Raw genomic sequence first — 117,946 nt, forward strand, 5'->3', positions numbered from 1 at the left:
ACATATGATTGCAGGTCACACAGTGAGTTTCGCTTGTGTAATGATGACAGCATGTCTTCATATCTTACAGCCACTTTTAGCACTTGTTTGTAATTTAAGACAATGAACTTGGCAGTAGTACAGTAGTGCATTGTATTTCCTTGCTGGAGTCAAAGACCTGTCTTTTAAGCCATGGGATGTAAATGGACGGCAGCACAGTGGTTAGCACTGTTGCCGCACAGCAAGAAGGTCCTGAGTTCAATTCCACCATCTTTCTGTGTGGAGCTTGCGTGGGTTCCCTCCAGGTACTCTGGCTTCCTCCTACCGTCCAAAAGACATGCAGTTTGTGGGGATAGGTTAATTGATCGATCCAAATTGCCTATAGGTGTGAATGTGGGTGCAAATGGTTGTCTGTCTCTGCGACAGACTGGCGACCTGTCCAGGGTGTACCCTGCCTCTCACCCTATGACAGTTGGGATAGGCTCCAGCACCCCCTGTGACCCTGAAAAGGATAAGCGAATGGATGGATGGATTTAAATGGACCACTGCTTACATATATATTTACTAATTTCAAGTAGATGTGGTACATAATACTGCGTTTTAACCCAAAGTTGGAGGCGTAGCATCATTCTCCAGTGATACAAGGTAATCAGCATTATTAACTTAATTAATCAAATCTTACTCTTTAACAAATAAAAATCAGCATGTAGATGATGGACAAGAACCTCAGCTCATTTGACTGACAAGTTCTACATGCATAATGTTAAAATGAATACAATTCTCTCTCTCTCACTCATGCCCTACCAAAAAACCCTGCAAGTCATTATTGAGCAATAATTAAATCAGAATTTACAACAAAAGCTCAGTCTTGTGCTGTCGATTCATCTTGAGTAACAATAACACATTGTAAATGCAGAAAACAGAAACAGGAGAATAGAAATTTCCCCTTCCCGATAGTACTGCATAGGTTTGTTAATAACCACATCATTGTGAAGAAGACCTGCAATTAATTTTAACTCCCTTAATAAATGAAAGATGCCATTCAAAATAATAAAAAAGACTTTATGTGCAGTTGTAGATCAAATGCTTTTTGAAAAAATTTAAAAACACACACATACATAGAAGTGCGTCATCTGTGAAATCAGCTGTTTGGTCATCTTAATGATTCTTTTTGTCCTCATTCACATCAGTTTTCAATTGTTCTGCTAAGTTTTTAATTAATTTGTTTCAAGGCCACTGTGTGCATTTAAGAAAATGAAACAAAGTGTGAAACGCAGAGAGAAAAAGAAAGTGGGAGAGAGATAGAAAGAGGGATGGGTGTTCTTTTGATTTCTAAATGAAGAAAACTTCCTCAGCCTTTAAAAGCTCAGTGGCTTACCATGTACCCACATTACAAACCCCAGCAGCAGTCTGAATTTGAGGGATAAAATAGTGGCATAATGGGGACTCTGCGATGTTTCTGTTCTCCTTGAACCTTGATGAGGTCTACACCATGCTACTACTTCTGGACTTCTTCTTCTTAAAAAAAAAGAGCAGTTCACTGTCAGCGGCGGTGCACATATCTTCACGCACAACGATGTGCAATTTGACGCCTTGTTGCCAAAGAACTCATCAGAAGTGTCCCAGTTGAGCCGCAGTGAACATAACCCATTTTATACACTTAAAATAGTCCCCGCGAGGAGTAGCATGACATGGTCAGACAGTCCCAGCAGAGTTCGCTGAAGCGAGCTTGAGTGTTTTGTCCACAGGGACATGTCATCTGTGGCTTGCCAGGGAACTTAAAAGGCGGGTTGGGGTGCTTAATATGACTACGTATGTTAACAGTGACTGCAACTGAGGACATGAGGTGAGTCATTTCACAAAAGTAGGCAGCGGCTTCCAGTAGGATGTATACAAAGGTCACGACAATGGGAATGAACCACAAAGGAAGAATGGACTTTGTTTGTGCTTCCAGTCAAGGGAATAAAATTGTAAAAGGCAGGAAAGGGAGAAACGGCAGCAGCAGTGCATAACCACGAAGCAAATAACCTCACCTTTAAAATTAAAGTCACTTGTCAACATGAAAAATAGTGTGGAATGGCGGAGTGTAAGCTCTGGTGCAGGTTTTCAGTCCTAATAGTTTGCAAGTAGTCCTGCTTACACTTGTTGGATATTAAATGTTTTTCCTTTCGTGTTTAATTCTCACTCTCGTCTATTTGGGGCTTTGCCAAAATTTTGAGGAAAGCCTTGTCGATTTGAACAATGTTTGGGAGCGTCCAGCTTAGGATCGCTAATGAGTGGCACACCAGCAGTGAGGTTGAAGGGGTCAAAGACGCAGCTGCTGAAACAAGAAAAGTCAGATCTCTAACAGCACCGAGTGCCTCAGGAGGAGATGAAAAAACAAAACTTTAAGCCCTTCGTTTACTGATGTTTGGTGATTACTGGTTCGAACATTAAGTTTATTATCAGCTGAGATCCTCATCGGTGTCTAGTTCAGCAGTGGAAAAGGAACACTTAAACATTCAAATTAACAGATAAAAGAATTTAATCTGTTAATTTTGTAGCTTTTAACCAGCAAGAAAAGGGCTGGTGATCATATTAATAGTAATAATATTATTGTTGATCTCTTTTTATTAATTATCAGCACTGTGCCACTTAGCGGAGGGAAGAGAGAGAGAGAGCATAGCCCAATTATAAATTAGTAATATTTCTTCTGGGTTTTATGGAGGAAAGAGAATTGATATCAGAATTCATGTATAAAGTCATGCGTCATAAAATATTAAATAATGTATATATACATAGCCTTGGGCGCAGCAACCCATCATCTCATCCACATTCTGTGCTGCCATTTCTGAATTACATCTGCTGATAATTATATTTGAGGGGCTTATTACATGTCTAGATTCATCTGCACAACATAATCCTTGAGTTGACCAAGGACCCCTTCATGTAAAATTATTAAAACCCGAATATATAAAACCGTTACTCACTGAAGAGGAGCACAGTTGTTCTTCTGTGTGGTTAAAAAATGAGGTAGCGTGTGGTTTAAATCAGGGGTGACTCAGACTGGTTTAGTATAATTTGTGGAGACCATCTGGCTACGTCGGTGCCACCAGCTAAAGTAGAGTTTCTCACAGACCACGAGAACAAATGGTATCACGTTACAGGATGTAATAACAGCAGTGTAAAAGCCCATTACTGACAGAGACTTTCCATATGAATTTTGTCAGTTACATGTTCCCAGTGGCCTTGTGGAGTTGTTTAAATGGGAAGGGGGCGGGACTTGGGAGGGACTTTAGAGGTGGTTGCATGTAACACTAGAGTTATTGTGTCTGTTCCTGGCCCTCACAGCACCTGTCCCAAAAGGCAAATTAATCCCACAACCAAAACATATCCCTCTCTCTCTTGCTGTGCACAGACATGACACATCTGTCTCAGCCATTATCCGTGGCGTGACATGTTGCTGGGATACATCACATGACACCTTCACATGGTGGATATAGTTACTGCAGCATTTGGTCTCACATCTTATGCATGATGCTTCTTTCATCCCCCCCCCCCACACACACACACACACACCAGCTATCTCCTCATATGACCTCACTCAAAACACTTTCTTCATAGAAAAATGTTGTTGAGAGTTGTTCATGACACGGCACTTGAAGACGGAACAAGGGGGGGGAGAAATAAGACCTTGAAATTGCTTTAGTATCATGAAGTGAATAGCACTCTTTTTCTTTCTTTGGAAAGTGTGCATTTCACTATCTTGTGGAAAGAAAAAAAAAGACCCAGAGCAAAACCAGTGCGTGACTATATCCATGTGGTGCAGTGCCCAGTGCTCAGGTGGTGGCTGCCCTGATGAGACATGGCTGTTGGCTGTTCTCAGTCCAGTGAAACAGCATCATCAGTGGCCAATCACAAGGTCCTGCACACGACCCTGAAGATCAAAACCACAGGGACTGAGCGTGTCTGTAAAGCCGCTTTTCACGCTTGCTTACATAAATGTAACAGATGTACAAAAGTGTAGAAATGTTGCCTTTTTTTTTTTCACCCAGCAATATGTTGTCTTTTCTTGCCTCAGACATTCTTGGCTGATAATATTTTCAAGTTCCTATTTCTCTTCTGTACCGCTGGAGACAAATCTACTCCACCATCTCCTTTGATATACTGCCTGCTGAAAAGAAAAATAGGAGTGAGAAATAAGTAATAGATTCTTTCCTGGGGAAGAATACATAGCTCGTGAGTGGGAACACATAAAGAACTTCACATTAATTGGAACTCTTTGAACTTTACATTTTGAAGGCAGTAGGCTATTTGTTTTATTTATTTTATTTATTCTTTTTTTTTTTTGCAAATAGAAAATTGGTACTTTTCAGCTCTAAATAAAAAGACTTGCATATTATGTATATTTTAGGTTAGATAAGCGTGTATTATATGGATAAATAAATGACTAGTCTCAATGTGAAGGTGCACAAACAACTAACAAACCAATCATTATTGCCATATATTCCCTTTCAAATATCATCCTCACTGCCCCATACCTGCAGCTAAGGTGTTTTGGATGTTTAGGTAAAGTAGGATCGAGGCAAGAAGGCAGGGAAAAGACTTCGGAGATGGTTGTGTGCATAACTGTGGAAGCAGGGAAAAGCTGAGTAGAAGGAATAGACTATACGGACTGTCTCTGTACCTATTTCAACCTGCTCAGTGAGCCATGTGCTCAGTCCTGTAAACTGCAGTGCTGCTTTATTACTTTGTCAGTCTCCTTAAGTGGCTTTTGCACTGTGGAAAAAAATAGGGAGACATGTCTGACAGAGGATGTCCAACAGAGAGTGTAGAGATTACTGGAGACACTGCACCGGGAAAAAAAAAAGGGAAATTATATTTTGCTGTTTTGTGAGCACCGTATCTTCAGCCTTGCCAAGTTTTTTTTCTTCTTCTTAATGTGCTATAAGCGTTGTATCAATCCGAGCAACCAGAATCACGCGGCACTCCTGCGGAGGGCTTTAATCTCACTTTACTGTGCCCATAGTTAAAACTGTTCTGTCATCTTCTCATCCCCCTAAGGAGTCCTGAGGGAGCGGAGACAATTTATTTCTCATACCAAATCCCAGTTCAGTTCTTTTAATAAAATTCAAGCAAGTAATAAAAGACATCTCAAACACACCACTCTTAAGCTACCTTTCAGAAAAGGGAGGGTTTGGATGGCTACGGTCGCTGTCTGAATTGCAGGAGAATAATGATGATACAGGGAGATAATTTCACTCCAGCACTTTCCTGGAAACTCAAATCAAAATAAAACGTATTTTTCATTCCTTTGTGTGATTTCCGTAACGATTAAACATCACAGTTTTGCAGTGAGTGAGTGAAAATTTGGGAATTTGGGAATCCAGTTAGACAGTGCCACCTCTTGGCAAAAATAGGCACACTTTTCTTCATGCGGTCCGTACAACTGCCAGAATTATGCTCACTGTACAATTTATCCATGCAAAACCAACTGACTCAGTGTATTTGTGAAGGAAAGAACATAGAGGGGAAAAGGTTTCACCATAAAAACAACCACGACACACAAAAAACATTCACATGTTCTACTGGGACAAAGGTGTGGATGTATATATGTTTAATATTTATATAATATTTCTATATATTAAGCTTTTATGTATTTAATAACAACAATGCAAGGACTAAGATCTACACTCAACTTAAAGATAGGAACTAAACTACTGCAGTGAAACATCATTTTGCTGCAGAAATGATTGCCTTGTCTACTTTACCCTGCAATACACTGGCGTCCCATTCAGTTTGTACCCTTTCTCTCCTCCTGCAGGAGGGCTGCAATAGACGCCAGCCCTCCTGCAGCCCTGGATTTTTTTCTGTCCATCCATCCATTCATTTTTTTTGAGCAGTAAAGTTGTGTATTGGCTACTACTGTTGTCTTACAGCAGGCAAGTCCTGGGTTCAAATCCATCATCCCACCAGGGCCAGTTTGCGTGCTTTCCCTGTGTCTGTGATGAATGGTTCCTTTTCATTTCAAACTGAAATACGAGCTGTTTATAAATACCAGATCTATTTATTCATTACAGCGTAACAAATGTTAAAGAGGAACATGTGAAAGTTTATCGATCCCTCCTTGCCCACTGTTGATGCATCAGCCTGTGTGAGGTCTGTCGTGAGACTGCATCTTTTCGTCTCCGTGTGCACAAAGCATGGCATGAGAAAAATCTTAGCGCTTGAAGAATGACCTTTCTTTATGATCAAAGGGCAGTTGGCAGGTTTCATGTTGGTTTTAGCGGCTGCTCAGAGTTGGTGTACTATTTCAAGGGTGCATGCTGGTCATGGATTTATTGATGGTGCTCAAAACTCTGTCATTAGTTAAGTCTTTGGAAAAAGTGGCTTTAGATTTCCACTAACTTACAACTTTTGAGCTTCAGCATGAGGCAAGCCACACTGCATTTGTAGTTGAAAAAGCTTCCATTTTTATTTTGTGAGTCTCCGTGTAATACCTAAACCATTATGTGAATCGTTAGATTTTAAATTAGGAAAAAAGAGTAGTATAGATAAAAATTCTGCGCCAGTACTCGTGTGCAGCGTGGTGGAAATCCCAAAGCCAGTGACACTGCTGATTTTGACAGACAAGGACATGATGAGCTATGTCAGCTCTGCACCAGTGAAGCGGGGTTGAGCACAGATGCCAGTGACAGGAGCTGGGCAGGCAATCAAGTAACATTCATTATTGGTACAAGAAAGAACCATAATGATTCTGCTCTTTTCAAACTCACTGCTGACTTAGATATTGCTGCAATAAGTAGCTATTGTTTCTCTATAATAAATTGCAGATTTTAACAGAGCAGTGACAGGATTCACTGGAGCATGAACTTGGCATTAATATCCCCATCAAAGTCTTCAATACAACTGATGCACAGCAAATTAATCTGAGATTGATCCTGATTTCTATCAAAGCTTTAATTTTTTTCATTATAATGTTACTGTCTGTGTAGTAGAAGAAAGTCTAACCAACATCATCCTGTCATTCTCAGGGGAAAGCAGACACAAAAGAAAGAAAGATTTTTAAAAAAGCCTTCAGGTGTGCAATCAGGTCATCATTAAGCAGAGAAATTAGTGGTTAAACCACTGTTGTGCAAATGGCCTAAACTCTCACTGTGACTTGATGAAAATATTTAAAAGAGATGGAAAAGCATAAAGGTATGCTTCTACTCAGAGACTTTTAGGATTAAGCTGAACTCTAGTGTTCAGTCCATATTAGTAAAGAAAGGCATTGCACGCTCACATTTGAAAACACAGAGCTCATCATAATGATTTGATTGGACAACAAACATCCCAGTGTTTTGTTCTAATTTCCCCTCGCATCAGTTGCTTTAACTCTGATCCTCTGGGGATGCTACCCTGTAGAAATCGGGGATCAATCCACTTCATAGCAGGGTTAAGCCCGGGTTGGTGGTGGGGATATTTGAAGTTCTGAGTGTGAAGTAGCAGTAAGCTGTGGGCCAACAGAGCTGTAAGCCTTGAGCTAACAGGCGTCTCAACCAACAGCTAAATATAGAGTGAAAAGTCCTGATGATGCTGCGATGTCTTCATCCAGTATTTGATTGCAGACATGAAAGCAGGGTGGTACTTCTCCCAATTGTATTTAAAAACCAATGAGCATCCTGGACAGCAGTACTCAATGTGATTGCTACAAAACAGTTGTGAGATGGGCCTTTATTAGTTTAAATACCTCATTTTTTATTATCTTTATTTCTATTACAAACAGCCTTATTTATTTAGACAAAAAAGAAACTGCCTCGAAGCTTCCTATAAGACGAGGTAGCCCTTACAGAGCTGCACTGGCTCGGAAAATAAGTTACTGTGTTTAAAATAACAGCTGCGGTGCACTGAGTTGCTGAGGTAACGCAGTTAAGGTCCTATTCAGACTGCCATGACTCCGGTGCATGCGTTGGCAAGATGATATTTATGGATCTTGACATTATTAATATTATTTAAATGGCTTAAGAGATTTATAAAATGATGCATTGCCCTTTCGAACAAATAATAATTGACTGTTTAATCATTTCACCTGCAGAGCAATCATTCAAAATAATATTACCGCTGTTATGTACAGTGTCATTAGAGGACCACGAATAAATTGTTGCCCTGGGGTCTTTCGGGAGGTAAATGGAGTCATAATTTTTTTATTAAATTAATTGATCGAACACATTTTTCTTTAGACAGGGTCTTTAGTGATTTTTTTGTTGGTGTATCATTCTTTACTAAAAAAGAACATCTTGTCCCTCATTATAGCCCACAGGGTTTTCTTGATGTCATCAGCTGCTATGAAAAATACAAAACATTTGATCATCACAGAGATTCAAACTTCAGACATATTGATCTGTCCAGGTAGAAAGCAGAAACAATAGTGGCTTTATTTCACTTGCTTTGATGGAAATGAATGTGCGGGTGCACTTGAGAGGCAACAACAGAACAACATGCAAAAAGGAAAGTTTTTATTTGTTTTTTTAAGGTAGTAGCCACAGACCATCCCCCTCTCTTTATCCATCCTGGGTGATTTTTCTCTAGTTTTGCTTTTTCTGTCAATACTGTGAGCATGAGAGCGGCATTCTTGTTGCACAGATAGCCTCACTCCTCCAGGATATGTGCCATCACAAAAAGGTTTGCTGTTTCTCCTAGTGCAGTGTCAAGAGTGTGGAGGATACAAGAGACGGGCCACTACATGAGGAGAGCTGGGCAGAGCATCAGCTTAGCTCCTTTGTGCAAGATGGAACAGAATTAGCACCACCAGAGACCTACGAAATGACCTCCAGTGGCCCTCACGTGTGCGTGTTTCAGACTGAACTGTCTGAAACAGACTCCATAAGGGTAAAATTAGTTCCCGGTGTCCTTTGGTGGGACCTGTGCTCACAGCCGAGCACCATACAGCTTGACTGACGTTTTCCAGAAAACATCAGAGCTTCAAGGTCCCACCATGCTCACACTGCCCTCGTGTGACAGATGTGAAATGGTCTTGAGAAAGTGTGTAAACTTTATGCTGCCTGCACCATTTAACCTCAATCCATGCATGTTTTTGGACTGTGGGAGGAGTACTGGGGAGAAATCATGCAGACATGGGGAAAATATGCATCTCCACACAGAAAGGCCCCAAAAATGGACTTGAACCCAAAACCTTCTTGTCTGGCATTAGGTCTAGTGGTGGTCTCGTATTCTTGGAAGGTCACATACACCACAACATGTTAGCCAGCAATATCCTCACAGTTTCTAGGTGCTGGGATTAAATCCTCATATCCACTGTCAGTGAGCCCTGGGGTCCTGCTGGTACAAGACAATGCCAGGATTCATGTGGCCAGAATATGTAGGCAGTTCCAGGACAGTGAAGGTGTTCAAGCCACTGACTAGTCTTCATATTCATCAGACAAGAATCCAGCTGAGAACCTCTGATATTACTTATCGGTGCCTCCAACACATTAAAATAGTCCCACAAACTGTCCAGGAATGGAGAGACCTCAGAACACCATCCACGTTTTCAACCAGACCATGCTCTGATGTTGTGAGGAGTGGTGATATGTGTATGATTACTGAGACGGATTGTGAAACAAGTTGAAGGGCCATGTGATTTCAATTTTTGGTAAACCTCCAGTTCTTAGCAGGTCTTAAAATTACGTAAGCAGGAAATAGAACCTGAAATTTTTACTTACCTCCCGAAAGACCCCAGGGCAACAATTTATTCGTGGTCCTCTAATGACACTGTACATAACAGCGGTAATATTATTTTGAATGATTGCTCTTAGCCTGATAGGCCGAAGGACACTGTCTCAGCTAAACTATGGACACGCACACACACACACTTACACTGATAAGCACTCACTCATCCCCCTCCCTTTCCAACGCCTTCGATGCTTGTGCCCTACCGGGGATGATAGCAGTCAACTGGACCAGCACAGATGCTGCAGGACCGGATGCGCTGTCTACGCCGGCTCTCTCTTACCCTTTACCCGCCTCTGTTGCTTGTCTCGTGTTTCTATGGTGTATTGATAGTCATGTGCTTTTGTGCTGAGGTGTTTTTTCTTTTATCAAACTGTTCTCCCACTAGGAGCTCAGTCTGAGTGGAGGTTTTTTTCTCCTCCTCTTACCTCATGTAGTGTATTTTCGTTGTTTTTTTCCTATCAGCCTACCTTCTGACATGTCTGCCCAATGTGATGTTTGTGTAAAGTTGGTCAGAAGGTTCCTTTGTGAGTGCGCATGCGCCATTAGCGTGCTGCCTGCTGTAACCCCTAATTTCCCTCGGGATGAATAAAGTATTCTGATTCTGATATGATTCTGATTCTGAAATGAACGACATAACATGACATGTAACAGCATTTCTTTATTTGTTTGACAAAAATGTTGCCAAAATGCAGAAATATTGTATGTCTAGGTACAGAGTAAATGATCTTCCACAGAAATTAAGAGATTAAATAGCATCCAGGTGCTTCTAATCAGCTCTTGATTAACTCTTGATTAATCATCAGCAAGTGTGAGCACCTTTATAAAAATCAAGTCTTGGCAGTTTGCTGCTGAGCATTCAGTGTGTGTTAACAGAATGCCAAGGAGGGAAGATCTCCGCAGTGATTTTAGCGAAGCAATTGTTACTGCCCATCAATTTGGGAAGGGTCATAAGGCCATTTCCAAACAATCTGAACTCCATCATTCTACATTGAAAAAGATTATTCACAAGTGGAAAACATTCGAGACAGATGGCAATGTTCCCAGGACTAAATGTTCCAGCAAATTCGGGATCAGACCATGAAATGGTCAGAGAAATTGTAAAAAAAAAAAATTGTAAAAATTAAAAAACAAAAAAACAAGAGCTACACCTCAGACTCTACAGCAGGCTACAGCTAAAGCCATTAGCTTTAAAGTTCATGACAGTACAATTAGAAAAAGACTGAACAAGTATGGTTTTGATTGCGAAAGAACATGAAAGCACAGCTTAGGTTTGCCAAATTGCATTCTGAAATGCTTGACCATAATACAGTGCCAAGTCTGATGAAAACCAAACACAGCATATCAGCACAAACATCTCATAACAACTCCACGGTGGTGGAAGAGTGATGATTTGGAATTGTTTTGCAACCACAGGACCTGTGTGCCTTGTAGTCACTGTGTCAACCATGAACTCCTCTGTATACCAAAGTATTCTAGTGTCAACTGTGAGGTCATCTGACTGAATGGCAGAAAATGATAAGAATCAAGGTGTTGCAATGGCGCAGGAAAATGTTGTGGTGAGACAGTAAGGGTGGTCTTTGTGCAAAAACAAATGCCTGCAAACCTCAATGAACTCAAACAGTGGTGGAACGAGTGTGCTAAAACTCCTTCAAAATAACGTGAGAGACTGATTAAGTCATACCGAAAAAGATTTCTTCAAGTTAATTTGCTATTGCTGCTAAAAGTTGAACTACAAACTATAAAACCATGGTGTGTAATTAGTTTTTCAAATACCGCTTTGCATTTAGCATTTTATTTTGTTATCATTAATCTTTCACTCTCTTCCACAGAGTGCCTTTTATCCTGCCTTCCTCAACTCACCGGTGGAGACAGATGGCTGTCCCTCCCTGAGATTTTTTCCTGTTAAAAGGAAGTTTTTCCTTCCCACTGTCGCCAAGAGCTGGCTTACTGGGGGTAGTGTGTTTGTTAAGGGTTTCTCTCTATAATTTCAATTCTTCTTTGCCTTGCACTATAAAGACTATATGTTGTTGTGATTTGAAGCCATATAAATAAAACTGAATTGAATTTTTCTCATTTTAAAATCCAGGACAGATCCATTTTTTATGTCCTGTAACGTGCGGTGGAGATTAAGCCAGCCGCGGAGGTGTGCAGGTGGATAGCGAATGAGCAACAGCTTCTGACTTTCCAAAAAGTACTCATTTATTTACAATATCAAAAATAAAAGTGCTACCTCTACCACACATTACTAAAGAGCACACTAGTCCGCGTACACACGGGAACATCCATTACAGGAGGAGTGCGAAGAAGAACAAAAAGGGGGTGACACCAGTCGTGAGACAGGAGGCGCCGCCATGTGGTGATACACTGCATTACGATAGTAACTGTTACAGTCCTTTTATGCAAAATCTTAGAAATGAACGAGGGTGTACTTTCCTTTTTACCAATTTTTACCTTTTTACTAGTTTTGAGACGGAATATTGACAGAGAGGGTTTTATTTTGGAGGAAAAGCGGAAGAGGAAGAGGGACAGCCTCTTTGAAACTTCCACCAATAGCGTACTTGCTTGGTAAAATATGAAAATGGCGGCTCTCTGTAGTGAGTTTGGGGATCTGTTACAAATCAAAAAACAGCTAATATCGGTGATATCGCTTTGCAAAGAAAGAGGACTTTTACACAGCGCAAAGTGGTGAGACTCCCAGTGAATAATGTGCCATTAGCTGGCTGTCTTTTTGCTCTTTACAGTAAGCGTTGACGTCTAGTTACGTGTTAGCTGCGTTAGCACTGATAAAAAAAAATCAGTCTCTGTATTAGCTAGCTGTTTATTGCCGTTAACTTTGCTGTCAGTGTCACCTTAAACATAAGCAGACCGTATATGTAGATTTACTAGTTGTGTTGACAAAGTCCACTATGTGTAACGTCAGTGTTGCCTGTGCCTGAGGTATAACTTGGTTCAGGTCGTCTCTCTAGTCAGTTGTTTTTGATCAGTAAATTAAAACTGGGGAGTTTAGATGAATGGAAATAAACGAACTGATGTCAGATGAGGAAGAAATCTAATGCTAAATGTTGCACTTAGGTGTTAATATTAAAATTGCGGTTGTTCCTTTACATTTTAGGGCTTCTGAATTGGCATTTGCTTTGGATCCTCTGCCAAAGGATGAACTGCCACCAACATCCCCTTTAACAGAGGTTTGTAAAACTGTCATGACTGAGGACCCTTCTGGGTTTCAGTTGTTACTGATGTTTCTTTTTCTTATTTCTTCGTTCTTTCACATGCAGTACAGTTTGTTCCAGTTCTTCATTCGTGTCTGTGAAACGGTGCAAAATTGTCACTTGTAAACACGTGTTTTATAGCTCCATTATTACTACATTACATTGGAATCTGATATGTTACCTGTGGCATGACTCCCGTCTTGTGGAGGACAACCCTTAATGCTTTATGGCTCAGGTCTAGTTTTATGTTTGGACTCCTCCAGAAATACTCGTGCAAGTGAACTGCAGATCCAGAGTGCTTAAGGTTTTGCACAAACCGGTCCGATGTCGTGCAAACCTCCCTGGAGTATTATTTTCATAGAAAAATCGACACCCTGGTTGTGCAAGAAAATTGAACTCTAGGCTCATCAGTGAGTTTTAATGCCACTGGAGTATAATCGAGATTTTAACTGGGTGTTAAAAGGTTAGTACATTTACTAAAATGGATCGAAATAGCAATTAGTAATTAAAGTGCCGTATTTGTTGTATTTTCATCAATGACACTTGCGTGTTTGTGTATACACTTGAAGGTGTAGAATCTCCAAATAAACCCCAGTGCCAGTGTCTATTGTGATAAAGGAAGAAGTCACTCAGTGGCATTGTGGGAACTCTGATGTTTTACTGTTTAGTTAACAGGTGTGTAGAACAGGAATTGGCTATATCAAGATTTGTCTGCGCACACAATCTTTTCAAAATGTGTTTGTCTTTAATTTTGATCGTTTAGGATATGTGGATATGGGTGTGGTGATAATTTTCATACTATACTATAATATGAATAAATAATGATCCGGAATTTATCTAAAGTTTGATAAGAATTAAAAGACAATAAAGACAGACAGATTTTCTGGCAGGTGGCAGAATATTATTTTTCACATGTGTATATTGCCCCCTGTTGACAGTTCTTGCAATGTAGATATTAAGATGATCTTGTAATAACTTAATGATGTTATTCAAATGGCTCTTATTTGTCATCATGCAGGAAGATGCACAAGACCTGGATGCACTTACACTGGCCAAATCATACTTTGACCTGAAAGAATATGATCGTGCTGCTTACTTTCTGAAAGGCTGTCGCAGTCAGAAAGCTTATTTCCTCTATATGTATTCTCGCTATCTGGTAAGATTCTGTAGATGTCGAGCATGCCCACGTCCTTTTGATCCTTCCTTTTTATTTCATAGGAAGCCCGATTTTACTTTGATCGTTGCATTTGTAACACATTTTGTCATTGTCCTTCTGTTTTTTCTTTTTTCAGTCGGGCGAGAAAAAGAAGGATGATGAGACTGTGGACAGCCTGGGTGAGGAATTCTTATTTTAGACCCATAAAAGATAAAAATGAGGAATTGTATTAGTCTTTATAGCTTATTTATATATTTTCTGTGTTTTAGGCCCTCTGGAGAAGGGTCAGGTGCGCAATGAAGCTTTGCGCGAGCTAAGGGTCGAGCTCAGTAAGAAGCATACTGCAGGAGAGTTGGACGGCTTCACCCTCTATCTGTAAGATTGCTCCTCCATAGTGAAACACATTACTGCCATTATGCAGACGTATACAGTGGATTACTTACAGATGATATCATGTTTGTGTCTGTGTGAACACACAGGTATGGGGTGGTTCTAAGAAAGCTGGATCTTCCGAAAGAGGCCGTGGACGTGTTTGTTGAGGGAATACATGCACTTCCACTGCACTGGGGCGCATGGCTGGAGCTCAGTAACCTTGTCACCAATATTGAAATGGTAACAAGCCTTATGCTCTGACACACAGAAACTGTGGAAACTGATAGCATTTATTTCCATAAGCTAACTCACCAAATCCACAGCAACAGTTTCAATTAAAAAATCACTCCTTTTTTAAAAATAATTTTAAAATACAGGGTCCACATATTCAGTAAATGTTCAGAAATATTTCACCTTGAAGTGACTCTGTCTGCTTCTACCGCTTCCCCTCAGCTGAAGTCACTGTCTCTGCCAGACTGCTGGATTAAAGACTTCTTCATGGCCCACATGTACACAGAGCTGCAGATGATCAAAGAAGCATTGCAAAAATACCAGAACCTAATAGAGGCTGGCTTTTCGAAAAGTACCTACATCATCTCACAGATTGCTGTGGCCTACCACAATATCAGAGGTTTGTTTTTTTCTCTACTTTTTCAGTGGAAATTTTGAATTTCTGATGAATGGCATGTAAGCGGGCCTAGTCTTACAGCACGCTGTCTCCCCTTCTTTCAGATATTGATCAAGCTTTGGCTCTGTTCAATGAGCTGAGGGAGCAGGATCCGTATCGTATCGACAACATGGACACATTCTCAAATCTGCTTTATGTCAAAGTAAGTGTATGCCAATTGCAATGTGAGATCTGAAGAACATTAGTCAATAATCAGTATGACTGATGTGGTTTGCACAAAGACATGGGGGCCAGTTTCTGTATTATTTCAGTGAGGGGTCAAAGGAAAAGAAATTGTAGAAAATAGGAAAGTCAGTATCATAACTGAAATTTTGTAGTGTTGCTGATTGTAATCATGTTTCCACAGAGCATGAAGCCAGAGTTGAGCTATTTGGCCCACAACCTGGTGGAGATTGACAAGTACAGAGTGGAGACGTGCTGCGTTATCGGTAAGCATTGAACTAATGAGATTAGAGGTCACCGGCTGCAAGAGGACGTTACTTATGCTAGTTTTAAAACAAATGGATCGTTCATTATGTACATGTAATCCATAATATATGTTGTAAAAGAAAACTAGTGTTTCCTGTACTGCAGTAAGTCGTGTGTCTGATCCACAGGTAACTATTACAGCTTACGCTCTCAGCATGAGAAAGCAGCTCTCTACTTCCAGCGGGCCCTCAAACTGAACCCTCGCTGTCTCGGTGCCTGGACACTCATGGGACACGAGTACATGGAAATGAAAAACACTTCAGCTGCCATTCAAGCCTACAGGTCAGTCTGGATATCTCATAGTCGCGCTCAGCATCTGCATCATCAGGATGTATTTATTATCAGGTGACACAGGTCTGGAGGTTTAAACGGATTTATGATTTTAGTCTCGTGTCCTTTTTCTTCCTCAGACATGCCATTGAAGTGAATAAGCGAGACTACCGTGCCTGGTATGGTCTTGGTCAGACATACGAGATCCTCAAGATGCCCTTTTACTGTTTGTACTATTATCGAAAGGCTCACCAGCTCAGGTTTGGACTTAAGCTAAGCAGATGATATTTCATGCTGCTGTTATAAAGAATGGACGGTTTTTGGAAGAAAACTTATACATATATATAAACACTTGTTGGTTTTTTTTCTCAGGCCGAATGACTCTCGCATGTTGGTCGCACTGGGTGAAAGCTACGAAAAACTGTCACAGCAAGCCGAAGCCAAGAAGGTACACATCTACCCATTGCCAGTAATTAACAGTAGTTTCTGTAGTCAGTTCCAAAGCTTTTTTCTTGATTCTAACTTGTGTCATGGATTTATTTTTGTGAAGTGTTACTGGAGAGCATATTCTGTCGGAGATGTAGAGAAAATGGCTCTGCTCAAACTGGCAAAGTAAGTGTTTATCACTATATTGAGCTGAACAACAGTGCTCTGAAGAAACGAGGCTCTGATCTGCTGCTCGATATTTATTTTCCTTTTTTATATATTTATTTTTCTGGTTGTTTGTTATTTTTGTCAGGCTCCACGAACAGCTGAATGAGTCTGACGATGCTGCCCAGTGTTACATGCTTTACATTCAAGACATTTTCTCTTGTGGGGTAAGCACTTTAAATTAAGCTCTGACACTCATATTCTCAGGGTCTAGGATTGCGATGATTTGCTCTTTCAAGTGAGATCACGATGCTTCAGCTTGCTATTATTATGTATTAGTTATTATGCATTATTATTAATTTGTTTCATGTGATAGAGCCTGACTGGCAAGCAAAGATGACTTGGTAAACTGTAATCCAGGTTTTGTCTCCCAGCGTCACTGAATGCAGCATCCTTTCATGTTTCTTCCCAAACTGAAGGGGCTTTAGATCCAGTCTATTAATGCGTGTGGATTTGGAATCGGCAATCATTAATGGGTTTCATTTTATCTACTACAAACAAAAATGGGCCAGCATGTTTCTTTTCCTGGGGACCAGACAGAGTTTTAGACGGTAAACAAAGGCCAGATCTTGAAAAAGGCATTTCACTTTTTTAAACTGTCTGGTTTACAGTGAAAAGGTTCATTAAATAAAATAATCCCTTTAAATGCTATATCAACTTTAGCCTACATCCACACAGTGTCTGTCTGATTATCACTGCTGCGCAGGCAACTGATTTAACACAATGTTTTATGTTGTAAATATTGACTCCAGACAACTGTTCAGCCGTCATCAAAATCCAGCATTACCCTTACAATACATGATCATAAATATGAAGGAAATCCAATTATGCTGTTATCTAGGTGATCTCTATAAACCGATTCTTTAATATAGAGAAACTGTTGACAGTGTTTTGAACATTTGGACAGGCTTCAGTTGCATGCAAGTGAAGCCTGTGTAGAGGAACGTGTCACATGACTAACATAACTTAGCTATTGTTCTGCAACAATTTAGCTTTTAATACTTTGTGTGTATTAATAAATAATGTCCAGAGCAATGAAAATCTTGACCCAAGTATTGGTTAAATTATTAGAAGGCCTCCAAAATTAGCTGTTGCCCCCCCAGGGCCAAAGCCAGCAGATTGAGTTATCTCTGCAAGCAAAAACAGACTTAAATACCAATGAAATACAGAAATGCATCATTGCATCAGTTCATTTTCTGCTGTTTTACTCGTGTGTTAATTAGCCAAATGGGAACAATTAAGAGGATGACATCGGTGGCTGGAGGTTCCAGCCCTCTGGCTCTGTTTTTCCCCACTTGTGCTCCAGGTCATGTGTTGCATTAATATAAAGGAATATAGTTCTAACCAAACTAAGTCTTGTCAGGAACAACTGGAGCATGCTGAGGTGAGCACAGCCCTGCGGTACCTGGGCCAGTACTATTTCAAGAACAAGCTCTATGATGAGGCATCCCTTTGCGCTCAGCGCTGTTGTGACTACAATGACGTAAGTGTTCCTGTACGATTTGAGCATCTTGTTTTAGTTGCTGTTGTGTGGTCGGTACTGATCGGTCATGCCTCGTCTTGCAGGCACGTGAGGAAGGAAAGGCTCTGTTGCGGCAGATCTCACAGGTCAGAGATCAAATCGAGACACCTTCAGCAGACCTGTTTGCACCACTCTCAAACAACAACACTCCAATCAGGAGGGTGTCTCCCCTGAATCTCATCTCATTTACACCCTGACACCAACTCTCTTCTTCATTGGCTTAAAAAAATATGGACAATTTACCTATCTTGTGACATGAAACTGCTCTGAAGGTTATCTTGACGAGGGCTGCGTTGGAATTTACATAATAAACTGCATTTGTTTTTGTAAAACTAGCAATCCTGACCATTTTTGTCCAGCCCATGACATTGTCTTTGCTGGAAATGTGAAAACAATCAGCGTACCTGCAGTAAGCACTGGACAGGTCAGTATGCACGGTGCAGCATCGCATACAGTAAATACCCATTTCTTGTTTTTGGTAAGGTTTAATGGTCAATAGTGCAATACTACAAAAAGAATCCCAAATAAAATGTTCAAGAGCAAACAGACAAGATTAACATGTATATATGAATGAACGAACACACAGTCTAAAGTTTACAGCACAGAGCATACAAATGGGAATTTGACTTCTCACTTCATTGCTCATCGGTATGGTTTATGTGTAAATAGTTTACAGCAGTCTTTGCAGGGACTGACTGGAAAGGGTAAAATAATTTACTACAGTTTTAAAGCATGATTATTATTCAGGCTGCTCAAATGTGTTTGTAGGATTTATATTGAGTGGTGGAGGGAGAGTACAGCACAAAAGGCACAAAGTGGAGTTGCAGAGGCAGAGCAGGTTGATTAACACACATGCACTATTTTAACCATACAGTCACTAAGCAGCTTTACCTCAGCTTAAAGCATTAACAGTTCAGTTGATGCCAATAATATAGTTAAAGTAGAAAAACATAAAAAAATATTATAAAGACAACAGCAACTTAGTTTGCTTTAAAGTTCAGTACTTCCCCCTGAGATTACGAGGGGTGACGACCGGACTAGGAAGTGGAGATGGCTGACGGGACCGCAAAATCCTTGAGGAGGGGGTCAGATTTGCATCCTCGGCAGCACGGGTGTTGTATTTACGTGTTGGGGTGCGAGATGGGAACAGAGACTGGAAAAACTGTCGTTTTTGCGGCGGACGGTTTTCGGGGTCGCTCGGTGCGCCGGCGCCACAGCCTCTCCTTTTGCAGGAGCCCGGCATGCTGGGGGCAGCAAAGCCAGACGGGGGCAGCTGGGGAGGGAGGGACTGTGTTTGGGCCAGGGTCTGCGCTTTCCGCCTCAAGTCGGCTTTGACCAGCATCAGGTCGTTCTGGAGCTCCATAAGGATCTGGCCCTGAGAAGAAGAAGTCAGTTGACAGGGGGTGAGGTTAGACAGGAGCAGAGAGGGAAGGGAGGGCTGTTTAGTTTCAGAAGGTGAGGCAAAAAGCAACAGCTAAACATGCTCTAGCTCATTGACAGCTTTGTGCAGATGTTAGAAACCTTGTTTTAGTTTAAAATCTGCCGGTGCAAGTGAGTTAGGAGAAGAAAACGACAGTTTAAAATGAGAACTGCTCATAATATAATGCAGGTTTTTTTTTTTTTTTTTTTTTTTTTAAAAGAGTTCATGCATTTTATCCTCACAAGCTGCTTCTAACTAGGAGGAAAAAGCGCTTTTAAACTCTGCACTGATGGAAATTTAACATGCAGTTTGCAAAATGTGTTCAATACTTTCTCAGCTGTTGCAGAACACAGAGGGCTGAGCACCCTGTTAAATAATTTAAAGAAAATCTTAGTTTACAAGTAAAACTGAATGTGCAAATTGCACACTGCACATTGCTTGACTCTACCTGTTTGGCTAAAGTCTCATCTGCAGCTGTTAAAGCGTGGCGCAGCCTCTCCCCTCCTGTGTTGCGACAGCAGGCTCTTTCACCAGACTGCAGGTCCACCCCCAGCCTCTGCAGATTGAGGCGCAGCTGACGCAGGTTCTGTTGTAAAAAACAAGAAATATATACACACATACAAATTTTAATCTTTCAAACAGTCCAGAGACTCACATGCAGCAGTGAGTTTGTGTAGAGCATGTACTGACCCGCTGACCCTCCTCCAGCTTGCGGTCAGCAGCAGAGGTGAGAGTGCCAGCACTACCTGGCACTTCTAGCTGCATCTTAAGCTTTGTCACCTCTGCACAGACAAACAGAACAAATCAGTCAGCCATCATGAACAATATCCTTGTGCATATAATCAGAAATCTTCCAGTCAGACTGTACCTTGAGTCTTGGTGCACAGCTCAGTGCGGCACTGGTCGAGTTCAGTGCGCAGTCTGCCGAGCTCATTCTGCGTACTGACGCGCTGAGAGCGGCGAGGGCCCTCAGAGTCTCCAGGTGGCGCCGTCATGGGGGCTGCTTCATTTGCCTTCTTTTTTTCCTCAAGAGCAGCAGACAGAGCTTCAATCTCCTGATCACGTTCCTGGGAGAACGGAAATAAATTTGGTAGAGATTCAGCGAGAGCATCGCAAACAGTTGCGAATGCTTAATTTGCAGAGAATGCAAAGCATTACAAACTTTCAAGTCATTAACTGACCTTTAGCTCCTGGGTGTAGAATTTCTTCAGGTGTTTCTGCAGGCTATTTATCTTGTCTTCATACCTCTCTTCAATGAGCGCCCTCTCAGCATCCAGTGTCTCACTACAGGGTGAGAAGATATAAAATGTTGCTATATGTAGTCATTACAAAAACAGTTAAACAACACATTTCTCCCAAATCCCTGCCAAGAAAACACTATTAGATGTGCCTACTGCTCCTTACCACTAAAAAGTATTACAAAAAAAAAGCCTTTAAATTGGCATTTCAGATTCAAACAAGCACCCACACACACCTGAAACCATCTTGCATTCTAGAGATGACCTCCATCATCTCAGAGACCACCTGCTCTCTCACATTTGCTTCTAGGACTTCTTTCTCTTCCCGCTGGCGCTGCACCTCTCTCTTCAGAACATCAATGGCCTGCAGCAAAGCCTTAATGTAGAACAGTCGGCTGTTAGAACAATAGATTTTTGACAGTTTTCGACACATTTAAGATGTTACGGTTACTTGGTTTAAGTAGTGTTTCAAAATAAAAGGTTGATTTATTTTGTCAGTGAAATAAAAGTGCTTAATATTTAGGTGTTACATAAAAAGCAGAGGATGTTACCTTAGTATCTAACATGGTGATATCTCCATCGTCGACATCACTCTCATCCTCTTCCTCCTCCATCACCGTGCTGTCGTTACCATTTCCTGTTGGATCACGAAGTAAAGACAGGATGTAGGCCACTCTGGTCTTCGTGGACGGGCCGTGGACGAGCTTAAAGAAGAGAAACGGCACATTTGATTGATCTCACACAGGACGCAAAACTAAACCAGCCACTCAGGTACTCGTGTACAAATGAGTTTCTTACTTGGGTAGCAATAGCAGAGAATTTGAGGGCCTGGAGGGTCTCGTCATAGATGGATGCACATGGATTGATGTTGACCACCATGGTGGAGGTTCCTCGCCCACAGAAGAAACCCTGCAGGACACGGGTCAGCTTACTGTCCCTGAAAGGCACCACTTGAGGAGGCCGTGACCTGTTGATGCAGTAGGAAAACATATTAAAACCCATTTGGTCATTAAATCTTTATATGTACAATAGCAAAAAACAAAAACGCCCTAAAAGCTGTAAAAGTTGATTTAGTGCAGGAAATCCACACGCCATAAATTAGCGGATCAATAATTTAATTACTGCAGAAGCTGACGTGAAGAAAATTTATAGCAATTTAGCATTTTCGATCTTGAGAGCAGAAAAGCAGTAAAAAGCTCCACAAGATGATCTGTTTCAACCATTTCTCTAATTTACTACACCACCTAAACATTTTAAAACGTACTTATTGCTCTGGTTGTGCCTCAGGGCAGCAATGCAGCGCCCCAGTGTTAGGAGGGAGGTGTTAATGTTGTTGGCCTCCTTCATCCTCTCACCATTACGCTGATCTTTACAGCGTTCGGACCCAGCCAAATCACACACAGTCAGCCTAAAAAGGAGACAGACTTACATTATCACCTTTACAAACTCTAATCAATATAAGTTAAAATGACCCAAAACTGAAATCAAGACTGGGTAATTAAAAGCCAACTTACTCGCTGATGTGCATGGCCTGGCCTGAATTTGCTCCAGGGTGGACGTGCAGGACACGGAGGGAAAAGATGCTGTGGCTGTGTAAGTGATACGTTTATGATCAGAGTGTCCACAAGTGTAACTCAAATTAAGGTTTCAATAGGTAAACACGTCATTTAACATGCTCCTACCTGCGACTGGAGTTCTGGTTGAGGTGAGTGCTGGCGAAGCTTTGGTTGCGACGCCCAACTCTCAGAATCCTCCAGGCTTCCTCGGCGCTGCGGATCTGGATCCAGGTCAGGTCTGATACAACAGGAAGAAGCACAATGTGGTGCACGTGAAGGAGCTGCAGCAGTAGTTACACATGCTGTTATGCAGGAAACATGAATTAAGCTAACGTAGTGTTCAAAGTCGTGACCATCTTTTGCACAGTTCTTTATTCATGCACTCATTCATTGTGGTGTGTTGTTGCACTCCCACAAACACAAAGTCTACAAAGACTGCAGGTAGAGTTGAGGAAAATGAAAGAAGCAATTTACAGTTTTTAAACATCATTTCCTGCCTGATGAAGCGTAACATACATCAGATGAGAGCGGCTGCCTGGTGGGAATGAGCCTCAGGAAGTTCAGGCCAACATACTTTGATCTAGTTTTAACTCCATTCCTGTGAATGAGCCACTGTTACCTTTCACGTAGGGGTTGCCCTGCTTGTCGTCGCTTAGCCGCAATGTGACTCTCTTCCGGGGCTGCTGGGAGGGCGAGGCGTCCAGTAGGTCGTACAGGAACTCGTTGTAGATTTCATAAAAGGACACCCAGATTGAAAACTGCACTCCTTCCTCGAGATCTTCCCCTCCGCTGTGCGACAGGCTGTCCGGCTCCAGACAAACACTGTCCGTGTCTGCAGAGGCAAATTAAAAGTCACATGTTTGTTTTGTTTTTTTAAGGCAGTAATGATTTTAATATAAAGAAAGCAGTGTTTAAACTGGAAATTGGTATGTGCTGCACAAACAACGCTGATGTTGACTTCTTATATTGTAAACAGTGCTGTGTACTCATCAAACACCAACTATTCTACTCCAAATACAGCATGTGGTGCATTTAGCAGAAAATTGACTCCATTTAGGAATGAAAATCCTCACCTTCCAGCTGAGTGCCAAAGGTAGCGGTAGCAGACAGTCCTCCGATGCCACTATCCCAGCTTGTGGTGGTGCCAGTGCAACGAGAATTCCCATCCTGAAATCCACAAGAGGAAGGAGAATCAGAAGATGCATAATTCATCTGCAGGAAAACATTTAACCAAGTAGCAGTCTGCAAGGAAAAGAACATGCCAAATATACCAAAGTGTAGTCACATACGTTTGGAGCACCACAATGTCCAAATGCATCCTAAAATTCACCTTGTTGCTACAATGTGTTCCAGAGTAATGCTGTAAGGCCTTTAAAAGTCATATTTATGTTTACCTCTTTGAGCAGAGAGTTTCTGCGGATTTCCTCTGCCTTGACCTCATTGGCACTGAGCTGCCTCACATCCTGGTATAAGACAGGCTTCAGGTTCATGCCACCGTACAGACGGCCCTGCAGTTTCCTAAACAGGGACACTAAAGCCCGGGGCAGCAGGCCTGCCTCTCGACCGCTGCCTGCAGGCCAAAGTTTGACAAGCATGGTTTATGTTGTGCGATTACATAACGAACAAACCTCATAATTAACCCTGGGATTTATGTGTCCAAGTAATATCTGCAGAACAGAAAATAACTCACCCTGAATGGTGTACGTCTTTCCAGAATTGGTTACACCATAAGTGTAGAGAAGTCTATTTTCTCCTCGAAGCACATCGTTTATCATCGCCTTCATTGTGCTCTCATAAAACTGTTGCTGCGCTGTCTCAGGACCAAATATCTAAGGGGACATTTAAAGAAAAAAAAAAAACAAACATCTTCACTGGTCTGTTTCACTCCAGCATTCTCATTTTCTTCAAGTTCTTCTCTGAAAATATTATTACGCGATTACTACAGTTTTTTTCTGAATGGGTTTTCAGTTTTGGAAACAGTATGTTTAAGTAAAGAGGAGCTACACATACGACTCTCCTACCTTCGTGAAACTGAACTTGTGAATACTCGGAGTGATGCCTCGTTCTGCTGCTCTCATGTTCTGAGAGTCATTTGGAGCTTTAAGCAGCAGGGTCTCTTCGTCTTGGATAGCCACACAACCCTAAAAGAAAAACAAAATAGACTCAAGTACAGTTTCAGAGTATTGAAAGCTTTTATCCTAGAAGAAACAAAAATGTCGACCTTAATGTCTTACCTGCTCTTCCCCTCTGGATCTCTCCGTGTCAGTAAGTGGTCGGATGCGCAGGAAAACCTTCACCCTCTCGGTGGCCCCTTCATCGCAGCTTTGAGATTTCACTGCTACTTTCTAAACACACAAGCATCTTTGTAAATGTTTTGATGGTAGAATGGAAAAATATTAACACCACCAAACTGCAATCCCAGGGTTTAGAATTTTACATATTGCATCTCGCTCTACTGCAATACCCATCTGGGCTTTTAATGCCTATTTAAGCCTGCCAGACTGAAGAAAGCAGCTGTGTTTAAGAATCAGAGAGGTATAGCAAGTGAACTGGAAAAGTGTCAGAATGATGTAGTTTAAACAGAATGTTTCCCTGCCTCCCTTTCTTTTTTGGGGGGGCTGTTATTCATCTCCTCTGAAGGAAAAGCGAGGTATGAAATTATGGCTTTGAAAAACAGTTACACCTCTGGCAATATTGATCAATTATATATATAGACACACACAAAAAACAAAAAAATCTCATATAGATTTGTTCTGAACATGTTTTGTTATACCTGAGGGACATATGATTTTTTTTTTTTTTTTTGGGAACTCTTACCGGCCCTGTAATGGATGGCCTGGTGTCCAGGCCCGGGGAAATAACAGAGATCTCTGGTAGACGTGGTCTGGCCAAACCTCTGTGCTCTGCTGCTGTAGATTCAAACACAGCCATTTCCTCCTCCTCATCAGAGGGGCATCCACACGGAGATGACAAAGACAGCGCCATGCCCGTCTATCTGTTCCAAGGATAACACGTTTTCATTAGTATGTAGTAATTCTATTAAAAGGGGATTACAAAATGTTTCAAACATGGGCTTGACTTAGGGCGTGTGCACAAGTCACTTTGAAAGGATAATATAGGCTTGTGTTGGAAAAAAAACAGCAATATACAACATAAAAGATGAAAAACTAAACACACTCACACAAGTGTCTGTGTTGTTTGTAATAATGATGTAATGATGTTATTCTCTGCTCAAGCATTTCATTGCTATGAATTAGTTAAACATGGGTGTGTCGTCATCAAACAAGCTGACAGGTAAAGGAACACTAGTTTACTGTTTAAAGCCAAATTGAACCTGCTTAAGTAGTCAAACAGGAAATATTTCCCAGGCTTTCACCAGACCAGGCAAGTTTGGCATTAGTGCTGATCAATACAACTGCTCTACAGCAGGTCCTGTCATGCTTAGTCTTTGTAGCTATTACGATGAGCGAGTTTAGAAGTCTCGGTTTTTCAATTTCATTCCCTTTTTTTAATCCAAATGGTATTTCGTGTTACACTGAGCAGCATTTAAAAAGTATCAAATCCACGTTTAGCATTCAAAAAAAAAAAAAATCACTCGAGCCATCTTCACCTTTCACTGCTTGTTACAGCAAGAAGACTTTGTGCTTTCAAAAAGTGTCTCAGCACTGAGTGCAACTAAAATAAAAACCTCAGTGCTGAACCTTTACATGTGCAAGTAGCCATGTTTAGCCTCCAGTAAGCACGTAGTAAACGGAGCCTATATTGCAGTGAATTAAACAGAGTCACTTTAATGTTTATACTAGCTAACATACATTTAATAACAATGATTTCTACTACAAGTACCAATATATGCTAACAAAGAGACTTGCTTCCTGGTTTTAAATGGGAAAATCGTGCAGTCACTCAAAACCAAAAACAAGCACACAAAAAACGTAGATATTGCATTTAGCTTAACACACACTTACATAACTCCGTCAAACAGTTATAGTTACAATCTAATATTATTTTTGTAACTATTACGTTATCTTGTTTAACGTCGTATTGCCCACGTTTAAGTAAAACTCACTTTAACTTTCCTGGAATGTCCAAAATGTGCCTGGTTTCCTGTAAGCTCGTTAGCTTAATGTTTACGATAGATCGCCAAAAGCCAACGTTGAGGTAAAACTGTATAAGTTCAACAAACCCTCCTCGTCTCGAGCTCTTAGCACCAGCTGAGCCGCTTTACCCGATTGCTTTTTGGGTTTTTGAACAATGCGCTTCCCCACAGGGAGAGTCGCCGATTGGTTAAAGTGTATCGCCGTCTTCCCTTTGATTGGTTAACAGGGCCTCGCATGGCGCATGGGCTTTGGAATATGACGTCGCGAGAGGGGGTGCGGCCAGGATTTTTGGTCGAGGTGCCATTTTAGTAGGCCAAACAAAGCGAGCGAAAGCACACGAATAATATCCGCTATGGTTCGTACTTGCTGTGTGATGGGTTGTAACGTTAGATCGCACGACCGGCAAGGGAATAAGCTTGAAAATGGGCTGTCTTTTCATTGTTTCCCCACCTGGAAGCAAAACCAGGGAGCTCATGTGTCGGATGTTACCAAAAGAAGGCGTATAGCCTGGATAGCAGCTGTGAGACGAGCTGATATCCAGTTCTCTACCATCCCCAGATATCTGTTGGTGTGTTCCAGACATTTTCATTCGGGTAAATTCTAAATAAGTTCATATTACTCTGTATAGCCTATTAGTTTTATTTCGCTCTGAAGTCATAGCAAATTAGAACAAATATCTCAATGTGTGATTTTGCAGGACTGCGTTCTATTTATAGAGTTGCTAATTACTTAGCATAATTGCAGGCAAACCAGCCTATGAAATGGATGAAACAAATCCTGACTGGGTTCCAACGCTATACATGGGGCACTCCGAAATCCCTGCTTCAAACTTGGACCGTCACAGACGACGAATGCGACGGAAGCAGCAAAGAGCAGCAGTCGGAGGTAAATACAACTCCCACCAACATAAAAAAATGCTCTCACTGTCCGGTAATCAGCTCATAGCTTTTTGATGAGTCATGCACTTTTAAGTGGGCTTCTGGTGAACATTTGCCTTATGCACTCATTGTATCTGACAGGCTTTAGTAATGGAGGAGCAGAGTGTGAAGGTGAGGCCTGCATAGACGTTACATGAAGAGCTGCCAGAGATGGACATGACAGAAGACCGACACCTTAATCACCACGTGATGGAGGCTGTGGCCAAGAGTGGAGGCTGAGGTAGTAGCAACAAATGTAGAAAATGGAGATGGGACAGAGAGAGATGCAGAAGCTAAAAGACAGCCGATGGATTGTGTGTGCTGTGAACAGAGCAGAAATAAACCAGCTGTTGGAGGAGAACAGAACGCTTGAATCACAGTTGAAAAAGACAGCTGAATGAAAAATGTTTTAAAGGATGACACCAAAAAAGTAAAATATTATACTGGAATACCTTGTTTTGCTATTTTACTCTCCTTATTCAACAATGTAAAAGCTTTCCTGCCAGCATCAAAGAAACCGTGGCATTTCCAAATGCTTTTACTCACTCTTCCGCCTTACATTTGATCTTCCTGTCCAGCATCTTTGTGTGCAGAGGTTAAGATCCCCGCATTTACAAAAGGCTTCTGTCAACTTGATGCCAAGGACATTGAAGATACAAGAGCTATTGCCCACCTAATAATTCATGTCGAGCGAGTTGTAGGTAGTTTACGCAACAGGTATAAAATGCTGCATACCACCATGCCAATCAGATTACTTCTTTAATGTGAGGGTGAAGAGGAGGCCCTTCAGGATAAGATAGTAAAGGTTTGCTGCGTTTTGGTGAACATGTGCCCCATTGTGGTAGTAAAACCAAGGGAAAATGAAACTTGCTCTTAAGTACTATTAAGTCTTGTGCTGTGTATATGTAGTTATAATTTTTCAAAAGATACAGTAAATTTACAGAATGTTAGTGAGTGTTATTATGTAAATGCTGTCAATATTTTATGTAAAAAAATTTGTCAGTTGTAAACCATAAACGACATTGATTCTACATTGTAACTGATTTGATGTTCTATAAAGTGGTTTTAATAACAGGCAAAAATTTGTTTGTTTCTTTATTCATCTTTTAAACAGTGGTACTTAGTAAGTACATATTCAGTAAATGAAAATTATTTGCATGGCAATGCACTTCAGGCATCAATCTAGACCCCCTAAATAAAAAGTTATGGGGCATTCAGAACAGAACTATGCTCGGAGAAATATTTTCCCACCAGTTCTGGAAGGCACACTTTTTTTTTTTTCTTTTTTTTGAAGAACTCTTGTGCTCTCTTCAAACGTGGTTCCCAGAAATCTACATCAGGGAAGATGTGTACCACAGCCATGTCTCTTTGAGTCCATGCAACGAGGTCACAGTGGTTGGAGCTGGTGACAAAGTGTTTGCACCTGTAAGTAGTAGGGGTGCGCCCTCTTTAAGTGAAGTCCATTTGCAGCTGACTCCAGGCAGAAGTCTTTATCCTGTGCATCCAATGCCTGCTTAATGCTGTCCGTTGTGTATTTAAAAGGACACTTAATCTCCAGGCACCACTCCCCACAACAGTCACACATTGTGAGATGCTCCAAGTTCAAGAAAAATTGTGTTCACAATAAAACTGCATAAACAAACCTGCAGTTTGTAGTGATGTGCTGCAATTTTTTGGGTGTAGGCCTTTCATGCATCCTCTTCATGCTCCACTCCCCATCTTGTTTGTGTAACAGACAGTTTTCCGGGTAGCTCACACAATTAACAACACTTTGGGCTGGTGTTTCCAAACTTGTGGCAAATACAGCGTGCATCACCGAAGCTGTGATTCTTCCTGCACACCATCGAAACCAACTTCTTGTGCTGAAGTCTTGTGTGTCCTTCAGTAGCTTCTGCCTGCTCTTCAGTCACTGTTGCAGCATTTAGACACTTTACACAGTGCAGCTGTAGAACTGTAAGGCCAAGGAACTGTGTGCCTTTGTTGTGTAAAAATGCCAGAGACTGGGGTAATGTAGGTGAATATACAGTGTATTTAGTGTGATATTTCTCAGTTCCTGACAAACCCACAGCTTTACTGTGTTCCAGCAGTGTATCCAATAGCAGTGACAACTCCTCCAGAGTAGCAGGTGGAATTTTTCTTTTTTGAGGACGGCTTCTTTTGCCTTTCACTACAGACGGCCTGTTTATGTTTTTATCGAGAGCATTTTTTAAAAACGGTGCCTGCTTAAACAAAGCACACATTTCATTGGTTCCTCTCATATCACGTGCTGTAAGTAAATGTGGCATTTGATCATAGCGTGGAGGCAGCATGGCTGTGTATGGGCATGTTTACAAAGGTTGTCATAGGGAAGGTATGTAAGAAAGAAAAAACTGAAAATAGGGAGACAGGAGTCAAAGTGCAGAGTATCTCATTCAAAACTTATAATGCCTTTTTAATTTCATGCATATCAAATGTTTACAGCAATAGAAAATTATTACTTTAAAGTCCATTTAATAACACAGTATTGGCTATATTGGCAGTTAAGTACAAGGCAAACAAACTAAACCCATGCCATTACAATGTATTCTGTACAGAAAAATAAAAGAGTTGAATTGCATTTAAACATGAAGGAATCGTGAGTAATATGACTCTGTCACATAAAAGAAATGGGCATCGTGAGTACAATTCCTTTTGAACAACTGTGACAGGATGATCACAAAATCCCCCTTCAGGGCTCAGCATAGGGGATCATCTGCCTCCATCTCACCCTGTCCCTAGCATACATTTCTGTCCTCCTATTTCACTACATGAACCTTCCATGAACCCTCTCTGTGGTCTTCCTTTTTTCCTCCTCCCTGGAAGTTCCATCTTCAACATCTTTTGTCCAGTGTATCCACCATCCCTCTTCTGCACATGTCCAGGCCATCTTGGCTCTCTGACTTTGTGTCCAAATGGCTCAACCTGAGCTGTCCTTCTGTCCATTCTGGTCGCTTCTACTAAAAACATTGTCATCTTAAACTCTGTTGTTCACAAAATCCAAATTTCTTTAGATTTTCTACCATTTAATATATAAGCTAAATGTTTTAGGGTTTTTTTTGTTATATAATACTAATAACTATGTGATTATACTTGAAATACTTGCTGAATCCTTCCTCATTCTTTCCTTTAATTAATACTTATAAGAAACAGTAATATAAAAGCAGAGTATTGCATAAAGCCTTGCATTGCTGGATGCTGCCAAATAAAAGTTTGTGAATTCCTGAGACAATCACCATTGTGAGATTTATGCAAATCAGGTATTCTTTTTAAAATTTATGTCATTAAATACACTATGTATTTATCCAGTTACGTCTTGTCCGGGTTTCGTGCTTTGCTCCATAGCAGCAGCGATGCTGTGAATACTGACTCGATCGTGTGAATTTTCAAGCCTTTGTTTCTGCACACTGTGGCGAACACCATAACAAAAGTAGATGATCAAACCTGTTCAAAATTTTAAAAGAAACGTAGCGGTCACACATATAAAAAGAGATATTTTTGCACATGTATAATCTTTTTTATGTATTCTGTAGCAGAAATGTGCTGCACATACCTACTCCCATCCACACTGTATAGCGGATCCAAGTGTCTGATCCAAGCTGAGCCATTAGATGGACATTGACAAAGGTACTAAAAATAGGAAGTAATGGGACAAAAGGAACCTGGGGATATAAAAGAGGAGAAGCATTGTTAAAAGATATTAAAGGAAAAAAAAAAAACCCAAACCCCCCAAAATTCAGAACTTTGGAGCTTAAAAAATAAATAAACATGTAATGATAATACAGGTTGGCTAAATTTCTGTTTCTATTTCTATGCTTTCATTAATCAGTCTTCACTGTCTTTCTTTCATACCATGAAAGCAGCTTCTGCTGTATTCTGCGGTTGCCTCCAGACGATGAGGATGATTAGAAAAATCATTGCTACTATCACAGAAAGACAAAGTATGCTCCACCACTCCAGGGCTTGCAGGTAATCTACAGCCTCAGATACGAAGACGCTGAGAACAACTGCTAAAAAGACTGAGGAGAATCAATACGTTTGAGTTCTATTAATCAAAAATTAAATCAATAAAAAGTACAGTACAACAGAAAGATGATGACTCACTAATAACAAAAGTTAAAAGGGACACATTTTTTGATGTCCTTGTAGTGGCTTGGTATGGAGGACATAATATCCCTCCAATGGTAAAAGGTTCTGCTTTGCTTAGACTAGAATCATCACTGAGGTCAGTTTGATACCTGTAAAATTAAGGAAATATAATTTTAAAAAAGTGAAAACATTTAAGGTTTTTAGTTATTTCTACTTATAATATTCTCGTAAAGCACCAAATTATTATATTCCTGTTTTTTTTTTCTTGTTCACATCCTGGAGTCTATTTTTAATGTCTGAACAACACACATCAAGTCAACAGCACTTCATTACATGATCTTTTGTAATTATAAGCGACTGATTAAAGTAAAGAAAACCTGATGTCTTCATAAACTCTTCAAACAAGCAAACCCTGAGTCATCTGTTTAATTTCATTACGCTCATTATTGTGCATTGTTATTTCCCTATCTAGCGTACTCACACATTTTATGACAGTAATATGACCGTATCATAGTCAATATTTTGAGGTTGTTGAGCCATTTTGTGACTGACCTGTGTATCTAAACATATTATTAGGTATACTGTAAGCATCATAGAAGGCAGTAATAATATTAATTCATTTGTATAAACAACTTAATTCCGTCTCTTATCACAGGTTCTTCGTAACCACTCATAAAAGGTAAGCTTCTTTCAATAACAAATATACAACCTTGTCTATACATATATGTCTTGAGTGACCGCTTATTTCTCTATACAGTGGCTTGCAAAAGTATTCGGCTCCCTTAAACTTTTCCAGATTTTGTCACATTACAGCCACAAACATGAATCAATTTTATTGGAGTTCCACGTGAAAGACCAACACAAAGTGGTGTACACGTGAGAAGTGGAACGAAAATCATACATGATTCCAAACATTTTTTACAAATAAATAACTGCAAAGTGGGGTGTGCATAATTATTCAGCCCCCTGAGTCACTACTTATTAGAACCACCTTTTGCTGCAATTACAGCTGCCAGTCTTTTAGTGTCTGTCTCTACCAGCTTTGCACATCTAGAGACTGAAATCTTTGCCCATTCTTCTTTGCAAAACAGCTCCAGCTCAGTCAGATTAGATGGACAGCGTTTGTGAACAGCAGTTTTCAGATCTTGCCACAGATTGGATTTAGATCTGGACTTTGACTGGGCCATTCTAACACATGGATATGTTTTGTTTTAAACCATTCCATTGTTGCCCTGGCTTTATGTTTAGGGTTGTTGTCCTGCTGGAAGGTGAACCTCCGCCCCAGTCTCAAGTCTTTTGCAGACTCCAAGAGGTTTTCTTCCAAGATTGCCCTGTATTTGGCTCCATCCAGCTTCTCATCAACTCTGACCAGCTTCCCTGTCCCTGCTGAAGAGAAGCACCCCCAGAGCATGATGCTGCCACCACCATGTTTGACAGTGGGGATGGTGTGTTCAGAGTGATGTGCAGTGTTAGTTTTCTGCCACACATAGCGTTTTGCATTTTGGCCAAAAAGTTCCATTTTGGTCTCATCTGACCAGAGCAGCTTCTTCCACATGTTTGCTGTGTCCCCCACATGGCTTGTGGCAAACTGCAAACGGGACTTCTTGTGGTTTTCTGTTAACAATGGCTTTCTTCTTGCCACTCTTCCATAAAGGCCAACTTTGTGCACTGCACGACTAATAGTTGTCCTATGGACAGATTCCCCCACCTGAGCTGTAGATCTGCAGCTCATCCAGAGTCACCATGGGCCTCTTGGCTGCATTTCTGATCAGCGCTCTCCTTGTTCGGCCTGTGAGTTTAGGTGGACGGCCTTGTCTTGGTAGGTTTACAGTTGTGCCATACTCCTTCCATTTCTGAATGATCGCTTGAACAGTGCTCCGTGGGATGTTCAAGGCTTGGGAAATCTTTTTGTAGCCTAAGCCTGCTTTAAATTTCTCAATAACTTTATCCCTGACCTGTCTGCTGTGTTCTTTGGACTTCATGGTGTTGTTGCTCCCAATAGAGCAGCTGTATTTGTACTGACATTAGATTACACACAGGTGCACTCTATTCAGTCATTAGCACTCATCAGGCAATGTCTATGGGCAACTGACTGCACTCAGACCAAAGGGGGCTGAATAATTATGCACACCCCACTTTGCAGTTATTTATTTGTAAAAAATGTTTGGAATCATGTATGATTTTCGTTCCACTTCTCACGTGTACACCACTTTGTATTGGTCTTTCACGTGGAATTCCAATAAAATTAATTCATGTTTGTGGCTGTAATGTGACAAAAAGTGGAAAAGTTCAAGGGGGCCGAATACTTTTGCAAGCCACTGTATTTTGTTAAGCCCTAGCAGCCTTAACTAATGAGCCACCACTGGTTGCCACTCAGTTTAGACAAGATCTCCAACAGCACTGGCTATAAGCCCCACAACATGACAAGGTCTCCACCGTGTTTTAGCTGCAGACATCACTCCATAAGACCTGTTGTCACTGGTTTTTAGTCTAGCTCTTGTCTTGTGTTGAGGTATTTGGCAAAGCTCAGCATTTACTCCTTGCTCCCTTCATTAAAATCAGTTTTGAAGGGGAGCCATCATTCCAGTGAGATCATCCAGTGGCTGGAACAACTGAGGGGACAGATGAATCTCTCAAATCCTGTGTTGGCTCTTTGTATATTTTGACTTTCAGATACTGTTCATTAGCTAATATTTCAAGCCATGTCTTCTTTTGTCCTCCACATTTCCAGTTTCTTCACTTATTAAAGACAAACTGGACGCCATGCCAAGATTGTGGTGTAGTGTTGTGTTTGGCATGCTGAACCTTTATGCAGGATTCAGAGGCAGAACTGGACTCAAAAAGACTTACAGGAAAGCCACAAACTAGAAAACCTGGAAACTCAGAATGGAATTAATAATCAACTAGGCGAACAAAACACGAGGGAGACAAAGCATGATGGTGGCTGGTACAAGGAACTAAGGAAACTGAGGTCTTAAATATACACTTGAGGCAAACAGGGAGATGAAACACGTAAGTGAACACAGCTGAACTAAATCAGGGAAACAAGACAGAGCAAAACTGACACAGGAGGTGAGACTATCAAAATAAGAGAGGAAGCATAAACACAGGGACGGAAACACAGACTCAAGACATACAACCCAAGGCAAGGAAAGGGTAAACAAACACAGAGGCATGACTGAGACAAGGGAGAGAGAGCAAGCACGGGACAGAAAGAGAGAGAGAGAGAGAGAGAGGACACGAGGGGTGACTAACATAACGAGAAATCAAGAACTATAACCAAACTCAGAAGCACAAGAGAACAATACACTCATTAGCCATATATACATAAATCATCTTATACTTCTCCAAAGAAATAACTAACAAGTCCAAGCAAACTGTAATACTGGGTTAAAGACAAAGATGTGCCAATTTCTGGCTAATAGCTCTTTGTGTTATCTTTGGCATTAACTGGAAAAAAATAGCAACCAATGATGTTTGGGGGGGGGGGGGGGGGGGGGTCTGACAGGCTGCTAGGAACAAAGTGCGTCAAGATACAGTTTTAAACTGATGCTTTGTCTGTTAGACATATTACCATTTCATCCTTTCAGTTAGAAACCCTTTTATATTTGAAGGATTCATAGGTTAGTGATTGAACAAACAAAAAACATTCCTCTGAAAATGGTCAGGTACAAGGACTGAACTAAAACTGAGTGAAAACAGCCAGTGTGCAAAGAAAAACTTTGAAAGACCTTCAGAAAGCTGGACAACTAATGGTGAAGAACACTTTTAAAAAACGCAAGAAAGTCTTGTTTGTTAGGTGCAAAATATACCAATAATAAGCAGTAATAAGTGCAGTGCCAACATGCATACTTGTGATCATCTGTACCTTAATATGAGAATGCAAATGGCAACAAGTGTGTAGGCAAACAGGGTTCCAATCGACATCATGTCAACCAACGACTTCAGGTCAAACAATAAAGCCATGATAGCTGCAAAGAAGTAGGAGAAATTAAATATGTTTATAAATTCTGCAACCATTTTATCAGCGTAGTAGCTGATGGCCTTAACAAAATCAAATAATTAATAATAATAATTATATTATAATCTCTTCTAAAGTTAGTTATACCTGCTACGACCCCTGAAGCCAGTGTAGCAATGACAGGACTTTGTCTGTCACTCATGTTACTGAGAGGTCTGAAGAGCAGTCCATCCCGGGCCATGGCAAAGAGAACACGAGGCATCGGGAACATTGATCCTAGAAGGCTTCGGAAAAAAGCTCATAGCTCATTAACAGCAATTCAGTTATTCTCGTGTCCCTGTTTTAATTCCTAGTAATGATCCCAGTGATTTTATTTGGTGTATGTGCTATAAATGTCACCAAAGGGGTATTGTAATGTATAAAGAATTGTAGGTTTGTTTATACGTGATACTTCATGCATTATACCTTGTTGAGAGCGCACAGAGTGATCCCACAGCAACTGCATACTTTGCAGGGCCCCAACCGATGTATGTAAAGGCTACAGGCAGTGGGCTGTGAACGCTGAGCAAATAGTATGGCATCAAAAGAGTCAGGGTGGCAGACACACCAAAATAAGCCAAGAAGCAGATAAGGAGAGACGCCACAATCCCGAGTGGGATTGACTTCTGAGGGTTCTGAACCTCCTCTCCTAAAGAAAAACACAAAATTATCCCAGTGTGGTTTATGCCATCATTTAATCTTTAGATGCGTTTTTATGACATAGCACCATGTCTATAAAATAAACTATTTTACAAAATGTATATGCTGTAGAGAATATTCTAGTGTCCAAAGATCTCTGTGTTTTTCTGGACAATTGAAATTGCCACAAACATCTTCTGATGTCATTGTGATCAAATTTTCACTTTCCTTATGCAGTGCATTATAATTACTGGCTTTGCACTTAAATTCTAAAAGTTACCTGTTGTTGCAATGCAGTCAAATCCAACAAATGCATAAAAGCAAGTGGCTGCTCCTGCTAATGTCCCCTCAAAACCAAAAGGGAAAAATCCTCCGCTGCCATATGTGGTGGTTTTATTCAGGGTCGTATAGTTCCTGTAAACAGTGATCAACAGTCAAGCAGCTAAAAAAAAGAAAGAAAAATACAGCAGAAGCCAAAATAACGGGGCAGGGGGAGGCCATACTCGGATTGGTTTGGAAGGGTGTCTTCATATCTGTACCAGTTGTTGATGTCCCCCTTTATGAACCCAGAGAGGATAACAAAGAGCAACACCAAGATGTTAACTGCTGTAAAAACTTTATTTACAGTGGCCGATTCTTTAACACCAAATGCAAGAATCCCTAGAAAGAAAAATATATAAGAATTAATTTCACCATGTCAATGAACCTAGTGGAAACTCATTTGTCAAATATTTACTTTAGTCAAAAATATGTAGGACACTTTAACCTCTTGTGTTTGTTTGTTTTTTTTAAATCATTTTTTAAACTTACAATAAACTAAGAGTACCTGTATTATGTTAATAAATAATTAGGTTTTTAGTATATGAAACTTACCTGCCAAGAGCATAATGATACCTGCTGCAAAGAAGTCTGGATAGGGAGCCAATCCAGGTAAATCCATTGCAACCTGTTTGCCTAAAGAGTTGGCAATGACATTTCCAATGAGATCATCAAAGGTCCCACTCCATGCTCTGGCTACACTTGATGTCCCTTAACAACAGAAGCCATTAGCAAACAATACCCAGTGTTACTTAAAATCACTTGACAAATATTATTTTAATCTATGATTTTTCCAGGATTAATATTCATTCAATGGCCTTATTGTTACCTATGACATAAGACAGCAGGAGGTTCCAGCCTGTGACAAAAGCCCATATCTCACCCACAGTCACGTAGCTATAGAGATAAGCAGAGCCAGTTTTGGGAACACGAGCTCCAAATTCAGCATAACACAGTCCTGCAAAGATGGAGGCCACTGCTGCTATCAGGAAGGAGATTATGATACTAGGCCCGGCCACAGCTCTGGCCACTTCTCCTGAAAGCACATACACACCGGCCCCCATTGTGCTGCCGACCCCAAGAGCCACCAAATCAAGGGTAGTCAGACACCGGCGAAAGTTGGACACTTCACCCTCAGGCTCCAGAGGTTTTCTACGTGAAATATTCTGCAGGAACTGCAGCACCTTTGCACCGGACATCTGTGATAATTAGGAATTATTCAGTTAATTGTGTGGGTACTAGAAGAAAATCAAAACTTGAGAACTGGCAGTGAGAAAATTGTGAATACAACCAGGACTAGATTTTAATTATTTTTATGCTGTTATCTGATCAAACAAAGTAAATTTGTTTTGTTTTACAGTTCATTTAATCCGAGTTGGTAAATGATAAATGGACTAGTTCTTACGTAGCACTGTTCTGCTCTACTTGAGCACTCAAAGCCTTTATGCATTTAATAATAATTATTATTAGTGTATAAATCACCATATGACTTCACAAATGAACAAGCTCACGTTTCATACCATCAACAGTAAGCTACAACTACACATACAGAGACTTTACTGAACAGTAGAGACTATAAGCACTAATTTTTACTTTGTTATTCATGCAAGAATTTGACAAGTATATTTCATGGTCTATTTGCTGAGTAAATGAGGGCAGATAGTGCTTTATCATTATAAATTTATGATTTTACAGTGTTTATATAATGTACCGATGATTCACCGTGACTCAGATAAGATGTCATTACAAAATAAGCCATGCACACTAATTACACAAACTAACAAACTGAGATTACAGCTGATATATTAAAGTCACATCAATAAAAAAAGAGAGGCATTCCTACCTTTCTAGCTAAACTCTGTGTGAGTCTGTTTTGATCTGTCCCACTCCACACTGTGTATGAGAATAAATTCATTCACCGTGAACTCTTCACAGCCCAACATTTTTTTACACATTATGTTACATTTCAGACTTATGTGCCATTTCTGAAAAAGAGGGGATCAGAATGATTTGTGTGAGCACTCACATATCAAGACTTTATAAAGGTGGGAGCAAGCGGGAAAAAACTTATTTTAGCTGTTTTTTGTGCGTAGATGACACTTATACTAAACATGTTTTTACATTTGAATTAAACTGAATGCTATAAAAAAAAAGCTATTGAAACCTTAATGATGAATTGCTCTTACTGATTCATACATTCGGTCATAAAGACGTGCTGGTGAATTTATTAATTCACTTTATAATTTATTTTTACTTCAAATCTAGAAACACATTTACTCATTTATTGTCATTTCTTTCAATAATATGTGAACAAATTAAGCATGCACTAATTTGCTGTAAGATTATTGGCCTCATTTAACAAATGCTACTGTTAATGGTTCTCACAGTACTTTATACGCCTGCTGATTAGCATACCAAGGTCTGCATGTAGTATGACGACCTTCCTCTAGCTATAAAGAAGTTGACTGAAACTTAGAACAGACTTATTAGACTTATTGTAACCTCTGGAGAGCTTCTGTGTGCCTGATGTCTCGTGAACACACAGTCGCCTTGGGACCCTGGTAAGTCAACACGTTGTAAAGTGAAATGGTTTTCACTGGAGACATCTCCTCAGCAACAAATTGACTTGTTCATCAGAGCGGGATTCAACTAATTGTTTGGAGAACAATTAGTTGAACATAAGGGTACAATCCATTGCTTCCAGGAGTTCATGGAATCACAATGCAGATGAAATACAATAAAAATGTAAACGTGAAAAAGGCACTTAGTTATTACATAATAAAAATAGTAATACTACTACTATTAATAATATTACACAGAACCCTGTTCCAAATCCAGTTTAAAATACCATTTTTATCAAAGCCCATACAGAAAGGCAATCTCCACAACTCGTCTTTTTTAATCCAACAATGAGGCTGTGTACTAGGAAATACATTAATTTTCATTTGTAATAGCGTAGACAAAAGAATAGATTTTAAGCCCCAACCTATCCTCTGCCACTTTAGATGTGATTTCTTTCAGGAGGAGTGAACTGTGAGCTGACTTCATTAGCTGAAGGAAATGGCCTATCCTTCTCTTTGTTAATGATTCATCTGCAGAAAGAGGTTCAGAAGCCAGCAGCATTGTCTAGCGAAATCATTCAGCAGTCAGGATATTTTGGAAAAAGTCCTTAAAATCGACGAATAGCTGCAAATTGACTGTTTCACATGTCTTTAAGTAATACTCGGGAATTTGGGAGGTAAGTTTTATTTGAGTTTATATGCCATATTTTTGTTGTTTTAAATGGATGTTTAAAAAGCAGGACATTATTTTAACCAATAGACCCATAACTACTTTCTAATTTAGGTTTTTAATCATTTGAAACCAGTAATAAAACCATGGTTACTGGCTTTATTGATTTTAAAACACTTTTGAATCGATTTTTAATCACAGTTTAGTTAAAACTGTTCTTTGAATTAACTGAGTTACTTTCTGTTTTTTTAACATTTACCTGCAAGATGTAATAAATCCTAATTGTAGAAAATTGATGTGTTTTTTTTTGTTTCTCCTTAGTGCAATAAAAATTCTTCTTCTCCGTAATGTGGCAAACAATGGCTCCTAGGGGTTGTAGTTGCTTCATTATCACGGCTCTGCCCCAGCATTTTTCCAGCAGTATTAACCAGCTGCAGCAGGGCCGCTATGGCTTTTCTCCATGGTGACTGGGTTCACTGGCCATAGCATTTGCAGGAAGGTCATTAGAGTGTGACTTCTCTCTTGGCTCATGTATATCCTGTGCTTGTTTCAGTTCATCTAGGATATTTCAAGAACACTATGACACTGTTAGTGAGGTGTGAAATGTTTAAATTTATCTCTTCTTAGAATTACAACTAAAGAAGTCAGCTCATTAAGAAAAATCCTAACTCTTAGAAAACTTCTGTATCTGAGTGGTCTGGCTCAAGCAAGAAATATAGCCTTAGGCCATGATGGCTCATTACAATATTTTGTCCCTGCTTAAGCTGGAAAATGAACTCAATAATTGGAGTTAAGTCAGTATTACACACTCGGCATATTCCTGTGTTTTTTCTGAATTAAAAACAGAAAACTCTAACGATTTCACCAGTGGTACTTATTTCTAACCAATGAGTTGTTCATCTCTGTGTTTCAAACAGGTAGACCTTCATCAGCATAAACATGAATAACACAAAACAACCCAGCAGGCAGATTGATGGGAGAAGTTAATATTGAAATTTTCTTCACCCTAGGAAGTCACAGAAAACAATCGTATCCAATCAAAGACAAAAAAAGATGAGACTGCTTCTGTATTATTTGACACTGCTGGGGTCCAGTTATGTGATTTCAACGTACGGACCCCACCAGAGAGCACAGATGACTGGTGATATTTTACTTGGAGGTCTTTTCCCCTTACACTTTGGCATTGCATCCAAAGATCAAGACCTTGCAGCCCGGCCAGAATCCACTCAGTGTGTCAGGTAATTTATGCTCTGAGGTAACAAAAAACCCTTTTGCAAACCAAGTGTGTCATACTCATGCCTTTTTTCTTTGCACAGGTTCAATTTCCGTGGTTTTCGTTGGCTCCAGGCCATGATTTTCGCGATTGAAGAGATTAACAACAGCAGTACGCTCCTTCCCAACATCACGCTGGGCTACAGGATTTTTGACACTTGCAACACTGTGTCAAAAGCCTTGGAAGCCACCCTAAGTTTTGTGGCCCAAAATAAGATCGACTCTTTAAATTTAGATGAGTTTTGCAACTGTACTGATCACATACCATCAACCATTGCAGTAGTAGGAGCTGCTGGATCTGCTGTCTCCACAGCAGTTGCAAACTTGCTGGGTCTATTTTATATCCCTCAGGTGAGTTGCTGGGTAATAGCTATGTCAACAACACATCATTACTTCATTATCTACATCCATAAAAATTAAGTCTACATATAATGATTTTCGTGTTTGTTCAATAAATGATTTGAAAGTGGTTAAAGATAATTAAGAAGATGCAATGAAAACCTGATAGATTAACTGAGCAATTTCCTGTTTCAGATCAGTTATGCCTCGTCTAGCCGCCTACTGAGCAACAAGAATCAGTACAAGTCCTTCATGAGAACCATTCCTACAGATGAGTACCAGGCCACAGCCATGGCAGACATTATTGAGTACTTTCAGTGGAACTGGGTCATTGCTGTGGCCTCCGATGATGAGTATGGGCGTCCAGGGATTGAAAAGTTTGAGAAGGAGATGGAAGAGCGAGACATCTGCATTCATCTAAATGAACTTATTTCTCAGTATTTTGAGGATCACGAAATCAAAGCACTGGCTGACAGGATTGAAAATTCCACAGCTAAAGTAATCGTTGTGTTCGCCAGTGGCCCAGATGTCGAACCTCTAATCAAAGAGATGGTTAGGAGAAACATCACAGATCGGATCTGGTTAGCCAGTGAAGCTTGGGCAATCTCCTCCCTTGTTGCTAAACCAGAATATCTTGATGTTATGGCAGGGACTATTGGTTTTGCTCTAAAGGCAGGTCGTATACCTGGCTTTAGAGAGTTCTTACGGCACGTCCAACCAAAGAAAGACAGTCATAATGAATTTGTCAGAGAGTTTTGGGAAGAAACTTTCAACTGCTATCTAGAAGATAGCCCGAGATTCCAAGAAAGTGAGAATGGCAGCACTAGTTTCAGGCCTTTGTGTAGTGGTGAGGAGGACATCGCAAGTGTTGAAACACCATACCTGGACTACAAACACCTTCGTATCTCCTATAACGTTTATGTTGCAGTTTATTCCATAGCACAGGCGCTACAGGACATACTCACATGCACACCTGGACGTGGACTTTTTGCAAACAATTCCTGCGCAGATATAAAAAAAATGGAAGCATGGCAGGTACAATGTATTTAATTTATGTTTAATAAAAGGAGTTAAATATTAGATATGCCAATGTGTGAATGATGAAAGCATGTTCTTCTATTTCTCAGGTCCTTAAGCAGCTTAGGCATTTGAACTACACCAACAGCATGGGAGAAAAGATGCGCTTTGACGAGAACTCAGATATGGAAGCAAATTACACCATTATAAACTGGCACAGGTCTACTGAAGATGGCTCTGTGGTTTTTGAGGAGGTTGGATATTACAACATGCATGCCAAGAGAGGAGCCAAGCTGTTCATTGACAGGACAAAGATTCTTTGGAATGGCTATAGCACAGAGGTCAGTGAAACTCTTTTGTATATCCATTAAAACACTGTTATTTCTTGTCATTGAGGAAAAACAAGGGAACGCGGCTCTGACTTATCAGTGTCTCAGCTGATAAATGGTACTTTTTAAGGTAAAACAGCTGCCTGCATAAGTACTATCGGAGCAATAAGAGTGAACCAAAACTAAAGTTGTGATTTTATGTGAAGCTAAATACAGATGTCACCTTTGTGGTTGTGGATTACCATTTTTCAGCTCCGAGTTTTGCATTTTAGCCCTTGCCATCTGGGAAGTAGTCCCCCTGTTGGCCTCCTTTCTCTCCACCACTGGAAATGCAGTGTATGGCCCACCTTACAGGGCCAGTATTTGAGACTCACATGTATGGTATAGTTTCCACATCCATAAGTCAGGTGGTGTCTGCTTCAGTCTCTGTTATGTAAGATGGTGTGTGTGAAGTCCCATGCCTTCCGCTTCTGTAACGTAGACTTCTTTTTAAATTAGTACTGGGGATTTCTTTATTTCTATTTTACATTTGAATGCCCATCTAAATCAACCCCTCTCATTAACCTTCCTGTTATTTTATCTTCTAAAGGTGCCATTCTCTAACTGCAGCGAGGACTGTGAACCTGGCACAAGAAAGGGGATCATAGACAGCATGCCTACTTGCTGCTTTGAATGCACAGAGTGTTCTGATGGTGAATACAGTAATCATAAAGGTATGTAGGTAGATGCAAAACACTCTCTGTTAATGTTAGACTTGATGAATGATAGAGTTTTAACACAGTTTCTCTTATACAGATGCCAGTGTTTGTGCCAAGTGTCCAAATAACTCCTGGTCAAACGGGAACCACACATTCTGTTTCCTCAAGGAAGTCGAGTTTCTCTCCTGGACAGAACCATTTGGGATAGCTCTGGCTATATGTGCAGTACTGGGTGTTGTCTTGACAGCCTTTGTGATTGGAGTCTTTGTCAGATTTCGCAACACCCCAATTGTGAAGGCCACAAACCGAGAACTATCATATGTGCTCCTTTTCTCACTTATCTGTTGCTTCTCCAGCTCTCTCATCTTTATTGGAGAGCCACAAGACTGGACATGCCGTTTACGCCAACCCGCCTTTGGGGTCAGTTTTGTTCTCTGCATCTCCTGCATCCTTGTCAAAACTAACAGAGTCCTTTTGGTATTTGAGGCCAAGATTCCTACGAGTCTCCATCGTAAATGGTGGGGATTGAATCTGCAGTTTCTCCTGGTGTTTCTGTGCACATTTGTCCAAGTCATGATATGTGTGGTCTGGCTTTACAACGCCCCTCCTTCTAGTTACCAAAATCATGACATCGATGAGATCATTTTTATCACATGCAATGAGGGCTCTGTGATGGCTCTTGGGTTTTTAATTGGCTACACGTGCATATTGGCAGCCATATGTTTCTTCTTTGCATTTAAGTCACGGAAACTTCCAGAAAACTTTACAGAGGCCAAGTTCATTACTTTTAGCATGCTCATATTCTTTATTGTTTGGATCTCTTTTATTCCTGCATACTACAGTACTTACGGCAAGTTTGTTTCAGCTGTGGAGGTCATTGCTATCCTGGCATCTAGCTTTGGGATGCTAGCCTGTATCTTCTTCAACAAGGTCTACATCATCCTCTTCAAACCCTCCAGGAACACAATTGAGGAAGTCAGATGCAGCACTGCAGCCCATGCTTTCAAAGTGGCTGCCAAAGCTACATTAAAACACAGCACAACTTCAAGAAAAAAGTCCGGCAGCCTCGGTGGGTCTTCTGCCTCAACTCCTTCCTCATCCATCAGCGTCAAGACCAATGGCAATGACTACGACACTGCCTCAGGAAAGCACAGGCCAAGGGTGAGCTTTGGGAGTGGAACAGTTACTTTGTCCTTGAGTTTCGAGGAGTCCAGGAGGAGTTCTCTGATGTGATTGCTAGGTGTTGATGTGTCACCTTCACTGATCCAAATTAAGTAGGAGTGTATTTTTTTAGACTTTGTTTTGGAATTTATTTTAATGTAGATTTTTTTCTTTAAATTTTTTCCCTCTCCATATTTTATCAGAATGATCAGTCAAAACAATATACTGTCTATGAATTCTGTTACTTTTAGTATTTCTGATTAATGTTAACTCTGCTAATATGGTAAAACACAGCAATACAAGCAAAATTTCCAATTGTTGCCTGTTCTTTAAAGGATTATCCACTTTCTAAAAGGCGTTCGCACTGTTTTGTGGCACAATGTTCCCTCCTCTGATAAATATCCTCCTATATTCCCTCTATTGTATTTTGTTATGACACTATGAGCTTGTAAAATACAAACTAACTACCTATAATGTTATGTATATAATAAAAATGAACCAAGATGCAAGTAAAAATTACCTAAATTCTCTTGGAAATAGATCTTATTACTAGAAAATCTGGTGAACACACTGACTAAAGGGGATTCTGGTCTTTCTAAGAACTTGCTCTGCTTGTGGTTTGCTTATCACAAGTATCTGACAACTGCAAACAGTGCAGGCCTGTCTCGCATGTTAATGTCATTCGTGCAGTAATCCTGCCCTGCAGTCATTTCTTTACAATGGTGGTGTGAGGAGTAGCCATCTGCTTGCCAACTGTAAAATCTGTAACTTTTCTAAACTCTATGGTACGTGTTTATTTCAGGGCTGCAGAGATACTTTTACATATAAAGCTGTTTAACAAATCACTGAACGTTTATTGAACAGACGATACAGTACACCCATAAATGTACATGTTCGTGGGTGTACTGAGCACAAATAATAGTATAATAGTGGCTATGTGGAGTCTGCTCTCAAAAACATCCCATCATTTGTTACCAGAATATTGTGAAAGAGCACCTTGTACCTTTACAAAGCTAATGATATTTTTTGTGAACTTTCTACTTTAAATTAAGGTTTAACTCCTTAAGAATGATAAAGGATAGAGAACTGAGTATTAACATGTATATGAAATTATCAACACAAAAGTGAAATACAATAGAGAAGGTATCATAATGTAAGACTTCTTTGATGGTGCAGAATCTCCTGAAACTCAATACAACAAATTACATTTACAACCCTTAAAAGAAATGAATACAGGGAGACATTAAAAAAGGACAAATCCAGTTTTTTAGAGTACCCCACATTTAATCAAAATTATTACTTTGGAATGACCTCAACTGGTCAGTAAATGACAAACCACAATATAGTTGAGTTTCAGCAGTTCAATCTGAATATATAGTCAAAAATGTCTCTTGTCAGTTCATCAAGTCTGAGCTACACCAGAAGGAAGTGCATGTTTCAAATGAATACTGTTAATGGATGTTTGGCCAGTTATGAAATGAAATTGTTTCTTTAATTCTCCTGTTGTGAATGTTTAATGTGTGTATTTAATAAAGGCGGAGATAGCCACGATGGTTTACATATTATTAGTGTCAGTACACTGACGTTGTCTATTTTTCTGACTTAGATGAAAGTCCAGTCATATTTTATGACTAATTAAAACAGAAATTATATAGCCCACACTGTGTGAACATGAAAGCCAAGACTTGGAAAATTTATAGCTCAACACCACCATCTAGGAACGCAGCCAAGGAAATATTCCTCTGAAAAGTAGTGACATCTATTGTTTCAGTGCCCTCTACAACTGAAGTCAAAACCACAACCCCACATCCAAGTCTCAAAATATAATAAAATCCCACGAGCTATGTAATAGCATATTAATATAATATAATACATGTACACTATGTTACAAAAATAAGGTAAAAGGGCATCTCACAAGCACCAGACCTCCCACATGTCTCAATAAGAGGTCAGCGTGCTCAGTTATCCAGGACCACACTCGACCTGAAACTGACTGAGGTGCAGCTGGACAACCAACTCCTCTGTTGACAGGAAGAAACGAGCTTTATCTGTAGAGGCTCAAATATAGCTCTGCAGCACGACCAGCATGTTGCTGACATCTGAACTCTAGGGTGGGATGAACCATAGACTGAGCAAAATAACCAGGAAGCATTGCATGCTGTGCACATCTGTCAAAGCTTGCCCTAGCTGAAAAAGGAGAGGGTTTTGTCAAAGTACTGTAATTATTCAAATGGAAAACACTGGCACACCTGCAAGTGGAAATAGGAAATTTGATTGAATTTTAACTACAGTGGAGTAGAAATTTACCCTTTCACAAAGTTTATTTAAGCTAAATCTTTCATATTTTATTCACATAAAAATCTCACAAAATTAAACGTGGAAAGAGAAAAGACTGGAAAGCAAACTTTCAAAGGCTGTAGTGCTGTTGCATTTAGCTTTTCTACAAGCTGTTTACTTATGACTCTCCATCAATGCTCAGAATTAGCAAAAACAACAACAACAACAACAAATAGAAACAAATTAAAAACCCCGAGTACAAAATCCAAATTCAAATAAATAAACAAGTCCATATTATAGTCAATTTATACCGATTTGCATAGGTAGAATAGACACAAATTAAGCTAAAGTCATTTATAAGACATCTTAAGTGGGAATAAAGATAAGATAAAACCTTTTAATCTTGTTAGAGATTCTTCTGCTTTTTTTTTTATTTTTAGAAATATGAGCAGAATCAGAAGCACTGTGGGTAGAGCAATGACTGCATAGTAGTGAAAATTTATATACTAACGTAACAACAGTTAAAAATGTATCCGTGAGTTTTGTCCGCCAGTAGTTTTTGGTGTCATCAACAGATCGCAAACTTCAATTTTGAAATTTTCACACCGGAAGTATTTATGTGACGCACATCATCATCGTCAACTCGCATACTTTCTGCCTCAACAGAAAAACGGCGTTTATGAGGCATAAGCGAATAATATAAAAAGCAGAAATTAAAGAAGATTTACTCATAATAAATAATATAACCGTTAAACCCCCGCCCCCCGAGATCTCTTCAAGGTCTAAAAGGTAAAACTTTATTATGAAATGCGTGGAACGGAAGTCCTTACTAATTTACGTTTACTTGACTGGTGGGCTTGTAGACGGGCTAATTACAGCGATGTTGTAGTCTATGAAAGGCTACTTAAGTATCAGGTAAGGAAATTGGTGTTTTGCGCTAAATTGAAATAAGGCCAGACTGTACTCGGCTTCCAAGACACGTGTCTCTTTTAATGCTAATGTTTTATTTTTAATAGCCGTTATATCCGCATTCGTCAGCTAGCTAGCAGGTAAGCTATAACTACAGGTGGCGTTTATGTGAGGGCATCAACGTGTAAGTTGTGAGCTTCTGCAATCATAAAAAGGACTGCAGTCAAAAGAGAGAGGAGCTGGCACAAGTATAAGGAAAACAAAAAGGTACTGTTTCGTTGATCTGCACCTCGTGTTATGGACGAACTAGTCGACGTTAGCTTGACTGTGTTCTCAAAATTAACTCAGAGAAATCTTACTAAAAATGGCAGAACATTAATATTTAAATTGTAAAACGCTTTCCTGCTAACGATCCTGCTAGCATCCCAAGAGAGGACAACCATGCTAGCAATAGCATAATGGCTTTCATGTGTTTTGTTTGTCGCTGGTTGTGAGTTAAAAAGTTATAATAATGTTAACGGAAAAAGAGTTAGCGTTAATTGTTATGTCAGCTGATGGCATCTGTGTTTGGTTTAATGGAGAGAGTGTATTATTATAGTAGTATGTCAATGAAACTGGAGTGTTACTCTGTTTTACATGTTTTTGGTTTAAATAGGAGACCTAGAAAAAAAAGCCCATTCATTAATCTCCTCTGTAATGGACATTTGTTTTTGGTCTATGTCTTTTGACTTATTTGAGATACCCTACTAAATCCTGATGTACTTTCAATTGGTCTCTCGTGTTTTTGGCTGGGCTCTTTTAGTTCGAAAGAGGAAGGTAATCACAAAAAAAGTTCAGCTTTTTTTCCCCCTCGGTTCTCAGGAGGATCTAAAGAAAATTACTTCTATTAACAAGCAGTCCACAGTTTTGATCAACTTATCAGCTGTTTCTATATCTTCGGGCATTTTCTGTTTTTGAAACGGGATAGTTTGTTTTATTATGCAGTCATTTTCTGTAATGAATACTTTACCAGCGAAACTACCATCTGAGCAATAATCTGCTCAAGTGGTAGTACAGGTTCAGAAAGTACACGTATCAGTTCAAGTAACACGGTAAGCTGGTTCCTTAATGTGGCTTTTCCTGCTAATGTGTCACATATTGTTAGCTAAAACCTGCCCTCAAAATGTGTTGCATGTTTCCAAGCAAAAATGCACCCTTTTTTTGGTTCTAACATTTTTATTTTCTGTTCATCTATTCCCAGTTGGTGGAGTGCCCAAGCTTATGGCCCCCCGTCTAAAAGTGGAGTTTTCTGATTCACCAATGGAATTTCACAAATAAGTGCTTGCTCTATATTATAGTGACTATAATAATTAGTTTCTATATAGTCAAGGAGCATGTCTCATCAGCATGGGATGACTGGTCAGCGACTCTATGGCTGTCACTGTTTTTGCTGAAACGTTCTTTGTGAAAGAAGTAGTGTAAACTATAGCTTACAGAATCTACATTCACTTTTTCTGCCTTCACATCAGCAAAGTCACATAGCCATGGGCTATTGTTCAAGTTCGAGGAAGATTTCACGCAAGAGCAAGTACGTCATACTGCTGATTCTTGTGCTGTCAGTACTGGCATGGATAGCAATATTTTCAAGAGAGATGGTGAAACCTATCTGGCATTACCCCGGCACTCAACAAACTCATGTCAAAGAAGAGAGTCAGAGGAACGAGGTCGACTTGCAGATAGAAGCAGCTAATGAAATAAATACACCACCACAAAAAACCAAGTGCCCTCAGGAGTCACCATTGCTGAGTAAGTATAGAACAAAATGCTATTTAGATGCCTTTGTATAGATGAAAGAACTACCATGTAACTCAAGGAATCCATCAATCAACCCTTTATGTTAGTTTGTTTATGTTAGTTTGTTAACAAGTGTTAATACACATTAAAACAAATGTTCACTGTTAAACATGTGAATTAGGGCTGCACGATTTTGCATAAAATGAGAATCACGATTTTTTGGCTTAGAATTGAGATCACGATTCTCTCACGATTTTCTTTTCCAGTATAAATATTTATTGCACTTATTAACTGCACATCAACTTCGTAACAGTTGAGACTGAACATAAAAACAATAAATGTCTCACGTTTTGTTGTTGTACTGCTTGAAATTCCGTCTCCACCGTTGCTCGACACTGCGTGTATAGAGCAGGTAGTGCAACAATAGAAAAATAGTTGCGGGACGGCACTGTGTAGCGTTTGTCTAGGGTGTTGATCATTTTCCTAAATCCCTCGTTTAGCACAGTGTTGATGGGAGCCATATCTTTGGTCAGGTGATAAGTAATAGCCTCCGTAATTTCTTTGTGCCTGCGGGAGTTCGACGTGTATAGGGAAGCGCTGTATAAGGTTCCCGATATTGATATTTGGGTGGTTGACCGGAACGGATTTTCTCCTGTCACTTTCTCGTCATCCCTGACGTGCTCTCCGTTGTTTTTTCCCTGCTAATTTTAGCATCACATGGCACAGCTTCTGTATCACGTGGTATAAGGCTTGTCATTTGTTGAGCAGGAAGAGTGAGCGCTTGTTTTCATGCAGATTACGCCCCGGATCAAAACGCGGTACAGTCGTCGTCGTCTTTTTTTCTTTCTTTCTTTTTTTTTTTAAATCGTTGTCATTTGGAAATGAGATCGCACATAAGTATGAATCGAGATCGCCATTTTCTAACGATTAATCGTGCAGCCCTAATGTGAATGTTGTTTCTCTAGTGGGGGCTGTGAAACTGTCCTTTGAGTCGTCTCTGAAACTGAAGGATGTAGAGAAAGACAACAAAGAAGTAAATGAAGGCGAGTATGAGCCCTCGGATTGCACAGCGAGGCAGAGTGTAGCAATCCTCATCCCTCATCGCAACCGAGAGCGACACCTCCTCTACCTCCTGCATCACTTGCACCCCTTCTTGCAGAGACAGCAACTACACTATGCCATTTATGTCATCCAGCAGGTATTTGTCACCTTTGTGCACAGTTTTTATATAAGGTCATGCTAATTCAGTTCTTATGCTTGTGGAACAGACATTTCTGTTTTATTTTGCATAAAGCTGTTGAAACTTCCTGGTTACATACATAGTGTTACTTTGTAACACTATAAAGGAAAAGTATAACCGGTAACACTGAAGGAACTGTGTTCTGAAAAACCAACAGGCAACAGTTCACACTCTTACATGATCTAATACTTTTATTTGGAGTTAACTTTAATTTAGCTCTTGAACTTAACTGGCAGAGTGAATCTTAAACTGCCTCTGCTCATGGCTTTAATGATTCTCAGCTCTGCTTTCATATGTACCTATTTTCAGTGATATCCACTTTTAATAGCAAGAAACTAACGAGCCATATTCTTTTTTTTATTCTTTTTTTCTCTCTCTCTCTTTTTGCCATATTTTTCAAGTAACCTATATTTGACAACAGCATAGTTAAACTGGAAATTCTGTTTTTGATGTGCCAGCCGAATGGCCCCATGTGCCCATCCCAATAAAAAAAATACTACAGGCACCCCTGTTAGTAAAGTACTAGAATTTCAATCACTAAAACTGAAGCACAAACCTCTTGGACAGTCAGTACCACACAGCAAGCTGTAGTGTTTGTTAACTGATTCCATTAAAAGTCCTCCAAAAGGGACTGGCATCTTGACATAGATTTGGTGGGTGTGTCTGCATGTATGTAGTGACTGCAAACAGGAAAAGCAAGTATGTCAGATTTGATCTGTTCTCTCATGTCTCCAAAGTTTCTTGCGGAGAAGTTAAGAATAAGTAAAGATGTTAATCTTATCAATGCTAATAATAGTTCACTGTCCAACTTAATAGTCCCACTCAGTGGATTAAAATTTTATGGCCTATGTATGGGGTTTTTCTTTCTTTTTATTTTTTTTTATATGATTAAGTTCGAGCTGGAGTTGGACAGCACAGTGGTTAACACTGTTTCCTCACAACATGAAGGCCCTCAATTCAAACCACCATCTGGCCGGGGGCTTTATGAGCAAAGTTTCTGTTGTTCAGCCTAACACTAACCCTCTGTGTTCCAGCTTCCTCTTACACTCCACAGTTAGTGGGGTTAGGTGAATTGGTGTTTCTAATTTAACTACAGATTTGAATGTGGGTGTGACTGGTCATCTGTCTCTCTATGATAGCTCTGCATCAGACTGCCGAGCTGTCCAGTAATGTACCCTGCCTCTTGCTCTATGGTAGCTGGGAATAGACTCCACCCCCCCGGATCACTGTATTTGATATGCGGAGGAAAGTGGATGGATGGAGTTATTTGAGTTAGTCAGTGAATTATTGTAGCCCTAGATATGAAATGAATTCACCCACCTTATGGCTTCTGTACAGGAGGAACCCAAAACTGGACTAGAGGAACACATTTTTTTTGGCACTTTCAGGGTGACTTTCAGTAATGAATAGCTTTATTCTTGATAGAGAAAGATATGCAGCATTAAATCATACTTTGTCCCTAATCACTTTTACATGTAAAAGCCTTTTTTTTTTTTTTCTTTGCAGTGAGTAATGCAGCCCATCACATACACCAGGAGAACACAGACATCTGCAACAAGCTCTGAACTTTCCACAGTGTCTTGCATGTTGTAATCTTTGTACTTTCTTTTTTTCTTTTTTAAAGGCTGGTGATGTAACTTTTAATCGTGCCAAGTTACTAAATATTGGATACTTGGAGGCACTAAAAGACTACAACTGGGATTGCTTCATCTTCCATGATGTGGACCTGGTACCTGAAAATGATCATAATTTATATGTTTGTGACATGCAGCCCAAACACTTGGTGGTTGGCCGCAATGTAACGGGATACAGGTAAGAATGACTAAGAGGAAATTTACTGTAAGTCATGAAGAGTCATGGAAAAAAGCAATGCTTTGTTTTTCCACATGTGCCATTCTCTTTCCTATGATGATACATTCAGAGGTTTTATTGTCTTTAATTTTTTTCTCATGTTTGTTCACTTTCAGGCTGCGTTATAAAGGCTACTTTGGAGGAGTCACTGCCTTAAGCAGAGACCAGTTTTTTAAAGTGAATGGGTTTTCAAATGCATACTGGGGCTGGGGTGGAGAAGATGATGACCTTCGCATCAGGTGAGGCATGAATAAGTGAAAACATGACTACATTTTAAACATTGCTGGTAGTACGTATTCATTCAGCATGCATGTTTTTGTCTCATGCAGGGTTGAGCTACAGAAAATGAAGATCGTTCGGCCGCCCGCTGACGTAGCTCGCTACACGATGGTGTTTCACAAACGAGACAGTGGCAATGAAGTAAACCGGGACAGGTCAGTAGTGTAGAGATGGCAATAACGTGTGTGTAGCATGTTACAGGTCATTTCATAGTATGGATTTGTGCTTTTCAGGATGAGGTTGTTGGGTCGAACACCACAGTCATGGAGGAAAGATGGACTCAACAGCTGCTCATATAAGACTTTATCAGTTGAGAGGATGCCTCTCTATGTGAATGTTACTGTGGACATTGGCAAGCCATTAAGTTGAAGTCTTAAATAGAAAGCCTTCCTGTGACCAAAAATACTTTGCTATATTTACAGATACCAGAGTGCAGGAAAACTGCTACACATGCAGAAGACAATATGTTGAGCATGCAAAATGCACATTGTTTTGATTTAGTTTAAATACTAGAATCAAATTAAACCAGCAGCTGCATTCAGAGTTAGCTGAAACATTTGAGTTACGTCCAATCTTCATGGTGTTACCAGCATGCAAAAAAACCAAAAGATTTTTCTGACAAGGAAAGTTTAGCTTTTGTCAGAAAAGTATCCAAATCCCTCATTTGAAATGGTCTAAAGCATTAAAAAGTCATATATGATAGTTAAAATCGGTGCACATTTTTCTTTCTCCATTTAAATAATCTTTGTGCCTTACAATGGCTAACTACACATTTTCCTCATCAACCTTTATGAGCTTATCTACTATAAATATGCAACTTAGTCCCGACCCCGGCATTTCACAGTTGGCTGCTAGGTTGGCAGTTGGCTAACTCTTGATTTATGAGCATTCCTCAACTCTGCTCTTGTGAGAGACCCGACTCGGGTCCACACCTCTACAGTCTGTCATGTTAAGAAGCAGAGTAAAAACAAATGCTTAGGGGAGAGAAAATATCATGGCGGACATCAGTATTGACAGTGCCAGGAGCACACTGGATAACTGCTTGGTTCTGGTTAAACTAAACTAAACTGTGTAGATGGATTTACAGTCATTGATATTTATTACACATTTATTACATGTAATAAGTTCCCATCAATTCGAGGAACACTTTCTTCACCTGTCTGGCCTACCCTCTGCTTTATCCGTGTCTCTGTAATACAAGCCGAGCTCAGCAGAGACACATACACAGTGCAGCAGTGGAGAGGAGGGGTGCAAGTAAAGTAAACCACAGAAAACAAACTGATGGCTTATAATGTGCTGCTACTGCTGGATAAACCTCTTTTCTTATCTGCAGCTCTGCCTCACCCTACCTGGCAATTTCAAATATTTTGATAGGGCTTCAGCTGCCAAACATTGATTAATTTACGTTCCTGCCTTAACATTTGTTAACAGAGTGTATCTTGTGTTTTTATTATGAGTGCAATATCATATAACTCTTCCTACAGTTACAGTTTGGCAGTTACGATTGTTATGATTTTTTTTGACATGCATCTCAATCTAACACCTCTTAGATGTTTGCTTCTGTTTTTCCACTCCACTAACCCAGCACGTCACAGTATATTTTCCCCCAGCTTTAACTTTAACTTGAGCAACTGGCTCATGAGTCAGATAACTGAGAAGACATCTGACACAGTTAGTGTTCAAGTCTGATAGCGGTTGATTATTGGATTATGAATGTAATGTGCACTAAAGCTGTATTATTAATTTTGATACATCCCCAAACTACAAACTAGCTTAAATTACTACTTAAAAAGTAATTTGAATACAAAAGCACAAAGTGCCTAATAAACAGCACACATTTAAATCATCATTTAGTTGTTTATAGATAAATTACACCTGTATTTATGGGATTCAACACTTGGTTTCTCACTTTTCTAGCAAAAACAAGGACATGTTTGGAATGTTAGTAAAATCACAGTAATCATAGTAATGATGCTATCTAAGGTCTTCCTTATTCTAAATTTGGCAGCAGTATTCTAGCGTTTGTATGCTTTTTATGCTTGCTTTGTTCAGTGAGTGGTAAACAACCACTTTAAGTGCAGCATGATAATCGTCTTTTTCACCACTACTACATCAGATTAAGCAGAAAGATTAAAATCTCATGCAATAATATATAAAGGATTCCATTCAGATATGTCATTTTGAAAATGAAAGGACTTAAGAGTTAGGAGTTAGGAAAAAAAAAACAGGGTGATGTAATAAAGGAATTCAAAGAGTTAATTATACCAGTCATTCTGAAAACAAGTATAGGACAGTAAGCTGCCTTATTATCACGATTGCTATTGATGAAACCTGTGCATTTTCACACCATAATACTGTGAATATTGGTCAATTAGAAGGTCAACTATGCTTAAGTAGTGTTTTTAGTGCACACTGTAAGCTCCTCTAGGATCACAGTAAATCATCCTACATTAAAATTGCTATGAAAAACAGATTTGCTGCATTAATACACACAACTACAAAATTAGCCCCATGAGCCATGTTTTGTGATGCAGCATGGTTCTTATAACGACTAACATGATTTTTATCTAGTAGAAAATGTTGGGTGGTGGATTATTTATTATTATTATTTACTGGCATCTCAGACTGGAGCAAATTGCATACGTGCTTTGATCATTGCATTGTTTGATACACAAATTTGTCATGTTTTTTTTATTTGAACGCAAGGTAGTATAGCTGTGAACTTGCTATTAAGATATGTTCTTATTTGTATCTTTTTCAATGAGCAATATTAGTAACTATACTGGGATATAGATTACTTCTGCTGTTACACGATTGTGAGTTACAGGTCGCAATGAAGTGTGTGTGTGTGTGTGTGTGTGTGTGAGAGAGAATTCTTGCACTGCTCATGAACCAACTACTCTTTAAATCTGCGGTGTGTTGTAGCCATTATGAATACAAGTTCTCTGTGTTGGTGGCCATACTGTCTGTTATTGTAGTTCTATTTCCACTCCTTGATGAATGTTATGTATGTTTGTTTGTTTTTATATGTACTGTGGTTTAAAATCTTTTATTTTATATGACTGAAACATTTGAAGTAGTTACATTTTCAACTGTAACTTGATCAGGACTGACAAAATCATGTTGTGATATTGTAGCATTAAGAACCTTAAACTTAAATTCTCTTGAATTCAGTTTATACTTTGAAATTCAAAGTAGTTTTATTGTGTAGTTTTTGTGTTTAGAATTTTGTTTTGGATTATGGGATTTCTGAAGAAGAAAAGGGATACAATTTGACTTGAAATGGTATTTTCTCTTTAGACAACGTAATAAAAATATTTTCTCTTATGAACAGTTTTATGATTTTGTGTTTCAGTGTTTAAAATACAGTTTGGGATCATCTTGTACAATATACTGTATTGTTTAATTTATGGGGAAAAGGTATTTCTCTGTTTTAATATAAAAAATACAGTCTGGCTAAACTAATAATACAAAACCAGTTTTCTCATCTTTACTAAAAACACTCTTTTATCATTTACTGGCTGAAAAATTCTAAAACCTTCAGATTAATGAGTTGTTTATTTCCAAAAAGGAAGTGTGTCAAATAAGGCTGTGAGAGTGGAGGTATGGGTTATAGACAAGTTACTCTAAATGGAGCAATAAAAAAAAAAAAAAAAAAACTGTCTGCTTGGAAAGCCAGAAGGAAAGAGTGATTCATTTATCAGAACTTAGAAATTATGTCAATATTTTTTATGGTAATTCTATTTTAATGAAGAGAGAGAAAATATCAAATACCTCCCCCAAAATTCCAAGGTTATGAAAAGATTTCCAGAAGGACACATCCCCCAGCATGCACCTATTCCAGGAAGGCAGTACAATACAATAAAAAAATTTAAACAAACAGAATGGGGGAAAAAGTACATTTGCCAGGGTTGTTACAATAGTAAGTAAACAATTAATGAACATCCGTTTGTCCCCCTTCCACTAACCTGTTCAATCAACAATTACTCAAACACGCATGCATTTATATTTTTATGTTGTATTTATTAGATACTCTTGATTTGTGTGCATGGAATGAAAGATTCTGAGTCTTAGCTAGAATTATGGCTCCCCCACATTGCCACACAGAATACAATCAATCGATCACAATACTTCTGATCTCAACTTAACTTATGTTTATAAAGCACAGCTTCCTATAGAATCAGTTTATTCCAGTCCAAACTCAATCTTCATGGGTAAGGCCAAAGAGGTCATGAGATCATGGAGTGGCCAGGCCAGTCTGCAGACCTCAGTCCCATAGAACATCTGTGGAGGAAGCTGAAGCTTGGCTAAGAAAACTAAAGGACTTCAAGTTTCTGTAAAGAGAAGTAGACCAAAATCCTTCCTGAGATGTGTGCAGACCTGGGCCCTGTTTCAGGAAGCCGGTTTAGTGGAAAAACTGAGTAAGTATACCCTGAGTTAACGAAAACTCTGGGTTTTCGGTTTCACAAAGCGAGTTCAGCTGCAGCCTGAGTGAGTCACTATGACGACACACTCCGTGGAGCTAACCTGCCCCCTAGCAGGTTTACTACAACTAACCCTGACTGTCTCCGCCCCTTTGTCGGAAACCTGACAGTAGGAAGTGTCGGACATGGCGTGCCACTTCCTTGAAGAGCCAGTAGATCGTGAAGCCCAAATTCTCCGCAGAGCTCTCCGCCGGGAGAGAGTGATCAGAGCGCGTTTGGACATTTTATCATTTCCTGATGATTTTCTGTGCGAACGTTACCGTTTCTCAGCACAATCTATAATTTATTTGGATAACATCCTCAGGCCATATATTACGCATGTGACACATCGCGGACATGCTCTCAGTTCATTGCATATTATTTGTATTGCACTTCGGTTTCTTGCAAACGGGAGCTTTCTGTATAATATTGGTGACGCTGAGCACGTTTCCAAGGCTACCGTCTGTCGGGCAGTCAGGAATGTTACAGTTGCACTGAAACGTCTCCTGTACTCGTTTGTGGTGTTCCCCGGTCACAGACCCACAAGATTTATCAAAGAGGGATGCCACAAAATTGCAGGTATCAGGATGAACAAAACTTAATGTATGATGTGGTGATACTTGGACTACTACTTAAATTGCACATTTATTTTCAGGGTTCCCAGGCGTGATTGGCTGTACAGATGGCACTCACATTCCAATCATTGCTCCTTCAGTAAATGAAGGAGACTATGTGAACAGGAAGTCTTTCCACAGCATTAATGTACAGGTACATAGTTCCCTGTAGCATGTCAAACTAACAAATTATTTCATTATAGTAATGGATGCTAATTTGTGTTCTCTGCACTGTGAAGATCATATGTGATGCTGCCAACATTATCACAAATGTGGAAGCCAAGTGGCCAGGCTCTGTCCATGACTCACAAATATTCCGTGAATGTACACTGAGCACAAAATTTGGACATGGTGAGTTGAGAATACTTTAAAATATATAAAGACCAATTGCTTCAGGGACATTTGAACTGAAGTGTATCCTTCTGTCTTAGGAGAGTTCACTGGCTACTTGCTTGGTGATAGGGGGTATCCATGTTTACCCTATTTGCTTACCCCTTACCCTGACCCTGAACCGGGCCCACAGCAGCGATATAATCTGGCTAATTGCAGGACAAGAGCCAGAATTGAAATGACTATCGGAATGCTTAAGGCCCGGTTCCAGTGCCTGCAAAGACTCAGGGTCACCCCAGAAAGGGCATGTGACATTATTGTGGCATGTGTGATTCTTCACAACATTGCCACAATTAGAGGAGAACACTGTCCTTCTGAACCAAACATCAGCAGTGATCCAAACCATGAACATCCTGACCCTCCCACGGACATACAAGATGGAAGAGCAGTCAGAGACACCATATGTCACAATCATTTCCTTTGACCCATCACCTCAACATGTTGAAAGAAGAATAAACAGATTTTTTGTTCAACTGGCTTTATTGGTCGCCTGTATTTCCTGTACACAAAGTATTAAAAGATGTAAACCTCATAAAGTGTCTCTGTTGCTTCCTCCTCTGTAACAGCTGTCAATGTTTCTTCATTATTTTCCTGTAGTAAAGAAATAGACAACATTGCTGTTCTACTGTAAACTCATATAATCTGTGGAGTATTACTCACAACTGCATGTTGGTCTGGCTCAACAGGAGGCTGCACCAGATGCAGTACACCATCACCATCAACTGATAGAATATGAGGTTTATACAGGTCACTTATAACTTACAAGGGACCAAATGGCAATTAACAAACATACCAAGCACCTTACACTTCATTGTCATTATGCTCTCAAAGACAACCAAGGCTGAGGGAAGGCAAAATCAGTCGGAAAATAACTTCACTACAAAATAATTCATTATGGTAAAGAGTTTATCAAATGAATGTGTCGCACTGCAAAGGTGACTGTGAAGAAAGGATGTATGCACATCATGTATTATTTTGAATTTACCCCTTATGTAGGCACTTGTGTCTTGCGGGGTTATTGACTCAGAGGATGTCCCCGCAGAGATGCCTTCGGCCACAGGGCGCCCACTGTTTTGGCTGAGGGCCAACTGCTCAGCCTCTGTGAGTGGTGGTGGTGGAGGACCCCCACCTGTTTTTCGGGCCTCCGCTTTTTTTCTGTTGGCTATAACGGGCCACATTTGAGCATACAGAGTAAGCAAATATGTACTTGTAATGTGCTCAGATAATTTCAATAAGTGCTTACAGAAAGAAAATTAATGTAGCCTCTAACTGCAATTGATTTACATGGGACAAACAGACCAAGCACTATGGCTCATAATACAATTACACCTTACCTGTTTGGACTATATTTTTATATTTCATTTTTACTTGCTGCCAGGCACGTTTGGGGCCTGTTGGGTTGCACCTGCGCTCACATCACATCACAAAATAAAATGTATAAAATAACAAATAAAATAACATATGATAAAATAACGTGTTAAATGGGTGGAAATCCCTCGATCAATGTTTAAATTAACACTCACGCATTGACTCTGTCGGCTATGTTTTGCCATGCATGCTTTTGCAGCTGTGGCTGTGTTACTTTTTTCCGCGGAATTTGCATGTTATCGGCATATGCTGCCATCAGAATTTCGGCCTCAAGCGCTGTGAAATACATTGACCGCGCCTTCTTTCCCTCCGTCTCCATGGTGACTCGCTTAATCTGTGCTCCGCTTATCAGGGCTTTATGTATCCTCGTGCGCGCGCTTCACTTGGGGTTAAAGCAACTCCGCGTTGACTGAACTAATTGTTATCAGCCTTTCTGAAACGGAATATTCCGAGTTGGACAGTTCGGGGTTACTCAACCGTGAGTGTCGTTTTTCACTCTGAGTTTTCCAAACCGGCTTCCTGAAACAGGGCCCTGGTGCCCAACTTAACTTCTATGTATTGTTTTTTTGTTTGTTTTTTTCTGGATTTTTAGTTGGTTTAGTTTATTTGGTTTATTTATTTTTCTTGCCATTAAAATTAAACAGTCTCTAATTTTGTATTAGTTTATTTCTTTTTAAGTGAGCAAACTTACAAATTCACCAGGGGATCAAATAATTATTTCCCGCACCATAAATATGCACAAAGCTGGAAAAGACTTCAAAGGCACGTCAGGAGAGCAGAGTGTTTATCAGTTTCACAATAAGACAAATTATGTACAAATGAAGGGAACTTGGGCCTGCTCTAAATTATTTAGTAACAACAGTCTGCAAAGATCTTATGCAGTGCACGCCATGCACATCTGAGAGAAATGAAAAGCTGAACCTGAGGATAACAGGAAAAACAACTGTGGAAAATAATTAACCAAAAGCAAATGTTCATCTCAGAGGACGAAGGAAGGAAGCTTTGCTTTTTGGAAATGATTTCTAACATCATATCTGGAGGAAAAGTGCACTGCACATCAACACAAAATACCAAAATGTCCTTGTTTGGGCCTCCTGTGATTACCACAGGACCCCGATCTTATGCACTTGTTAAAAAAAATGGGAACGGTCAAGTCAAAGTACTATTAGGCACTTAATGTTCATAATTAATAAGAAGGTAAAGAAAATGCAGGTTATTGCTACTAGAGGTCTGAGTTGCCAGAATCACTGCCCTACACAGTGAACGGTCACTGAATGTGTTCAGTAAAGACGTGCAATGTCCAGCTGTTTGTGACGCATTCAATTTTGTACATATCTATAATAATAATAATAATGGATTGGATTTATATAGCGCTTTTCAAGGCACCCAAAGCGCTTTACAATACCACTATTCATTCACTCTCACATTCATACACTGGTGGAGGCAAGCCACAGTTGTAGCCACAGCTGCCCTGGGGCAGACTGACAGAAGCGAGGCTGCCATATCGCGCCATCGGCCCCTCTGGCCAACACCAGTAGGCAAGTAGGGTAAAGTGTCTTGCCCAGGGACACAACGACCAGGACAGAGAGCCCAGGGATCGAACCGGCGACCTTCCGGTTACAGATGCGATTCCCAACCCCCTGAGCCACGGTCGCCCCTATGCATATTTGTTGTAACTGTGCATTACATAAGAAGCACAACCTCACTGTGCAACTTGCTGTAGTGCAAAGATTTGACCAGAGGAGGGCGTGGAGAGCACAACTTCCAGTTTAAAGAGGACATCTCAAGGTATTTAAGAAAATTGCATTTATTGCCAAACAACTGGGACAACAGTGGCCTCAATTCATTATAATAATAATAACAGGATTAAGCTCAGACATGGAACAATAAAAGAAAATAAAACAATAAATGATCTTTCTTGATGTTCAAATAATGTAAACTTATATCTTATTTTCTAGGATTCTAATATTCCTGCTTAGTTAGAAAACATGGCCTAATCAGGTTTGGCGTGAATAGGCTATGCAAACAAAGGGTTAGACTCTCTGTTGATATAGTTTAAGCAAATTGACATAGCACCTCACGCCTATTTAAATCACTAAAGCCAACATAGCCACCTGTCTCGCATCAAATACAGCTGAAATATCAATCTTCTGTCTTGAAAACCTTATATCCTCATGCAAAATCAACAGTTTTTTGTATATATAAAGAACATTTTCTACCTAGTTGTGTCATTTCCCTTCTTCCACATTTAGCTGGAGCCAAATTGTGCTGCAGATCTACCAAGGCATTGCATCACTCTGAGAACATGGAGAACTTGTTCTAAAAGACTCAAAGTAAGGACAAGAATAACTCCTTATTAGTCGCACACACAATGAAATGGTCTCTTAGCATAGACACTTTTTTTATTATTAACCAGTGCAAAGAAAGAGCGGGATGTCTGAGGCTTTGTATGAACAGCATGATGTCATCTCCTCTTCCTATGGTGCAGAATGAAAGCTTTGTCTTGCTGAGGCCAAGCTTGGTCATGTAGCTCACATGTGACATTCACAAAACACTCACAAAAATATCAACTCTGCGAGCTGTGATCTACTCAACAAACCACACAGTGCAGATATTTAAAAAAAAGGTCCACAGCTACCTGCTGTGTGTACCTCGTTGTTCTTGCTTTTAAATACTATATGGCTTGTGTAAGAGCTCCTTTGTCAGATGTTCTCATTTCTATTTGTAGCAGAACAGTCATTTAAGTATGTGGAAGTTTCCTCTTTTTGCTCCAGTTGTTTCAAACTGTTCAGTTACGCAGGTCAGATGAGTTGAATCTGAATTTTGTGTGTGTGTGTGTGTGTGTGTAGGTGTGTTTGTGCCTGGATGTCAGTAGGGCTGCCACAAACGATTATTTTGATAGTCGACTAGTCACCGATTATTTTTGCGATTAGTCGACTAATCAGATCATCATCCATTGGACGTACAGCGTACAGCTTATTGCACCAGCAGCATCTGGTCTTATATAACTATCATTAGCTTACAGCTTGAAGTGTTTGTGCTAACTAAAAATAAAGACAAGATGGTAGTTTATTAATTTTTAATGAAATTTGCAGATTGTTTCGGTGAAGTTTAATAAACTCCTTGCTTTCTAAAATATAACAGGACACCGGAGTATATTCTCCAGCGTCTCACACTTCTGATAATCAGCTGTCTGCTTGACAGTTTTAGCTGTGCAAAAACTATACCTTTAATCTCAGCCAAACCGATTTACTCAGGAACAAATAAAATACTGAAAAAAGCCAAACAATAACATTTAAGTTATCTAAGTGACTTATATATATGTTTAACCTGACTAGCGAAAGACGGCGGTGGGTTTGAAAACGATTTGCCGGGAGTCCGGTGTTCTCACGGCTCTAGTTAGCCTTGCCCCCGCCTAGCTAACGAGCTAGTGGGTAACAGACGTCTCCGAAAACGTCGGAGCGCTTTTGAAAATATGTGGTGTCTTGATAAACTGAGCAGATATTTGAGGTTTACACAGCTACATTCTCGCCTGAAAATATGTTAAACGTTTATTTTGTGACCCAGAAAGAATAATAAGAGTAAAGTTAAAACTAACTAGCTGCCGCCATTGTTGACAACTGCGCTGGGCTGCGCTATGAATTCTGGGACACAGCTTCTTCTTCTTCGGGGTTTAACGGCAGCTGGCATCCTTGGACATGCAGTGCTGCCATCTTCTGTTTCAGTCCGTTATTACACTCTTAAATCCTACTACTCATTCCTGCGTCCTTTGTGATCTTACAAAGCTTCAAACGATGCGTCGACTATTAAATTAGTCGTCGACGATTTTAATAGTCGACATAATCGTGACTAGTCGACTAATCGTGGCAGCCCTAGATGTCAGTATCAGCCATGTCTGTTTAGAACAAATAGATCCTGGGAAAATGATTCCTTGTTTTCATAAATACGTAGAAGTGAGAACAGATGGATGGATTAACAAAATGTTCTCAGAGGGAAAAAAAAAAAAAAGAAAGACATGGAAACTGGCATTTTTGACAGCTGTAGTAAAAAGTGGTGGTTAATGTTTTAGAGAAAGAAAGGATTATTTGTATGTAAAGAATCCGCATAGAATCATCACCCAAGTCTGCCGTTTTCTCTCTGCTCTACTGAGAATTCGAGCTTCTGTCAACTCATTGTTTTGGTTTTCCGGCCTGTTATTTTACTTTGGTTCACTCACACTGCTTGTGTTAGCGACTGGGCGGGAGGCAGACAATGTCAGCAATGAGCTGGTAAACAGAGCCGAGCATTTAACAGCCAAGGAGCCAGATATTTCCCCAGGGAGCAGGAGGAGGCCAGAACACAGCTAAAAGAAGCATGATTATTAGACTTATTAGGCTTAAGTTATGGGGTGGACAAAAAGCAAAACTCTAGATTAATGCTAACGTTACTGCATATCTCCTAGACGTGTAAAAGGCAGCACTACTCCCTATCTGGTTTACCATTAAAAAGTGATACCAGGCTTATGTTTTTAATGTTTGGTTTGCAGCTTGTTATTTTATAGCTTTTTATTTCTGTATAGGAAAAAGTTGCTTTTACTCCAAATCAGTTTTTCAAGTTACGTAAGGCTGGTTTAACATGCTCTTTGGTGTCTGCATATGCATGTTTTTCTGGCAGGAGTAAATTGTTTTAATTCGATAAATGTCTACAGTTAATAAATCATTGCACTCGGTGGTTTGTCAGGGGGAATCGGCGATTATGTCCAAAAATGTCACTTCATGGAAAATTCAGTTTTTCACGGCTTTAAAATTCCAAGCCTCATTTGCGGAATATGTTTCTTGGGGTCTGTAATTTTCCCTGTTAAACCGTCAGAGTTCCACAACGCTCAAGAATGCACTCACTGGCCATTTTATTAGGTATAATCATATCACAGTGACTAAACGCATTAAGGCATGTAGTCATGGTCAAGATGATTTGCTGTAGTTCACACCAAGCATCAGAATGGGGTAGCAGCTGATTTCAGTCATTTTGAACATAGAATGGTTGTTGTACAAATCGCTGATCTGGCATTTTGTCCCACACAATCACCTCTATGGGTTACAGAGAATAGTCTGAAAAACAAGAAATTGTGGATTTAGAGTTCATAATGATGTCAGTGGTGTAGTGGTCTATGGGCCTCTTAGTAACAACTGAGCATAAACACCACAGCCTACCTGAATATTATGCTGACCATGCCCATACTTTTAGGGCTACAGCGTACTCATCTTCTGATGTCTGGAGAGAAGCAGGAGATTCACCTCATGGATGTACAGCTGACAAATCTGCAATAACTGTGTGATGCTGTCATATTTATACGGACAAAACCCTGGAATGTTTCCATGAAAAATTAAGGCAGTTCTAAAGGCAAAAGTAGGGCCAACCCAATACATATAAGGTGTACCTTATATTGTGGCAGGTGAATGTATAGACTCACTATTTATGGAGTTGGGCATAATGACCCCTGCAATTGTGTTTGTATTACATGGAAAATATTACATAGAAATCATTTACATTCTATAACTAACACGACTCAGTGTTTTAGCCATTAATTCATTATTTGTTTGAATAGAAACTGAACTGAAAAAGACAAAGATTACATATGTAGCAGTTAGTAACAAGAACCATGTGTTGTCCATCTCGCCACGCCACCCCTCCCCATTTCCCCCCATTTCCCATCTGTGCCCTTCAGGCCCTTACTTCAGTCAACTCCCACTTCCCTCTTCCTTCAGAACCCGTCTGTTTTTGTTTTCGAGCCGGAGCTCTTTGCACAGGAAACTGTATACATTGGGAGCATTCAGGAAGGCAGAGAGAAGTTTTCCCGTTAGCTCCAGGTTTGGGCACATCAAAAAAAAAATACAGAGAAGAAGAGAGTAATTACTAAACTAGGAGAGAAACACAAGTGTCAGCTGTTCTCACTCCCTTAACTTCACATCCCTCCCCTTGCATAGTCTCAGCATTTAAAAAATCCCAGGCATACCACTGCCACAAATCAACACGTTTACGTGAATGTATTTATTTGTGAAATTAGAGAAATCTGTGTAAAACTAGGGCCATTCTTCATTGGGGGGGTTCTTGCCCCTCTTGACGCATGTTCGTCTTAGCTACAGAGAATCTGTGAAGAAAAGGAGACAGTGTGGAATGAAGGAAAAGAGGAGGAGAAAGAAGGAGCAGAGCGAGACTGGTTGGGGGTTAAAGAAAAACGACAGGAAACCGACGGATCCTAACGCAGTTTCTGCAGAGCTTTCAGAGATAATGCCACATTCTAGAGAACCAACAGTCACACCGTGTCTTTTTTGTGTTTGGTCTTCTGTTAAAGTGACAACACTCTAAAGGACTTCAAGTTTAAAAAGTGACGTCACTTCTCCTCTCCTCTTCCAGCAGTGTGGTCAGACAGAATGTGAGCGGATGCAGATTTTTTGGGAGCTGTTTGCTGGGATTTCTATGTGGCTGCTTTTTGATCTACTAACTCAACTTTCTTGAGGTCATATGGATCATTCGGTGTGCTCTCAAGGAACCTTTTGCTTTAATCATCTGGACTACTAACTGGATCCACATGAAGAATAAAGGGACGAAGCAGAAGACCAAGAAGAAAGGAAGTGAAAATGCGTTCGGCTGTGACCTGATAGAACATCTCCAGAATTCAGGACAAGATGGTAAACTCTTTTCTTTCTTTTTAAAAATTGCTTCCTTGAAATCTAATTCTACTTTACCAGAACTGTTGCTAAACTTCAAACTATTCCTATTAATAAGTATTTCCCATACAGATAGAGGCTAATGAAGATAATGAGGGTAATAGGCTTTACTAGTCGTTTCTTATGTTGTTGTAGCTATTTTAACAGAAAAATTGTATGAGTAGAAGACAAAACATTCCTTCATGTAATAAACACAGTCTTTGTTCAGCGGTTACATATACACACTGTATGTATCCAAGTTTTTTACATTTAGTAAGGTCATTCATTCACCCACTGACTAAATTAAATGGTCATTTGCGACGTTGGGTGTGGCTCTTACATTTTTGTGTCAGTTTCCTATGGTGGCTATAGTTCCTATGAGTAATTCTGTGCCTACCAAAAGACTTGCTAGGACTGCGGCTCCCTGCTTCTGTGAGAAAATAACGAGCCAAGAAAAACAGACCAGAAACAAAGACTTCCCGACTCATTCAACAGATAGTTCAACTAACCGGGTTTTCATTAGCTTTCTGGGGTTTTTCGTGTCCGTTTATGTCATCCTCGTTCTTTTATCACCACCGTCATATGCGAGGTTTGACATCATATGTTAAATATGAAAAGAGTGAAGAAAAAACCCTCCCACGTGCAGATATGAATAGCTACGCAGAGGGTAACTTTAAAGATGACCTGTTACAGTGGACACACTGCAAGGCGGGGTATTCAACACAGGAAGTGAGGGAGGAGGTATAGGTTGTACTCCTATGTCATGGAAGCATATTGGGCTTTTGTACTCTTAGTGACTCTCCATGAAAGTAGCTGAACACCCCTGAGAGCAACCGGCAAACTCACAGCAACACAACATAGATGATAAGTTGAGTAAAGGCTCAAAAACCTATATATTTTGACGCATTTGAAAGTGTTTTCTGTATTGCTCTTCTTGGTATGGTTAAGTGCTGAAACAGCTTTAAAAGCACAGCGTTGTGCACAAGTGACAATAATGCATTCAGCACACTTGTACATCTACAATAAATGGTATTTGACAGAAAATACTCTCAACTTTTGCATTTTTAAGATTAACTTTAATCTAAACTGTCAAAAAAAAACAAATGATAAATAATAGTTGATAATATTTAATGAATAAATATTGATTTGATGCCAAGAAAGTTTAAAACATACACTTCCTGTCTAGATGAAGTAAGGTTTTTTTCAGTTTTTCACATTAGGAATGTGATGTTGGCTCTGTAAAATAACAGCATCAAATACTTTGGTCCACGTACAACTGTTTCTGTAACATGTTCAGTGTTTAATGAAACATTTAAGATGACAGTAGCAAGACGTGCAAATACCTGTTTTTTACAAAGTTTCGTGTATTGATTTGTTGCCACATGCAGTCAAATCCTGTTTCCGAGGCTTCTTTGTAAAACAGATGAAAATCAAATTGCGTTTTGTCCTTCTGCGAGAGGCAGAAATCTTCTCTAAGTCGGGAAACGCGGAGGCACAAAATGGAAACTCCAGAGTGCCTCATCGTCCAGAATTTAACCACAAGCATGCTATTAAAAGTCCAATTAAGTCAGAAGGAAGAGAATTTAAATAGCAGATTGTTGGTGTCTGTGGTGATGAATGAGAGACTAACTCCTGCAAGTAATATTCAGGCATTCATTTTGTTGAGGACACAGTCTATGTTTTGTTTGCGAGATCATTCGTTTTGTACGAAAAAAAACTGAAACATTACATAAAATTCAATATCTAAAAAAGCTAAATGTTGATTAAAACTTTTTAATTTGTTTTATATTCAAACTTTTATTTCAGGCAAACAAAAACATGGTATGCTTATTTTATTTTTTTTACTATTTCAGCCCTTATCAGTCAGAGTCCTAAAAGAACACCTTCCAATCAACAGATATGAGTAGACTTTTAATTTGGAATGTAACCTTTAGCTTCCTGAGACCTGTGTTTATGTTTAAGTTGCATTTTTTTTTCCAATGCTAATTTCTCTAAGCTATATGGAAGTAGTTAATGAGTGAGTATAAAGATAAGTATAAAGACTAAACTTTGTAGAGACTAAAGAAGTCTGTCCTTCTATGGGGCAGTGTGTTTATTTTACAACATAACACAATAATGTCACAATATTGTAATAAAGTATATTATGGCCTCTTATTTAAGTTTGTATTCAACCTAATAACGTAGTTTTGCAGCAATGGCAAGTGTGTATATGTAAGTATCTATGAAAAAGAAATTCTTCAGGAACTGTGGTGGTGAAAAATATGCATGGCTTTTTTCCAAGCTACCAGTTCCTTTGGCAATAAGTCAAAAAGTTGATTTCGGACACTGCTTTCAGTTTCCTGTCACACTTTGACTATTTAGCCTATGAAACTGACAAGACACAGTTAAACAGTTCAACACCTGCCACTATCATACGTTTTCTGATAGGCTAACATCAGCAAGCGTTTACACTACTGTACAGTCAATATAACTACAAATGGAATAAGTTGGGGACTGACATTCAGTCATAAGTAGCAATATACTTTTAAGACTTGTAAGTCAGTATAGGAACCTTAAATACTCATTTAAAATAATAATGCCTTAATTAAATTCTTTCATCTTTAAGTACGACAAATAAACATGTCAAATACATTCTATAAACCTTCATAATGCACAGTTAATTAATGATAATAATTAATGACAGCAGTTTGCTGATCTGCGTGAAACTCGGAAGATGAAAAATCTGATTAAATGTTGGAGGTCATTTCTATTATTCAGAAGTTTTTTAAAGCAAGAGTAAGCTGACCCAGGAAGTGACTTGCAGTCAATTTTTATTTTCATAATTAGTTAAAGGGAAGCTGCGATCGGATCGTATGGTTGCAGTCCATTCTCATAAGGTTTTAAAATAGTGGAGCAAGACAAAGTTGTGTTCAGAAGGTGATGTGCCGTCGTTTAGAAAGCTGCGCAGGTCAGTGGTAACATTTCAAAAGCCGTTTTCTATTAGAGGAAATGTCGTAAGTAATCCCAGCTACAAGGACTGGGTGTGTCAACTTTCCTCTGAAACAAACAAACCATTTTTAACTTCCTGTCCACCTACAATCACCAGCCCCAAGGAGTCGAAAACGGTCATAGTGGAACAAACCACATACCATGAAGTCGACCGTATGCATTGTTACTGTGGAAAGTTAAACGTACAGCAATTTCCTCCCCTTGCTTTTCCGATTAATGCAATGTGGATATGTGTAAAGGAAAAAAAAAAAGGTGAAACACGATGAAATATAATCGTTCAGGTTTCTCTACAATTAACATTGTTTCTTTAATGAAGTTCCTCAGGTCCTGAAGAAATGTGCAGAGTTTATTGAGAAACATGGGATTGTGGACGGGATCTACAGACTGTCGGGGGTTACCTCAAATATCCAGCGTCTCAGGTACTCCTACCATACTTTTTTGAAGATTTGCAACAATTAGACATGACATGCTAAGAATTACGATTTAAAATCTTAGACTAATCCTGATGGTCTGTATGTATCGCCTCTGTTTATATGCAGCTTCTCTGAACAGTTACTGGTGTATGTATTCTTCTTGAAAGAAACAACACACATAAATCATCTGCGTTATGCAAGTGTTTCCTTAGATCTTTTTTGCATCTTTTTTGCATCTTTGCTGGTAATTTCCCCCCCCCCCAAAATAACACAAGTCAACTGAATAGACTTAAATCTTACCAGCTACATTCTGCAATCGTAGTTAGCAGGGGTGTTAAACAATCAAAGCATTCAGCTAAGTCTGTGTGTGTGTTTGTGTGTAGGCAGGAATTTTGTTCTGAGGCGTGCCCTGACCTTACAAAGGAAGTGTACCTCCAGGACATCCACTGTGTGGGTTCCTTATGTAAGCTGTACTTCAGGGAGCTACCCAATCCTCTGCTCACATATGAGCTTTACAGCAAATTCACCGTGAGTACATTCAAGTCACATCTGCTGTCGTGATGGGGGAGGGGGGATCCTGTGTGACACAGAAGTGGTTTGACTGCACGTTCAGCTGGTCATATGTCACTCACAAGGGTACAATTAGCAGATATCAGCTTCATATTGGCTAATTTGCATTTAAATGGTATTTTTTGACCTAATGACACTATTCATAAAGAGTTTTTCATGTTTATAACAGCTGTAATTTTACAGTAATGACAACAATAACCACTTCCAAAAAATGTGTTACTCATGAAAAAAACTTAATTTAAAGATGAAAAACATCTTGTCTGTTTCACTGTTGCATAAGATGCACAACAAAGTTAGAAAAACACAGTTAAAGTGTAATCACATCTTCATAAATTCAGATTTTTAGCACCGAACATTTGTGAATTTTCTGGATAAAATGCAGGCAAGAAAGTAGGAAAGAAGGAAACAGGAATATCAAACTCTAAGATCAGGATCATATTTTCTGCCCAGCGTTCTGTGTACTTTCACGGGGCATTTGCATACCTTGGCATTCATACATTTCGTGCCGCTGGTTCCTGAAAAACTGCAGGACTCCAGTGTTTTAGGAAAAATCTGCCCTTCGCACGGTGCACTAAAAACATCATAAGAACAGTTTAGAAAACTTTATTGTTTTCTTTAAAAGAACAAAGTTGGTGCTAAATTGCTTTCAGATTGCAAACGTTGCTCCTTTTTTTGCATAAAACGTTATTTTTAGGTGGACGGTTTGTACTTTGACTGTTTGAGTTAAATGCAACTTACAAAAGCTCAGCTGTTTGAAGCTCCACTGCATTAGTTTTACAGCAAACATACCAACCTATGCTTGTCTGTTAACAGGGCTAACAGCCCTGACAGCTAGATTTTTTTTTTACCCTACAGATAATTATAACATTAATCATATCGAGTGTAATCTAAGATAAAAAAAAAAAAGAAAAAGAAAGTTCAATGTTGTTTTAGTGCAGGGCAATCTAGTCGTTCTGCAGCTATATTAAGGTTTTCTCTGATTAATGATTAGAGAGCTGCAGAGAAAACGCTAATGCTTTTTTTAAAATATAATGGTACTCTATAATTCAAACAATCTTCTAATGTACTTCCTCTAACATATACTTAAAAGAATGCTGGCGTTCATGTATCTCAAAGTAACAAAATTAGGCTGACGTGAATTATTTTGTGCGGTTCGCATGCAGGAAGTGGTCTCAGTCCAGGACGATCATGAGAGACTTTTACACATTCAGAAGGTCATCAAAGAACTGCCGACTGCTCACTTCAGGTGAACCTTTAACTTCTTAAACTTTAATGGATGTGACAGTCGTCCTGCTGACAAACTCTTTACTGTGTTTGACTAATCGTGTTTAAATAAGTGTGAAAACACATTTTTTCTCACCTATCCTTAGGACTCTGGAGTACCTTGCAAAGCACTTGTCTCACCTCGCTACCCTGAGCACCCAAACAAACATGCATACACGTAACCTTGCTTTGGTGTGGGCTCCAAATCTGCTGAGGTGCGTTTAGATGTGGTTGAGACACATTATACGCCATCCAGTGTCAATGCAAGTTTTTACTGTTGGGTTTCAACACTTGTTTTTGTATTTCCTTTTTTAGATCTAAAGACATTGAGGCTTCATCTGGTAATGGAGACATGGCTTTCCAGGAGGTGCGGATACAACAGTCGGTGGTTGAGTTTATTTTAAACCACGCAGATCAGATCTTCAGCAGTGAACAAATTCAAGTCAAAGAAGGTATGACACTTCTTTTGCTGAGGAGAAATGTTGAGCTGAAGCATTTTCTCAGTTACCAGCGCAAAAAACAACATTTTATATTTCTCCAGGACCGGTTTCGAAGTGTGGGGAAAAGTACGCCACGCTCCCCATCAGTGGCCAGTGTGGGCCAATGAAGTTGATGAGTTTGGAAGAAGCTCAGGCTCGCTCCTTAAGTCCAGACCACCCTCTCCATAAAGAACGCCAGCGAGAGAACAGTTTGCCTGATACAAGCACGGCCACGCTCTATCACACCGTCATAGACATATCAGACAACAAGTAAGATTTGGCCTCAGCCTCACGTGTGTTTAAAGTGCTGTGATGCTGTGACATGTGACAGATGCCAGTGAGCTTAATCTTCTCTCTTCGTTTGTCAGGAGAAAGTTTTCTGGGAAATCGAAGAAGTGGAAGTCTATCTTTAACATCGGAAGGTCTTTGGACCCAAAGGGAAAACTTAGCCGGAATGGCAGTGTGCTCATAAGAGCACAGGGAATGACAGGTAAAGATTCCCACAGGAGAGAACTATTTAAAGGAAAACTAGCTAAATATACGTCCCCACCGGGCAACATGAACAGCCAAGCAAGTTAGAAACAGTTGGACAACATGATTTGCCTTTTCCTTTGACCTTCTTTAATGATGTTTCAAAATTATGCAGGCCTTAAAGCGAATATCCAGCCCATGCTAGTTAGTGTTAATTTAATATTTCTTTTTTGTTTTCTTACAGAAAAAGCTGCTCTCCGTCCATCCAGGAGCATGGAGTCCTTGTACACAGGTGGGGCTTAAACCTTGTTGTAACTATTTGCATGGAACTGAAACAAACTGCATAAATTTTGGATGTTTTAATTTAGCAAAAGACTTTCTCTTTGCCTCGTTATAAGAGAGTACCATTGCATATACTGTAGTTCTCAGAAATCGTGTGTGTAAAAGGGCATGACATTTTCTTATGCTAATATTTATCACTTTTGGACTTTGAATTGCAGATGATGACAGAACAGGAAGCAATAGTCCAGCTGGTGGACCAGGCAGTATTTTCATTCCGGATGTAAAATCCAGAACGCTGGGATCCGACTCGCTCTGTGACATCAGCGAACATGATCAAAACTGGGAGTTTAAAGGGAAGAACACTGGGGGGGCAACGGGTGGCTGGAATGTCAGCGAGAACCAGAAGGGCTCTGAGCCCCCTCAGAAAAACCTGCCAGAGCAGCTCAAGGTGTTTAAAGGTGACGACCTCGGTGGCTACAAGCCCACCTCCCCAAAAAACAGGAGGATGTTGTACTCGGCTTCCTCACACAACAGCTCCTCCCGACCCTCCTTTCCAGGAAGTTTCTTCCCACTGGAGTCTTCGCCGAGGCATCAGCGCAGAGCCGTCAACATATCTGAGCCTTTTGCTGTGTCTGTACCTCTGCGTGTGTCAGCAGTTATCAGCTCTAACAGCACGCCATGCAGAGGGCACGGCAAAGAAAAAGCAGCTACTCTGAAACCCTGCAAAGAGACTTCAGAGCAGAGCGGCAACAGTGGAAAGAGCAACACTTTCCCCCAACTGGAACGGAAGAGGCAGGAAAGAGCAGAGAAGAATAACGTAGAGGAGGTGACGTCCAGGGTATCGTCACAAGGTAAGGCCATCTTCCTTTTTTTGTGTGAATTGTTGCTCACATCTAAAGTCATACTTGTGTAACCGGTTGCAATGAAAACAAAAAACATGTTTTATTCAGATATAAGGAAAGAAATGGTCCAAGACGGTCAAGGAGAGAGGAATATTTCTCAACTGGAACTGCAGTCCCTTGCAAATGCAAGAGAAGGCAAAGATGCAGCGCCATCTTCTGGGAAAGAACTGCACAACCTGCCCACAGAGAAGCAACTGGTAATCATCTCCGATTACAGATGTTGTCTTTTATTATAGTTCAGGTGTAACACTCCATAATAATTTGTGAAATTAATTTTTTTTTAAGGAATAAGTACTGTATTTGCTAGTATTATTAGTATTTTGCGTCACGTTATTTACTCAGGTTTAGCCTTTTTTACAAAAAGGAACTAACCAGACCCAATAACACTGCTTTAAAATACCAGAAATGTTTTAGTGTGGTAACCCAGTTGTTCTTGCTCATGTACATTTGCTGTAATTTGTTACTCTTTGCTAATCTTTGCTTGCTTATCCCTTATAACTTCCCAGGATAAGAGATCTTCTACTGGCAAAGACCTGTGGTCTGACCTAAACCAGGAACTGAAAATAACTGAACCCGAATTTGACCTGCTGGATGAAAATGTTAAACAAGTTAACGTCTCAACAAGCACTTGTGTGAACACTAAGTTAACAATGGATGTTAAGGCGAAGCGCAGCCGCAGCTCTCCATCTCTGTCTTTGCTATGTAGAGAGCAGTCTTCAAATACCTCTCGGAGTGATTGTGAAGTCGTCGCAAAGAAGCAGCCTTCAGAATCAGACATCTTACTGTCTCTTCACAAAACTGCACCGCCTACTGACACGATGGATGAGAAAGAGAAGAAACTGAATCTTAAAATCCCACCCTTAAACAAAGATAACTCAGTTTACACCAAGCAGAGCCAGCTTTGTCCAAAGAAAGCCAGTTCAGACCAAGTCATAAATCATTTAAGAATTGAGGATGTTCTTGTGGTTGCAGATAATATAGACAGCAAATCTCACAAACACGAAATTCCTCAGGAGAACCAAAATGCCTTCAGTGATGGAGCGAAGAAAGTTATGATTCCTGAGTTGGAGATCCCTCAGAGGCTTCCAGTGTGTTTGGAGGAGAAACGTAACACACTGGAGCTGCCGAACCTCGACGATGATGAAGGAGGGACTTCAGAGGAGCTGGACCTGGTGGAGCCCTGGGAGGATATTAGCTCCACTAAGCAGTGGGTTACAAGCCCACTCCACTCACCTGATCTGGAGCACTTATTTAACCACCTGTCACCCTTCAGCTCACACGGGGAAACTTTGAGCTTAGAGGTGGAGAAGAGCTCATCTCCTCAAGCTGATAACAACAAGTTATTCAGGAGCACCGAATGCTCTCCAGGAAACCTCCTTCAGACTACAAACAGCAAACCAGAAACAACGTGGATGTACGTTCCTTCGGCACCTACACGGTCGAGCTTGAACAGCAATAGCACAACACAACCTCAAACGGAAAAGTGCAGCACAACAAAATCGAAGAACACAGCGTCATCTCAGAGGTTTAATAGACAAATGTCGTATGAGGCAGCAGCTTCAGAGAAAAGAGAGGAGAAATGCTTTTCTAAACACAGGCCGTGTTCGCTTAACTTGGATCTGGGACATAGGTATATCAGAGACATTTCTAATCAGCAAAACCGTACTTCATCAGAGTTTTCCTCCTGTCAGAGGGGGCTAATGGCCTCATCTGGAGCTGTGAACAACGGGCTGCCCTCAGAGTTGGAGCTGTTTCTGAACGATCGGCAGGCGCCTCTCCGGCGAAACTCGGCCCCGGTCAGCGTGTCTTCTGTGCGGACAGCCTTCATGATAAAAACGTGCCAGGCCAAAGCTGTCCCTGTCATCCCCCCAAAGGTGCAGTACAGCCAGATACCTCACTGCAGACCCGAGAATGAATTTGACAGGGTGAAGGAACAAGAAAAGGAGAATCCTAAAGTGAGCACGGAGAAAAGCAATGCTGCACCTCCTCCGAGCGTGTCAGACCTAAAGGAGGAGCTGGAGAATAAAGAGCCAGCCCCCATACTCCAAAAACAGCCAAGTGTTGAGAAATCTGCCGAGTCTTTGAAGATCTCATCCACTCCAGAATTGCCTGTGATAACCAGGAGGCACACACCCAGCCTGGAAGTGTTTGTGGATTGTCCCAGACCCAGCAGAGGGAACCTCTTACAAAGACCGTCCTTTAGGAACAGACAGAGACCTCAAAGTCTTATCCTGCTCAGCCCTCCGTTTCCCATCATGGACTATCCGACGTCGGGGGATGACGGCAAGCTCCTTTCACCCATCAAGAGCCTGAATGACGCGTCAGCAGCGAATGTCTTTTCTAAAGAGATGGCCGAAAATTTCAGGACAACAGAGGGGATCGCTCTTCAGAATAAAATGACTATCCCAAAAAGCGGACAGAGACTGGAAACGTCAACCAGCTGCTTCTACCAGCCACAGAGAAGGTCGATGATATTTGACAGCAGGAGCCACAGGCAGATTGAGTGACTGGAGATCCACTCAGCGACCATGTATGTAAATAGATGCGATACATCAAGATCCCAAGGAAGATGATATGATAACCTGTTGTAAATTGTATGACTCACACATTCCTTGAAAGGCGGTTTAAAAACAGGAAGTAAGTGGGAAAGAGGAAAAGGAAGCCACGATGTGCCTGAGTGCCATTTATCCTTGAGTGACATCTGCAACCAATGTTTTTTTTAAGTCTCCATTAGTCTATTATTTTGGTCTCTATTGTGTTAGAGATTGATTTGCTGTCATCTAATTGTTTTTAGCTCATTTAGGAAATTTATGTAAAATTCATTTTAGGATAACAGACATTCTGTCTCATTCCCAAGGCATGTTATGATATATATCCTACCCTGTCAAAGAGAATCACTGCCAGACTGGAAAGTATGAAAAGCATCCTTTTGCTATTAAAACTGCAACTTGCAAACTGGCTGCCGGGCAGCTTTTGTCATAGATGGAATAGTGAGCTGTGCTAAATATTTTCTGATGAATGAAAAATCACTATTGACCTTTTAAACCGCAAAAAAAGGAAAACAAAATCTTAACTCAGGGTTGAAAAACTGGTTGTTTATCCAGAGGCTTGAAGTACCATTTTAACCATACACAGCTTCAAAATCCAAGTTATACATGAAAGTAAAATGTTACCAGCAACACAGACCTCTGAAAAAAATGTCCCTTTTAAACTTGTATGGAGTCATTTGGTGTAGCAGTGTCTAAACCACATTTTACTACCACAGTTAGAAGTGAAACCCGAGGGGTCTGGAGATGATTAACGAAGTAGGAAAGAAAACGAAGGGAATATCTGTTGCACTGATTAGTAGATGTTTTTGTGCATAAAAGGGTTAGTAGCTGTATCTGTCTGATATAACAGAAATGTAGTTCAGTAAAGTAGAAGTATGGAGAAGTTTAAAGATATGAAATGGAAATATTCAAGTCAGGTACACTTAGTTCAAAATGGTCAGGTTAGGAAGGTTTGGTATGGAGTAAGTAGGTAATCCATCCTCACACGCATATTTAAAGAAATACATGGACAGCAGATAAGCACAATGTACCATAGTGAAGACATAAATAATAAACTAGAGGATCCACACAGCAGCATGTAGGATTTTAAAATAACTATACTATGATTTGCGTACATGAGTTATCGCTGCAGGAACAAAGCTGGGTTTTTTAAAACAATGCTGTTCTGCACTTTGGGACGCGGAGCCTTTCTCCAGAAGAAAAAAACTGAAACTCACGATCAAAGCGGTGCCGTAGACGCGGCTCACCCGTCAGCCCGTTAGACCATTTGATTCAGTGAGTTTCTGTTCTTTATAGATAAATATGACACTGAGGAAAAGGGCAAAGCAGCCCCAACAAAAGCATGATACAATAAACTCAAGGTGGCTTTATCAATGTGCAAATATGACAGATGATAGAATATGGGTTTGTTTTTTTTACACGCAGCTTTTTACAGTTTATTAAGATCAGCTTTAAATCAATAATTATTCCAAGAAATGTATAAAACTGAAGATATTCCCTCTTAACCCCTAGTGAATGGATATTTGATGCATGAGTTTTGGGGAATTGTAAAATTAAAGAAAAATACATTGCACAATACAAAAAAAGCAAATTAAAACAAATGAGAGCTCATTTATGCAAAATCATATTTCATTTTTGTTTAGTTAAGTCAATAAACACTTTTTTCCACCATAAAGTTGAATATTTTACTATCATTTCATTTTTCAGGATTTAAATGGATGTTGGATGTAAACATCTGTGTAGGAGTACATTTTCTAAAATCATGGATCATAATAATTATCTTCAATTTTTAAAAATAGTAGAATATAATGAAATTATCAATGTACCAGCTTGTGATCGGTCTCATTATCCTGGAGTCATCCAACAACACCACAGTCATCTGGATACGTTAACTTGTCCTGTGTTCATACCCGCCCTGTCACATGTTTTTGCATGGGATAAACAATAACAGTGAGATAATAATATGGACATTTCAGTTATCCGTTAGTTGCATCCAGTCAATTTGCAAGTCAAGAATCCAGCCCACAAGATTTTTATTGAGGCCAAATTGTTCGAATAGTTTGCTGATTTAACTCTAAGGCAGAAATGTGCTGAAGGTTGAAGAAAAATTGACCCACAGCAGATGAGCATACCTTTACGATTTCTGCTCCTCTATGCGGTCTGTAAGCAAGCTCCACGGGTTGCATTGACTAATCACTGATGGTTAGTCATTTGTTATGGAGAGAGCTGAGTCTGCAGGAGCGCTGTCTGGATTCTGGTACACTCATTTCTAAAAATGTCAGAATACAGACACTGGAAAGAAACCTGTCCCATACTCGTGAGCGATGTGATGGCACCGCATGAGATTATGACCTTTTTACATACTTGTGTCAACCTAGTTTGTTCTCAATAGCCTGAATACAGATCTCAAGCCTGATCCTTTACAGGAAAATGACTTTATTTATTCCTTTATGAAGTTTCACGTGACTTTACGTAAACCTGATACATATATTACACATGCAACGACGGCTTAGTGAAGAGCTGGTGGCTGTTTGTTTTTTTTAAAGAAGTATTTAAAAGGAAATTTCTATCAGCACATGAATTAAGAGCTTTAATTCCTGTGTCACTTTTTTCTGTAATATGATTGAATGGATTTCACTTTGGATTTAATGAGAGGGTTTTATTTGGTCATCTGATGATGTGATCAGCGCTGCTCGTCAGACAGTAAACTGGAGCTTGAGTTTGTGCGTGCTGACTGTATTCACTGTGCTTGGATCTTAATGGTGCTTTGTGTAAAAGTCGAATAACACCATCTCCGTTTTACATTTTCTGCTATTTTTGAGTGAACAGCCCAAAAAAAGAAGAATTTTTTTTTTAAATCACTTTGTATGTTAAATTGTATTTAAGATGTCCTTCATGTAATTAAAAGTTGCGGTGTTTTTATTCTGTAGTTTGGACAGCCTGGATGTGTGATTCGTGTCATAGTGTTTAATTACTTTGTAACTCATGTATACTTGTTGATACTGAAAATTATTGATTGAATTGCGTGTAATCATGGAGTGGGGGGAGCCTTCGAGATGAGCTTTGCCTTAATTATCTGATTATGGCACCTAAAGTAATGTACATAAGATGAGTTTTGTTACAACAGAAAGCTATGAAAATAAAATGTTCAAAAAAAAAATTTACATAAATCAGCGTGTCAATGACTGTTATTAAATCACGGCATGTCCAGCTCACCACTTCAGAGCTAGAGTTTAATTATTTGTTAATTATTAGTTTACTGACGTTTCCACTTTGACAGCATGAAGTGTTTTGGTACCCCCTGACAATGAAAGCAACCAATCCCAAAAATGCAAAAGAAAGAAATACTTCTAAATATTTTAAGGAAGAAAACTTTTCATTTGGCTATATTTTCCAAAGAAAAAGTTTGGGTTCCTTAAGTTCTTAGTCATAATTCCCCTCAGAATCACAGCTTTCAGCTCTTTGTTATTTCAAAAGGCTTCTAGCTCTGTGATCTTTCACCACTGCTGTTTTATATTGGTAAACATTTGGAAATGATCCCCTTTCTGTCTTTGGTGTTTTCTCTTTTTTTACATACTCGAGAATTTGCTGATATCCAATATAAGTCTGTTCTTTTCTCATCCAGTAAATTGTCCCCTGACCCAGTGGCTGCAACACCAGCAAATTCTGTTTTCATTTCAAAACTTCACAGACTCCATAAAAAACCCACCAAACATTTTCAGATGCTTGTTGTTTATTTTATTTCATCATCAAAGTTTTCGGTGATGACTGTAACAAGGCCCACCCATACAAAGCTGATTCAAGTCTGAGATTTTGGTAAAAGTCATGAGTGCTGCACATATTTTGTGTAACGCTCCTTTTCACCACTTTGACATGGCACAAAGGATCAGTACACCAAGTTCGCTTTAAATATTGAAACAAACGCTTCATCTTTAACTTTGTAACTTTTTGGTGATAACTTCATCTTCTACTTTACAGTAAGAGACCACCATTGCTTCTCTATCACTTTGAAAGGTACATGCAGGCTGAATACAGTTTAATAGGTTTTTAAAGAGTGCCCTCCTGACTGTTTTTCTGCCCTTCTTAAAAAATGTATCTGGATCTTAGTGCCAATCTTCACAAGTAGATGGTTAGATAGGAATTCTCTGTTTTCCTCTCCTTTTCAAAGCAGCTCCCTGAAAGGAGAATAACAGAGCTGACCGGTGCTGCTGCCTGAATAAGAAGTATTCCTGTAAGGGGCCCCCCCGAGATTTTTCATGTCAAAACTTTGTAAGCCTGGTGGAACACACGCTTCCATTTTAATCTCCTGGCTCTGTGCTTTGCCACCAGGTGACGCTCCTGCTTCACAGTGCACATCCGCGCAAGCCACCCAGCTGCGGAACAAACAAACAGACAAACGCGCTGAAAACGGAGAAAGTGTGCGCTCCAGGCACGTGAAAGTGTTTCAGCTGCTTGGCATACAAGGCGATGGAGATGGTAGAGGTGTGGTGCCCTTTATCTGTCGGCCGAGAGAATCACTCGGGTTGTCTGTCACTTTGGTTCCAGAGTGTTTTTAGTGCGTGTACTTTGCGCGTGTTTGTGCGTCTTTAGGGGAAAGACAACCGCTTGTACTCTCTCCTGACCCCCTTTTTTAATTATTATTATTAAAAAAGGGTTTCCTTCTGCATGCCCACACAGTAACAGCATAAGGTCTACGTACTGCAGCAGCATCTCAGCAACAATTCTGCTACTACCTGGAACAGAAACTGACAGAATGCTTTAAAACGCAATGACACACAAGTCTTTTTTAACACCATCAAAAGCAAATGAAAACTCTGTAATTGATTTTTTCTTCTTCTTTCTAACCTAGACACAATAAATAGGCCACCACCAACACCAACATGTTTCTTTTTCGCATCTCAGTGCGCACGGCACAGTTCTGTTATCCCCAGTTTTTATGTCTAAGTCTGATATTTACATCAGTGGCCTGTGTGCAGGTGCCACAGTCAAACGCCGACAGAAAACAAATACGTTTCTTTGTCCAAATGTCAAATCTCATACCTATTTAGACAGAAAAAAAAGACAAATCATCCTCGGAGGCATTCAGGTTGCGTCAGTGGTGGCGCTCGCAGAGGTCTCTTCCATGTCTGAGCAGTTCATTATTTCTCAACCTTTGACACTGCTTGTGTATGGGCCGAGAATTAAAAAGGCGTATTCTGAGCACACTGAAAAAGGCAAGCAGAGCACAGTGCGCGCATTTAATATTCAATTAGCGAGGGGCGACTGAGGAAAAGTGAAGCTGCGTGCCAGTCCTTCATCTTACACTGCTGATTAGCTGTTAAACAGATTATATACAGTTGAATAGGTTCAAATGTTGCAGCAGAATGCAGCCGGAGTTCAAGGCAATGACGAGCGGTTTTCTTCCTTGCCACTTCAGCAAGCTCAACACACTTTGTCACCAACAACAGCTCCGTAATGAAACGTGTTGCTTTTGCGGGGTTTTTTTTCTGTCTTTTTTTTTTAATAACATTCATTTTATAACACAGCGTGAGCAGCTGAACCCATTTCCAGTCCATCAGTGCAGGTCGAGATGTTAGTTGAAGCTGCAGCGAAATATAAAATGATAACCGTGATAGACTGCAGACTGCGGGGATAATATTTTTCTGCCTTCTAAATGTTAAAGCAAAATTAAACCTTTTTTTTTTTTCATTTATAACCACACAAACAAACCCACTATAGTTTTATCAGTAAACGCGTTCCTTAGGCTTACTGACAAAAACTGTTACAAGTCTTTTAAAAACGCCTCACATCCTCAAGTGATGAAATGTTAAGCTAAAAGTGTATTAAAATCACTAAAGTCCTGATTGAAAATTATCTACTGGAAGTCATTTCCCCCCTTCCAGCAGTAAGTCTGGACTCTGCATTTATAAACCAAGTTGGAAGTGTGGAACAGCTTGTATTTATTTCTTAAGGCGAGAGTAAATAAACACCTTAAAGTGTGTAAAAGTTTACAAACTGTTTTGTAAAAAGTTAGTGAGTTAACTTGTTAAGATTTACTACACACTTTTTACTAAGCTGGATAAGTTTAAAGTAGTTGAATGTGCAGTGCCACAGCAAGCCACGCGGGTCCAAAAGAGCTCTCATTGAGAAGCCACGTGTCCGTTTCCAAAGCCTCTCCAACTTAACCACCTCCTTTGTACGACTAACCCACATCGGCAGCGTCCCTCCACATAAAGGGATTTGCAATTTCAAGATATTTCAGCTTAAATGTTTTTGACAGTTCCCTCGCTTTTACCTCGGCTTGGTTATTTTAACTGTGCCAAATGGGTCACCTTGGGTTGCTGTCTGCGCGCAAAGGGCTTTTGCGCGCATTCAGTCTGAATTTTTTCCAACTTTCCTTGACGGGGAAACCAGCTGCTGGTCGTGAAAAGACGGCTTATTAATTGTCCTTTGTCATGCAGAATTGCTTGATTTCTAAAGAAACGTACAAAGGCTCTTTTTCAGGATTCAAGTATTTTGTTTCGTGCGTATTTTCAAACCATCGAATCAGCTGCAGCGCCGCGCCGTCTACCAGACTCTCAGGTACTGACTGCCTGCTCCCTTTGTCCCCTTTTAATGCTGTTGTAAATCGTGCAGACTGATTTGTTACAAGCTGTTCTTTTAATCTGATAGATAAGAGACATGTCAAAGAAAAGCCGTAAATAAAAAATTAGCCAGAATAAAGACAAGGGCGAGTCTGCTAGATGGGCGCCTGTTGACTCAAGCGGCTCTCCAGCGTCAGGGGAGCCCTCTCCTCAGCTCCGTCAAGGTTACGTCCACAATTCCCTTTTCTTCTTTTTAAAAAGACACCGTAGTCCTTTTTGCTTCAATGAATTGATCGGCACAAAATTAAGAATAAATAAATTGAGCATTTGAAGCACCGAGCGTATAAGCTCCCCCAGGGCGCATACCCCCGGGCTATTGAATGGATAAAGGGCGCTTTGCAGAGGACGTTGTGAGCAAAATGGAGCTCTATGGTGCAATTAACAAAATGGTCTAATCCCATATCTTAACAAATGCAAATATTAGAGTTTTGTTAAAATGGTTAAGTGAACAATTAAATGAAAGTTTACAAGTGGAACTTCACATCCAAATAAGGCACGCTGATGCAGATAACGTGCTGTACGCAATTTAGGAACAGTTTTTAGTCTCTTTAGAAAACTCTAGCAGTACGTTTATACGGAGTAAATATAATTTAAAGCCTATTCAGCCTAATAAATATGACTTGGGCAGTCAAAGGCTCTAAAGAACAGCCGCTGTTGCGGTGCGTAAAACGGGCAAAGAAATATGGAACTATACACCTAACTCATAGTTTGATTTTTTGGACGTTTTTTATTTATAACATAATATTTATTTTAAACTGAAATAAAAAGAAAATTACACATACACTGATTTTACACTCGTTTTTCACCAGGAGAGCATTTTAGTTTTTTCCTAGAAGACTGGGTTTCTTTTTTTAAGGGCTGCCGCGTATTATTTGACAAATAATTCATTTGGCTGGTTTAAATCATTAACAATTTTAAAAAAAAAAATGCTATGCTAATTAATATTTTTTTATGTTATCAAGTTACACGTGTCGAGTTTTAATAGGTTTGTATGGGGCTAAAGCACACAGAGTTTATAAAACCGACAACAATCTTGTGCACAGTGCTCCGTTAACAATTAGAACAATCTGGGTCACGGACACTAAACTGCGTCCTTTTCTCATTTATTTTCATGTTAGATCGATATCTTAAGTTATGCGCATTCCTGATGCACCATTATACACCCACAGTGATTATTTACTCGGTCACACGAGACAGATCGTTTCAGCTGGGATGAAACTTTGGGGGGGGGAAGCTCAGAAGGGCCAGGCAGCTATAGCTGGGTCGAGTGCCCCCCAGGGAAAGCGCGTAAGAGGTGTCCACGATAATGCATTTATCGCTTCTGAGTGATAAAGATCATGAAGTACTTAATTTACTCCTTCTTAGGCACGTAATATCCAACGCGCTTCTTCGATGCAAAAGAACATTTTATTTGTGTGTACGACGCAGGGCAGTCTGGGAATCTCACGGGGGGAAATAGTAACACCAAATTTGTTTTGGGTTTCTGTGGGGGAAAATTAACTCTGTTAAGCACCTTTAAAATCTCCCCAAAGCACCAACACACCCTGCAACCAGCAGCTTTAACGTTTCGTGAGGGAATTTTAAAATATGCGTGTTTAATTTGCACAGAAACAGTCTAAGTTCTGAAAAGCCGAGCAAAGCGAACGTTTTCACGTAAGCGCAGCTATCCAAAGTTTTAATATGTGAATGTCCCTATATCTTATTTCTTAGTTTAAATAAAGGATACTAGATACAATTTCGAATATTTGTAATTGTACCTTTTTGGCTTTTTCCTTTTAAATTAATACCCAAACTAATATTTTCAGCCGGAAAACAGAATACAGAATGTTTGTCCCCGTGCGCATTCAGTGGTGCGCAAAAAAACATAAAATAATAACCCACAAGACAACGCAGTCTACCGCTCAGAAATATTTTATTTAAGTATGAACATTTTTAAATAAATAAATATTTTTTTTTTCAATTACACTGAGGATATAATTTCAGAGTGGTGTCGGCGGATTTCTCTCCAGCTTTCCATATTTTAAGTCACAGTTCCATCCACATAGAATGAATCTAACCAGTATTTACCAAGTATAGTACAAAATACTGTCTTCCCCAAAATACTCATTAACAATGTTGCTATTGTTTGTTTGGGTTTTTTTGTTTTTTTTTTGGGCGGGGGGGGGGGGGGGGTATCTTTACAAATATGCCTACCATATTCATCGGATTGGCAACAACAAGTGACTGTTTTCAGAAAAAACTACATACAAAACGTACAACATGTATACAGCTATACAATAATTCAGGGCAGTCCCCTGATTTTAAAATATTCTCTGTCTATGTACAGTCGACTGAACACAAGTGGAACAGTCTGTTTGTTTTTGGCTGTATTCAAAATCATCAGGAGCAAAATCTTTCAGAAAGGGGGGATCAAAGAGGGGGGCGTTCAGGGGGAGACGGACAGGTCCACATCTTCCTTTTCGGACGAGGAAGGAGATATGGGAATGTCATCATCCTCTTCCTCCGAGCATCTGGCAGTTGACAGGGACGAGCATTTGCAGTTATGCGATCCAGTCCTTTGGCCGCTGCTCTTTCCCTCCTTTTTGTGCTTCACTCTGCGGTTCTGGAACCAGATTTTCACCTGCTTCTCGGACAAGTTCAGGTACGTGGCGATCTCAATGCGCCTCAGTCTGGAGAGGTACATGTTGGAGGTGAACTCTCGCTCCAGCTCCAAAAGTTGCGTGCTGGTGAAGGCGGTGCGCATGCGCTTGCTGCTCTGAAGTTTGCCGTTACTGTTTTCTGAGAAAACAAACATAAACTGTGAGCCACGGGGGGGGGAAATTGTGGAAACAAATTTAATAAAGCGTTTTCTGAACTCGATCAGTAGTTAAAACAGCCTCTACTCACCGATGGAGATGCAGTGGAACTGTCGAGGGTCTGGGACCGAGTAGGCAGCCTGGTATATCCCCGGTCCGTGGCTGAGGTTGACGCTGTTGGATGAAGAGTGTTGCCTCGACAGAGCCGAGTGGCAGTACTGTGAGCTGAAGGGAGGAAACGATGCTTTGAGAAGCGGCAGCGTCGGTGGAGATGGATGGAGCTGGGAGGCGGTCATGCACAGCGGGCAGAAGCACAAAAGCCCGGCTTTCCTCGAGTGGCAGGAGCCTGGCAGCCCGTGCGCGTGATGCGGCGAGTGCACAGCGTACGGGAATAAAGGTGGGTTGTTCTCGTTCCCTTTGTCGTTGGCCTCCCTTAAAATCAAGGAATCCACGAGAAAAGATCTCGGCATATTTGCAAACTTGTTGCTCGGCGTGCTCGAAAGTTGAAGTCGTTCGTGCTCGTTTGGTTGCGTCAGCGTGCTCTCTCCGGGACTGTGGACAGCGAAGTGGTGCTGAAGGCGCACAGCCTCTCCTTAAATAGCTGCCGTGGACTCGGTTCGGCCATGTGACGGTTACGCTGTAAGCGGCCAAGAGCTCTCAATAGGGTTTTGTGCCTTTCTCTCGGCATTCCCACTGCACGCTTCCCCATTATTTCACTTGTTAACTAAATGAACTGCATAATGTAGTCTATTCTTGTCAGCCCCACCCACGCCGCAAGAGGCGGCACAGCCCATTCTCCCTTTTATCATCATTCTCATTTTATCATAGAGACGAGCTTAAATTTGCGAGAGAAAACGTTTCTGTCACATTTGGAGAGCCGGCGTGCATTCAAGTTTTGTCTTAGACATTAACCAGTGTGTCTGAGTTAAAGTCTAAAGTAGGTCTGCGTGTCCCGGGGCGAGAGGTAGAGGTGGAGAGTCGCTGGCACACATTTACATTTATTCAAATATTTCAATCCAGCAGGTAAATTAGAGAGCGATTTCCCCGCAGTTGCTTTTAAAAATCAAAAGTTAATCGCGTCTATATTTGGTGGAGCTGTCAAGGCAAAGCCGCCAAGTATTGTTAAAGTTTTTCTTTTTTTTAATTAACACCAGAAAACACCCATGATTCCAAAACCTACGTCTTTTCTTTCTTTCTTTTTTCCTCATTATTTGCGTCTGCATCCCGGCAGGTCCGTGTGTCTACTTTACTGACAGTGCAGAAAGAATAAGAAAAAAACATAAACGCAACAGCTGAATGTAAAGTTTATGCATATCCATTTTAGGGTTAATGTGTCATTTCTGGGCACAAAAAAAGGGACAAGTCATTGCCTGAAGCCAGTGCTGTTAAAGAGCAGTGATTAATTCCTTTGCTCGGGCCCCTGCCGAGTCGGGGGAAAGAATATGTAAAAATAACCAGGTTTTCACTCCGCGGCCCTTATTGAATGTCATTGTGGAGGGTTTTCAATGAGAGAGAAAGAGAGTCGAATTAAAGTGTGTGACAGCGGCGGATAGACCCAACAAAGGCGACTCTGTCATAGAGGAGCCCAGTGCGCGGTGCGTGAAGCCCCCGCCTCGCGCTCTGATTGAATTAAGTAATAGGAAAACATTTTCTTTCACTTTAAGGCTTTCTGAACAAGACCTTCAAAGAGACTTGGAGCCGTAATATGTGAGTAAATAGTGGAATGCGATTCTTCTTCTGCAGAGCTGCTTCTTTCCTAAGCACACAACGTTAAAGTACGACTAGACGTGACATAAAAGGCGAAACTCGACGCTTGTTTTCCCCTCTTTTTCTTTCCTTCTGATGTTCCTATACTTGACACGAAGGCCATCTTTTTTTTAATGTAAGAAAGGCTCCTCGTTGTCGCTTTATTGTTTACGTGTTATGCTTTAAGCATCATTTGCCATAAATTGTCACGTCCAGGGAATTAGTCCTTCAGCTCCACACAACACAGCCACATGACGGTGTGATGCTATCTGTTCTCTCCTCATAAAAGAGGCTTAATGCGCTCAGCTTCACACCGCTAATCTTCCATAAAAAATAAAAAAAACAAGACCTGTAATTAGGTGGCGCCATTAAAGTAGTTACAAATTAGGAGCAGTTAAATCCTTTAACGAGATCTCGTCATTAGGACAAAAACCTGTTATATGCGCGAGAGCCATTTTCAGATTTATTTATTTTTTGCATTAGTCCATCCTTTCATTTCCTGCCCGGAATGAGCCACTAGTCTGTCAATCTTGCTGCAATCTCTGAAACCTGTAAATACGAATCTGCCGCTGTTATTACGATTCCTAATTAGTTAATACGTTAATGACTTGTTTTCATCATACCTCAAAACACTCACCGAGAGCTTGCCAGCTTGTGCGCTAAAGCCCCCCTAAAATAAAATAATAATAGTAATAATAATAATAATAATAATGATGATGATGATGATGATGATGATGATGATGATGATGATGATGAAAAAGGAGGGGTAAAACGCGTCTCTCTCTTTTTCAATTCAGGCCTCTAATCGCTTCAGATTTGAAAAGAATTATGCCTCATATCAAGCTTTCTCAGATATGCAGCCTACGCGGTGGCAGCTTGACGCATTGCTCAACATAAAGATGTTATCAGAGGCCCTAATTTTCAAATTATGTGCAGCAGTCATCCCGTGGATAGGAATAGAGGTTTCATGGGTCCTCTCGCAGGGGAGGCTTATCCTAATTTGCAATCCCAACTGGAGACTGACAAATAGTTTTGACCTCCCTCTGGAGGCGCGGGCCAGAAGTGCAAAGAATCTCATCCTCCATAATCACTTGTTACTGAGATAAGTAATCGAGGGAAAATAGCCTGCTCACATTAATACACCTGTAGGCACTTATATGGTTTATGCATCATCACCTCCACATCCACATGCACTTTTCTTTTTCTGTTAATTTATTTAATGTTTTGTAACAAACCAGTGAGCCGGACTAATTCAGCATAGCTTCATGCGTTCAGTAACTAGCAGCTGTGGGTTGGTAAAGCTTCTTAACATTAATGTTTGATGGGGAGGGGAAGCCATACCCCTGAAATAGTAAATTATTTATAAGATATTAAGTTGGAACAATTGCCATCACTCAAATTCATCCCTGATGATAACACTGACCAGTGCCTGCTGTGCTGTTGGAGAAGCACATTTTCAGGGGCTTTTACGCAATTATACCCAAAGATCTCGTGCCTGATGACATAAAGAGAGCAGTCTGTTTATGGAGATGTAGTCAATATCTCCTTTTCTTTTTGGTATGAATAATTCATAGTTTAAGACACTATCCCTCCCTCACTTAATATGTACACACACTTAAACACCCACACATCTCTAATACAAATGATGGTTTTAGCTGACAGTGTAACAGGATTTAAGGTCCCAGTGGGGTTTGGCCCAGCCGCGGATGGGCGCTGTGACTGTCGACGTGACACAGAGGGCCGGCTGCCCCTCCTAATCTCCCCCTGAGGCAACATCACAGGCTGCAGATCCTGCTGCACCTCTATGGACGCACAAAGGCCTGATTATCATTCATATGCTCACCAGAAACACCAGTCCAATAGATAACAGATGACACGTAAGTACCAGCTGAATGGTGCAATATGTTTAGGCTGCTGGAGTCTATAGGGACTAATGAATCCTTAAGAGAGAGGGAGACGGACAAAGAGAAGCTGTCAGTCAAGGTACCATAATGTGACAGATATAAGGCTCTACAGGTGAATTGGGACTTGAGCAGACCAGAGAAGTTTTGTGTTAAATATTCTGTTGAAAATGTAAGTGTCATGTTTTTATGGGTTTTCAACATTCAAACAGATCTGTAATGAAAATTTCAGATAGATAGATAGATAGATAGATAGATAGATAGATAGATAGATAGATAGATAGATAGATAGATAGATAGATAAATACCTTTTTTTAGGGGCATGTCAGTGATTATTTTGATTTGAGGAAAAATTCGAAAATGTATAATCACAACTTAACTCAGCTTGGCCTCACAATTAAACAGATCAAATTTAAGCTTTAACAGTTTCAAGAAACTGCTAAGTGAGACTTACATTTTCAACACTTCTGATGTACAGTTCTTAAAAAATGTTGTTTTTTTTGTTGAAATTTTTATAGTCTCAAAAATGAATGTTTTCTCCTTGAGTCGGGTTTGTACATTTGTTGACATCTGGTTGCCTTTTTACTGATGAGAAAAACTCAAAATACCATGTCTATGAACTTTTTTTACATTCCCTGTTTCAATGTTGCTGCATCAGGAGAGGAGATCAGGCAAACCAGCAACATTTTACAAATCAGTACATTACAAAACATATGCATTATGGTTTGCCTTTTTGTAAAACTGATTTTTAAAGGAATCATATTCAGAAGATCAGAAATGTGTCGAAATGTGATTAAAACTGATTATTCCATTCTTGTTTCCATTCTGAAAATAGTGGAATACGTCAGGTTTTCTTTGGAGTTTCGTCTTTGGCCCAACACTGATATGTATAACTTGGACCACTTTTATTGATATGAATGTAACATTTCCAGAAACATTCAATCCAAATGCTCTGCCACAATATTCCCTCTCAATCAGTTTTCATCTGTAAACAAGTACAAGTACACAACCCTTTTGTTTCAGCACAAATCAAAGCTTAGATTTGTGTAAACCATGCACAACACTTTTTATTGTAGCTTCAGATCTCTCTAAAGATGAAGAGGACTGATGATTAAGGCAAGTGAAGTAAAAAATATAAACAAGTCAAATGATGATGAGATCAGCCAAGCGGTGAAGATGTATTTGGAGTAGACTGTGGCATTTGTGGTCTAAATGTAACCTCATTATTGGCTGATAACTGATCAGAAATCACTGCATCCTGATATGAAGCATTGCCTTCTTATCTTGCTGTCCTAGCTGTTAGCAAAGTCCCAAGTAAATATATAGCATTTTTAATGTTTTAACAAAACCTTTAAAATCGTGTATAACTTGTTGTCCCTCCCTTCTTAATTCATTTTTCTGTAATTTTCAAATGTTTTCTGATTGCTTGAAATACTCAACTACACTCTCTAATCATCAGTAACATGAGCAGAATCTTTGTCACTTAGTTATTTTTTATTACTGTAACTAGGTTCACAAATTGCAGGATAAATGTCTGACATTTGACCACAAGCTGAGCCTGAATGTCTGGGTTGCTCGCTAATATATTTAATATTCACAATTAAATCTGCTGAGAATTTTAAAATATATATTTGTGTCAAATGAGGCGGTGTGAAAAGGGAAGAGTCGATTGGACCCAAAAGTGCAGACTCTCAGAAAACTTAACTTAAAAGCAGCTTTATTGCTGGAATGCCAAAAATACAAAACTAAACTATGAGGCACAGGAAAACTAGACAAACAGGCAGCACACACAGCACGGGAATGATGGAGATTGCAACACAGGACAGAGGAAGACGCAGACATTAATACACACAAGAGCTGTGTCCCAAAGCGTAGGCTGCATCCTTCGGAGGCCGCATTTGAAGGCCGATTACGTCACAGCCAGGCGACGAAGGCTGTCCCAATTCGTCAACTCCTTCAAATGCGGCCGACAAATGCGTCCTTCATTTCCCCGAATTTGAAGGATGGGTCGGGTGTTTCCTTCGTGTCCCACCATATCCCAGAATTCATAGCGCGGCCCAGCCAATTCCAGTTTCCAACAATGGCAGCCGGGTCACAAAATAATATTTTCAGGCGAGAAAGTAGCCGTGTAAACTTCAAATATCTGCTTGGTTTATCAAGACACGCATATTTGCAAAAGTGCTCCGACGTTTTCGGAGACGTCTGTTACCCACCCGCTCGATAGCTAGCCGGGGGGTTCAATGGTCACTCGAACCGGCGAGAGCAGCGGACTCCCGGCTTCGTCATTTTCAGACCCCCGCTCTTTCGCTACTCAGGTTAAACATGATATATAAGTCACTCGGATAACTTGTTTGGCTTTTTTCGGTGTTTTACTTGTTGCGGAATAAATCGGTTTGGCTGAGATCAAACTTATTAGATTGGATTAAATAAAACTTTATTAATCCTCTGGGGGGGTTTCTCCAGGATTTTCACACAGCTGAATAAACGTCAAACAGAAAACTGAATAAACAGAAGTTTGAGACGGTCGAGAATTTACGCCAGTGTCCTGTTATATTTTAGATAGCAAGGAGCAGACGGCTGAGTTTATTAAACTTCACCGAGACAGCGGTGACGCAAATCTGAAGGCTAGACTGTCCCATTTCACAGCCTCGCACTTCTGTCCTTCTCGGTCTTCGAAGGACCCGGCCCACGTAGACCGCGAAGGCCAGGTTCTTCGAAGACAGAGAAGGCCGGAAGTGCGAGGATGCGGCCTACGTTTTGGGACACAGCTATTGACAAACGAGGTAACACACCACAGGAGGGAACACAGCTGAACGTAATCTAACTAACGAGACAGGAACAAGGCTGAACATGAAGATCACAGGACAAATGACTGTCAAAGTAAAGCAGGAAGTGACAAGCACACTGATACAGAAACTAAGATACAGGAACTTGACAGGAAAAAGTAAACCACAAAGAAAAAAGTGACTTAACACAGGAGATGACACAGAAACACATAGGGGGCACAGGAAAAACTAACTTACAGAGGTGCATCCAGCAAATTGAAAACCTCACAGTGAATCAATATTGGGATGAACATAAAAATATACAGAAGGTATGAACACATAGGTCTAAAAATACAAATCTAAAGTGTTTCTAGAATGAGCAGCAAACCAGCGGATGTGTTGATGACATGTTAAAAAGTTTGGCTCTTCCCTGACGGTGAATCTGCTTGCTGCATCGATCCCTCAGTCAGACATGTAGAGCCTCTCTGATCTGGTTGAGTCCAGGTCAAGTGCTGTTGCTAGGTGCATCGTCAAAGCTATGTCTGTCTCTACACAGCTGGCCACACAGAGCGTCTCGCTGACAGCCACACTGTGAGTGCCAGCGACTGGTGCAGTTATGAATTACTGCTAATTATGACAAAAACAGATCCTTGGAATGTTTTGAATGGATGAATAACCAGCGATGAATAACCTATTTATTTATAAACTATTAAAAATGAAAATAAGTGGTTATTTAGATTTATCTTTTGCATGAATGTGTGGATGAAGTGAGCTATGATGCATTTTCTGAACGTGGCAGTTAAAGGTAAAAAGAAATACACGTGGACCAAAAATCAAACAGAGGAAGATATAGAAGTGCCAAAAACCCCATAAGACTAATGACATGCTCAACCTCCCTGTCAACAATAAGCTTGTATGAGTGTGTGTGAATGAAATGATGAACAAATTTACATACAGGTAAAAATTCAATATACCTAAATGTTATCATAGAGCCTCTGAAAATTACTGTACATCATCTTTTGCCCTTTACTAACTAGAGGTTGCAAATTTTGATACCGTTCAATCCAAAAATCCCTGGTTTGTGTAGCTTTTATTTTTAGCATTGTGATTAGTTTTGTATACTAATGCTGACGCATCACTGGAAAAACAATGAGAAAAATCCATAAGAATTTACAGTTTCCTCCAGTGAATATTAAATAGTATTGTTTCATATTGAAGACTTGTACAGATCATATAATTTAATCACGAGCCTGGGGCTTTTGGCATTTTTCTCACTCAATGTCATATATAGCTAAAAGGAAAAAGGGGCCTTTGCCTATTTTGACAAAAAAACAAATGAGAAATAGATGCTAACTTGGCAGCCTGGCCTCAGTAATGAGCCCATTTACATCTAAATGTGACGACGCTATGGGAACTAAAATGGTCAAGCGCACTTTTCCCTGAACTTTTTGACTTCTACCGACTTTGCCGTTCGTTCCAGTATACAAAGCATTTGTTCGCTAATGAATTTTCAAATTGTGCTGTTTAACGTCAAAGTTGCCCCAGTCCTTGCACTCACTCCTCATAAATGAAAAATAATTAGAAATCGTGCTGTGCTCAGAATTATTATTAGACAAACCATTAGAGGTCTAAATATCTTTGGATGATTTCAAATTTCCTTTTGATGTGAATCCATTGGTTCTGCTATAGTTATGTCTCAAACGTTCCCTTTGACCCTATTCATGTGAAGGCCTTGAAATGTTCTTCAAAAGGGTTTGTTACCCTGCGGAGGTCAGTAGGCTATTACGTATGGCTGACTCACATTTTTCCAAATCAGCAGACTTTTGGCCTAGAAATAACAGGTCAAACCAATGAATTTAATGAACTCTCCCAGACACAATGAATGCCTCTTGCCATTTGAACCCCAATAAAGGGATATGGGCAGGTCAGCAAGCCCTTTCAAGGGGTTTGTACACAAATGTGACAGAATGCAGTTGCTTCAGTGTCTGCGCTGACAAGTTGTTCAAAGTGCTGGGGATGTCAGAGATAGTGCCTTCATCCACACTGCTCCCTTTGTTCCCTATTTTGTGTCCGTTGCGCTTTCACAAGTCCCACAAGTACAAAAGCCAAAGAATGCAAAGCGTCTTTTGCGATGTTGTGTTTGCCTCATTTCTCTTCGCCGAATGTTATGCTGTAGGCGCGCATGTTGGAGACTTTTTTGTAGAGAAAACAAAGCTGAATTATGGTGCAGAACAACTTCTGATGGTGACGGGCTGCTCCTCCCTCCTTTTCACCACTTTACTTTTCTGATCCTCCCCTCTTTCTCTCCCCTCATTCACTTTTTTTTCTCTAAGATTTGATTTTTGATCCTTTGATGTTTCCAGTGGGATTTCTTCTACAGCTTAGAGATGAAGATTTTCAACTGAATTAACAACTATTTTACATTTTGTGTTTAACTTTTTAAAAATGTCCGTGTATTGATGGGCATTTTCTTGATGCAGCTGCCTGGCTGGTTTTCGCTTGGCAGAAAAAAAAACAATCTTGCAATCATACGGTGTTGGAGTGTTCACTTAATTGAATCAATTGGAAACCCATGGGAAATCACAGAGGGGGGTAAGTGTTTGGGTGGAGGGAGGTCAGAGACTTAGAGCAGCAAAAAGAGGGGGAATAGACACCCACCAAAACTACCCATGTTACCATTAAGTACTCAGTTTTAGCTCAGCAGTTTATAATTACCCCCATCTCAGCGTTTTCCTCTAAAGGAGCAAGATGAGGAAGCAGAGACTAAAGCCACTGTGATTCTTTAAAGTTTGTTTTTTTTCATTAATGACCTCCTGCAGCTTGGCCCATTTCCTCTCCATTCATCTCACATTAGCCTCCATTCAAGAGTCACTATTGTTTTTGGAATTGTTTTCATTTTTTAGGATACAAAGGTTTGAGTGTCGACACTTTCAATTACTTTTTTTTTTTCAAACTCTGATGGTACAACTTTTTATGCACATGATGTTTTAGACGTGTAATGAAAACAGAGGGAAAAGTTTTTAATGATTCTGTTTAAAACCTTAAGGAAAAATAGATTTTTCAACTGTAACTACACTTTAACTGTTTGAGTTTCCTGAGTGGCAGGCATACTTTCGGGGCAAAGAGCGAGAAAGTGAAGAACATTTGCATGAATGAGAGTAGACGTCTGCGTGATTTTCATAACTGAGTACCCCCCCCCCCCTATTTTTTTTAAATTTCCATTGTAAACATTGTGATTTGGAGTCAGCTTTTGTTTCATTTTTTTTTCTGTCCCACTTCGTGGTTGTTGTGGTTGCGCTAGTCTTACCCCTCACCCCCCACCTCATTCTAATGACCTCTGCAATGGCTTTTAACTCAGTCTGACACTCTGCTTTTGACAAAAACTGGGAATATATGGCTCCGTCTTAACGTCTCTCAAGAGTTATGACGTAAGCAGTGTGAAAAAGAGATTTAGGCTAATTCAATGTCCATAATATAACCATATATGTGAGAGCTAGTGTGATGACGGGTCACTGCCCATCTCATGGGGTCCCCCAGTTTTCTGCAGATGCGCTCTATTGAGGAGGCGACACGCGGCGGGACGCTGCTGGGAGTTAGTTACTATTTCTCCATTACCATAGAAACTAACACACTGGCTTTCAGCTGGTCTAGGCCAGGGGTCCACTGACACCAACTTTCACACCACTCGAAGTCTTGACAAAACCCCAAATGGATCTCATCACACAGAATAATACCCATTTGTACCCAGCTCACACACAAAATGAGCTGCCAGCAAAATGCTATAACAACAAAAAATAAAGTGGCCCCATTTTTGGATGAACACACGTTTAGGAAAATATGTGCACTGTTCCATGTTTGCGTATAAGCCAAGATGCAAGCAACAAGTTATAGATGAATGTATGAATGAATGTATCTACAGTATCTAGATGAATGCAATGTTATCTCCTCCCACTAAAAAATGTGATACAATGAAAAGATTTGCAGTTTTGTTCAGCCTTAATGGAATAATTTTCAATAAGCTAATTTATTTTCTTGTATAAGGGAAAAATAATGCCACTTCAATGTTTCTGTGGTCGTTAAAAAGCTACTGCAGGAAGTTGGGTGTACTTTTAGTCAGTATTTCAAGGATTCTATTGTCATTCGCATCACGTTAACATGAGGTGGAACGAAATTATGTACACACGGTCCTGGAGCGAAAAGAAACAAAACAATGAAGAAACAGATTTTTTTTTAAAGTAATAAATAAATAGTTGGTGTTTTTTTTTTTTTAACAAACAGAAATAACAAGTAATAAACGGCCTGTATTTGTATAGTGCTTTACTTAGTCCCTATGGACCCCAAAGCGCTTTACACTACATTCAGTCGTCCACACATTCACACACTGGTGATGGCAAGCTACATTGTAGCCACGGCTGCCCTGGGGCGCACTGACAGAGGCGAGGCTGCTGGACACTGGCGACACAGAGCCCTCTGACCACCACCAGTAGGCAACGCGTGAAGTATCTTGCCCAAGGACACAACAACCGAGACTGTCGGAGCCGGGGCACAAACCAGCAACCTTCCAATTACAAGACGAATTGCTAACTCTTGAGCCATGATCGGCCCTTACATGAGGCCAAATCTTGGCCTCAAGTAAGACTGTGAGGCATTTCGGAGTCATTTTTGACCAGGATATGTCCTTTAATGCTCATATTTAACAAATATGTTGGCCAGCTTTCTTACATTTGTGCAAGATCTCTAAAATGAGAAACATCCTGTCTCAGAGTGATGCTTAACAACTAGTTCATGCATTTATTACTTCCAGACTGGACTACTGTAATTCATTATAACCAGGCTGTCCTAAAACTCCCTGAAAAGCTTTCAACTGATCCAAAATGCTGTGGCAAGAGTACTGGCAGGGACTAGAAAGAGAGAGCATATTCTAACAAACTGGCTTCTCTTCATCAGCTCCCGGTTAAATCCAGAATGTAATTTAAAATCCTTCTTCTCACACACAAGGCTTTGAATAATCAGGTCTAAGAGTTTTTAAAAGTAGAACAGGATTCGGTAGACAGACATCCTCTACTTTCAAGATTAGTCTTAAAACTTTCCTTTTAGATAAAGGCTGTATCAGGTAACCCTGTATCTCCCTTACTTACATTGCAATAGGCTAAAGTTGGTGGGGCAGTGTTGCTTCTTCACTCATCTTTTACACTCACTATGTGTTTATGCATTTAATTATCAGTAATTATTAATCTCTCTTCCACAGTGTGTCTTTTATCTTCTCTTCCTCCGCTCACCTCCAACTGAAAGCGGCGGATGGATGTCCCACCCTGACCTTGGTTCTGCCGGAGAGTTCTTCCTCTCAAAAGGAGGTTTTTCCTTTCCACTGTCACCAAGTGATTGCTCAAAATTGGTCATTGTTGGGTTTTCTCTCTATTATTGTGGGGTCTTTACCTTATAATATAAAGTTCACTGAAGCGTCTGCTGTTGTTATTTGGCGCTATATAAATAAAACTGAACTGAAATGAATTGAATTAAAAACACACTGACATCTGCTGATTCAGTTCAGTTCAGTGCATCCCTGACTTGGATCATTCTAACGATACAAAAGTTCACCTGCTATTGAAGGAAAACAGCTTCAGACTTTGCTGTTCCTGACACACCCTTAATGCAGCTGGGGTGGGTTGTGCCACTTTCTCCGCCCAAGCTTTCAACCATCAGATCCATTTAGGTTGATTTTGAACTCTCAAATTCCATCTCAAAAGCTGCGTGTTTCTGTGTATATTCCTGTGAAAGCGTAATCCTACCTGCCTTTGAACCCATCAATGCTTTTCACTCTCCCTGTGTACCCATACTTGTTGATAATATTTTAAAGTGGTCTACGAACAATGCCATATTGGGTGACGCTCATTTTTAAAGCTGTTTTTCTCCCACATATCTTTAATTTGTTTCCATACAACTATCAGGCTGGATATGCTTCAGGTGTTCTATTTTATTTTCTATTTTTACTTTTAACAGTAAGCCCACCTGTGGAGGATAGAACTTTTTTTTTTTTGCTTATTCAACGATTCAACTGGCATGCAAACAAACATTACTTGACCTTTTTGCTGAGCTTGTTTCACTCATCTTTGTCTTTGCTTTTAACAAATGAGTTCTGTGATCAATTAAACTGGAGAAAGGTGTAACATTAATGATGGACCTGCTGATCATCATTTGTCCAAATACTTTTCTTCTGGTATTTATTGGTGCATGTTGATTGTTCCTCAAGGGAAACTCATTTATTTATTTATTTTCACCTAAAATGTTTATTATAACTGTGCTAAAATATACAAATCAGATACAGCTCAATTTACCATTTCTGATATAACCTTATAAACCTAAAGATTTTGCATTTAATATTTTTTTTATTTTTCTATCTTACATGCTGTCCATTCATGAAAGTGAAATCTAGAGCTGCGCAACAATGTAGACTTCATGCCAGTGAATATACATTTTTGTCCATTCTTAATGTATATATTGCACGGTGTGGGTAATAATATAGGACTGTGGAAGGTATAAGGTCAGAGTTCACAATTGATCCTCTCACCCCTGGCAGGTGCAGCTCACAGGAGTGAGAGGAGCCGGCCCCTCATCTCTCCCACCTCTTCACGCTGCTCAGCAAGAGAAAAGGAGGAGTGTAAATGAGTGCACTCCAGAAAGCCATCACCTGCTCCCTCCACCCTCAAATCCCCACTAACTCTGCCAGACAGATATCCTACAACCCCAGCTCAAATTTCTCTGAATCTAGTTAATGACAGAGCCAGGGAGAAAGAGATGGACAGAGAGATGGCAAGAAAGTGACTGGGGAAGAGCTGAGCAGTTAAAGTTTCAGCTGTAACTATGCCCTCATTTTTTTTGTTTTATCTGTTTTGTTGTTTTAGTATGGAAACTTTTATCAGCAGCAAAATGTACATTTGTCATGCCCATAGAGAGAAATGAATTGGACTGGAAGGGCCATTGAGTTTGTGTGCACAGAGAGCCCAAGGGTGAGGTTGTGTATTGATGGGTGCCCCTCCCAGCTTCTCCCAGAATCCCCCTCTATTGTGACTTTGAGTGAATGTATCCTCTTGCTAAGGGCACTGGAATGTGTCTTCTCAACTCATGTGATGGATGGGGCCTTGTTTTGCACTCCTCCGCCCCTCCCTCTGAATCCCTCTTTCTCTCCCTCAGCCTTTGACTCTTTCATCACATCCTTTTATTCAGCACCAATAAAAGTCAGTGATTCTTCATCAGCTGTTGTGCAGATCTGAGGGCCGCTGTTATTTTTCATCTGGAGTGTGTCACACATCACCATTCAGCCGCTCCGTCACACAAATTCAGACATTGGCACGGAGGCAGAAGCAGGTGGAGATACACCATCAATGAATTATTCAAATGAGACACAGGGCATATCCTTTAAATTAAATTTAAATACTGGGATAATATTGTTTAGTGGGTCTCTATTGTCGTGACATACCATTTTATCCTTAGCGAGTTAGAATAAAATAGCATTATTAAAAATCAATAGGGACGCTACAAAATCTTTTATAGCATATTTTTGAAGGCATCAAGAAAAACGGGACCTTTCACACTAGTACATAATTAAGATAATTTGAAAACATTAATACAAATTTCACTATCAAAATAAAAAGTAGAAAAAATAATTACAATTTTTTTTTATCAATGGAAACTACATGGATGTGGCATGTCGAGGCTACATATACTTACTGGCCACTTTACTAGGTGCATTTGTTTATTAAAGCATATACCTAATAAACCAACCACTTGGCAGCAATTCAATGCATTCACATCATCTTGACCATATAGACAACCTGCTGAAGTTCAAACTGAGCATCAGAATAGGGAACAAATATGATTTAAGTGACTTTGAGTGTGGCATGGTTGTTGATGCCAAACGAGCTGATCTGAGTATTTCATGAACTGCTGATCTACTGGAATGTCCTCACATATTTCTCACACAGGTGTTAAGAAAGAATGGTCTGAAAAGACCAAAATATCCAGCGAGTGGAAGTTCTCTGAGTGAAAAAGCCATCTTGATGCCAGAGGTCAGAAGAGAATGCTGCTCTAAACTCTGGAGTACGTTCTTATTGACCTTTCCAATAGAAATGTCACAAGGCTTACGCTTTGCAATGCAATGGTTTTGAAGCATTTATTTATTTATTTGCCCATGAGTAAGTTTGGTGGAAGCTAATAGAAGCAGTCAACAGAAATAAATAATAGCGCTGTTTTAACAGCACCCTGGTTCAGCTGCAAGCAAATGCACCCTACTCAGAGTGCACCCAGATGCAGCAGCAAATCATTTACTCAAACTCATAACAGAAAGAAAGAACGGCAGTAGCCTATGTTCAGAAAAAAAACAAAAACATGTTATTTAAATAAAAAAACACTGGTGGGGAGGGAAACGAAGAGAAACTGGCTTCTTTTTTCCCACTATAACCGTGTTTACAGGCCGTTCTCATGTTTATTCATCTTACACACTCGACCAAACAACAAATACAAAATTAAACAAAAAAGTTAAAAATCAAAATGTCTCTTCCAGCGAACAAAAAGAAAATCTCCGACGTGAAGTTAAGTCTTTTGCACGATTTGGAGCATCTCAAATAAATAAATTAATTAATTAATAATCCAAAAAGTAGCTATATTAATACCAAAACAAACAAGAAAAGAAGGTAAAATATTCCCTCCAAACCAAACTTATAAATTCTTTGACAGGAAAACAAGCATGTTTACTGTATCATGTTTTAGCAGTGTGCGCAGGTGGTTAACAATATTACCAGCACTGCTGAAGACGGATTCTGAACGTGTGCTTGTGGCTGGTATAAACAGATATGTTTTACATATCGGCCAACCTTAGTTAACACCTCCATGAAAACTATTTCGCAGGTGATCTGAAAAGAACACATGACCAAGACTGCACAGTGTAAATAAAACACATACATAATTATCTGGGACATGAAACAATTTTCAGAGAGCTCATGAAGTCCCCTCCACCCCCATCTTTTTTTCTGTATAATATATGTACTGAAAAACATCGAACAGTTCCACACTTCCAACTGGAAGCAAAGTTGTATTTCATTACAGTTATGTCCATATATATTTGGACACTGTCACAAGTTTTGTTTTTTTACCTGTTTACTGAAATCTATTCCAATTATAGTTCTATCATAAACATGGACATAATGTGTAGACTCTCAGCTTTCACTTGAGGCTATCCACATTGAAACTGGATGAATTGGATGGGTTTAGGAGTTTCAGCTTAACATGTGCCACCCTCTTTTTAAAGGGAGGGTGTCCAAAAGTAATTGGGCATTTGACTCAAAGGCTATTTTATGGGGAGGTGTGGACAATTATTTCGTATGTCATCAATTAAGCAGATAAAAGGGCTGGAGTTTATTTGAGGTGTGGTGCTTGCATTTGCAAGATTTTGCTGTGAACAAACAACATGTGGTCAAAGGAGCTCTCCATGCAGGTGAAAAAATCCATCCTTAAGCTGCAAAAACAGAAAAAACCCATTTAAGAAATTACTACAATATTAGGATCAGCAAAATCTACAGTTTGGTAGTCCTGAGAAAGAAAGACAGCACTGATGCAATGCAAAAAGACCTGGATGTCCACAAAAGATCACAGTGGTGGTTGACTGCAGAATCATTTCCATGGTGATGCGAAACTCATCCACAACAGCCAACCAAGTGAACAGCACTCTCCAGGACATAGGCGTATCGATATCCAAGTCTACCATAAAGAGAAGACTGCATAAAAGTAAATAAGGGTTCACTGCAAGGTGCAAGCCACTCATAAGCCTCAAGAATAGAAAGGCTAGATTGGACTTTGCTAAAAACATCTAAATGGTAAATGCACTTATTCTTATATAGCGCTTTTCTACTCTCACGGAGAACTCAAAGCGCTCTATACAACATGCCTCATTCACCCAATCACACCCATTCTCACAAGCATTTTAGCTACACTTAGTGCTTTCTAACGACATTCATACTCCGATGGATGCATCGGAGAGCAAGTTGGGGTTAGCATCTTGCCCAAGGATACTTGGCATGCAGACTGGAGGAGGGATCGAACCACTGACCTTCCGATCAGTAGGTGCTCTACCTGCTCTACCACCTGAGCTACAGCCACCCTAAAAGAAACCCAGCACAGTTCTGGAAAAATATTCACTGGACAAATGAAACCAAGATCAACCTCCACCAGCAAGAAAAAAGTATACAGAAGGTGTGGAACGGCTCATGATCCAAAGCGTACCACATCATCTGTAAAACACGGCAGAGGCAGTGTGATGGTTTGGGCGTGCATGGCTTCTGAATTCTAAGCTATTCAGAGACATACTGTCTGCTCAAATCCAGCTAAATGCAGTCAAATTGATTGGACGGCATTTCATAATACAGATGGACAATGGCCCAAAACATTGTCCATCTGTAGGCAAAGCAACCTGGCAGTTTACTAAAGCAAAGAAGTGGAATATTCTTGAATGGCCAGTTGAGCATGCATTTTACTTGTTGAAGACTAAACTTTGGACAGAAAGGTCCACAAACAAACAGCAACTGAAAGCTGCTGCAGTAAAGGCCTGACAGAGCATTAAAAAGGAGGAAACCCAGCATCTGTTGATATTCATGAGTTCAAGACTTCAGCAAAGGGTTTTCAACTATGTACTAGAAATGAACATTTTATTTTCAGTTATTATATTTTAACTAATTTCTTTTGAGCTCCTGAAATGAAGGGTTTGTGTTAAAAGAAAATGCTTGAATTCCTCACATTTTTATGCAGTCTTTTTGTTCAACCCACTGAATTAAAGCTGAAAGTCTGCTCTTTAACTGCATCTGAGTTCTTTCATTTAAAATTCATTGTGGTAACGTACAGAAGCAAAATTAGTTGTCCCCGTCCAAATATATATGGACCTAACTGTATGTATTTTGCATCCCATTTTGTTTTTTGCTCTTTATGCTGTTTTTTTTTCACTGTAAAATCTCACATTCAGACATAACATCCTATCAGTGGTTGTGGAAAGTAAGAGTGTCTCTATTTAAAAAGTATTATTCAACCGAGTGTTACATAAGAATCTCCAAACAGGCCTCGCAAATGAATCACGAGCTCAGTCATCATGTCAAACAGTGATCCACTGGCACTTAAACCACTTTGTGACGTTTCAAGCTATATAAAAAGACTCACAGACAACTAAATACAGACAGAAGTATCACTTGGGCTTACATTAATGCTTCTGTAATAATACGATAGTTTCAAAATGACTCACCGGCAAGTTTTAAAAAGAGATTTACGGATTACTCTTGCATAAGTCTTATTTACAGATAAAACCAAATTTCAATATATGCTGATCTTATTTTCAAACAACAGACTTGCATTCATTGTACTAGCAAAGCTACATTTTGATTGTTTTTCCCCTCTGAAAACAAGGTTCGGCAAAATGGGTTTTGCAGTTCCATTGAATTATTGTGCAATTCAACATAGGAGTGAAAAAAATCCTGCCTTTGATAAAGACACATTTTTCAGTGTTTGTTTAAATGTTTCTACAGTTTTGAATGAACTTATTTACCACTGGTTTTAAAACAAGCTTGTAAAGTTGTATGCACAATCATTTATACACATGACAATGACAGAACACTGCGGGCGCAAATTAAAATTATAAAATGATGAAGACATGAAGTTCAGCTGAGATTGTGAAAAGAGTGTCATTAAATCTGAGTCACACACAACTAAAAATATTTGAATAATTGGTAAATGTGAATGGAAGCACCCTCTGACTAAACACTGCAAACTGTCTCAAGTCAGAAGACTGACTAAAATGTGCGTGTTATAAAATCATATTTGTTGCCAGATGAAATGGGTTAAATTATGATCTTCATTTTATTTCAGTACAATCTACAAAAACAGTCCCGATTTCCTGTATTGTTGTCATCAAAAGACACCCATAATATAAACGGGAGATAAAAAATGACAGAGGATTAACCATAATTGATGTTACTGTTATTAGATTTAGACAGCAATGAAAACAGCGATGTGACATTTTTATACTGCACAAAAATGCAGAGCAAAGAGCAAATGAATCCTAGACACACAGCATACATTTCTTTTATCATATTAACAATCTTATGTGAAGCATTTTTCCTGCACACCTGTGGTCGTTGTTGAATTCTTCAATTTATTAAAAGTACTCTTAAATGCTTTTAGTCATCTTATTTATCTACTTACTATAAAAGCTTGATGATAATTGACAAGATTTTGAGTTTAACAACATAAAAATTTGATTTATATTTCATTTTTATTACTGAGCACTATAAAAGTCCTATACTGAATTATGTCTTGAGTTTATTAAAATAAAAAAGGAGGTGTGGGGAATATTACAACGTGTACAAAATGGAAACTGCAAAGTTCCTAGACTACAACATCAAGTGTAAATGAATAATAAAGTCACATATGTTTGATGCAACCCATTTTAAAACAATATTTGTTACTGTATGCAACTGCCATAGACACCTCATTTTATTTACTAGCGCCCTCTGCAGGCTGTTATATTCACTGAGGCAACAGTCAATGAGGAGAGCCCTTTCAACTAAAACACAGTAGAACACAATGAGCAACAGCTGTATAAATTTCATTTCTATTGAAAATGCAATATGCTATAAGTTTAAAATATTATAAAACATTTTTCTATAATCTAGTATTGTAAAAGTGTGTAAGATCATTTGGGAGACAATAAATTAAGGATTAGATCAAACATTTCTAGAACAGTCCCTTTTCAGTAATTTAATTATCAAATAACTGCTTGTTAGAGTGTCTGCTTTAAAAACAAAAAACCCCAGCAGATTAGATTTTGTATTTAATATTGCTGCCCTTTTCTTCTTCCTTGTACTTCACTCATTATTGACAGCACAGTGAAGGAATGAAACGAGAAATTGCTCAACTTGACATCCCGATTTTGGCCATAAAGACTAATTGTGAGTAGAACTGAGATGTTTTGTCAACATGCGGACAATGAGCCATCAACTGAGGTAAATTTAGAATCAACTCCAAGCCGCTGCCTCGTTTATATCCGACTGTAACAGAGCCCCATTGCTCAAAATGTAAACACTTTTTTTTTTACCTTTAATTTTATTATTTCTGGCAATTTTTAGTGATCTTTAGCAAGATTTTATTAATTCTGTGAAATAGCTGGAAAATAAATTAGTACATTATGCTTTTATATATATTTGTATGTTGCTTCTGGTTTTAGAAATAAAACTGGATACATACATTCAAATAAAAAAATGTTAAGTTCTTACATTTGTTTTATAGTACTCTCTGATGACGTTCCAGTAATGACTTTAAGCACACTTTTTAAACAAATAGACTTTACTGTAAAATGACTTTTTAAATTCTAATTTTAAAAAATCATATAGATAAAAATGAAAAAATAATTGACTGGTTTGGATGAAAATTATTACTAGAAAGACTAGGTTTTTATTTCAAAGTACAGTCATTATTTTGTGGATAATTAATTCATGCACTGCTCTTTTGTATTTAAGGAAAATGTAATCTTTTAGTTTGCATATACTAAAAAAATATCACTTTTGGAAATTCATTTTTTATTTATTAAAATTTCAATAATTAATTTTACATTTTTTGTATTATTTCTACACATACATGAAATCTTTTTAAAAAAATGTATGTGAAAAATTATACTTTAGTCTTTCAAAGCTAAATTTAAAAAGTATTTTCACATGATGTCTGTGAAATACGGATGATACAGGTATGTAGAAAAATACAGTACAATATTAAACAAAATTAAAATGTGCAAATTACAATAAATAGCGCTATAAAATTCATCTTCTAGTAGCAGTCGTAGCAATGTTAAATGAAAACAAGTGGCCAATTTAGATTATTTACCATTTTATAATTTATAGCTGATACTGTTATTGTTTTTGTTTGTGGTCTAACATCACTCTAGCAAACAGAAATGATATTTCAGGCTTAAGAGACACTTTACTTGTTTAGAAGGAGTGCTGATGTGAGGCATATCTTGCAGATTTCAAATGACGTGTTTATGTCTGTATGCACGTGTGTGTATGAGGCGAAAGTATAAATGTGCATGTTTTTAATCAGTCCTGGTATAACCTCTTGAAGCACAGAAAAATGGCAGAGGCATTAAAAACATAAAAGGGAAAAAGGGCAGTAATGAATTTAGAGGAAAATGGACATTAATGGTATTAGCATTACTCATGTTCCATATAACAAATTATTGGAAATTTGACAAGCACACCAAATTATCTCCTCATGCCTGACAGGAGTGTGGTGAAGTCCTCTCTACCTGCTGAGGAAAGACAATTTCTGCTCATTTTACTATTTTTAACAATAGAACCAACCCATTAAGACAAATTAATGTCATTATCAAGTCTCTATGAAAATGACAAATACCACAGTTTCAAGCAGCTTTAGAGGCTATTGACAATAATGAAATTCGCTGTACAGGTACTGAAAAGAAACACTCCAAGTAATTATTTTCTAGTAGCTTGTTTGTCTGCCATCCGTTCATTTGCTTTCAGCTCAATTATCTGACTCTGTGAGCATGTGGAGGCGCATAGTGCTCTGCAGCCCACAGAGCGAGGGCCCTAATTGGGCAATTACCGTTCTGTTTCGGGGCTTTTAGCTCCTGTGGAGAGTGGAGGGAGACCGCGGTGTGTAAAACCATGAGGACCTTACACGCACAAAACCACACATATACACTGTTTAAACAAAAACAAAACCCTGCGTCCTCTTTCTATACACACAGCACAGACCTATACGGTGAGGCTTTAGTGCAACAAACACTAAAAACATCAAAAGTGACATGAGCTACAGGCCAAAATACAGTCCTCTCTGTAACACGTAATGCAGGTGCAACACTGAATTACATGTACAAAAACTTTTCAAACATATGATTATGTCGCCGCATGCTAAGCTATGTCATGTAGATATGCATTCTTCCCGATTTCCCTTTAAAGAACATTTCCTCTAAGTAACCACCAACTATAAATAGCTGAGAGCACTCATTGTATAACATTGCTGAGTTGGGGGGGAGGGGGTTGAGGTAGCAGGGCTGTTGTATAGTAACTCCAGGGTCAACAGTAGGTACCACTTAGAAGTGTTGTGCATCATCAAAAAGCTGGAAACTAGGAGATTCATTTCGATGCTGCACAATCAGGTTGCAGCAATACTTTTGCTATTTGCAGTCATTTCAGGTAAAAAGTCAAGAAAGTTTGCAATGGATTCCTCGGTCACTGTATTTGTTCAACATGGCAGGAAAATAAAGTACAGAGGAGCGACAGCCTTGAAGAAAAACTTTATTAAATGAGTGAGTATAAGCGGGTCACTTAATGGTTTGCTGAATTATATTTGAACACCTATGGAATATTTAAGCAATCTGTAACATGTGTAATGCTATCAACACAGCCATCCATCCAAATTCTTCAGCTTATAAAATATAGGGTCGTCTGGGGACCGGAGCCTATCCCAAATGCCATAGGGCGAAAAGTGGGTTAGACAAAAAAGCAGGGTAGACAACTTTTTTGCCCTGTCGCAGGGCAAAAAAGTTGTCTACCCTGTTGTCTGTCGCAGGGCTAACACAGCGAGATGGACAACCATTCATATCTTCAGTCTGTAATAAATATTATTAATTATTACGATCATTTCAAGTTCCACAATTCTTAGCTTTCTTCTGACTGGCTTCTGACTGGTTGCCCCTTGTAAACAGAAGGTTGGTGGGTGGGTAGCGAGTCATCTCTGCTCATAGCCAGAGCTGTGGGCCTAAGATTAGCATGTTAGAGACACCTGCTCTCGTCTACATCATAGAGAGCCAAGAGTACAGAACACTGTCTGAAACAGAGTGTTTAGAGCTCTCTAAAGTCTCATCTTTTTGCACATATGCTGATGTCAATTTTGCCATTTTAAAATAAAGTATACAGACTAAAGTATTGGGCCACCTACGCATTAGACCTAAAGGAGCTAGTTGGCCATGGAAACCCATACCATGAAGCTCTCGGCACAGTTTTTGTGCTGATGTTGCTGCAGTAAATTTGCTGTGGTTCTTAAATGGTTCAAACTTGTAATAATACTACTTATCGTTCATTGTTCAAGATCTAGGAGGGATAGAAATTTCACTATGTTACAATCGTGGTTGCTTACACTATACCGCATATAGTGTAAACATTTACCATAGTGAGCAAATACAATGGTAAATAGACTGTATCTTATATAGCGCTTTTCTACTCTATCTTGAGCACTCAAGGCGCTTTACACAACTTGTGCATTCACCCATTCACACCAGCAAGTGCTTTCTAACTAACATCCACACACATTCATATTCCGATGGATGCACCGGAGAGCAACATGGGGTTAATATCTTGCCCAAGGATACTTGGCATGCAGACTGGAGCAGACTAGGATTGAACCACCAACCTTCCAGTTAGTAGAGAGAGAGAGAAGGTGGTAGAGAAGGTCACGTGACCTTCTCTACCACCTGAGCTACAGCCAACATCAAAGAATGTGCATACTCTTTGATGTTCATTTCCCTGATAGCAAATATTACTAGTTCCAACATGAACAAAAAGTCTGACTAAATATCATCATTATCAAGTTATGAAAAATCTTTAGCCAGCGATGGTAGCTTGATCTGATTTCCTTATGATGTCAAATATTCTACGTAGCATGAATATGCAGCATGAGTCGATCAAACCGAGCTATATTTCGAGGTGTTTGCCCAAAGGCTCTGCACTCGTGTCTTTTATATTAGTGTATACATGTGTTATTTTGTGACTCACTCTCATTCCTGTAGTAATGTGAGAAACCAGGAGCACATTTCAGCCTTTAAACCTGTGAAATAAAAGTTGGCATACCGACCACTCCTCCCCACCTCACTCTCCCCCTCACTAATTTTCATACTATCCCTGTACTGCGTGCTCTCCCCCTCACTTTAACATTCTGTCATGCGCTCCCTGGATCATGTAGCTTGTGTTAATTAAACCCTCTTTCAGATCATTTTCTTGCTCAAGTGGCCTCAGTGCAGCACCCATTAGGCAGAAAGCTCTGTTATCTGAATTTCCAAATGTAGCTCAACATTTATTAAAGTGAAATTCATCCAGTAATTGCCCGCCTCGGTATGCCCCATGTCTCCCTCTTACCTCCAGGGCCACCTGCTCAGAGACACCTCCAACTATTTACCAGCATGACGCAGGGTAATTAGACCTCTCTGACCCAGTCCACTAAGAGCCCGGTAATTGCGTTAATAAAAAAATTAACAGCAGCAGCATGAGGATCATTATGTAAAAATACCCAGTAATGAAGCATTAGCCTTGATTTTATTTGGATTAAAAACAGCTATAGGTATTTAAAGGTTACAGTGTCTGCTAAAACAATATCAGAGGAGAAAGTTGTCTTTTTTTAAATCAAATCTCTCTTTAACAAAGAAATAGACAACCTGAGGTTTTAGCACAAATATTAAAAGTCCCCAAACTCAACTCTAACATGCTGGTGCGATTCAATGCAAAAATCTTGTTTATGTCCGCTGACACGTGGAGGACATGCCATTTAACTGCACCCTGCTCGTCAATAGCTTCAATGCTAACATGTTAAATGTAATGGACACTATTGCTCCCATTAAGGTGAAGGTTATCTCTGGAAGGAAAAAGTCTCCATGGAGAAACTCCACACTGGTGAAAAAAGAAAAAAGAGAGTGTAGGAAAGCTGAGCGCAGATGGAGAAAAACAAACCTCCAGGTTCATTATGACATTTATAAAGAGAAACTTCACAATTATAATTTACAACTGAGGAATGCAAGGAGGTCCTACTTCTCTGACATCATCACTAAAAACAGCCATAATGCTCGGGTCTTATTTTCTACAGTTGACAGGCTAACAAACCCTCCTGTGTCAGTGGCAGCTGAACTTCATTCGACCATGGCCTGCAATGACTTTGCCAAATTCTTCACTGAAAAAATCCAAAAAATTAGACAAGCAATTGGTACATCAACAGCAGATCCAGGATATGTACTGTGTCCACCAAAAAACTGTTTAAACACCATGAAACAGTTTCAACCTATTAACAGCAAAGACCTGGAGGACATCTTAGGTAAACTGAACTCCTCCTCCTGCTGTTTAGATGTCCTGCCAACAAGTTTTTTCAAAAAGGTCTCAAAGACTTTAGAGTCAGACCTGTTACAGATCGTCAACTTTTCTTTATTATCAGGTGTGTTTCCAGAATCACTAAAAACTGCTGTAATCAAACCTATACTGAAAAAGGACAATCTTGACAAGACACAAATGAACAACTACAGGCCGATCTCAAATCTCCCGTTTTTAAGTAAGATCATTGAAAAAGCAGTTTCTCAACAGCTCAGTTACTTCTTAAAACAGAATAATTGCTACGATGCCTTCCAGTCAGGTTTTAGACAGAACCACAGCACTGAAACCGCTCTGACCAAAGTGTTTAATGACATATGTCTGAATACAGACAGTGGAAAAATGTCAGTCCTAGTTTTACTGGATCTCAGTGCAGCATTTGATACAGTTGACCACAACATATTACTCAAACGACTGGAGAACTGGACAGGTCTTTCAGGAACTGTACTAAACTGGTTCAAAACATACGTAGAAAACAGGAAATACTTTGTATCAATAGGTAACTTCACATCTGAGCAGACAAGTATCACATGTGGAGTTCCCCAAGGTTCCATCTTGGGACCCCTTCTGTTTAACATCTACATGCTCCCACTGGCACAGATTATAAACAACAACAAAATAAACTATCACAGCTATGCAGATGACACACAAATATATATCACAATGTCACCAGGAGACCGAGGCCCTGTACAGGCTCTTGGTAAATGCATTGAGGAAATCAATGACTGGTTGTGCCACAATTTTCTCCAGCTAAACAAAAACAAAACTGAGGTAATAGTCTTTGGCGCCAAAGAAAAACGATTACAGGTCACCAGAGAACTTCAATCTATACATCTAAAAACCACAAACCAGGCGAGAAATTTGGGTGTAGTGATGGATGCAGACCTAAACTTAGAAAAACACATTAAGACAATAACAAAGTCAGCTTACTATCACCTCAAGAATATATCAAGGATAAAAGATCTGATGTCTCAACAGGACCTGGAAAAACTAGTCCATGCATTCATCTTTAGTAGGCTTGATTACTGTAACAGCATCTTTACAGGTCTACCTAAAAAATCAGTCAGACAACTACAGCTCATTCAGAACTCTGCTGCTCGAGTCCTCACTAAGACCAAAAAAGTGGACCACATCAGTCCAGCTCTGAGGTCCTTACACTGGCTGCCTGTCCGTCAGAGGATAGACTTTAAAGTTCTGATGCTGGCCTATAAAGCTCTGAATGGTTTAGGACCAAAATACATCAATGACCTCCTGACCCAGTATGAACCATCCAGATCCCTCAGGTCATCTGGATCCGGTCTTTTATCAGTTCCCAGAGTCAGAACCAGACACGGAGAAGCTGCATTCAGCTTTTATGCTCCTTATATCTGGAACAAACTCCCAGAAAGCCTCAGATCAGCTGAAACACTCAGTTTATTTAAATCCAGGTTGAAGACTCACCTGTTCTCAGCTGCATTTGAATAAAGCACCAAATCCACACTTTAAGCTTAAATGTCAAAACTTACATTTAACTACTGATTTTATCTACTGTTCTGATTTTATCTGTTTTGATTTTATATACTGTTTTGTTTGTTTGTTTGTTTGTTTGTTTGTTTGTTTGTTAATTAGTTAGTTAGTTTATTTGCTTGTTTTAATCAATTTTAAATCATGCTTTTTATTTGTTCTTGTTTCTAATGTCTCTGTAAAGCACTTTGAATCACCTTGTTGTTGAATTGTGCTATACAAATAAACTTGCCTTGCCTTGCCTTGCCTTGCATAAAAACATGAAATTAGTCCTATCTCTGTTAGATATGACCTCCTAACTCCTTCTTGGGAGGATAAACAGCAGCAGCAGCAGTCAGGGGTAGTACATGAGGAACACGTGCAGATGTAGGCTTTTTTTTCCCCTTAATCTTTAGCTCAAAAGTTATCTTTTGCACACAATGTATTTATCTTGCACCCCAAATAAAAAGAGCACAGCAAAGACAGTTTTAGTTATACCTCTCATTGTTATGATACATGCATGATACAAACAAGTTTAGATTGTTACCAGCAGGAATCTTGCGCTGGGCAGACTGACAGTTTCCTGCTTTGATCCCTGTTTCCTGTTTTGAATTCTTAGTTCACATATTCAAGTTTGACTTTCTGTTTAGGCTTTCCGTTCTTCTGTGTGAAGTTTTGGGAATTCAGTTAGGGATTTTTTTGTTATTCTATTGTGACTTTGTTTTCTTGTTATTTAATCATCTCTCTGGTTTCTGTTTATTTTATGTTTATGCTTGGGATGAGTTCAGCCTTTTGGGTGTTTTCTGGTGTCTGAATTTGTGTTTAGTACTTGTAGCTGTTGTCACCGTACTCCCTCTGTCTCATTCTGTGTATACCTCATCCCTCTGTATTTCCTTCTGCTATTAGTCTCCTTTGGTTTTTTCTTATTTTAATTTAAAGTTTTCATGTCTTGCATTGGTTTTGCTTCCTGTCGTTCCCTGATTTCTTGAATAATATTTTGATTAACTTTATGAATTTTATTTTGTTGGATCTGTATTACTTTTTCGCTCCTTAACATTTCTACAATCCACACTGCCACCATACTGCAACATAGTTCATGTGCAATACAGTCCTCATTACTACAGTGAATGTATTATGTTCCATGCAGGAACATAATAAACAATCTGTTTTATTCACATAAGATAAAAACAATAAAAATCATCCTCTGGGACTCCATGGTTTTGTGCATTCCATTAACAGAGAGTTTTTTACTTAGACCTGACATGCAGCACAACACCTCATATGTTGTTACTGTTGAGATAGTACCTTTTACAGACCATCACTGCCAAATTGCTGACCTAGTTTGACATTCACTTACATCAGCGAAAACTATAACAAGGCTCAGTATACTGGAGATTAAATCTCAGAAACTCCAGATATTTTATTGAATTATTTAGCAATAATAAGTGCAACAAGTGATATCGGCCCCTTTTATTTCGTTCTTTATTTTGACAGCGATGCACATTATCATAGGCTGTGAGACTGCTGCTGTTGGAGTAACTTCTTTGTGTGTTCAGTTTAATATCTGCACCACAGCTAAATGGCCTGTTACATTACGCAGAACCATGGTGCTTTTCTTATTAATTATTTTACTTTAGTGCTACTCTATTTACATTTACTCTGAGTTGAGTCAAATGATTAATAGCATCCTGGAAATTCTGTAGCATTGCATCAGTGTACCGTCCTTTCTTTACAATTATTTTCATCCCAAATATTTCCCAATAATGTAAATGAATAACTTCACAGTAGTGAGAAACAAGCAAGTTTCATTAGCACTACAATAAGTTGCCAGGCACAAGTACTCTATGCCAACAGATGATTTAAGATAATCATATATATAGTGACATCCTATGGGGAAACAGTGCAACTGCAGTTAGTCAGTGAGAAATCTGACAAAAAGGTGCAGCCAGCATGTTTTAGTATTAACCTACTAACTCCTCACTGACTGATTGTCAGGGGAGAAAACGTCACAACAAGTTCTGACCAATCTACTATACAGATAAATATAGTACTATATAGACAGATAAATCTGCTGGTCGGCCATGAGTTTTACAGAAAAGGATGCGGGACAAGTCTTCTAATAGAGTACTAGGTTCTACAATTGTCTTGAAAAGACCAAGCTGCATGTCCTCGGGTTGTCTGCATTGACATGTATGCTCTCTGCCAGGTTCAGCTGGGACATGGGGATTAATTTAAGATAAATTTTCTTTAAAAACCCAGTAATGAACCATGCCCGTGGCCAAATATATAAAGCAAGTTTATTTAATCCAGATAAAAATCAAGTCTCCTTCATTATCATATGAAGGTAGTTGTATATAATGATCCTCATGCTTCATTTAACATCAGCTTGGCAGATCTCCACAGGCTGCCATAGGAGCTCCAAGTCTAGGCAAACTGCACAGTCATATCCCACAATAGCTATCTATGAAATACTGTAGACAAGAAAATGACATAAAAATAAACTCAAGACAAAGGTCCATAAATCCCCAGGTTAGTGCTTTACTATTGAAATAAAGCACAACTGTGTTATTCTCCTTTCCCTTAGCTTTTAATCTCCATTTGCCATCATAGTAAGGTTAATTCTGCTAAGAAGAAAATTAGAGAGGTTTTTATTTAGTCAAAATATAAAAAAATAAAAAATAAAAAAAAAACCAAACTCAAAAGTCACATTTTCTTTTCTTTTTTGTTAACTTTTTGAGCATAGACCAGCACATTTTTCACATCACAAAATCTCTTGATGAGGATCAGTGTATCATTGCTAGCTATGGGCCTTTTAAACATTTATTTCTATGAGGGAATTTACTTTTGCTGGTCTATATTAAAGCATTACATTCAACAAAATGCCAGCAGCTGAAGTTACAGACAAGATTAATGTGAGATCAATGGCAATTAGTTTCTCTTTTTTGTCTGTTTTAAATGTATCTCTTTTTATGTGTTTTTTTGTTCAAGAAAACAAAGGTACACATCCCTGTTCAGTTTCTTTTGGTTAAAGGGTTGAATAGAGAGCTCACCCGTGGCCTCGCTCATTACCAGCAGGCCCTGTTAGTATTTACAGCATCACGGTGGGTTGACCTCACACCTCACAACCATTCAGAGTTAGAAAATAAACACGGCTGCACCGGGCCCCGCAAGGGAGCCATTTCCTCTGAAAAGACACACAGGGTTTTGTGGCTTAACTCAACTTTTTTGTTGGTTTGTTGCAATGACGTGGGATAAGGAAGGAGAATCCAAACACTAATTAGGAAATGAGGAACATCGTCCTTCCCTTCTTGAATGCTCTTTCTGGGATCTTTTTATTTCTGATCGGTCAACCATGCACAATCATCCACCTGCTACTTCTAAATGATGGGTCCTTTTTTTATTATTTTTGTTTGGATTCACCCTAAAAGAATTTAAATGAGTTTTCAAATATTTGCACTGTGTTCCCAACAACATGGAAAACACCACTAAGCCGCTAGGGAGGAGAATTGTGTTTGGCAATGTGTTCTTTCATAAATAAAAGTCATTTCACTAACTGAAAAGAAAGAAAATGTACATTTTGCTTTAAGACTTACACTAAGAAACTCATCTTTTCTTCCACTGTTACTGAATAAAGAGCATTTTTAAAATGAAAATAAACTGAATGAAAGGATGCTACATATGGCATCTTAACGTTTACAGCTTTACTGTGCAAAAAGACAACATCAGAAGTCAGTTTCAACATCAAACCAAACACTTCCCCCAAAACTAAGTGTGCAGACCTGTGTGAACAGGTGATCACTGCTTTAAAAAACCAAATGTTTAGTCGCTGCATAGCCTGATGCTAAGCTCAAAGCCAAAGAAGAAACATCAACTTCTTTTTGGGTTGAGCTTCTTTAAACATATTGCTCTTTTGCCCTTCATTTCACTGCGAAACCTTCGGAATCACTGGTTCCAAATTGTTTAACATGCCTTACGGAAAGTTTAGCAACATTTAGACTTCTACTCATAAGATAAAAGTACAACTCAGTGATTTGGAGATATTTTTAAATGAGTAAAAAACATATAGTTTTAAAATGTTAAGTATTAAAAACATTGGAGTTAAGCTAGCAACAATAGCCTCTTCATTCAATCCACTAAAGGAGCCGTTTCTTTGAAGGGCAAGCCAAGAGAAACAATTCTGTCAGAAGGTCTATAAAAGGCCGTTTCTGAAAGGACGAGGAGTTCTGGGAAATAATAGAAAAGCAAATGTTGAGAAATGAGAGCTTAGAAGACTTGAATTTTTTATAGAATGTCTAAGGATAGTATTAAATGCAATTCCCTGGGGAGAATGTGAAAACAAAGGCAGGCAGAGGGGGTATCGGCTGAGGTCAAATTGTGTCAACCTGAGTTACGTTCAGATGACTGCACTGAAGCTGACCTGTGTGCCAAGTATTAGACTCCACCGGCCGGTTGAAAAAGCCCGCTTGCATTTCAGCTCCTTGATGTCAGTATATCTCCAGTGGGCCATGTGCCTTCACTTGACAGCCTCCTGGTTTGACGACATTATTTTTCACAGCCGCCCATCGGTGAAAGCATTTGCAGCAATGTGCAATGGCAAATTTGTGATCTGGCAACAAATTAGGGCATTCATAAATCCTGAACAATGACAAGAATTCCAGTATTCACACTGGTCTGTGATGGTGAAGAACAGTGCTATAGGTAGCACACTGAAGGAGATAGCTTTTAGAATAATGTTTCTGTAAAAGTTGTTCATGTTATGTAAAAATTAGCCTTTCATATATATTTTTAAAGTGTTATATGTTTTTTCACCACTGAAATGAGTATTGCAAGTAAAGCTCTAGCTCAGAGTTATTTCCTGGCAGTGCAAACCATCCCAATCAGCAGGGAATGAAAAACAGCAGATAATATGATTAAATGAAATGCTGGAATGCTGGTTACTTTTAACATAAAAAAAATAACCACTGTTGGTTTCATATGCAATAAATCATCATCATTTAAATCCTCATTTATTTTCAGTTATGGTACATAGTTAACTGCAAACCTCCGGTCTGTTCGCTCAGTTAACAGATTACTGAAGCAGTGAATCTTGCAGCTCATCACAATGTTATTCAACAAGGCGTTGGTGTGTTGCTACAATAGGATGTCTGCCAGAAAGTATATTCAGTTGTAATATAAATAAGGAAACATATGCAGAATGTCGAAACAATTTTCACTCATGGATTGTAACAATTTAACTGCCCATACCTGATTAATGTGATGGTTATTAACAAAGGGTCCACTTTCAGCTGCTTCACTGCCATCTTGGCCTAGGTGAGGGCTGTTTGCTTAAATGCCTGGCAGGAGTTTCAGTGACAATAAAGCACAGCTCTAACTGAGCACAAATTTAGTAGGAGTGCAGCTCCCAATTTGCCGGCTGCATTGCTAAGCTAGCCTGAAAATTAGCCTGGGCAAAGACTAAAAACCGGGGTGGGGGGCTGCAAGGAATGTACATGTATAAGTGACTTCTGTAATTATTTGCATTTATGTGTAAATGTGAGGTGTTTTTTATCTTGACTACATAATTCAAACCAATATGCTGTAGGTTACAGCAAGTACTGTATGCTAACCACTGTCTTAAGGTTACTACTGTTGTGATGTGGCGCTATATAAATGGCACTGAAATGAACTGAGTCTACTTCAACTTCATGACTTCAACAATAGCTAATCAAGTCAGGAGCTAACAAACCTGGGCCTTATAAATTAAACAGTACTGGTGCTGTGTTATTGTAGCTTTCTAAAACAGCAGATAATACTGGACATAAAAAAGGGATTTAGAAATGCCACAGCAATAATGCATGATACATAATCATGGTGAATGACAAAATTTAGCATATATTTTAAGTATGAAAAGGCACACAGTGTGAAACGAAAAGCCCCCACAGGGGACTTCAGCATCTTTCCTTTGTGTGTAGTTTAAACTCACGGCTCATATTCGGGTTTTTGCGTTATGGGTTCAGTAACCCAGTAAATGCAACATTAGAAAATAAATCATGTGTAAAGGGCCTATGTGGGTACTTTCAATGCCCATAATCTTTCTATAAGTTGTGCCAATATGAAAACCAAACAGCTTTTGGACCTATGTACTGAAACCAAAAGCGATACACTGTAGCTGTTTAGTGCACATACATTGTACACCTATATTACCAGTATCAGAAGTTTACATAAAAAAGGTGTGGACAAAGAATTAAGAGACTTACTGTAATGGATTATGTAAAATCATTTTGATGTGATGAAATAAGAAAAAGACTCTTACTTCAAATTATGCATGTTTCCAAAAAACAACAGAACACCAGAGTTTAAAAAGAAAC

The 117,946-nt window shown here is 39.6% G+C and overlaps 7 protein-coding genes, 2 long non-coding RNA genes and 1 pseudogene across 10 annotated transcripts; 6 read left to right on the forward strand and 4 right to left on the reverse strand.

Annotated features, from left to right (window-relative positions):
* Positions 1 to 12,072: 12,072 nt before the first annotated feature.
* On the forward strand, positions 12,073 to 18,340 carry cdc23 (CDC23 (cell division cycle 23, yeast, homolog)). Its single transcript, XM_086308570.1, has 16 exons — positions 12,073 to 12,357; positions 12,785 to 12,857; positions 13,900 to 14,037; positions 14,174 to 14,216; positions 14,307 to 14,412; positions 14,517 to 14,649; positions 14,863 to 15,040; positions 15,142 to 15,239; positions 15,444 to 15,525; positions 15,694 to 15,847; positions 15,976 to 16,095; positions 16,208 to 16,283; positions 16,386 to 16,447; positions 16,575 to 16,653; positions 17,850 to 17,969; positions 18,053 to 18,340. Exons 1-16 carry the CDS (start codon positions 12,245 to 12,247, stop codon positions 18,203 to 18,205), a joined length of 1,728 nt encoding a protein of 575 aa, XP_086164696.1. The 5' UTR covers positions 12,073 to 12,244; the 3' UTR covers positions 18,206 to 18,340.
* Positions 18,341 to 18,479: 139 nt separating this feature from the next.
* kif20a (kinesin family member 20A) lies at positions 18,480 to 26,485 on the reverse strand. Its single transcript, XM_086308569.1, has 19 exons — positions 26,289 to 26,485; positions 25,040 to 25,217; positions 24,457 to 24,567; positions 24,244 to 24,363; positions 23,913 to 24,051; positions 23,617 to 23,792; positions 23,296 to 23,389; positions 22,842 to 23,054; positions 22,349 to 22,460; positions 22,181 to 22,255; positions 21,931 to 22,074; positions 21,465 to 21,633; positions 21,218 to 21,370; positions 20,903 to 21,042; positions 20,610 to 20,712; positions 20,297 to 20,495; positions 20,119 to 20,210; positions 19,877 to 20,014; positions 18,480 to 19,383 (listed from the first exon to the last, which is right to left on the reverse strand). Exons 2-19 carry the CDS (start codon positions 25,205 to 25,207, stop codon positions 19,006 to 19,008), a joined length of 2,724 nt encoding a protein of 907 aa, XP_086164695.1. The 5' UTR covers positions 25,208 to 25,217; positions 26,289 to 26,485; the 3' UTR covers positions 18,480 to 19,005.
* A 122-nt stretch (positions 26,486 to 26,607) lies between these two features.
* LOC147320509 (uncharacterized) lies at positions 26,608 to 28,308 on the forward strand. The gene is made up of 3 exons (XR_015131151.1): positions 26,608 to 26,912; positions 27,064 to 27,204; positions 27,339 to 28,308. It is a non-coding gene; the product is annotated as an uncharacterized LOC147320509 (long non-coding RNA).
* Positions 28,309 to 28,439: 131 nt separating this feature from the next.
* LOC147320510 (uncharacterized) lies at positions 28,440 to 29,494 on the reverse strand (annotated as a pseudogene).
* A 171-nt stretch (positions 29,495 to 29,665) lies between these two features.
* LOC147320511 (cationic amino acid transporter 2) lies at positions 29,666 to 38,212 on the reverse strand. The gene is made up of 12 exons (XM_086308572.1): positions 38,141 to 38,212; positions 37,127 to 37,496; positions 36,853 to 37,008; positions 36,483 to 36,639; positions 36,260 to 36,393; positions 35,767 to 35,989; positions 35,449 to 35,585; positions 35,209 to 35,311; positions 31,356 to 31,489; positions 31,104 to 31,270; positions 30,805 to 30,913; positions 29,666 to 30,695 (listed from the first exon to the last, which is right to left on the reverse strand). Exons 1-12 carry the CDS (start codon positions 38,210 to 38,212, stop codon positions 30,553 to 30,555), a joined length of 1,905 nt encoding a protein of 634 aa, XP_086164698.1. The 3' UTR covers positions 29,666 to 30,552.
* Positions 38,213 to 39,446: 1,234 nt separating this feature from the next.
* casr (calcium-sensing receptor) lies at positions 39,447 to 44,714 on the forward strand. Its single transcript, XM_086308571.1, has 7 exons — positions 39,447 to 39,535; positions 40,446 to 40,766; positions 40,845 to 41,151; positions 41,335 to 42,174; positions 42,267 to 42,497; positions 43,075 to 43,198; positions 43,281 to 44,714. The coding sequence occupies exons 2-7, from the start codon at positions 40,582 to 40,584 to the stop codon at positions 44,414 to 44,416; spliced, it is 2,823 nt and encodes a 940-aa protein (XP_086164697.1). The 5' UTR covers positions 39,447 to 39,535; positions 40,446 to 40,581; the 3' UTR covers positions 44,417 to 44,714.
* Positions 44,715 to 47,419: 2,705 nt separating this feature from the next.
* On the forward strand, positions 47,420 to 56,516 carry b4galt4 (UDP-Gal:betaGlcNAc beta 1,4- galactosyltransferase, polypeptide 4). Of its 2 annotated transcripts, none has more exons than XM_086308573.1 (7): positions 47,420 to 47,536; positions 48,771 to 49,315; positions 50,269 to 50,501; positions 52,168 to 52,355; positions 52,511 to 52,633; positions 52,724 to 52,828; positions 52,907 to 56,516. In XM_086308573.1, exons 2-7 carry the CDS (start codon positions 49,054 to 49,056, stop codon positions 53,040 to 53,042), a joined length of 1,047 nt encoding a protein of 348 aa, XP_086164699.1. In that variant the 5' UTR covers positions 47,420 to 47,536; positions 48,771 to 49,053; the 3' UTR covers positions 53,043 to 56,516. The 2 variants fall into 2 exon arrangements, with proteins under 2 accessions (XP_086164699.1, XP_086164700.1); XM_086308574.1 differs by lacking the exon at positions 47,420 to 47,536 and adding an exon at positions 47,545 to 47,797.
* Positions 56,517 to 57,225: 709 nt separating this feature from the next.
* Positions 57,226 to 60,035, forward strand: LOC147320514 (uncharacterized). The gene is made up of 3 exons (XR_015131152.1): positions 57,226 to 57,904; positions 57,990 to 58,101; positions 58,182 to 60,035. It is a non-coding gene; the product is annotated as an uncharacterized LOC147320514 (long non-coding RNA).
* Positions 60,036 to 65,615: 5,580 nt separating this feature from the next.
* On the forward strand, positions 65,616 to 79,275 carry arhgap31 (Rho GTPase activating protein 31). Its single transcript, XM_086308575.1, has 12 exons — positions 65,616 to 66,176; positions 69,499 to 69,601; positions 69,979 to 70,123; positions 71,329 to 71,411; positions 71,536 to 71,643; positions 71,744 to 71,880; positions 71,970 to 72,177; positions 72,276 to 72,397; positions 72,623 to 72,670; positions 72,879 to 73,511; positions 73,611 to 73,759; positions 74,069 to 79,275. Exons 1-12 carry the CDS (start codon positions 66,077 to 66,079, stop codon positions 76,067 to 76,069), a joined length of 3,837 nt encoding a protein of 1,278 aa, XP_086164701.1. The 5' UTR covers positions 65,616 to 66,076; the 3' UTR covers positions 76,070 to 79,275.
* Positions 79,276 to 84,640: 5,365 nt separating this feature from the next.
* Positions 84,641 to 87,353, reverse strand: gsx1 (GS homeobox 1). Its single transcript, XM_086307459.1, has 2 exons — positions 85,621 to 87,353; positions 84,641 to 85,512 (listed from the first exon to the last, which is right to left on the reverse strand). The coding sequence occupies exons 1-2, from the start codon at positions 85,997 to 85,999 to the stop codon at positions 85,160 to 85,162; spliced, it is 732 nt and encodes a 243-aa protein (XP_086163585.1). The 5' UTR covers positions 86,000 to 87,353; the 3' UTR covers positions 84,641 to 85,159.
* Between the last annotated feature and the right edge of the window lie 30,593 nt (positions 87,354 to 117,946).

The sequence above is a fragment of the Aulonocara sp. 'chitande type north' Nkhata Bay genome, linkage group LG10, assembly GCF_057382095.1.
Source record: "Aulonocara sp. 'chitande type north' Nkhata Bay isolate Kocher_YH1m ecotype deep benthic linkage group LG10, A_spYH_male_GT1.1, whole genome shotgun sequence".
In the NCBI taxonomy this organism is placed as follows: Eukaryota; Metazoa; Chordata; class Actinopteri; order Cichliformes; family Cichlidae; genus Aulonocara; species Aulonocara sp. 'chitande type north' Nkhata Bay.

Excerpts from the sequence above, each read along its gene's own strand:
- cdc23 (XM_086308570.1), top strand. The coding sequence starts at position 12,245 with ATGAAAATGGCGGCTCTCTGTAGTGAGTTTGGGGATCTGTTACAAATC. Across the intron at positions 12,358-12,784 it reads CTTTTACACAGCGCAAAGTG|GGCTTCTGAATTGGCATTTG; the intron begins GTGAGACTCCCA and ends TTTACATTTTAG. Across the intron at positions 14,038-14,173 it reads ATATGTATTCTCGCTATCTG|TCGGGCGAGAAAAAGAAGGA; the intron begins GTAAGATTCTGT and ends TTCTTTTTTCAG.
- kif20a (XM_086308569.1), bottom strand. The coding sequence starts at position 25,207 with ATGGCGCTGTCTTTGTCATCTCCGTGTGGATGCCCCTCTGATGAGGAG. Across the intron at positions 24,364-24,456 it reads GATCCAGAGGGGAAGAGCAG|GGTTGTGTGGCTATCCAAGA; the intron begins GTAAGACATTAA and ends TTTTTCTTTTAG. Across the intron at positions 21,043-21,217 it reads TCACCATGTTAGATACTAAG|GCTTTGCTGCAGGCCATTGA; the intron begins GTAACATCCTCT and ends TTCTACATTAAG.
- LOC147320511 (XM_086308572.1), bottom strand. The coding sequence starts at position 38,212 with ATGAATTTATTCTCATACACAGTGTGGAGTGGGACAGATCAAAACAGA. Across the intron at positions 31,271-31,355 it reads CCTTTTAACTTTTGTTATTA|TCTTTTTAGCAGTTGTTCTC; the intron begins GTGAGTCATCAT and ends GATTCTCCTCAG. Across the intron at positions 30,914-31,103 it reads CAGCAGAAGCTGCTTTCATG|GTTCCTTTTGTCCCATTACT; the intron begins GTATGAAAGAAA and ends TTATATCCCCAG.
- casr (XM_086308571.1), top strand. The coding sequence starts at position 40,582 with ATGAGACTGCTTCTGTATTATTTGACACTGCTGGGGTCCAGTTATGTG. Across the intron at positions 42,175-42,266 it reads AAAAAATGGAAGCATGGCAG|GTCCTTAAGCAGCTTAGGCA; the intron begins GTACAATGTATT and ends TCTATTTCTCAG. Across the intron at positions 42,498-43,074 it reads GGAATGGCTATAGCACAGAG|GTGCCATTCTCTAACTGCAG; the intron begins GTCAGTGAAACT and ends TATCTTCTAAAG.
- b4galt4 (XM_086308573.1), top strand. The coding sequence starts at position 49,054 with ATGGGCTATTGTTCAAGTTCGAGGAAGATTTCACGCAAGAGCAAGTAC. Across the intron at positions 52,356-52,510 it reads CGCAATGTAACGGGATACAG|GCTGCGTTATAAAGGCTACT; the intron begins GTAAGAATGACT and ends GTTCACTTTCAG. Across the intron at positions 52,634-52,723 it reads GATGATGACCTTCGCATCAG|GGTTGAGCTACAGAAAATGA; the intron begins GTGAGGCATGAA and ends TGTCTCATGCAG.
- arhgap31 (XM_086308575.1), top strand. The coding sequence starts at position 66,077 with ATGAAGAATAAAGGGACGAAGCAGAAGACCAAGAAGAAAGGAAGTGAA. Across the intron at positions 71,644-71,743 it reads TGGGCTCCAAATCTGCTGAG|ATCTAAAGACATTGAGGCTT; the intron begins GTGCGTTTAGAT and ends TTCCTTTTTTAG. Across the intron at positions 71,881-71,969 it reads ACAAATTCAAGTCAAAGAAG|GACCGGTTTCGAAGTGTGGG; the intron begins GTATGACACTTC and ends ATATTTCTCCAG.
- gsx1 (XM_086307459.1), bottom strand. The coding sequence starts at position 85,999 with ATGCCGAGATCTTTTCTCGTGGATTCCTTGATTTTAAGGGAGGCCAAC. Across the intron at positions 85,513-85,620 it reads GTTCCACTGCATCTCCATCG|AAAACAGTAACGGCAAACTT; the intron begins GTGAGTAGAGGC and ends TTGTTTTCTCAG.